General features: G+C 45.1%; 1 protein-coding gene and 1 pseudogene across 2 annotated transcripts; one reads left to right on the top strand and one right to left on the bottom strand.

Annotated features, from left to right (window-relative positions):
- Positions 1-2,376: 2,376 nt before the first annotated feature.
- Positions 2,377-3,418, bottom strand: LOC136307906 (diamine acetyltransferase 1 pseudogene; annotated as a pseudogene).
- Positions 3,419-61,151: 57,733 nt separating this feature from the next.
- MFHAS1 (multifunctional ROCO family signaling regulator 1) lies at positions 61,152-132,077 on the top strand. 2 transcript variants are annotated; one of them, XR_010725962.1, is made up of 4 exons: positions 61,152-64,271; positions 116,359-116,485; positions 124,086-124,196; positions 129,370-132,077. XR_010725962.1 is itself a non-coding variant. In XM_066234055.1 (3 exons), exons 1-3 carry the CDS (start codon positions 61,283-61,285, stop codon positions 129,401-129,403), a joined length of 3,150 nt encoding a protein of 1,049 aa, XP_066090152.1. In that variant the 5' UTR covers positions 61,152-61,282; the 3' UTR covers positions 129,404-132,077. The 2 variants fall into 2 exon arrangements, 1 of the variants encoding a protein (XP_066090152.1); XM_066234055.1 differs by lacking the exon at positions 124,086-124,196.
- Positions 132,078-144,179: the final 12,102 nt, after the last annotated feature.

Below are 144,179 nucleotides of genomic sequence, written 5' to 3'. Positions count from 1 at the left end.
GGCCTGGGCGCTGGGGATGGCTCTGTGGCCTCTGCCTCAGGCGCTGGAGTGGCTCTGGTCGCAACATGGTGACGCCCAGGATGGGCAGAGCATCGCCCCCTGGTGGGCAGAGCGTCGCCCCATGGTGGGCATGCTGGGTGGATCCCGGTCGGGCGCATGCGGGAGTCTTTCTGACTGTCTCTCCCTGTTTCCAGCTTCAGAAAAATTAAAAAAATAAAATAAAATTAGAATTTCATTTTTAAAAAATTAAGATTTCATGATAAAAGTTTGTCTTGAAGGCATTTCTTTGCTTATTGTCAAAATTATCAATCTCAACAATATAGAAACCTAATGACAAGAGCTTTTAAATTTTAGCATGCATAAGAGTCAAAGGAGGGCCTGGCCAGGCAGAGGCGCACTGGATAGAGTGTTGGACAGGGACACAGAGGACCCAGGTTCGAAACCTCGAAGTCGCCAGCTTGAGCATGGGCTCACCAGCTTGGGGTTGCTGGCTTGAGCATGGGATCATAGACACGACCCTATGGTCATTGGCTTGAGCCCAGGACTGCTGGCTTGAGCAAGGGGTCACTTGCTCAGATGGAGCCCCCTGGGTCAAGGCACAATGAGAAAGCTATCAATGAACAACTGAAGTGCCACGACTGCCAGTTGATGCTTCTGAACTCTCTCCCTTCCTGTCTATCTGTCCCTCTCTCTGACTCTCTCTGTCTCTGTCAAAAAATAAGTCACTGGAGGAAGCTCGGTAACAATGTAGATTCATGGTCCTCATTCCAATTGTTTGGCTTCATAGATCTGGAGAGCCCCGGAATCTTCCTTTCTACCTAACACTTCAGAGATTCTGAGTAGGTATTAACACTGACTGTATGTTGTAGTTGGAAATAAGACAAGAATGAACTACTAACTTTCAAACTTGGTTATAAAACAACTGATATTAAGATGAGAAATAGAAACAAATAATATTTAAAATCTGTAATCAAAAGAGCACTGTGACTCTAGAACACTGTTAAGAGATTAGCTAGATGGTGAAATCGTTTTATTAATTTTAAATAATTCCAAACATATAGAAAAGTTGCAAAAACAGTTTAAAGAATGCCCACATCTGCTTTGCCAGGTTCCCCAGTTTCACCTTTTCTGCACTCGTTTCTCTCCCTATTCACTCCCACCCTCCCCCTTTTCCTCCATCCTTCCTTTTCTTAGCTTTTAGTCTTTAGCCTATTCTGAACCATTGAAAACAAGCTTCAAATAAGAGGCTCCATGGCTTCTTCAACATTAGTGTTTATCTTCCACAAACAAGGATGTTCATAGATATCTCCTCGAGATAGTGATTATATTTTCTTTGGATATATACCTAGGAGTGAGATTGCTGGATCACATGCTAATTCTGTTTTAATTTTTTGAGGAACTGTCATACTATTTTCCATGATGACTGTATAAATTAACATTTATTTATTTGTTTATATCAGTATGGACTCATGGCTTTTTATTATAATCAAAGGATTGTACTCCATTGCTATTAATTTTTTTTTTTTTTTGCATTTTTCTGAAATGAGAAGCAGGGAAGCAGAGAGAAAGACTCTGCATGCATCTTCCTGGAATGCCCACTAGGGGGCAATGCTCTGCCCATCTGTGGCATTGCTCTGTTGCAACTGGAGCCATTCTAGCACCTGAGGTGGAGGCTATGCAGCCATCCTCAGCACTCGAGCCAACTTTGCTCCAGTGGAGCCTTGGCTGCAGGAGGGGAAGAGAGAGAGAGAAAAAAAAGGAGAGGGGGAAGCAGATGGGTACTTCTCCTGTGTGCCCTGTCCAGAAATCAAACCCAGGACTTCCACATGCTGGGCTGACACTCTACCACTGAGCGAAACAACCAGGGCCTATTAAAATTTTTTAAGTGCTCAAACTGGCCCAGATTTGCCCAACGGAGTCTCTTCCAGCCAGTTCTGTGTCCTTTGACATGTTCCTGTCATATTTTAAGAATTTCCTTACTCTGTGTGCAACAAAATGTTTAAAGTTCATCATCTATTTGCCCTGCTTTGGCCTTGAAACCCGCCATTTATCTAGGGAGTCCTGGTTACTTTTCATGAAGAATAATATTTGCAAGCCAGTGTATTTATTTCTTTGAAAATGTCATTGTTTATGAGTGCTCTTGTGAACACATCAGAGCCACAATGGCTGCCACCAAAACTTTGCTTAGTGTGGTTCAGTTTCAAAGCAACACTGACTAAAAGTGAAAGGTCACTAATCCATTGCCCTGCTTAAGTTTAACTGTAGTAAATTTATTTTAAGTAAAGCAAATCTTTTCTACTCTGAAAACATAAAATTTATTATCTGAGCTTTTTTGTTAGAGAAGGACAACATGAGCAATTTTTTCTTTGGTTACACTTATTTATTTATTTTTTTTGAAATCAAAGGGTAGTTTATTAAAAAAGAATCAAAACAGAAACTCTGAGTACCAGTGTGTACATTGTACACATTTAAGTGACTCACAAGAATGAAGTTTTTCATATACATTAAGATCACACCACCAGTTGTTTATCAAAAGATGTTCAACAATAAATCTGACTCCAAACTGCACTGCCATCTTAGAGACTCCATCTGAAACATGCAACACCACCACTGGTAATAAAGCTTTGGAATGGGTGCTCATTCTATTATTTCACTACAAACATAATAGAAAGCAAGATAAGTTGAGAATTTTTTCTAAAATAGAATGGAAGGTGTAGTCCACACCAGCACTCCTCACTCCTCTGCTGCCATTTTTAACAAGTACTCCTTGTCGATCTTGAAGAGTCTCCATCCCTCCTCGCTGGACAGATAAGAAGCACCTCTCTTTTTGTAGAAGTTGATAGATGGTTCATTCCACTCTGCTACCAGGAAGTGCATGCTGCTGCAGCGACACTTCATGGCAACCTGGCTTAGATTCTTCAGAATTTCTGATCCTATCCCAAAGCCTCTATAATCACTCATTACGAAGAAGTCCTCAAGATACAAGAGCTTGCCAATCCATGGGTCATAGGTAAAATAGTACATGGCAAAAGCAACAACACTGTGTCCTTCCGGAGTGCTGTGCTCCTTGGAGACCTCTGCTACCAGGTAGTGGTAGAAGGGGTGCTCTCCGAAACCATCCTCCAGCAGATCTTTTTCTGTTAATATAACTTGTTCTTCCATATATTCATATTTAGCCAGTTCCTTGATCAGCCGCAAGATGTCACTGCAGTCAGCGGTGATGGCCCGGCGGATCACGAATTTAGCCATTTTCGTCTTTTGCTTCTCTTCCCTTTGCAGACCAGGCCCCTGTATTGAACAACAGGAGAAAGTGGTTCTTCATTCGTTTCCTGGGAGCTTCCTCTTCTCAGTCACGCTGGCACCATGACCCAGGGAGCCTCGGTGAGCGGCGAATGCACTTGTTCACATTGGGCTGCAACTGCCCCTGGTTACACTTATTTTAAACTACTCACATGTCTAGTTCTACATCCAAGATAGTAATAATAGCTAACATTTGTGAAACACTGTTTTAAATGCTTATCACATCTAAAAGATATAAAAATGGGTCTCTTTCTAAGTTTGGCTAAGGCGTAAAGGCAGTAAATATTACATACCAAAGTGAGTTGTAAGACAGACCACTCCAGAGGGCTTACAAAGTAGGATGAAAATTGTTTGTACAATTCAACTACTTTAGCCAAGTCAAATATATAAAAGAGTTGAAACTGAAAGAAAAAATTTTGAAGAAAATAAATTTTGAGAGAGGTGCTCTTTGTAGTGGGGACCAGAAAGGTGACCATTATCAGGTGGACAATTCTACAAATCAGCATGCACTTAGAGCCACTGAACTAAGAGTACACATGGTCCTTTCCCATGTGCACCAGGGGATTATCATGGGGATGCTTCTTTCCTCATCTAACGTTAAGGGCTTCCCTGGGACCATCCAGGGTGCGGTATGTGTCCCCTGTCATGAGGAGGCCCGGTGAACCACTATGTGACTTGGACCCAGAGCATCTAGAAGACAAGAGAGAAGAGTAGACTAGAATCATCTGAGTGGAAGACAGTTGCTGCTGTATTAAAATCCCGCTCTTCCAGCCTGGACACAAGAGTGGAGTTCCCAAATGATGGCTTAATAATGTTCTTTCTTCCTAAGTTATTGGAGTTGAATTTTGTTACTGGTAAATAAGATCCTTGCCAGATACAATTTGAGGGGATTAGAGGCACTATGATCTAGCTCTCAGGAGGGAGCATATTCTCTCCCTTCGTTTTTGTTGTTTTTCCAATGTATTTGCTTCATCACATTGGGCTGCTCAGGTGGCTGAGACCTGGGCTCGGCTTAGAGGAAAGGGGCCCTGGAGCCTGCTCATCCTCGTCAGGGTGCAGCCCCTTGGCTTGTCTCCAGCGCAGGTCAAATGAATCCTACACATCTTGTAGCCAGCTCACAACTCTATGGGCTTAGAGAAGAGGTCCCTCTAAGCCTCTCCTCTCCTCTCCTCTTCTCTCTTGTCCTCTCTTCTCTTCTCCTCTCCCCTCCCCCCTCTCCCCTCTCCTCTCCTCTCCTCTCTTCTCCTCTCCTCTCCTTGTTTGGTCTCCAGTTCCCCACTATACAGGTCACTGTGATGAGCAGTTTTGGGTGTGTTCCCTGTTGACCCAGGTGAGAGCTTTTCTAGGACAGAAGTCTTGCTTGGTTGTAAGAGTGACTTCATGAGGAGATGGGGAAAGGTGTTATTTAACATGATAATTCTCTGGCCCTCCTGGGGAAGCTAACCATATTGCTTCCTTTAATTTCAAGGCAAGGTGAGTAGGTCTCTGTCTTCCTATGCCAATTTGTGAAGAACACTTTTCAACCACTGCCAAGAATTCTAAACCTTTTATTCAAAACACCAACTATTCAGAACAATGCATACCTGTGTGGTTTTCTTTATTTTTTCTCCAGGAAAGATCATTCTATGAGTTTGTTTATTCTGTAGTATTTTAATATTACAATAAATTTACTAGATTGACATGGGGAGAGGAGAAGTGAGGGATTCTGAATGTAAGAGGGATCTTTGGGGAAAGAACTGGGAAATTTTGAAAATGACAGCTGAGAAGAACTTTGGGAGAAGAAATGAAGTCTTTATGAAGGATTTTTAAGTTTTACCAAGAGGTGTACAAACACAAGGCTAAGCCATCTTCCTACAAAATCTTCAAGAAATTTGCATCACTCACAAATGTTTTGTGAACCTGGATATTATCATCAACATCATCATCATCAAAGTACTATATACATTGTACAAAAGACAAAAAGGACAAAAGTCTTCCTCCCACCTCTGCCTCCCAACCAGTAAAAACAAACAAACAATCAAACAAACAAACAAAAAACCAAAAAAATGACAGCGGATGTATTGTGTCACAGCTCATTTTCAGAGAACAAACCCACCTGGTTAGCACAAGGAGACTTATTCTAGTTATTAAGTGCTGTACCAGATTCATTGGGAAGTTGAACAAAACAGAACGTCAGTTTTGGACGTTTCCAGGAACACCTCCCAAAGCCTCAATACAGAATTAGGCCACCAATAGAGCATCTGTTCCTCACAGAGTCAGGAAATTACTGAGCGATAAAATGCCCCATATTTGTCACATCTTTACCAGGGTGGGGAGATGGGGACAGCCAATGGCACCTCTGCTACAATTGCTGTAGGAAAAGCCAAATGTACCTTCCTCTCTGCTCACAAGCACAGATGGCAAATAGCAGCCTCCAAAACACTGTATTCCACTCAGCCCTCTAAAGATGAAATTTCAAACAGAACCATAAGTGCAGGAGCATCCGTTCAACGTGGCCTTTAGCCTTCCCACTTTGAAAGTAATTGGAACGGGTGCTCTCCACAGGACTGGCACAGCAGAAATCTCCTACCTAATAGTAAATATATGACTGTCTCCAGAAATAAAAACCATATGGTACTAGCAGAAATTTAGAAAAATGGGGCAAAGCGACCAGAATCAGAATCAAGAAAGACACTCACCTATATATGAACATTTAGTAAAAGATAAATATGATATTTCAAAGTAGTGGAGAGACTATAAGCTATTCAATTAAATGGGCGGTGAAACAACTGGTTAGTCATTTACACCACTATAAAGCTACATCTTTCACATACACACGGAAAGAAATTTCAGATGGAGTAAAGAACTAAATATTAAAAGGTAAAAACTACAAAGCATAAAAATAAATTATATTGTATTATCTTGGAGTGAAAAAGCCCTCTTAAGTGAGCTACAATACTCAGAAATCATAAAAGGAAAAATCTTGACACATTTGACTGTGTAATAACATTTAAAACTTCCATATCTCAAAGCCTACCATATTAAATTAAGATAAGCAACACACTGGGGGGAAATGGTTGCAACATAAGCAAGATTAAAAACCAGAATACTTTGGAAATACATGCTAATCAAATAAGAGAAACTAAACAATTGAGAGGAAATTTTACAAAGGATATGGAGGCAACTCTCAAAAGAAACACGAATAGTAAATAAATGTATTAGAAGATATTCCACTTCACTAATAGGTAGGAATAAATCTAACAAAACATATGCACAACGTGTATGCTAACAACCACAAAACAATAACAAATCAAAAAGATCTAAGTGAATGAACAGATGTACTGTACTCACAGAGGAAAGACTCAATATTGTTAAAATACCAATTCTCCCCAATATGATCCATCAATTCAATGCAATCCCAATAAAAATTCCAGCTTGCTGTTTTGAAGAAATTAACTATTTATATGTATATAGAAAAACATCAGCGGTAGAGCGTCGGCCTAGCGTGCGGAGGACCCGGGTTCGATTCCCGGCCAGGACACACAGGAGAAGCGCCCATTTGCTTCTCCACCCCTCCGCCGTGCTTTCCTCTCTGTCTCTCTCTTCCCCTCCCGCAGCCAAGGCTCCATTGGAGCAAAGATGGCCCGGGCGCTGGGGATGGCTCTGTGGCCTCTGCCCCAGGCGCTAGAGTGGCTCTGGTCGCAACATGGCGACACCCAGGATGGGCAGAGCGTCGCCCCTGGTGGGCGTGCCGGGTGGATCCAGGTCGGCGCATGCGGGAGTCTGTCTGACTGTCTCTCCCTGTTTCCAGCTTCAGAAAAATGAAAAAAAAAAAAAAAAAGAAAAGAAAAGAAAAAGAAAAACAAAGGACTTAGAATAGCCAAAATAATTTTGGACAAAGTTGAATTTACATTGCCTGATTTCAAGACATCCTATAAAAAAAACTACAATATCCAAGAGAGTGTGGTATTGGCACAAGGAAAGGCATAAAAATTAACAGAAAAGAACTATGAGTCCAGAATGAAAGTTACACATGTAAGGTCAATTGATATTTTACAGAGCTATCAAGATAATACAATGGAAAAAGCATAATCTTTTCTCCCCCCCCCCCTTTTACTGAATTTATTTGGGTGACACTAGTTAACAAAATTATACAGGTTTCGGGTGCACAATTCTTTTTTTTTTTTTTTTTTTTTAAGACTTTATTCATTTTAGAGAGGAAAGAGAGAGAGAGAAGGGAGGAGCAGGAAGCTTCAACTCCCATATGTTCCTTGACCAGGCAAGCCCAGGGTTTTGAACCAGCGACCTCAGCGTTCCAGGTCAACGCTTTATCCACTGCGCCACCACAGGTCAGGTCAGGTGCACAATTCTACAACATCATCTGTATACCAAGTTGAGTCTCCACCCATCACCGTTTATCCCCCCTTATGTCCTCCTCTACCTAACACCGCCCCCATCTCCCCCACCAATCACAACACTGTTGTCCCTGTCCATGTCCGTGAGTTTTTTCTCTCTTATTTTCCCCCTTTTTTGCTCAATTCTTCTACCCTCCTCACCTAGCCCCACCCCAACAGCTGTTATCCTACTCTCTACCCTTGAGTCTATCTCTATTTTCTTGTTAGTTTATTTTGTTCATTAGATTCCACATGTGAGAGAAATTAAAAGGTACTTTCTCTGACTGGCTTCTTTCACTTAGCATAATGCTCTCAAGGTCCATCCATGCTATTGTAAAAGGTAAGAATTTTTTTATGGCTGAATAGTATTCCACTGTGTAAATGTACCACCACTTTTTTATCCACTCAGCTGCTGATGGACACTTGGGCTGCTTCCAAATCTTGGCTATTGTAAATAATGTTGCAATGAACATAGGGGTGCATATGTTCTTTCAAATGAATGTTTTGGATTTCTTTGGATAAATTCCCAGAAGTGGAATTGCTGGGTCACAAAGCAGTTTGATTTTTAACTTTTTGAGGAAACTCCAAACTTCTTTCCACCCTGGATGCACCAATCTACATTCTCACCAATAGTGCACAAGGTTTTCCCCTTTTCTCCACATCCTCACCAACACCTGTTGTTTGTTAATTTATTGATGATGGCCATTCTGACAAGTGTGAAGTGTTATTTCATTGTGGTTTTACTTTGCATTTCTCTAATGATTAGTGACACTGAGCATCTTTTCATATGTTTATTGGCCATCTGTATGCCCTCTTTGGAGAAGTGTCTATTCAATTTTGCCCATTTTTTAATTGGGTTATTTGTTTTGTGTGTGTGTGTTTGTTGAGTTTTATAAGTTCTTTCTAAATTTTGGATATTAACTCCTTATTAAATGTATTGGTGAATATGTTTTGCCATTCAGTGGGTTGTCTTTTTACTTTGTTGATGGTTTCCTTTGCGGTGAAGAGCTTTTTAGTTTGATGTAGTCCCATTTGTTTATTTTTGTTTGTATCCCCTGCCTAGAAATATTGCTATGAGAAATGTCTGAGATTGTACTGCCTATGTTTTCTTCTAGGATTTTTATGGTTTTAAGTCTAATATTTAAGTCTTTAATTCATCTTGAGACCTGACCAAGTGGTGTCACAGTGGGTAGAGCATTGGCCTGGGATGCTGAGGACCCAGGTTCAAAACCCTGACGTTGCCAGCTTGAGTGCAGGCTTACCAGCTTGAGCATGGGGTTCACTGGCTTGAGCATTGGATCATAGACATGACCCTATGGTCACTGGCTTGAGCCCAAGGTTGCTGGCTTGAACAAGGGGTCACTGGCTCAGCTGGAGCTCCCTGGGTTAAGGCACATATGAGGTAATAGTCAATGAACAACTAAGGTACTGCAACAAAGAGTCAATTCTTCTCATCTCTCTCTGTCCCTCTCTCTATATTTCTCTCACTAAAAAATAATAATAATTCATCTTGAGTTTGTTCTTGTGTATGATGTAAAAAGATGGTCTGGCCTGACCAGGCAGTGGCGCAGTGGATAGAGTGTCGAACTGGGATGTAGAGGACCCAGGTTCAAGACCTCAAGGTCACCAGCTTGAGCGTGGGCTCATCTGGTTTGCGCAGGCTCACCAGCTTGGACCCAAGGTCACTGGCTCGAGCAAGGGGTTACTCGGTCTGCTGAAGGCCCACGGTCAAGGCACATATGAGAAAGCAATCAATGAACAACTAAGGTGTCATGACGAAAAACTAATGATTGATGCTTCTCATCTCTCTCCATTCCTGTCTGTCTGTCCCTATCTATTCCTCTCTCTGACTGTCTCTGGAGAAAAAAAATAAAATTAAATTAAAAGATGGTCTGGCTTAATTATTTTTGCACATATTTGTCCCAACACCATTTATTAAATAGACTTTCTTTATTCCGTTGTATGTTTTGCCTCCTTTGTAAAATACTGAGTATAAAAGAATGAGTTTATTTCTGGGCTTTCTATCTGTCCCATTGATCTATACATCTGTTTTTATGCCAGTATCATACTGTTTTGATTATTATGGCCTTATTGTATAAATCAATATCAGATAGCATAATTCCTCTAATTTTGTTATTCTTTCTCAAGATTACTATTGGTATTCAGGGTCTTCTGTGGTTCCATATAATTAATTTGTATACTCAATTGATATTTTATAAAAGTATCAAAGTAATACAATGGAGAAAAGTTAATCTTTTTCAATCTATAATGCTGGAACAATTGGTTTTCAATAAGCAAAATATGAATCTTAGCCTACATCACATGCAAAAATTGACTCACAATGGATTATACACCTAAATGTAAAACCTAAAACTATAAAACTTCTAAATGACTCTAGGGACTCTAGGGAGTGACAAGCAATTTGATATTATTGGAGAATAAAGTGCTGAGGTCATGGAAAGCAATAAAATTTTAGAATGTGTACTTCTTCATGGCAAATTTGCTATGTTATGAATCCTAAATCCAATTTTTTATTCCCTATACTAGTAATAGTAATAACATGGTGGTGGTGATGATGATGATGATGAAATAGTTATTTAGTGAGCACTTTCTATCAAGCACATGTTAAGTAATTTACACATATTATCTCATTTAAGCCTCACAACTGTGTAATGCAGGTGCTATATATAATTACCCTCAGTTGACAGATGACATTGAATCTTAGAGAGATAAATTAAACAGCCCCAGGTCATAATGCTAGTTAATACTTCAGGATAAACATAACACTGTGGCCCAAACCTCCTTTGTGGAAGCCTCCAGATGTATTTAATTACTTTGTGAAAGCTCTGGACTGGCAAAAGAAACAAATGTTCAGTCTCTTGTATCTAATTGCCAGATTAGTATTCTCTGCTCTGACTGTAGGTACGAATAACCCAATAAGTTTGTAGAATGGAAGCTGAGCTCCTCCCGTCAGCCAATGCAGGCAGAATGCCATGAGTTGACATCACTATAGAGCAAGTTAAGCTAACAAGTTCAGCATGGATTGAGATTTAAAAAAAAAATGGGCGGGGGACTATCATTGTATTAAAAATAATAAATTCATGGCTAAGAAAATGTGAATTAGAGAGAGAAGGGGATAGGACTACAGTCTGCTTTTAGTTTCAATGAGTAGAGGGTTAAGGGGAGAGATAATAGATAATGAAACAAGTGGAGAATTACATTTTCTATTTCATAAGATGTGTTATAAAATCCTAAACCCTGAATTCAGGAGAAAAATTCTGAGCTATGTAGAAGATTCTCAAAAATAATCCCACTGGGGAATTATAGTATACAAAAATAATACTAATAAAATTGGCTAACATTTACTGGGGGAAAAATACCAAAAGGATGAATCCAGGCATCAACATTTTTGGAGGGCTTCCCAAGAGATCTCAATGCGAGGACAGGATTGAGATTGATTGCCTTATCCCTTCCTCTTAATCCAGCCTTACTTCCCCGCCCCTCTCCACTTCACTATTTAGCATGTGGCATATAGGCTTTGCCTGTGATTTATGTTATGTCCAGACAAGCAAATAACTCTTGGCCCTGCAAAAGAGATGCTGTGTGCAAGCTAGCTTGACGTGGTTTCTGCAGAAGGCAGCTGTTTGGAGACGCAGAAGCTGAGGATACTGCCCGATTCCTGTCACTTCATCTAACTCATCACTGGTCATGTATTTCCTACAGCAGCGATTTTCAACCAGTGTGCCATAAGAATTTTTAAAACGACAATACCTGACTATTTAGTCAGGTCTACTGACCTCTTTTCCCTTCGATTGTCAAATGAAAGAATGACAACAGCAAACACAGTAGCTATCCGGTGTGAATGAATCAAAATTATTCTTGTTTTTGTCAGATCAGCAAAAACATATATTTTTGGTGTGCTGCAGAATTTTAATAACTAGTTTATGTGTGCCATGAGATGAGAGAAGGTTGAAAATCGCTGTGCCGCAGTGCTATCCCCGTGACTGAGCTAAGGCATCGCCCGGACGTGGGGCCAGCTGCGCTGATAAAATGCTTGGAAAAGCTTTTGGAGACTCAGCTCCTCCTGTCTGTGAACAAACTAGTCGTTTCAGTCCTCTCCCGAGCTGGCAAGCACTCAGGAGACTCCTTGCATTGTGATCGACTTACCTCCCTTTGATTTAAGACAGTCTGGTTTTCAGCAACCTTGCCTTTCATTCTTTGATTCAAATCTCGTCAATGAATAAAATGCGTTCACACGGTACTCCTGCTGAAGTAAGAGCTTTCTGTCTCTTAGAACAGTGGTTTCAAAGGTAGTGTGTTTTGTATTGCCCCTAGGGGATTTGGGGGGAAATCTCTGTGGGAAGGAGGATTAGCTGTCAAAATATTTGGTTAGCACTGTCAGCACAAAACAGTTCTGTTCACTTTTGAATATCCCATCACATATTTGTGCAAAAAAAAAAATCAAATAACTAAACACCCTATTTATGATTATCTGAGCCTAGAACCCAGCTCCATTTTGCATGTAAACATAAAATACCTTCTGCGTGGTTTTAACCTACACGACAGTACCTGTATGCAACTACAAAGTGAAAAGAGGAAAGCTCCTACTTGCCTGCCATTTATTTCAGTGAACCCTATCACCAATTTGGGACATTTTACTTGCCAATATGAGACATCTGTATTAGACTTCATTTGAAGCCATCACTTTCATACATGATGCTACAAGTAAGGGCAAGCATTTGTCTACTTCATTATGCCTTTTTCTGTTGTGCCTTTGTATTGTAGTGTTATTACTTTCCTCTCTTTTATACCATTTTGGTTAGAGCACTGTATTGATTTTTTAAAAATTGTGTTATAGGAGAATAATATTGCCTACAAGGTGCATTTTAGGATAGTTAAGGAGGTGTGAAAAATATTTGTTTTAAAAGTGAGTATTAGGGTCTAAGAGGGTTGAGAACTTTTCCTTTAGAAAAAAAAAATTAAGCTGTACTTTTGGGCTGGACCCAGAGGAATATTGTATCTAAACTCTATATTTAATATAAGAACAAAATATAAACTTCAAAGTATACAATGTGCAAGTGTTCTCCAAATAATACCAGCTTGGAGATACAAAGTTTCAAAGTAAATGGACTATTATATAATTACATCATATATAATATATTTGATGCACTATAATTATAATTACATATGCACTATATATTATAATTATATATGCACTATATATTATATGCATTGTATGCATGTTATGTCTGTGTATTCCCTGTGCAGACGAAACCAGTTTACTCATACAGACAAAACTTGATTTAATTTTTTTTGTAAGACTAACTTGATCTGTGTTACAGTATTTCTTGCCTATGCCTCTAGAAATTATACGCAAAACTTGAAGTGTTTCCCAAGGTTAATATGAAGTAACCACTGAAAATTCTAGTATCATAACCAATCACTGTGAAGAATAAACACTCACTGTTTTCTCACTAGAAGCTGCTTTATAACATATACTCCTGAGGCTCATTCGCTGCTTTGGTTTGAGTGCTGACTGTTCCCTGTTTGTATTGTCTTTTCTATGTGCGCAGAATAAACTGTTACTAAGTACTAGTTTGGTAATTCATTGATTTTACTTATGTTATTTCTGAAAATTTGAATATGTATATTATATAATATATACCAATAATATCGAGGATAATGCATGCAATTGTATGAATATGAACCAAGATAGAAAACTTTCCCAAGTGTTAACACTGAACTTCAAACATTTCCTTTTAATCCAAAGGGCAGGGCATGCTTTTGAAAAATTTCAGCTGAGTTAGCACAATGCAGGATTTATTACGAAATCATCATTGTCAGGCCGGCTTTTCTTCAAGATCTGCTAGCTAACCAGGCCCTCGCTTCCCAACCAGGCCCTCGCTTCCCAACCAGGCCCTCGCTTCCCAACCAGGCCCTAAAAGGGAGCTCCTCAACCTGGCTGTGGCTACTGGCTTTCTTAGGTGGTTTCCTTTCCCCAGCCTGGTGGAAGCTAGTACTTGTGTCGCAGTTGCCACAGGATCAGCCCTCGTGTCACCGTCACTCCCTCACTAAAACAAATTCAAGCAAAGAGCTGAGAAGCAGATTTCAGCCTTCAGTACTTTAGACCCCAAGGAATGAAAACAATCTGTGCGGTTTAAATAGAATAAGTCCCAATGCTCCCCAGGGAAGTGGGTGTTTATTTTTAGGCTGTAAGCACCACACCACTCAGGCTCACGAATGACAATCTGAACGTCCAGGGCGGAGTGTACGTGGGTCTGCAGTGCTGCGAGTTTAAGGGCACGAGCTGGGCCTGGGCAGCAGGAAAGCAAATCAGCCCCATCCTGCCTGGCCCAGCCCAGGGCGCTCCTGGGGCAGGGGGGCCGCCGGCTCCTGTGCCCAGTGGGCAAGGTGGCCTTTGTCTGAGAAGGGCTCATCGCCGATCAGCTCGCCCTGCGTCTTCATGATTCCTGGTGCCCTAGCGTAGCGCACGGGTGCTGGTGACACGCGGGCTGAGCGGGCACGTGGGGCGGGGAGAGGTGCCCAAGGTGGTCACCAAGCAGGTAGAAGAGGCATGTGCTGGGACGCCGGGGCTGGCCGCGGTGCCGCGCGCCCGGTGGGAACCAGAGCGATCCCAGCGGTCGGTGGAGGGCGCCCGAGGCCAGCGCTCTCCAGAGCCGCGCCAGTCCGCGGACTCAGGAGCCGACCGGTCCCGGAACGGCGCTGTGCACTGGATAGCGAAGAAAGCCATTCTTGTGCCTTTCTTTGCAAAACATGGCCTAGAGAGAATCGCTGTCTTGACTTGGTTTTCGGATGCTAAAACCAACGTATTATGTTATTACTCTCCTTTTATTACATATAAATATTTTAAAACAGCATTAAGTTATTAAAAAATTAATAGACCTTTTAAAGAGCAGCTCTAGTTTTACGGGAAAATTGAGCAGAAAGTACAGAGAATTCCCATGTGCCCCCCTTCCCTCCCTTCATCACTCCTCCCTCAGCCCCTGGCAACCACTGATCTTTCTACTGTCACAAGTTTTTCCTTTTCCAGAACGTCATAGAGTTGGAATCAGAGTGTATATAGCCTTTTCAGGTTGGCTTCTTTCACTTATACATTTGAGGTTCTTCTGTGTCTTTTCATGACTAGATTAGGTCCTCTCTTTCTTTAGACAGTGAATAATATTCCATTGTATGGATGCTCTATCATTAGTGTATCCCTTCACCTATTGAAGGGTATCTTGTTTGCTTCTAGTTTTGAGAATTAGTTACTGGCTTTTGGGATGCACCTGTAACTAAGAGATTAAAAATCAGAAGTAACCTTGATACTGGCATTTATTTACCAAATATGGTCAGTAATGACTTTCTGCAGCCAAATACATCTGGGCACTCTGATGTCACTCTCACAATGTCTACACACCTCTTCTGCTTTGCTCCTTATGCAGATTAGGCATAGAACATAATATTTTTTTAAAGTTTAATTATTATAAAAAATGATACCCACTTCAGTTTTCAAACATGCAATATACAAAAATGAGAAGTAAAAATCACTCTTAGTGGTGGTTACGGGGGGGGGAGGGGGGAATGGGGGAGGGAAAGGGGGAGGGGGAGGGGCACAGAGAGAACAAGATAGAGGGTGACGGAGGACAATCTGACTTTGGGTGGTGGGTATGCAACATAATTGAACGACAAGATAACCTGGACTTGTTATCTTTGAATATATGTATCCTGATTTATTGATGTCACCCCATTAAAAAAATAAAATTATATATAAAAAAAAAAAAAGATCCCACCAAAAAAAAAAAAAAAAATCACTCTTACATGTCTCCAGCCCTATTTCCACTCCCTAGAGGTATCCACTCTTAACATTTTTACATGTGTCCTACCAGCTACTCTCTCTTCATATATAAGCATTAGTAAATACTATCTTCTAGTAGCAAAATATATAGTATATGTTTTGGTATATATGTGTGTAAATAATTTCTAAAGAGATGTCTTACTTTTGTTTATAAGAAAGTGTTTTTCGAAAATAAAGTCAAAAGGAATATTTAATCTTTTGATTACTTTTCTGCCAGATGTTACCCAGTTCTATTGTTCCTAGAGCTACACTAAGTGAGCAACACATTGATGTCAGTCCTGAGCAATAGTGAGTTTGGAAGGTAGCTTAATTAATTTCACCTCCAAATGCAAATTCTTAGATCAGCCGTTACTTGTATTCTCACATTTTCATTATATTCTTGATATTGTCCCTCCTTCCCCAGAAAGCGACTCTTCTCCCTTGGTAAGCAAAGTTCCACTAAGAGTTTCTCATATAATTCTAGCAGAACAAACTTTTTTGTGTGGAGAGAAGAGCCCTTTAATATCTTCATGTAGTAATAGCATAAAAACTATTTCTTAAAAACCGTAGGTACTTTGCCTGACCAGGCAGTGGCACAATGGATAGAGCATTGGACTGGGATTTGGAGGACCCAGTTTCAAGACCCTGAGGTCACCAGCTTGAGCGCAAGCTCATCTGGTTTGAGCAAGGCTCAACAGCTTGAGCCCAAGGTTGCTGGCTTGAGCAAGGGGTCACTCAGTCTACTGTAGCCCCCCGGTCAAGGCACATATGAGAAATCAATCAATGAACAACTAAGGAACAGCAACAAAAAATTGATGTTTCTCATCTCTCTCCCTTCCTGTCTGTCTGTCCCTATCTGTCCCTCCCACAAAACAAACAAACAAACAAACAAAAACACCTAGGCACTTTCCTTCAATATCTGTCCTGCCAAGCACATATGTAGTTTTTGGAAAGTGGGAATAGGAAATAATACCATTTCCTAAACTCCATTAGGGGAAATAACAGCCATTATAAGGGTCTGAAAGATAACCAATGGTCACTGTTTCTTTCTAGAAGATCCAGTCCCAAAAATCATTCTTTCTTACAAACCATTGCTTTTGCAGTGATCATTTATAATTGAAAGTCTTTTTATAGAATAAAATATTAGCATTTTACATTGTTTCCTTTAACCTCTAGGAGGAATTTTTTTTTCTTTTAAAAAGTATCTTGATTACTCAAGTTTAAACATCCCTGTATTAAACCATCTTGGGAAGAGATCTACCCTTTGGACTCCACCTTGAACTTCATGCTCCACAGAGGGCTGCGGCTGACCCACAGCCGGAGTACCCCGGGCCCCTGCCCACCTCAGTACAAGCTCTCATGGACTTCCTTCCAAGTCTAGTGCAACCAGAGAAGAGCAGTTATAGCATTCCCACCTCAGTACAAGCTCTCATGGACTTCCTTCCAACCAGAGAAGAGCAGTCATAGCATTCCCACCTCAGTGCAAGCTCTCATGGACTTCCTTCCAAGTCTAGTGCAACCAGAGAAGAGCAGTCATAGCATTCCCACCTCAGTGCAAGCTCTCATGGACTTCCTTCCAAGTCTAGTGCAACCACAGAAGAGCAGTCATAGCATTCCCACCTCAGTGCAAGCTCTCATGGACTTCCTTCCAAGTCTAGTGCAACCAGAGAAGAGCAGTCATAGCATTCCCACCTCAGTACAAGCTCTCATGGACTTCCTTCCAAGTCTAGTGCAACCAGAGAAGAGCAGTCATAGCATTCCCACCTCAGTACAAGCTCTCATGGACTTCCTTCCAAGTCTAGTGCAACCAGAGAAGAGCAGTCATAGCATTCCCACCTCAGTACAAGCTCTCAGTGGACTTCCTTCCAACCAGAGAAGAACAGTCATAGCATTCTCACCTCAGTACAAGCTCTCATGGACTTCCTTCCAAGTCTAGTGCAACCAGAGAAGAGCAGTCATAGCATTCCCACCTCAGTACAAGCTCTCATGGACTTCCTTCCAAGTCTAGTGCAACCACAGAATAGCAGTCACAGCATTGTGTACCTTGTTTCACCTAGGAGCCCTAAGACTAAGATTTGCCCCTTGAACTCCACATTGCAATTGCTGATCCACACAGGGTGTTTATGTCCAACAATGAGAGTGTCTACCACCTGGACCCCTGCCCACCACCATACAAACTCCCAATGGACTCCCTACTAATTGGAGGGCTGCCACTGTTCAACAATATGAGTGCCCTGGACCTCTGCCCAACCTCTAGTGAGCTCTCAATGAACACAGGATGATCAACGACAACTACAAAACAGCAGTCACAGCATCTTGTGCCTTAATTCACCTAGAAATTTTAAAATCAATATCTGCCTCTTGGATTCAATCTTGGACTTGGTGCCTTACAAAGAGCTCCAGTGACCAACACTGAGGATCCCATGGACTCCACGCCATCTCCCTACAAGCTCTCAATGGACTCCTTACCAAGTTGAAGGCAAACACAGAATAGCAGTCATAGCATCATGTGTCCTGGATTACCTAGTTACTGTAATACCAACATCTGCACCCGGGCTCCACCTTCAAAGTCCTGATCCACAGAAGGCAGTGGATGACCAACCATGAGAATGTCCTTGTCCCCTACCCATCACCATATGAACATTCAGTGGACTCTACCAAGTCAAGAGCACCTTGCAGAACAGCAGTAACAGCATCATGTGCCCTGGTTCACCTAGGAGCCCTGGGAACCTGTTCTTCCCCATGAATTCCACCTTGGACTTCCTAATCCACAGAGGGTAGTCAATGACCAACAATGACAGTGCTCTAGACCATTGTCCACCACCAAACAAGGTCTCATAGAACTCCCTACTACTGGAGGGCAACCGTAGAACAGGAGTCATAGTTCATGTGGCCTGGTTCACCTAGGAACCTTAAGACTGAGGTGTCCCCCTTAAACTTCCCACCCAATCAAAAGCAGTCGGGGTCTCCCTCTCCCTGACCTTGAAGACTCCACTCACATGCATACCTGGAACCAAACCCCAAGGTGTCTCTCAATGTTCCCCAAGTGGCCATCTGTCTATGGCTCTCAGGTGAGTTGGGTTTGAGATGCTGGTACCTGTTTGAAGAAAAATAGCTAATGCCAACCCTCATTAACTCCATCACCAAAGTACCCATGAAAATTATGAGTCCAGAAGTTATAGGCAGTGTGAAGAGCATCCTCACAAACACCCCATGTTTCTGGCTCCCAGGTGGTAACCCAGCCTGAAGACCTTTGGCCTGGGACCAACTTCAGCCTGATGCCTTGGTGGTGTATCGCCCGAGGGGGCCTATTTATCTGGGGAGTGTGGTTTGTGGTTTAGCAGGGGCTTTGATAAGGACCAGCCCACTTTGGACATACCAAGAGTTGAGGCCAGAGACTGAGAGGAAGACCCGGAAGAAGCCCGGGTCTGGAATGCAGTGGTTCCCTGGCTGAGATCCTCCAGGCTAAGGACGACACTGCTCCCTGCAGCAGAAGGTGGAGGCACTAAAGCAGCCAGCAGGGTTGATGCTTGGGAGAGCTGTAACGGGCAGGTGCAGGGGCTCCTAGAAGCTTTTGCATTTCAGACAACAGGCCTGAATGAACAAGGATGAAGCCCTGGTGCACATCCACCCCAGGACAGCAAAGAGAGGAGCTGGGGTGGGCAGAAGGTCACCTCCTGGGGTGAAGGTGGCGTGAACCAGCAAGATGTGGTCTTCACTCACATCTCTGCTGCTCACGTTTATATCTCGTGATTTTGATTATTCCTATCATGAGGAAATTATTATACCATAAATTAAACCCTCATTTTGACTTATTGAAGATATATTATTATGGGTTTCACTACTTTTTTTTGGTCATATGTAATACAGAATTGGAAATGTTTTAATGTAGACTTACCAATATTTGTCCAACAATAAAAAAAATCTATAAAGTAATCTCATAATTTTCATTTCAATTTGGCTAATAAAATGCAAGAAAGGGTTAAATATTTACAGAAAATGCTTCAAGTAATTGGGAACAACTGGTGCTTTCCCATTTTCACACTTTCCCCTAGCAGAGAGGGTAATAAAACCCCAAGTAATTACAGCCAAATAGCTCTCCAGCTGTGTCATACTGCGCACTAAATCAGACACTGCCAATATTTCATCAGTCATGGGGGCCAGATAGCAGTACTATATTTACAGAGTCTGTATGACTGTTAATCGAATATGGACAAGTAAATCTGAAAGGGTTCAATCTAGAATAGGATGTGTTTTTATAAATGACAATACAAATTCCAACAAAGACCAAAGAGTTTATTTCTTTCCATCCACCTCACAGTCAGCAGAGAAGAAAGGTTCATCTGTTTTCTTCAGACTATTGCATGATCTCCCAAAGCCTTCTGGGAACCATATTTGTTCATGGTTCATGGTTCAGAGCCTGCTGGATTCTTGGTAGATTCAGAACCTGTTCAGGGGACAGGCAAGACCAGAGGACATAGCACTCACTACCAGATTAAGTGGCTTTGGGCAAACTAGGTTTCTATTCCTCAGCTGTGGAGATTTATTCTAGGAAATGAGCATGTAAATTTTCTCATTAAAAACACCAAAGCTCTGTTTGCTGTTCTTGGATAATAGATTTTGAAACTTTTCTTTCTTTTGCTGGCACTTTCATCCTCTTATTATTTCTAGAGAATATCTATAATCACAAATGATTTGATTATGTCATTTGGCCCAGCTAAAGTGGATAGATTCATGCTTCTTTTATCACATAAGAATATGAAGAGAAATTTATTTCTAGTCCCACAGTCCTTGATCTTGTGAAAAATTGTTTTCTATTGTTCTCTGTTTTTTAGGTTTGCAACAGCTAAATGTACTCAAGACCCTCAGATTGCCACTAGTTTTCAAGTTTTGATTTGGGGACTTGGCTATCATTGATCCAGAGAAAGAATGTTCATGAAACTTTTCCTCTAAAGTTAAAAGTGCATTGACCAAGAGCACATTCCTGAAACACCATCTTGTGTTCTGGCCAAACCTGTTCAGTGCAGTTTCCCCCCCTCTCACTGAGACCCAGCTGGGCCCACAGCTATGGAAGGGGGAGGGAGCCAGGAGGTGGAAGGGGGAGGGAGCCAGGAGGTGCAGAGGCAGGACGAGCTTCCAGGGACAGGAGAGTGGGGCTTTGTTCCCTCTCACCACTCCAGCCAGGGGCAGCTTCGCAGTACAGATCACCATCTTTTACAACTGTCAAACCTGGAGACTGTACACTCAGAACAGCATACCAGTCTAACAAATGCTCATTTCGCACTTATATTCCAGGCTCTGTTCTTGTGTAAAGCATTCCCCCTCCCCCAGAGGATCAAAGGGTGGAAGTCAAACTCAAATATCGTTCAGTGAGGGTAGAATGAATACAGAGACAACCGCAGAAGTATTTTAGAAGATGAGCTAGAATCACATGTATTGACACTAGAGGGTACCCAAGATACAGAGTTGAGGGGAAGAGTTTCCAGGTGAGGATGTATACTCTGGCCCCTGTTTCAATAGCTTTTAAGGTATAAATAATGGCAGAGTTAGACTTACTGTGGCACTAACAAGGTTTAGGGCTCAGGAGCTCTCCCTTGCTCTTTCAAGACCCCGAACTTAATTTTGTATTTTTTTTTTTTTTTTTTTTTTTTTTGTATTTTTCCGAAGCTGGAAACGGGGATAGACAGTCAGACTCCCGCATGCGCCCGACCGGGATCCACCCGGCACGCCCACTAGGGGGCGATGCTCTGCCTACCAGGGGGCAATGCTCTGCCCCTCTGGGGTGTCGCTCTGTCGTGACCAGAGCCACTCTAGCGCCTGGGGCAGAGGCCAAGGAGCCATCCCCAGCGCCCGGGCCATCTTTGCTCCAATGGAGCCTTGGCTGCGGGAAGGGAAGAGAGAGACAGAGAGGAAGGAGAGGGGGAGGGGTGGAGAATCAGATGGGCGCTTCTCCTGTGTGCCCTGGCCGGGAATCGAACCCGGGACTTCTGCACACCAGGCCGACGCTCTACCAAGCTAATTTTGTATTTTTCAGGAAGAGGCTCTCCAAAACATGTATGGGTGTCTAGGGCAGAGACTCTCTCTTGCTAGGGATGAAAATTCTTTAGCACAAAAAGTATGTTTAAAATCTTCTTAAAACTTAGAACAAAAGTAACTGGTAAAATCTACAGAAACAAGGGCTACTTTAACTAGATTCTGGGTTTTTGTGGGGTTTTTGTATATGTTTTTCTTAAGGGGAATTTTTGGTGCTCCAAGAAGCTGTCAAAAAATAGTCTTTTGGATCAGCTACACTTTCTGAAATATCTTAATATTTTATATTTTGTATTATAAACCGAAATGCTACATTCAGCCAGCCGTTTAGTACAATTAGTAAATAATAAACTGTTTTATCCTTATGGAATAAGTGCGTTGGTTATCTGTGTGTAAACCTCATTCATATGAATTGAATATGGAAGAAGCATGATTAAACTACACCTTGTATCGGTCCAAATTAGGTCAGCTGCCTACAACAGTTGGCCACTTTCGTTGGCAAAGAGATTTTATAAGTTGGCAATTTGCGTTGGTGTGGCAGGCTGCCCAAAATTCATTAAGGGCTCAATCTTCTGGCTGTCAACTCCATGAACTCTAAAGGAATGCCTCTTGTACTCATCATCTAACCAGGTAACTGGTGCTCCAGCCATCTCGGCCATGTTGCCGGCTAGCGACAGAAGAGGAAGACCCTTTCTTCAGAAGGACACTCACTAGAGAAGGCCTACACGGCACTGTCACTTACACCTCTATGGCAAACACCTAGTCGTCTGACCAAGTCAACTGCAAACGTTACCAGGAAATGTTCTCTGTTAACTGGGCTGAAGTGCACTAACCCAAAGTTGGGGCTCTGTTACTCTGAAACAGGGGAGATTAGACTGGGGGAAGAAATGTGTATTCCCTGCCACTGTCTTAACATAAAGAGTATCATGACAATTTCAAGATGTTATATCTCGCCTGACCTGTGATGGCGCAGTGGATAAAGCGTTGACCTGGAATGCTGAGGTTGCTGGTTCAAAACCCTGGGCTTGCCCAGTCAAGGCACATATGGGAGTTGAAGCTTCCTGCTCCTCCCCCCTTCTCTCTCTCTCTCTCTCTCTCCTCTAAAATGAATAAATAAATAAAAATTAAAAAAAAAAGATGTTATATCTCGCCTGACTGGGCAGTGGCACAGTGGATAGAGCATCAGACTGGGATGTAGAGGACCCAGGTTTGAGACCCCGAGGTCGCCAGCTTGACCGTGGGCTCATCTGGTTTGAGCAAAGCTCACCAGCTTGGACCCAAGGTTGCTAGCTTGAGCAAGGGGTTACTCGGTCTGCTGTAGCCTCCAGTCAAGGCACATATGAGAAAGCAATCAAAGAACAACTAAGTTGTGGCAACAAAAAACTGATGATTGATGCTTCTCATTTTTCTCTGTTCCTGTCTATCCCTCTCTCTGACTTTCTCTCTGTCTCTGTAAATTAAAAAAATAAAATAAAATAAAAGATGTTATATCTCTTTTCATACTACTTTTAATTCTGTTAAAAGGTAAAGCATAAAGCACATCAAAGTATGAATCAATCAGTGTAGTACATGGTCAGAATGGAAATAGGTCCACGGTGTCAGCATCGCATGGATGGGCTGCACTTAAACAGAGGTTGCTGGGAGGGATGCAGAATGTCCAGGGAGCAGCACTGCCCCCATCTTAGTGACTGCCCTTACTGCAGTCTGAAAGTGCCTACCAGCTCTGAGAGTCTGACTGCAGGAGTCAGTGCCGGAAGACAAAAAGAGGCACGAGGTTAGGCTCCTGTTCAAAAGACATTTCCATTTGGGCTGGGAAATAAGTTAAATAAATCTTTCAACTTTTCCTATATTCTCTGTACAGGAGCTCTTGATAAAATGATAGAAGTTAATTCACAAGTCATTTTGCAATTATTATTTTTTTTTGCAAATCATAGATCATTAGTCCTAGTGATGAGGCAGTAACATGAGTGAAGCTAAAGAAAGAAAAGGTTTGAAAAAAAGAATGGGTAAGGAACTCCAGATTGCAGGCTGAGAATTAACATTTATTGAGAGTTGCTCTGTCTCGGGCACTTTACTAGGTGTTTTACATAATATATGAAATAAATAATGTTATCCCACCTTCAGATGAGGAAACCGAAGCTCAAGTAAATAAATTTCCAGGCTTAAACAACCAGCCAGGAAAGGGAGCAGAATCTGAATGTAGTCTGTTTGAAAATCTATGTTTTTCCCACTGCAGAATTCCACCTAAGGAGCTGCACAAATGCACTGTCATCCAAGCCTCACAGCCGGGAGGTTCTGGGTGGGGCCACATTTACACACTCAGATTTCACTAGCTGAAAGTGCCTTTCACTCATTTAAGATTCTAAGTTCACCCAATGGATCAGTCTGCACTGGCACGTGCGCTGTCCTCTTCCGCCTGGGAAAACGTGTCACCATTGACTGTGACTGCCCCATGCAGCCCCTGCCCCAGCCCCACCCCCACTGTGACGCTCTCAGCCCTGACAGTTTAGCAGTCTCACTCACTGGCAGAAACTCAGACCCCATTCTATACTGTGCTCAGTCCGTTTGGGGCCCGAAGGTGGGAAGTGATTCTCTGGCCAGGCAGGGTGGCTCAGTACAGGTGCTCCATTCAGGCAAGTACTTTCGAAGGCCTCTGGGAGAGGGAGAGGTGAGCCAGAGCTCCGAACCTGGCTCTTACACCGACGCAGCCTCTGGCTTAGTGAAAGGAGGAGGACAGTAAGCATGATACTTGCTAATGGTAGAAACTCTGTTAGAGAAAATAAGCAGAGCACCTTGAGAGGTATTAATCATGACAGGCAGTGACATAGAAGGTGGTAGGGATTTTTGCATCTGACAGGATAGAGCTTCTACTAGGATAGCTATCTTTCAAAATCACAGTGATATCTCTTTTCAGAAACAGTGTTTTTTGTTGTTGTTGTTTATTTGTTGTTGTTTTTTAACTCCCCAGGGCAATCACTCATGCCAGGGTACCTGGGCACCTATAGAATGGATTCACTATTATGATGCTGTCCCTGGAACAATCATTCTCTTCTAATGCCCACAGATGGTTAAAAAATCCACGTCATCCTACCAACCCCCTTTCTCCCTCCAGATCAGTGTTTCTGAAATGGGGCTAACTTATCAGAATTGCTAAGAGATCATTTAAAAATACAGATGCCTGGGCTCTGCCTCTAGAGACTAGAGTTCATTTGGGGTGGCTCCCAACATAATTTAAAAGTTCTAGAGTGGAGATTCTCACACTGGAGCATGTGTCAGCGCTGTCTAGGGGATTTGTCATTGCTCTGCCATCTGTTTGCCGTGGCCTTGCCCAAGGTCATGCCTGGTCGCCTCAGTAAACTCTCTGTGGCTCCTGAATTCATTATCTGTGGTTCTCATAGTGAGGGTGGTGCTCACCAACCTTTACTGGGCGTGTGAGCCACCTGGCGATCTTGTTAAAGCGCATACTCTGGATGGCTGCCAGAGGCTAGGAGCGGAGGGAAATGGGGAGCTGTTGTTTTAATGGATAGTTTCACTTTTGCACGATGAAAAGAGTTCTGGAGATTGGTTACGCAACAGTGTGAACACACTTAAACATTATGCATTGTATACTTAAAAAGAGTGAAGATTGTAGATGTTGTGTGATGTGTATTTTAGCACAATGGTTTAAAAATGCAGAGTCGGCAGGTCTGGGGCAGGGCGTGAGATTCTGCATTTCTTACGAGCTTCTAAGTGGTGCCGTACCTTGACTCAATAGGTATGGGAAGGAGCGCAGGCTCAGACATGCTTCTCAGAATTCCCCCCACTTTGAGAAATAATCATTTATGGGTACTTCCAAAAGTGAGGTAGATTAGCTATTGGTGCAAAACTGACCCTGGCATTTTATTTCGTGTCTGAAATAAATGTTTCTGTGTGCCTTACAAGTCTATAAAGTGCAGTGCTCCTCCCTAGCTTGGAGGACAACAGGAAGAGGAAGTAGATGCCAGAATGTTATCAGCTATCACCCCCTTGGGTGAGATGTTAGTCTATGGTTCTCAGAGCCCCTGAAATACCACATCGCTCAGCAAATCAAACCTCAGAGTTCCACAGTGCACCATACCTGACCGGGTATTCCCCAGGCCTCCTGTCCTATGCCCACACTGCACTCCACCCCACCCCTTTTCCAGTTCAGGGCAAGACCAATAACCCATCAACCCAAACCTACTCCTGGAAAGTCTGGGGAGCCTCAGAGTCAAGCAAAAATACTATAGTTCCCACTTATATGCACCCGACATGTGACAGGACCTTAGCCCACCATCTCATTTAATCCTCTCAAACTGTGAGGCATTTACTGTTATTACCACAGTTTTACAGGTGAGAAAGTAGAGGATCTACTAAGTTAGGTAACTTATCCCAAATCATAGAGCCAGTAGGTGACAGAGGCAGGATTTGCAACTAGCTTTGTCTGGCAAGGATGCCCTGGCCGTTTACGGATACTGGCTTTTCATGGGCCAGGAATCTGGGCCAAGGCTGGATTGCAGCTCGGGAGCACTAATGAGCATCAGAGCTGGGGCCTGTGTGACAGAAAGGAGCCCTCCATTCGAAGTACGCCGTCCAAGTGCTCGCTGTCCCCAGCAACTGTCTGTCCTGCTTTTCTTACAGACTTTCACAATTTCTCATAATCTCTGTAAGAGGATGTCTATTTAAAGCAACTCCTGTCAATGGGTAAAGAAGACCTTCCTAGCAAATAATAAGGATATTAAAAGAGTAACTTGTTCACCTAAATGGGTCCATGGTTGATAGAAAATACACGAGAAATTCATGATGGGGGGCTTGGGGGCTGCTGAGAGACTTTCTCTTCGGTAAAATCTTCGACACTAAAAAGGACTGTCAGTCATCACGCCCCATATTTCTTCTTTCCAGATGAGTTTCCATACAGCCAGTAGAACAAACATGGCTTAATCTAGGGCCCCCCATGTCAGTTTAGAAGTGTTCGTTGTTGTTGTTTAAATCCTCCCCACCTTGTTCTAACCAGGAAATGAAGATGAGATTATTAGAATATAGGTGCAAATATGTATTTAGCACCTATTGATTTGTCAGCTTCTGCGCTAGAAATACAAAAATCAAAGTAAAATACATAGCCCCAAGGAACTCCCAGCATCCTGTGTGCACATAATTGTCTCGGGGCCGAGGCAGCTCAGAGGAGGAAGCCACACAATACCTAGGAGCGACATTGGGCTGAGTCTTGAAGGATGGCTGGGGTACAGGTTGAGTAAGCCAGCAAGGAGTTTCCTAGAGTTAACCAGAACCTTCCAGACAGAGAGCCAGGGAAAGGCACTTGAAAGTTCACAGCAAATGATTTCCCATGCAGCGAAGGGCGTGTGTGAAGAAGCAGCAGCACGAGGAGCTAGACCAGCAGGCAGGCAGGGAGGTCTGAGGGGTAAACGAAAGGCTGGAAGAGGAGTCAGGAGAGGTTCGCGCGCTGTGTGGGCCAGAGGCCCAGGACCACGCAGGCGCAGAGGAAGGTGCCAGTGGTGGAAAGGCAGACTCAGCAGACATGGGGACTTGCTTTCGCCCAGCTCTAATGTTACTTTTTTTTTTTTTTTTGTATTTTTCTGAAGCTAGAAATGGGGAGAGACAGACTCCTGCATGCGCCCGACCGGTATCCACCTGACACGCCCACCAGGGGGCGACGCTCTGCCCCTCCAGGGCGTCGCTCTGTTGCGACCAGAGCCACTCTAGCCCTGGGACAGAGGCCAAGGAGCCATCCCCAGTGCCCGGTCGTTGCTCCAATGGAACCTCGGCTGCGGGAGAGGAAGGAGAGGGGGAGGGGTGGAGAAGCAGATGGGTGCTTCTCCTGTGTGCCCTGGCCGGGAATCGGAACCCGGGACTTCTGCACGCCAGGCCGACGCTCTACCACTGAGCCAACCGGCCAGGGCCTCTAATGTTACTTTTTTTTAATGGTTTATTTTATTGCTTTTAGAGAGAGAGGAAGGGAGAGAGAGAGAGACAAGAACATCGAGCTGTTCCTGTGTGTGCCCTGACTGGGGAGCGAACCAGCAACCTCTGTGCTTCAGGATGATGCTCTAACCAGCTGAGCACTCCGGCCAGGGCTCTGACAGTACTTTGTAGCCACTGATCCTCCAGTGTGGAGCCTCGGAGTCAACAGCGAAGCTAGAAAATACCAAAGGAAGACAGAAGTACAGCTAGTGCTTGACTTATGACCACGATTGGTTCCAACAGACCGGTTGTAACACGATTTGGTCGTAAGTTGAGTAGGCTATATGTACAGTACTGTGAAATGATGTTATGAAAATCTTTAAGTCATATTTTATCATAATTTTCTTTCATTATTGTTATATATTATAATTTTCTTTGTTCATTTTATGCCATTTGTATCATCTGTACACCATTTTGTTTCTTATTTTTACATTCGTCAGGTTTAAGTAAAACACTGCATTATCAGTACAACTGGTTTAATATTTGCAAAACATACAAAATTACAAAATACAGATGCATACAAAAATACAAAATACAGGTGTAAAAAATATCATAGGAAACATTTTCCCAATTGCAAAACATATCAAAATATATAAACAGGTATGAAACATTTTATCGGCCACTGGTGCTTGGCTGCGGATGTTGATGTCGTCATCTGAGGCAGCAGTTGGGGTTACCAGAGTTGGTTTTTTTTCATAAACATGTGCTATCACATTCACTTTCTTTCTTCTTTCTTCATACTTGTTCATTGATTGCTTTCTCATATGTGCCCTGATCAGGGGGTTACAACAGAGTGGGTGGTCCCTTGCTCAATCCAGTGACTTTGGGCTCAAACCAGCGACCATGGGGTCATGTCTATGATCCCATGCTCAAGCCAGTGCCCCTGCACTCAAGCTGGTGAACCCATGCTCAAGTCGGATGAGCCCACACTCATTTTCGTGTCGAGATTGATGGCCTTTCTTTCCTTCTTGGCAGGCTGAGGTGTAGACAAAGACAATTTCCTCTTGGTAGACATCTTGGGAAGGGTTTGATGAAAAATATCCAAGACACAAAACACAAATTGCTGTACCAAGTCTGGGATAACAGTTGAAATAGTGCACGTGGAGATGATAGTGCTGCCGGAAGCTGGTCCGCATTGTCTAACACCCAGCTGAGCAACGCTTGTGCTGCCAGATGCAGAGCAGTCATGGCTAGTGACTGTGGTCGTAAAGTCGAATGGTTGTAAGTTGCAAAGGTCATAAGTCGATTGATATCTGTAAACAACCACCAGAATTTGAATCTAACAGGAATATTAGATTCGTGCCTTAACAACAAGTGGTAGAGAAGTATTACAGTTTATTTTTAAAAAGTATTCATGCACCTGAAGTGAACTTGAAGTTAAAGGTTATTTTTTCTTCCCCAGTTAACTCTACTGACCGTTCCTGAAAGCGCTAATAATGACAGTAAGGCGGGAGTTAATTCGGCCCCTAGTGCCTGCCTCACCCTTGCCGGGCACCATGCTCGACCCTCTGCAGGCACTAACTCTGCACACTCCTTCCAGTGGCCTCCTTCAGTCCAGCCCTGCCAAGCCGCCCTCCCCCGGGCAGGGTTGGACTGACTCTGCAGGCTTCCTGGCAGTCAGCCTCCCAGGGACCATGAGGTCAAGGTGGCCTGATTCCTATTTGCCCAAACATGGGCAAGTGCAGTGATTTTTTCAACCTGCTTTTAAACTGCTGATACGTAGAGAGTTGGAATCTCTCCTCCTACTCACCCTTCTACCACCCCCCCACACACACACATACCCACACAATGCAACATAACAACACAACATTTGAAAAGACTTTTTAAAGTTATTTGGCCCTCAGAGTGTTACTATGTCACAGAGAAAGGCCTTTGGTCTGTATAGAATTGCAGAGTGTTTGATTTGGAACAGATCTTAGATTCAAAATAACTTCTTCAGTTGAAGTATGCATAAAAATTCAATGGAATATTTTTAAGCAATAAAAATAATGAAATCTTGCCACTTTCAAAAACATGGATGGACCGGGAGGGTATTATGCTCAGTGCCATAAGTGAGGCAGAGAAAGGCAAATACCATATGATTTCACTCATACATGGTATCTAAAAACAAAACAAATGAACAAGCAAAACAGAAACTCATAGATAAAGAGAACAAACAAAATAGAACAGAAACAGACTCATAAATACAGAAAGCAAACTGAGGGTTGCCAGGGGGGGGGGGGGGGACGGAGTTGAGGGAGTGGGGAAAGAGGTAAAGAAGAATTAGAGGTATGAGCTTCTAATTATGTAATAAATAAGTCATGGGGATATAGTCAATATATCATAATAACTTCTATGGTGACTTATCCTGATGACCATATCGTAAGCTATTTTAATGTCAAATCACTATGCTGTACACCTGAAAATAATATAATAGTGTATGTCAACTATAGTTTTTTGGGTTTTTTTTCTTTTTTTGTTTCTTTTTAATCAGGGAGAAATACACATGCTTAGAATATAGATATTGACTTTAATTTTTATTTTATTTATTCATTTTTAGAGAGGAGAGAGAGAGGGAGAGAGATAGAGAGACAGAGACAGAGAGAAAGAAGGGGGGAGGAGCTGGAAGCATCAACTCCCATATGTGCCTTGACCAGGCAAGCCCAGGGTTTTGAACCGGCGACCTCAGCATTTCCAGGTCGACGCTTTATCCACTGCACCACCACAGGTCAGGCAAACTATAGTTGTAAATATATATTTATATATTTTTTTCTTCAACTCTAGAGTTGAAGAAACTGAAACCCAAATGGGTTAAGAAACATGGACGGGTCAGACAGCTAGTTAGTGGCAAAGCTGAAACTATAAATAAATCAAACCACTTCACAAGTGCTTTTTCATCATACCTCCTCTTAGCTCTCCCTCAAGCCATTTAAAGGAGAAGCACCCAGAGAAATAAAATGAGTAAAGTAGAGTTAATCATTTAATAATCAATCACACTAGTTCCTTGATTAATAGTATAAGTAAAATTCCCTTGAAACATCTTATAGGGAAAGTTTCTATAGAACCATGATAGTTTGGTCAGATGTTTCTTCTTTGATGTCTGCAGCCAGTGCTAAGGAAATAGCCCAGAAGAAAGCAAAATTTCAACTCAATAAGAAATCTTTTAGGCAAAGAGAACTCTTGCCAATCTGAGCATTTAAACCTTTAAAAATAGCATTACATAATAGATGTGAAAAGATTTGCAGCTCAGGAGTCTAAGAATCTGCATATACTTTATAAATAATAAGATAATATTTTCAGAAAACTGGAACCAAATTATAAGAAATATATATATTTTAATTTTTATACATGCAGCACAAAGTTTACTTTCCAAAATTTAACCTAAAATCTGTGTATCAAACCATCCTTCACCAAAATTACTTTGCTCTGAATCTAAACCGATTGGGAAAAAAAGGTGCGTGGAGCCTCAAATGGGGAAAAAATTTATCCTCTAAAAACTAAGTCTCTTGTAAATAAAGGATCCTAACAATGGAAAAGAGGGCTACTAGGTGGGGTCTCTATATTTCATAATTTATATTTCAAACACATTCAAAAATAGGATACTTAACCATTAGAAGACATGTTTCAGGATCAGAGAAAATTTCCCTGATCTGCCTTTTGAAAATTCGGATGTTATAGTTTTATATATGCTGACTTGCTACCACCCAGATTCGATGCAGAGTTTTAATTCATCTGAATTATAGTGCATCACAATTAAAGTTTGTACTCTTTAGGGGGAAAGGGTTGTACAAAGACGGGTCGTAGATCATCTAAAGAAGAATGTCCGTCTCAGCTACTATTTGGACCCAGTTCCAGGAATTCATTCTAAGGAAATATTTCACAAGGGGAAAAATGCTGATCACACACAGAGACTTATAATCAACTTTATGGTAGCAAAAAAGCAAGAATGAGCAACAATTAGTAGTTAAATGAACTATAATAACAATTCAGTTAGAATAATATGCAACCATTAAAAATGACACATAGAAAAGCATCTGAGAAGCAATCACATCACAATTATACACTTCAGAGTTGACAAATTGTTTTTCTATTACATATCTCACCTGTTCTTCAAAACAACCTTGTGAAACCGAAATCATCCTCTCCATTTGCTGATAAGAAAACAGACTAGTGGATCTGAAGTGGTCTGTCTGGGGTCACTCATGAAATATTCAACTCATTGGCCACAACAACTTCAACACCATAGGTACGTAGATCAGGATTGGAAAGAGCATAATAAGTTGCAAATAGTTCTCTGTTTTTCTCTAGGGCTATATCTTTGTGTGTGTGAGTGTGTGTTGGTGGGTGTTCTTCAGCTTCTTCAATAGACATCAGCTCTTGAGATTACCTCTAACATAGGTTTTCTTTGCTGTTCGCAGGTAAACACAATCATATGTATGCTCTGCACTCCCATACAGACAGGAGGTTCTCTAGGGTGACCAAATGAGTGCCCCATTTCCAACACTGCTATGGCCACACAGGAGCCCAGCCCAGCGGAGTCTTGCTTGAGGCACTCACTTATATACGTACTAAAGTGATTCCTCTGTGAAAAGCAGATCCTTAAGTAGTTGGTGGTAGGGAGATTCCAGAGTGGCTTTCAGCGAAGGTGCTCCGGAGCAGCGAGAGTGATTTAATAGATAGATGCGATACAGCTTTTATCCTCTGCTTCTGCTTTACTAGGACTAATCTCCCATCCCCATAGTTTGTTCCCTCCATGTCCCCTTGTTTTCTTTGAGTCTCATTGTCTTGTCTAGGACAGATGCATTCTGCACTGGGAATGTTCAGTCTAATTGAAACAGCTCCAAAGCAGGAACAGCAGAGGGAAAGACAGGGTCCTGACTCGCCTCGTCAACCCAGACACTGGCGCCCGCTCTCATGGTGCGCACCCTTCTCTGGTACAGCAGGAACAACTCCCGTTCAAAGCCAGTTTTCAAGGACTCCTGCCTGGCTGTAATTTGATTGTAAACACAGATATACCTGGAGAAACTAAAATCCTGAAACAGTATTTAGTTATAAGTGGGCATTCAAGGGGACGTGTGTGTGTGTGTGTGTGTGTTAAAATCCTTAGGTCTTATGGATATTTACTTTCAAAGATCCCAGCTTGATAAACACTGCTCTAACCCCCTAGCCTTTTGGCTGCAGCTGTCTTACTCTCTGCCCTTTCAGATTCAAGGTTCTTTTTTATTTTTTAATATTTTATTTATTTATATATTTAATTTTACAGAGACAGAGAAAGAGCCAGAGAGAGGGATAGATAGGAGCAGACAAACAGGAACGGAGAGAGATGAAAAGCATCAATCATTAGTTTTTTGTTGCGACACCTTAGTTGTTCATTGATTGCTTTCTCATATGTGCCTTGACCGCGGGCCTTCAGCAGACCGAGTAACCCCTTGCTCAAGCCGGCGGCCTTGGGTCCAAGCTGGTGAGCTTTGCTCAAACCAGATGAGCCCGCGCCAAGCTGGCGACCTCGGGGTCTCGAACCTGGGTCCTCCGCATCCTAGTCCGACGCTCTATCCAGTGTACCACCACCTGGCCAGGCAGATTCAAGGTTCTTTTTTTTTTTTTTTTCTGAAGCTGGAAACGGGGAGAGACAGTCAGACAGACTCCCGCATGCGCCCGACCGGGACCCACCCGGCACGCCCACCGGGTGTGATGCTCTGCCCACCAGGGGGCGATGCTCTGCCCCTCCGGGGCGTCGCTCTGCCAGGACCAGAGCCACTCGAGTGCCTGGGGCAGAGGCCAAGGAGCCATCCCCAGTGCCCGGGCCATCTTTGCTCCAATGGAGCCTCAGATGCGGGAGGGGAAGAGAGAAACAGAGAGGAAGGAGGGGGGTGGGGGTGGAGAAGCAAATGGGCGCTTCTCCTATGTGCCCTGGCCAGGAATCGAAGCCGGGTCCCCCGCACGCCAGGCCGACGCTCTACCGCTGAGCCAACCGGCCAGGGCTCAAGGTTCTTGAATGAATTGTCCACACATGTTATCTCCAGTTTCTTCTCTGAAGCACTCCTGCTTTGACTCCTGCCACTCCACTAAGACTGTCCTGCCAGCAACCTCTTTGGAGAAACCAATGGGCACAGTTCAGTAGCATCGTGAACTTTGACTCCTGATCTTAACCTGCTCTTTTCTTTGTCTCACGACCCAATATGTAGTGTCCTGTGAGAGCCCCTATCCTTACATTTTCATGGACACTATCCCCAGCCAGTCCTCCATCACTGACAGATAAATACCCCAAGTCCCCAGACAGCTCTAAGCTGTAGGATCTTCACTATTTCCAAGATTTCCCCCAAGAGACGAAACTTCAGTTGCCCGTGAGGGAGACTTGCATGCTTACACACCCCTTTGTTGGTTTTCTTCTCCTCTGTTTCATTTCCACAGTTCCCTACTACTGTGCTTGGGATCACCTCCAAAGTAAGCTACTTGCATTCAAATCCTGGCTTCAAGCTCTTCTTTTTGGAAGAACCCCGCAGAAGACGTTGTGTTTCTTCTAGAAACTAGCTACTTCTTTGGGATGCTGGAAACGGGAGGCCTGCTAGTCCTTCCACAGGCTGAACCCAACCGAAAGCCAGCAGGAAACCTGGCTGACACAGTGTACAAGGGTCAGCCTCTGAGAGGCTAGATCAGCACAGGGGAGGTGGGGGGTTGCAGTTGGAGGAAACGGGGTGCAGCGAATGGAACGTAACCAACACAGCACTGTTCTAGGCAACATGCTAGCCTACCAGGTTTCTTTGATAGAATTCTGTGTGGCCATTGCACCAGGTGGGCCTCCAGGATTTATTAGGTTTATATTGATTTCCTGATTTTTTAAATCATCGATACACTTTACTTTTGCAACAAGAAAAAAAATTAACAAAAATGTATATCAAAAGATAAAAATCATGCTTTTAAATGAAACTAGTCACCTTTATTAAAATTATACATTTCAATCCCAAAGTTCATCTTCCTTGGGGGTCCATCATGATGAGACCACGGCACTGTAATTAAAATAGCAGCATCTCTGTGTATCAGTTACTTCAGTGTCTCAGTTCAGGGGCCAGATGAGGAAATAAGCAGATTTAACATCGTAATTACACCACTGAACAGGATCAGTGATAAAAGCCACGTGTGGTTTATGAAAGTTCTACTTAGGGGAAGGAATAGCAAAGTCTAATTTCAAGTCCAGCTACTTTTAAATAAATTTTTATTTAATTCTTTAGGATAGATAGTTTAAGAAAGGAATGGCTGCTTTGGACAGATGGTTCTGCTGGCTGGAGTGCCGTCCTGATACACAAAGGCTGCAGGTTAGATCTCTGCTCAGGGAGCACACAGGAACAGATCGATCGGTGTTCCTCTCTCTCTTTCTCTCTCCCTCTCCCTTCCTCTCTCTCTAAAATCAATCAATAAATTTTTTTTAAAAATAAAGAAATGAATGGCCATAAACAAAAAAGGCCATTGAAAACCAACACAATGAATATTTGCTAGAATACATATTGACAGCCCCTTCTACCCTCAAAAGAGTCAATCTTTTATTTTATTTTATTTTTTTAAAAAAAACTTTTTTGCCTGACCAGGCGGTGGCGCAGTGGATAGAGCATCGGACTGGGATGCGGAAGGACCCAGGTTAGAGACTCCGATGTTGCCAGGTTGAGCGCGGGCTCATCTGGTTTGACCAAAGCTCACCAGCTTGGACCCAAGGTCGCTGGCTCGAGCAAAGGGTTACTCGGTCTGCTGAAGGCCCGCGGTCAAGGCACATATGAGAAAAGCAATCAATGAACAACTAAGATGTTGCAACGAAAAACTGATGATTGATGCTTCTCATCTCTCTCTGTTCCTGTTTGTCTGTCCATATCTATCTATCCCTCTCTCTGATTCTCTCTCTGTCCCTGTTAAAAAATAAAAAACAAAAAAACTTTTTTATGTTACTTTTTTTAAAATTTATTTTTTACAGAGACAGAGAGTGAGTCAGAGAGAGGGATAGACAGGGACAGACAGACAGGAACAGAGAGAGATGAGAAGCATCAATCATTAGTTTTTCATTGCGCATTGCAACATCTTAGTTGTTCATTGATTGCTCTCTCATATGTGCGCTGACCGCGGGCCTTCAGCAGACCAAGTAACCCCTTGCTGGAGCCAGCGACCTTGGGTTCAAGTTGGTGGGCTTTTGCTCAAACCAGATGAGCCCGTGCTCAAGCTGGCAACCTCGGAGGTCTCGAACCTGGGTCCTCTGCATTCCAGTCCGACGTTCTATCCACTGCACCACCGCCTGGTCAGGCTCAATCTTTTACTTTTTTTAAAAACACTTTTGGTTTTTTCCGTCTGGCTGCAGCTATCCGGGTCTTAAAAGGCTCGATTGAATGGTTTCCAGAAAACATGTAGCAGACTCATAAAACCTCTTACGACCTAAATTCCTTTCCATTCAAAAATCTTAAACCATCTATTTTGTGTGTAGTTATTGTTCAACTGAAGGAATAAATATCTGCTAAACTAAAAAAAAAAAAATTAAAAAAAAACAAAACACTTTTGGTTTAACAGATGTCAGAATGCCTAGCAAGAACCAGATAAGATTTTGCTCTTCTGATAATGTAGTTCATTCTTCTACACATGGTGCACATTACAACACCTGCGGTAGACTTTTCTCTCCATGGAACGATCTCCCATTAGAACCCTGCAGCACTATCGATGTAAATAAATGCCTTTAGGGGTTTTGTTTTTTTTTGTTTTTTACTGTGGTAAAATGTACAAACTGGAAAGAGAGTCAGAGGGAGGGAGAGATAGGGACAGACAGACAGGAGGGGAGAGAGATGAGAAACATCAGTTCTTCATTGCAGCTCCTCAGTTCTTCATTGATTGCTTTCTCAGATGTGCCTTGACTAGGGGGCTACAGTAGACCGAGTGACCCCTTGCTCAAGCCAGAGACCTTGGACTCAAGCCAGCGACCATGGGGTCATGCCTATGATCCCATGCTCAATCCAGCAAGGCTGCGCTCAAGCTGGTGAGCTCACACTCAAGCTGGATGAGCCTGCACTCAAGCCAGTGACCTCAGGGTTTCGAACCTGGGTCCTCCGAGTCCCAGTCCAACACTCTATGCACTATGCCACAGCTTGGTCAGGCCATTTTAACCCTTTTTAGGTATACAGTTGATTAGCATTAACCACTTTTACAACATTGGGCAATCATCACCACTATTCATTTCTAGAAATTTTTCATCCTCTGCCACTGAAAGAGTGTACCCATTAAAAAAGAACGTCCCCTTCTCCCTAACCTTGGCAACTACCATTCTACCTACTTTCTGTGTTTATGAATCTGACTACTGTCGGTACTTCCTATAAGCAAAATCACACAATATTTATTCATTTGTGCCTGGCTGATTTCACTTAGAAAAGTATCATCCACGTTGGAACGTATGTCAGAATTCCATTCTTTTTTAAAGGCTGAATACTTTTCTATTTTATGTATATATATCCCGTTTCATTTATCCATTCATCGTGTGTGTGTGTGTGTGTGTGTGTGTGTGCGCGCACGTGTGTGTGTGACAGAGAGAGGGACAAATAAGGACAGACAGACAGAAAGGGAGAGAGATGAGAAACATCGATTCTTTGTTGCGGCACCTTAGTTGTTCATTGATTGCTTTCTCACATGTGCCTTGACTGGGGGAGTACAGCAGACCGAGTGACCCCTTGCTCGAGCCAGCAACCTTGGGTTCAAGCTGGTGAGCCTTGCTCAAAACAGATGAGCCTGCGCTCAAGCTGGACCTCGGGGTATCGAACCTGGGTCCTCCGCGTCCCAGTCTGACGGTTTATCCACTGCGCCACCGCCAGGTCAGGCCCCGTTCATCTATTGATGAATACTTGGTTTGTTCCACCTTTTGGTTATTGTGAACAGTATTACTGTGCACATTGGTGTGCAAATATCTGAGTCCCTACAAATTTGATTTTTAACAGAAGTCTCATGTCTTAACCCACACAACACATATAATGTGCATTTATTTAAACCTTGAGAGACTTTCCCTTTTGACGGTTAGATAGCCGAAGACTTGACAAAGAAATCACATGAAGGAAATACTTTTATGATTTTGAAAAACAGATAAAAAAAAATAGGTTTAAACCAAGACAGAGCCTTAACACTAAGGAAATAAAGTTGCAGCAGCTTGATGACAGGATGTAAATATCAAATCCCACAACCACTGTAATACATCCTGCGTTTTTTTCTTCTATAGGTATTTGTCTTAGTCTCCAGGAACTGAACATAAACAGATGAAAACTTGGGGGTTGGGTTAGTTAGGGTGTTTTTAGAATGACCCTTTAGTGAAAATTATTTCATTTAATGCTGATTTAAACTCTCCAAACTTATTCTGTGGGTTTAAATAAATTGTTCTTTTCTTCCTTGAAAATGGACTTTGTGTTTTAAAATCTATTTATAAATTCACATAGCTGCTACCCTGGCATCTAGGATCTTTGAGAGAGATTTTGTTTTGTCTCTAAATACTGTCAGATTTTTTTTCACAACCTGAGTAGTTTTCTATAAATACAGTCAGCATATTTATTCAGCAGGTGAGATACGAAAGATGAAACAGTTGGTCAATTGTGCATCAGCTCACATGACACAGAAAGGTGATTCTAATTTGGAAAACCATGCAGATGGGATGTTCAGGGGAGCAAGTATGTAGCTCAAGCTGCGTTTTAACTGTAAGCCCCTGGCACTACTCCTGGGAGCCAAGGGCTGGAACTGTTGCTAGGAAACCATTTTGAAATGAACACCTAGCAGCTATTAACTGCCATATTCTTTTTCTGTTCTGTCATTCCAGGAAGGGACTGTAATTTCTAAATCCAGTATAACATCGAAAGTCTGTGTGTTGGGGCGTGGGGTAGGTGAAGAGAGAAGGGGAGAAAGAGATAGAGAAATCTTAGACTATTAGTGCCCATTTATGGAAACACTCAAAAGAAAAACAACATGCCTTCCACCATGTCATTCATGAATAACTATTTTATTAATATTTCCATTGTTTCAGATCAATGGAACTTACCACTTCCCAAAGCAACATGTTATTGTTTTTATTTTGTGTTGCTTTACATTTTTAAAGGTTATACTTCCTGGCATTTATCCCTAAGTTCAGTAAGGGTGTATTTTTAATATAAAGGAAATAAATCCTAAATTTATATTGTTTAGCTCATTTAAATAACTCTTCTGTGAGGCTACAAATTATGCTACTAAACAATTATAATTATTCCATGCCAAGGCATAATCTTTTTGAGAGCGAGAAGTCCACACTCCCTGCACCCCTTTCTCTGGCTACAATTAGGTGCTGGAAAAGGTTGTGTAACCTCACTCTTCGAGGGATTGAAGAGTTGGTGGAGGGGTAAAAGTCAGGGAGGAAGATATTCAAGTAAAATCTATATTAGGAGGGGTTAGATTCATTTGTGACAGGAAAGTCAAAATAAGAGTGAGTTAAACAAGAAAGTAGGGTGAAGCCAGCTGGTAGGGGTGGCTTCACAATCCCAGGTGGGCCGCGACCTTCTCGTCCGGTCATCCTCGACCCTGGTCATCCAGCGCGTGTTCCAGGTGGGGGCTCCACCAGGGCAGCAGGAAGGAAGAATAAAGAATAGTGAGGAGGTCACACCTCTCCATTTAAAAACACTTATTGGAACCTTCGCACCTCACTTTCAGCTAGAGCACCAGTGTTTATGCGCAGTTTCTTTGGCTGTAGTCTGACAGACTCCGCTCATTTCCAGTCTAGATTGAGCCCTTCCCTAGTGAGGTTGTTGCACACGTTTGTAATACAGTTCGTTCTGTCCATTCTGCGTTCCATCCTGGGAACCCTCAACCCTCCTAAAGGATTTATAAATTTGCACACACTGAGGCTTGCTCTTTGTGCTACAAAAGGCGATGGGTTTGATCACGTATCATTTTAAATATGACTAAACTGTATCATTTTGATATTGTTTTAATACATTTTATTTAGTAATTCAGTATTTTAATATTTATTTAATATAAACAGCAGCAATAATTTACCCAGGGTGGCAAGCTGTTAAGTTGCGAGCTAGGATTCAAACCCAGAGGAATGGATCTCCAAAGCCCCCTTTCCTCCTAACTCATCGTTGCCTTTTTTTCAAGAATTCTAAACTCTGAATCCTCCCATTTGATAGGGAGAACATTAGAGTTCCTGTGTAGGGTCACTTGCTCCTTCCCATGTATTTGTGTAGCACTTTCTAGATAGCAGGTCAAGTTTAGAGTGTGGGTAGGAAAAGTTTTGTTTTTAGAATTGCCAAATTGCCACTGGATGAAAATAGCACATTGACAACTGATTTGACCATAGATCAATAAGGGCACAGACTAGTCAAAGTGGTGGATGGGGTATCACTAAAGGTCCACTGTAAAAGCCCAACCCATCACCCACCCTTCTTTCCCCTTGTTTTAATACCTTGGATCAGTCAGCACCATATTTGCCGTCTCTGCTAATCTCTGCTGCTCAGCCACTAGCTGACACTCCCGTCCAGCCCTCCCTCACCTCCCTGCCCTCTCCCTCACCTCCCTGCCCTCTCCCTCACCTCCCTGCCCTCTCACCTCGGAGTTCATAGTGGACTCAGTGAGGTTTCTCCCTACTTCTGCTGGTGATGACTGACGCTGTGGAGGCTGAAAGATCGAGCTCGTGTTGTGGCAAACAAAGGACACGAGCACGTGTCAAAAGGTTGATGTCTGAAGAAAACAATAACTGATCTATTCATAGAAACTCAGCTAAAATTCAAAATAAAATCATGGTATTTTTCTCTCCCCTAACCAGTCACTCCAATACATTCTGTGGTGGAGACCATTAAATGTCTTTCCTTATCAATTTTTTCCTTCTTCCTTGGTAATAGAATAGTTGAGGCTCATGGCTATTTTGAGGTATGTCTTCCATAACAGGCGTCCCCAAACTACGGCCCACGGGCTGCATGCGGCCCCCTGAGGCCATTTATCTGCCCCCCCCCGCCGTACTTCCGGAAGGGACACTTCTTTCACTGGTGGTCAGTGATAGGAGCACTGTATGTGGCGGCCCTCCAACAGTATGAGGGACAGTGAACTGGCCCCCTGTGTAAAAAGTTTGGGGACCCCTGCATGACTCTAGTTGATAAAACTACCTCCCGTTAGGTTAACAACAATTCAGATCCTGCTACACATGTATACTGGAACTGAACAATTAAATAAATGAATGGTGGATGGTGGGAGCCAGGTTTCTCACTGTTGGAGCGAGGGGAGGTGACTAGAATGATCCATGAGGTAATGGATTAGAGTTGGAGACATCTGTATAAACTCATGTTTTGCTGAATATACAATAGTTACCAGTAGTTACGCATAAAAGTGTTTATGCATATATGTAAATACATGGGTTAGTATAGGCACATATAGTTCCTTTCTCTTTCAGCTGAGAAGCAAAAATACCCCAGTAACAAGGAGCATATCTATCACCCAGATCTTGGTTTCCAATACCACTCTCTAATAAAAGGAACCATGGCTTCCTAGAGGTATGGCTGATTGTAGGCCTGGGGCAGGAAAAATACAAAATGAGCCTAGAGCATTTTATAAAGGCAAAAATTAAAGAAGTGCTAAAAAAAAAATCCATGATGAAAGAATATGCAAAAGGGTCAAGGAGTCAACAAAAAAGAGTTTCCAGTGATCAAAGCTGGAAAATTTGAGCAAGGAGATAAATAAAGAAGGACTTATTTGATTATAAACCAAAGTATTTTTTTAAATCCTTAAATTTATACTGATATAAATGAAAGAATAGGTAGAAACTTCAAATAATCTATGTAAATACTCTGCCCGCAAGAGGGTGGACCATAATTCCCTATTCCTTAGTGTGAGCAGTGTGTAGTGACTTCCTTCCTTCTGAAGAGCACAGATGGACCGGGGGGGGGGGGGGGGGGGTAAAGTCATATGCAAATATTGCCTCAGCCATGCGATCAAGGCTAACAGTGACAATGGTAAGTCATATTGATAGTGCATACATAAACACACACACCCTCGGAGGGATACGCTCTGGCATGAGGTGACGAAAATGGCATTCCATCTCTGTGATCTTCCTCTCAAGACCACTCAGCTCCAGTCTAAGGAGAAAAACAATAGTCAAATCCTCATGAAGAGACATTCTACAAAATACCTGACCACTGCTTCTCACAACTGTCAAGTTCATCAAAAAGAAAGTCTTGGAATTGGTCACAGCTCAGCGGAGCCTATGATTAAATGTAATGTATCCAGGCTGGGATTTTGGAACAGAAAAAGGACATTAGGTAAAAACTAAGGAAATATGAGTAATATGGATGTTAGTTAATAACAATGCATCAACATCAATACATTACTGTATCGTTACATTAATTGTGACAAATGTATCGTACTTGTGTAAGAAGAGGAGACTGAATTTGGGCTCTATGGAACCTCTATTATCTTTGTTATTTTTATGTAAACTAGAACTGCTTTCAGATAAAACTTATTTTTAAAACAATGCTATATGAAAAACACATGGCACATTGTAAACATTCAGCTAACCTGTGTGCTGACCTGTATTATTGGTACAATGTCTCAAACAAGGAACAAAAATGGCCTCCCCATCCTGGGATTTCAGCATAGGAATTTCTTCAAATTCCTGTAGAGTTAGTTTCACGCCTGAGAGGGAGTATAGAACATGTTTTTAAAAAGAAAACAAACAGCCTTCCAAAAAAATTTAGAGTATGGACAAATATAGACTTGAATATCAGAGAGTAGGGCGGGACAGGAGCAGAAGTTGATGTTGAAACTGACTCACTTCACAGAAGATAACAGAGATGCAATGAACTGACTGATTAGTCACACTACCCTGCTCTAATTGTGATTACAAAAGCCAAACAGTTTTTATGGGCAACACCCAATGAGCCAGACTAAACAGGAGGAATTAAGGGAGTTTTTAATAGGAGTGCTAAGTGATGACACTAGCCTCTTGCTTCAGAGAACCAACACCAAATGCAAGCCCAACCGCCTGGAGCAAAGTAGAGAAAATAACTTTCCAAGAGCTTAAGTAATCAAGTGACTATAAACCCAAGCCAGTGAAGGGAGGGTGGGATTCTGGCAGAACTGGGTTCTGAAAAGCAACCAACAAGATGCTAAGGATGAGACATTGATTAAAAAAAATGGGGAGGAGGATTCTAGTCCTTGCTTTCAGAGAGCTGGTGTTGGGAAGATAAAATATATTATGCTCATTTTGTTAAAGATGGTGCTGCCCACGTGGAAGCCCATCTCTCAAGTGATGATATTAGTTGTCCTTGCTTGGAATGGGCATAATTATATTAATGTGTATTGGGGGCGGGCTGTGGGCAGGCAGGATCCTTGTAGCCTGAGACTTGGTTTTAGGACTAAGCCTTTCCCACCCTTTTTGATGTGGGGTGGGTGGTACAATCCCATCATGCCCCAGATAAGTGACTTTGTATTAGAAACTTCCCTATTTTGTATATTGCATTAAAGGTTTTGATTTCTACACTATAAAATGGGGGCAGACCGGGAGCTTGCTCTCTTGGTTCCTGAGATTAGCATTAGAGGAGAGATCAGAGAGGAGAGCAGAGAAAGGCCACATGGAGGAGGCCAGGAGAAGCAGCCAAGATGGTGGAGTGTTGAGTGAGAAACCAGTTTGTGCAGAGTTTGTGCAGGGAGAAGGAAGGAGATGGGGAACAGAGATGAATAAGGCTTCTGAGCTAGAAACTTTTGATTCTAGGAAACTCGGATAAGTCAGTAGCTTTGTGAGCACTGAATGAGTGAGTTTTGGAGCCCAATGTGTGTTTTTACTTGCCTGCCTAGTGCAAGCTAGAATTAAAGCTAATGGCCCACCAGTTCTTGACTCTGTTGTTTTATTACTGTCTGTTCGAATCCAAAGCGAACCTGCATGGGCCAGGCTGCTGTGATGGTGGCCCTGGCTACTGGCCTTACAGCTGGGTTCACCTGTTTATTCTTCCTGACTTTATTTTTTAAAAAAAATTTGTTAGGCAGATAAAATATATATATTATGCTCACTTTGTTAAAGATGACGCTGCCCACATGGAAGCCCATTGCCCAGGTGATGGTATTGGTTGCTCTTCTTGCGTGGAATGGACATGATTATGTTTATATTAATGTGTGTTGGGGGCGGGCTGTGGGAAGGCAGGATCCTTGTAGCCTGGGGCTTGATTTTGGGACTAAGCCTTTCCCACCCTTTTTGATGTGGGCTGGTACTCTCTCATGAGGAATCCCATTATGCCTCAGATAAGTGACTTTGTATTAGAGACTTCCTTGTTTGTATATTGGATTAAAGGTTTTGATTTCTGCACTATAAAATGGGGCAGACCAGGAGCTTGCCCTCTCAGTTCCTGAGATTAGCATTAGAGAAGAGAGCAGAGAAAGGCCACGTGAAGAAGGCCAGGAGAAGCAGCCAAGATGGTGGAGTCTGAGGGAGAAGCTAGTTTGTGCAGAGTTTGTGCAGGGAGAAGGAAATGGGGAACAGAGGTGAATAAGTCTGGTGAGCTAGGAACCTGATTCTAGGAAACTTGGATAAGTCAGTGGCTTTGTGAGCACTGAATGAGTATGTTTTGGAGCCTAGTGTGTGTATTTCTTGCCCACTGGGTGCAAGCTAGGATTAAAGATGATGGCCCACCCATTCGTGGCTCCATTATTTCATTACTGTCTGTCCGAATCCTATGCAAACCTGCATGTGAATGGCCACTATGGTGACTACTGGCTTTACACATTTCTTTTTCAGTAATTCTTTCCTTTTTTGTATCTATTTTTTTTATGTTGCCTTTGTTACCATTCACAATTAAGTAAGCAAGCAAACAAACCAGTACTGAGTATGAGAACTTGATAGAAAACAAATGAAAACCATATATGGGTGTAGCTCTCATAATGGTTTTGTTCTGAAGGGATCTGAATCATTAAATGTAATAATGTCATGATACAACAGGGTTGTTTTACACTAAGCTGTAGGTATTAGAATGGGTAGAACTTTCAGACATAATAAACTAAACTCATTTTTTGTGAATGAGTGTGGCTAATGACGAAAGGACAATGCCTCAAAAGTAAAAATTGACACGTGTTGAATGAATTTTGTTTATTACTAAGAATTACTTTGGGGGCTGTTCGTGTCATACAAATGACCACTTTGGTCCCATATGGCTTATGTAGCATGTCAAATTTTGATTAATAATAATTGTATCTCACATTTTTATTGCTTGTTACATTTTAAGGAGTGTTCATACACTTTATTTCAGTTGTTAGCACCTTGATAGCCTTTGACCTTAGTCAATTTAACTTAAACCTTAGCTATGTAAACAAGACTCTTCTAAGAAATGACCCCAGGGTGAAGAATACCATAAGATAGTAACCGTATTGAAATAGTTTAAAATATCTGGAATTAATGAGAAATCTAGAAACCATTTATACCCATGGTCCTCTCAGCCTCTTTCCTGGATTCCATTCTCAAGTCATGTCAGAAGAGGGTCTTCCATAATGGCTGTGTTTCAGAAATTTCTTTTAAAACTCACAAAGCGCACACCACACCCAGATCAAACAAATCAGTATCTCTGAGGATGAAGTCCAGGTATCAGCATTTGTAATGCTTCCAGGTGATTCCAAAATGCAGCCAAATTTGAAAAGCACTGTCCCTACCTAAGAAGAGACTTTTCGATAAAATATGAGGTTGTATGATCTTTCTTGCATACTAAGTTTTGGGCTCATATCATTTCTAATCATGTCTGAAGAACCAACAGTAAAATTAGACTCTGAGAAAACATTTTATAGACACTACACAAAAAGTTTCCCCCAAGTTTGCAATACATTTGGAGTGGCTTAATCTATTTTAAAACTAAATGGGGGACAAGCATTAATGAAACTAATTGCTAAATTATTTACAAATCATATATTTCTACTAAGATAGCAACTTACTTTGTGAATTACTGGATACAGATTGAGGAATAAGTTTTTGAGAGAACATTTACCATAACTGAGTCACCTGCTGTCACAACAAACTGAATTCTTACCTGAGAGACTTTTAAACTCAGGAACAGTAAATGCTTTTAAATGAGTTGTAACAAGCACAAGATAGGGGTAAATGACTTTAGGAGTCAGTTGCTCAAGACTATATATTTAAAATTCTTCTTTAAACCTATCTCTGACATTGACTCATTGTTTTTTAAGGATTTAGGTTTTCGGTGCTTTAAATTTTCCATCTGTAAAACAGACTATTAGTATCTGTTTCATGGAAGTATTAAAAATTATTTATAATGCACTTTGAAGAAAAATACATGTAATTAAATTCCATGAAAGTTCCCATGGAAGTTGCTGACGATATGACTGAACTCATTGTTCTAGTTGACTCTCTTTAGCCATATGTTCATTTTCAAGTCTTCGTCTATTCATTGATTCAACAAATATTCAATTGTGATCCACCATGTGCCAATGCCTAGGCTATTCAGTGGTGAAAAAAATCCTCTGTCCTCATGAAGTTATAATCTTGTGTAGTAAACAGATAACATAAAAACAAACAAACACCAGATAGTGATAATGGTAGGAAGGGTTGGGCAAAAGAACAGAGTAGCGATTTCAATGAGTGTGCCACCAAGAATTTTTGAAACATGTAATACTTGACTATTTAGTCAGGGGCACTGACCTCTTTTCCTTTAGATTCTCAAAAGAAAAGAAAGAAATACAATAGTCAACACAACAGTAGCCATCCAGTGTGAATAAATCAAAATTCTACCTAGTTTTTGTGTGGGTTTTTTTGTCAGATCATCAAAAAATATATTTTCTAGTGTGCCACAGAATTTTAGTAATTAGTTTATGTGTGCCATGGCACAAAAAGGGTTGAAAATTGCTGGAATAGAGAATTAAACAGGGTGGAAGTAGGAATCCAATTTAGTTGGGGTGGTTGGTTGAAAAAGGTGTCTAGGGAAGATGACAAGAAATAGTTGGGAAAGAGGTTCATACAAACATCTCAGGAGAGAGATTTCCAAGCAGAGGGAACCATGAGTGGAATGTGCTCTGTATCCTCAAGAATAATACGAGACTGTCACACCAGCACGGAGTAAGGAGGTCTACTTTAAGTTAATGTCAATGCATACATGATAAGAGTCCAAGTAATATACCTAGACTTCTCTCCCAAGTATGTGACATTAGTTTATAGGTCAGCATAGGAATTCCGAAGATGGAGTCTTGGAGATTGTTTTCGTAGTCAAATATTTATCTGTACCCATTATTTTCTAGATTTTATTTTATTTTTTTAAAAAAAGCAAATTTGATTCTCAGGAAATATGCTATTTAGAAAATATATACACAGGTTCACCTTTAGTTTGGATGAGGAAACTAAATTAAATTAGTGTTAAACTTGTTAGGTTTAGGTAGATTCTATTATGACAACCACCATTCGACTTTCTGTCTCTATGACTTGACTGCTCTAGGTCCCTCATACAAACAGAATGGGCTTATACCTGCCCTTTTGGGACTGGCTCATTTCACATTGCATGTCTTCAAGGTTTATCCATGTTGTAGCATCTATCAGAACTTCATTTATTTTTAAGGCCAAATATTATTTCATTGTATGACTAGACTACATTTTGTTTATCCAGTTGTCTCATAATTCTTTTTAACTGTTGTATTTCAGTCTTTATTTGAAAAGCCACTTAGTTCTTTGGCGATAAAGCTGCACGTAAAACATGTGGTAGTGATTCTTTTCAAAATCCAAAGAGAGGAGAAATCTAGGAATCAAATGACAGAATTTAAGTCCTTTGTAAGGCCTTTATAGGAGCTTTAACAATACAAAGTTAGCCACTTTACAAATTCAAGTGTTCTTCACAGTTACAGGGCCAGACTATTCTTTTTTAGCAGATACAGTATCTGTCAAATGGTAAGACATCATTGCTGAGCACCCAGTGCCTGTGAGATTGGTTCCATGTGCCTAGATCGACTGTTCGGGAAAGAGGAAGTGCTCTGGCACACTGATTGAGTCAATCTCCTTGGCAAAGACACTGCTGGGGGTTATCCCCAGACGGAATTCCCCAGTACACCCGAAGTCAGCTTGTGGAGCAATAAGATGCTGTGTGTCATCATTAAGTCACTTCTAATGCAGTCTCTTGAATGAATAGGCGATTTTAGCGAGACTGATGTAAACAGACAATTCGATTATTGATGTCAAGCAGGAATTGAAAATCCGAAGACTCTGAATTTATTATACTGAATTATATATTGATGGGGTTGGGTCTTGGAATTACAGTTCTATGACTTTTCCTAACTTCTCTTCTACCTACTTTTTAAAACCATTAAAATCAGCATCAGGATTATATAGTGATAAACCTGGGTAAAATAATTTTTAATATATATTAATTTAAAAATACTTTAGTTAGATCAACTAAACTTGTAAGTTGTGTCTAATTTCACATAATGGCAACATTTCCATCACTGATGTGAAATATAATAGATCAACAATTTTCAGCCAGTACGTCACAAGAGGCACAATCGTGTGCCACAAGAATTTTTGGAACAAGCAATACCTGACAATTTAGTCAGTGGCACTGACCTCTTTTCCCTTAAGTTGTCAAATAAAAAAATGACAAGAGCCAACATAACAAGAGCCATCTTGTGTGAGTGAATCAAAATTATACCTACTTTTTAAAATTCAGATTGGCAAAAAATATATTTTTTTGATGTGCCACAGAATTTTAGTAGTTAGTTTATGTGTGTCACGAGGTGAAAATGGTTGAAAAGTACTAAGTTTTTTTTCATTTTGTAGCTCTGTGTATGCATACACACACAAACCCTGCTGTAACAATACTCCTTATAAATAAGAAAGGAGATAATCATATTGACTTCACATGGGAGTCAGGTCTCACCAATTTGAGGTCTGAGTAAACCTAACGTGGTAAAATAAAGTCCGTTAATAAGGTAAAGACACTATCCAAAATATGCATAAATGGAGAGTCAAAAAATATTAATGTTGGATGGTAACTAAAGATTATATAACTCAGGGGGCCATAATTTCTTTGGATTCAGGAACTAAGAACCTGATGAAAGTTATGGATCTTGCCTCTAGAAAAAAATGCATAGAATTTTGCTTATAATTTCATGCGTTCCTGGACCTTCTGAGGCCTATTGTCAGACTCCAGACTGACATCAATTGTAATTCGATTCCTTCCTTTTATGGGTGACTGAGAGTCATGGGGGCTCTGCACACGCCCACAGTCACAAAGCAGGCAGGGTAAAGAGTTCACTCTAGCTCCAAAGTGACTTTTACTACCATTTTGTTGTGAAACTTCTAAATAAGAGCTCACCTAACTTAGATGGTTAATGTGAGAGGCCCCATTGGCCTAAATCTATCACCCTACCCAGCCTCTCACAATGCCTGAAATTCTCCCACTTGAGGTCTTCTGGTAGCATATCTGTGTTAATGTGAACAAGACATTAAGCACTGTCCCCCATTCAAATGCCAGGCGAAGGCACACTGGAATAGGATATGGGTCACTAGCCCAGATTCTTTCTCCGGGAATTCTCCTTTGGGACTCTCGGTCTCCTTTTCTGCTATTGACCTTGATGTCTTTATGCATTTGCCTACTTTTCCAAGACCAGCTCAGGGGAACAAGAAGGAGGGGTTAGAGAAATCTGGTGTTAAAAGAAAGGAATGGGGGAGAAAACTCTTTATCAAGATTAAAGTTAAGCAAAGGCAGCGTTTTCAGAACTTCATCTGGTTCAAATATTTTTGCAGCTAGAAGTGAGAGTCCTGAAAATGTCTTCTACTGTAATACTAGGCAAGCAGGTTCTCAGCATCCTTGGATTGTATTTAAAGTACCCAGTGTTATGAGTCTCATACAATTAACTTGGAGAAACTTGCACATGTTGGATAAGGGTTGCATCAAGGCCAAGAAGGAAGCTCAGACTGATAGTCCAGAAAAGACGGGATTTCTTTGTGAACGTGTTTGCTTTCATACAAAGCAAAAATTGAAATACAAAAGCATAACATTAACTATAACAAGTGCTTTTTGTGATTGCTTGAACAAAATATTCAGTATATGTACTCTTTTGCATGACTTTATTCTGAAATATAATTTATTCTAATGATAAAGACAATACCTATTACAGACGATCTGGAAAATAAGAAAGAATACGGTATTGTAATTCCAGCAAGCAGAGATAACAACTTCTGACAATTTGATGCATATATTTTCAAGTTTTTTCTGGGAATGCACATGTAAACACACATGCACACATACATATATATCCCTATGTATGTATTTATTTACATTAAAGGAAGGTCAGTGTTTATAAGAAGAACTGCATCTAGATGTTTTCAACAAATGTTACAACATAGGTATCTTTTAAAGTTATTTCCCTACTGTTAGAAATCCAGGGTGTTTTCAGTTTTATTTATTTCAAATAGAAATATCCTTCTATTTGGATCTCTATTTCTTTAGGACGATTCCCAGGGCCAGCACTTTCTTTAGGATTTCACCGCTTATTATTGAATGCCCTCCCCAGAGCTGTACCAAACTCCTGTAGTAATAGCTGGGGTGCCCCTTTTCCTTATTCTCCTGTTAATACTGTAGGGTTAAATGTGTTTTTCTTTTTCTTTTTCTTCTTCTTCTTCTTCTTTTTTTTTTTTTACAGAGACAGAGAGTCAGAGAGAGAGATAGACAGACAGGAACAGAGAGAGATGAGAAGCATCAATCATTAGTTTTTCGTTGTGCGTTGCGACTCCTTAGTTGTTCATTGATTGCTTTCTCATATGTGCCTTGACCGCGGGCCTTCAGCAGACTGAGTAACCCCTTGCTGAAGCCAGGGACACTGGGTCCAAGCTGGTGAGCTTTTTTGCTCAAGCAAGATGAGCCCACGCTCAAGCTGGCGACCTAGGGGTCTCGAACCTGGGTCCTTCCACATCCCAGTCCAACGCTCTATCCACTGCGCCACTGCCTGGTCAGGCTTCTTCTTATTATTTTAGATTTTATTTATTCATTTTAGAGAAAGAGGAGAGAGAGAGAAGGGGGGAGGAGCAGGAAGCATCAACTCCTGTATGTGCCTTGATCAGGCAAGCCCTGGGTTTCACACTGGTGACCTCAGCTTTTCAGGTTGATGCTTTATCCCCGGCACCTCCATAGGTAAGGCCAGTTTTTTATTACATCTATACTAGATGATGGATGCTAACTAAACTTCTTGCAGCCATCAATTCACAATAAATATATGTAAGTCTGCACTAGACACCTTAAACTTAGAGATATATATCAATTACATCTCAATATATCTGAAAAAGAAAGTTCAGTAGTTATATAAAAAAACTATGCCAATTTGATGGACTAAATATCATACCCTATTTTAATGTGCATTGCTTTGATTACTCTTGAGATTAAACTATTTTTATTATCTATCTTTATTTTTTCTACTGTAAATTATTTTCCTGGCCTGTTTTTTTTTTCTTTTTCATTGTGGTACTTATCATTTGCAAACTGATTTGTAGGAATTCCTTATATAATTTCAGTATAAACCTTATGTTGTATGTATTGACAGTCTTTCCCTTGCCATTTTCTTTAGTTTCTAATGGTACTTTTTTCCTCCTAATATATCATGAAATGTCACTTGTGCCTTTAGTTTCTAATGGTACTTTTTTCCTCCTAATATATCATGAAATGTCACTTCCTCCTAATATATCATGAAATGTCACTTTCCTCCTCGTGCGAAGGGTTTGGGGTGTCAAAGCAGAAGTTCTGGAATTGAAGTCCTTAGCACCTCTGCTGTCTCCCAGATACTCCCATTCTAATTGCTGAGATTATACATCTCAATAAACACATCGATTTTAGTTTCGAAAATGGTGACAGTACAGAATCTGGTTGTGTTTACTGGTGTCCGTTTGGATGTCCTTTAGGCTGACTTTGAGCCGTCTTAGGTGGCTGGCTCCAGTCAGAAAGGCTGTGTGATTGTGTTCCTGCTCCGCTCTTTTACCGGCTTCTGGCTGGGCAGCCTTGGCCTGAAGCCTTTCTCTTTCTCCATCTCTTGCATTTCCTTGGAAGGCTGCAAAAATTAAATGTACTTGAACATACTCTTCCTTGTTTGCAGGGCTACCCACTTCTCACCCCATCTGCTTTTACAGAACCGTTTTTCTTTGATGGTCTGTAACTTGCAAACTCACTTCCAGATAAAAATGTCTATGCTAAGATTCCTTTGGTTTCAAAGAAGAGAAACAGATTCAAGGTTGCAGAGGATTTATTATAAATCTTCAGGGCAGAGAATGTAGCTAAGACTCCAGCATACCAGGCAAGAACCAAAATGTTGTTGGAAATCCAAGAAATATGCTCTCACTCTCATATCTGCTATCATTTCATATCTGCTTTTTTTTTTCCTGGTGAACTGGATTTCCTGTGTTCCCAAGAGTCTGTGATAATCCAGAGATAGCTGCTCATGGCTGCCAGTGTAAAACCCCGGGCCCATGGAAAGACTGACCATCCCACTCTCAGTCCCGAAGGGAGGTAGACTATGCCACTTTGGCCTAAGTATTATTTTGAGCCGGAAGCCAATTAAGAAGAAGAAGATGTAAGAAAAGCACCCTGCCTTCCCCTTATTTGCCTAAAAGCAGGACATAAATTTGCAAGAGTGTTCCTACTCCCTTCTCTACCAAGGAGGACAGAATATAGCCCTGGACACTTTAGAACTGATCAACGGAGAAGGCAGTAACTTAAATGTGCACCCGGCCCACGCCCCGTAACTGACTTCCCCCACATCCTTCTTCTGTCTTCAGCTGAAATTGCCATATAAATCAGAGTTCCAAGCCACCATTCTAAATTATTCATTTCTCCCTGGTTATCTCCCATCTATATTTGAGGTATGCATGTTAATAAACTTCTGTTTGTTTTTCTCTGTCTTAGCCAACTCAGAAGGTTAGAGGAAAATTTTTCTTTCCCTACCATCCCAAATCTAAAATTCTAAGATAGGAACTTTGGCCCAGTTTCAATTAAGTGCCTACCTTGGGTCTAAATTCCTGAGAGTAGGAGTGTGGGGTCACATTGTACAAATGGCTGCTGGGCGTCCACTGCTGTGGTGGACAGGAGGCAGTTAAAGGGGCTGTTGTGAGTTTACACAGATATAAAAAAGCCATGCATCATACCAACTATATTTTTAAAAATCGTGCCTAAAAACTCCTATCACAGATTTAATGTTATATACCAGGAAGTTTAAAAATAAACTAAAACCAATTATAAGGATATCATCTGCAAGAAAGTAAACACGGAAGTTTAAGAAAAAAACCTGAGTGTTTGGTTCTCGTTAAATTCAGTTGTTTTGCAGAAGCAAAGCCTCTGACACAATAAGGATAAGCTGTCACGGTAGGTTATTATGTCAAGTGCAGCACAGGACCCGAAGAGGAGCAGAATGCCACCCCAAAATATGACACTTCAAAATACGCTGCTTTGGCATTTTGATTTCTTTGAACTGTCAGCACTTACAAAACAGCAAATACAGGGAGACGTTTTCTCTGAACTTTCCTTATCTGTTGGAAGATCCTCCAAAAAAGAAGGCAGTTGTCATAGATTTTCTTCCCCAGGAGTGTCACCAATCAGGGAGGACTGACTCATCCCAGGAGAAGAGACTAGAAGTTGACACCACACCCAGACACTCCTTGTCACACACTATCATACCTCCCACCTCTTCTTCTAAGGGCTCATTCATCTTTCCTGAAAGTCATTTATTCTCTCTGAAGAGGGCTACTTTCCCTCTTCCCTTATTAAGACGGAATTTAACCTGAATTCTAAGTCGCCTCGGGGTGTGAGTCATATCTCCCTGGGTATCTGATACGAATACACGACTTTGACATGTTAATACTGTAAACTTCTGTTTGGCTTTCTCTTGTTGATCTTTCATTACAGAGTATTAGTGAAGAAATCAGAAGGGTAGAGGGAAAACTATTTTTCCTCTCCTACAAACCTAAACTCCTAGTTACAAGGCTCCTATAACATTTCCAGTTTACTTCAGGACATACTTTCATTTAATTTGTACATCATGTTGAACTTGTTTTTTAAAAAACATATTTTAAAAAGCCAAAGGAAGGAGAAAGAATAATAACTCAAATTCCTAATCTATAAACAATAGTTTTAGTTTTGAAAATGTAAATTATGAGAATATAATTGTATTCAAGAACAACCACACCCACGGAACAATACCTACCTTACAGAGGAAGGGAAGGGTTTCCTCAAATTGTTTTTAACACCTGAAGAGCCAGTGTACTCAGGGAACAAAGGCACGAATTGGAGGGGCCTGCTAGCTACTTCATCTGGACCTCCACTAGGTCTGCTTTGAGAGTTTTGAAATAGTGTCTTTCCTACTTAGGAGCAACCACAGCTTTTGAAGACTGTCCTCATGACTATCAGACACGTGCTTTATTTTTACACCTTGATGATGAGAACAGAGACAGAAGCTTCTTCAAGTGGTCTCATATTCCAGTACCCTGCACAGGGCCTGCCGTGACGATTAGATTTTATAATGAGGTCGCGACCAATTGCAACCCTTACGTGACAGCGCACTGAAGATCCTTACATAACAGCACACCCTAGATCCTTATCATTTCAAGCCATCTCACTTGTTTCATAGGAGGAAGTAGAGTAGGCAAGGAATCAGGTTTTGCTGTTCTATTCTGTAGAAAAATAACTAGAAACCTTTTTTTTGGTACAAGAGTAATAAGTGGCCTGACCAGGCAGTAGCACAGTGGATAGAGCGTCGGACTGGGATGCAGAGGACCCAGGTTTGAGATCCCGAGGTCACCAGCTTGAGCACGGGCTCATCTGGTTTGAGCAAAAGCTCACCAGCTTGAACCCAAGGTCGCTGGCTCCAGCAGGGGGTTACTCGGTCTGCTGAAGGCACGCAGTCAAGGCACATATGAGAAGGCAATCAATGAACAACTAAGGTGTTGTAACGTGCAACGAAAAACTAATGATTGATGCTTCTCATCTCTCTCCGTTCCTGTCTGTCTGTCCCTGTCTATCCCTCTCTCTGACTCACTGTCTCTGTAAAAAAAAAAAAAAAAAAAAAGTAATAAGTATCAGGAAGAACATAAATGGTAACTCTGGCATTCCTGTCTTTTAGTAAATATGTGGCTTTATTATAATAATAATCAGAATTCCAGGTCTTTGGGAGGACGTCACGATTTTGATGCTATGCTAGGCTTTATGATATATGTCATACAATGTCACCAAAGACTTTGTTTTTACTTTAGAAATGACTCGAGATTTTGTTTTTATTTTAGGAAGAAGGCTATACTATCTCTGTGTCATTTATTTAAAATCTAACAGTTACCTAAATTTGTTTTTAAAAATGGGAATTTTTTTTTTCTAAACTGTGTAGACGGAAGGAAGGTGTTCAGCCACTTGTCTCACTGTTACCAAATCTCAGGAGCAAACAGTAAAGGTCAGACTAGTGACTGAAAGGAGCTGCAGGGCTGCACGGTTGGCCCTCGCCCCACCCCGGAGGGCGGAGCCACCTGGGTGACGCCCACCGCGCCCTGCAGCGGCTGGTTTGCAGGCGGGGTGCTGCCCCGCCTTTCACCGAGTCGCACCATATGGTGGCTCCCCGTCCACGATTTATCCTCAGCGTCAGGCACAAAAGGGAGGCAGGGCATCTTCTCTGCTCCCCACCATCCCCACTCCCTCCTCTTGAACAGGCTTCATCTGAAGAGTGCCAAGTGCACTTCTAGTTCGCGTCATTTGTCATAACTATTTCACAGATGTTTTTCATTTATCTTTCACTGGAAAGATTGTCCTTTTTCTCAGGCCAAAAAAAAAAAAAAAAAATTGCACCAGAATTGGGGTTGTGAATGGTCAGGGGTAAGTTGGAGGGCAAGGGGACACTGCTACTTAGGGACTCCCCAGGGCAAGTTCTGGAATTCTAGGTGACATTGTGGCCAGTCCTTTGGCCTTCAGTGAAATAGCCTGGGTTCTGCGTGGCTTCAGCAGAAAGTGCTTCCAACGGATGCTAAAAATACATTGCAGTTTATTTTCCTCAGTAGGGAGCATATGTGTTCCCACTTGACCTGGAAACACAAAGAGAGCCAATGTTAAATTGAATACTGCCCATTCCAAGATAAATTTGTTTTCAGTAGAGTAAGGGAAAGAAAGAACAACAGACATATTGGTACAACTCTGCCTTTGCTCTCAGGGGGAGTCAATGTCTTGAACACATTTTTATGCTCCCTGTTGGTAGTTAAGTGATCACTCTCAGACCTCTTAGCCAATTCTGATAGCAACTGGCTCTCATTCAAATCAGATGGTGAGGCAGATTTATTAAATTTTGGAAAAGAGAGTGAAGAAAGTTTTTTGTTGTTGTTGTTTTTTTTTAGTCAAACAAGAGGTGTATTATTTGAACCTAATCTCAGCTTGATAATTTAGTCTTTCATCTTTTTTTTTTTTTTATGTTCTTCTCAAAAGACAGAATCTGAACTGCCCTCTGATTGAAGTATAGATTTTATGGACACTTGTATTTAATTTTCTCTCTTTAAAACAAGCAAACAAAGAAATCAAATACAATTTAACTACAAATGGCAGAGATTTTCTGTCTCCTGCTGTCACATTTAATAACAGATGTGAAACCCAGTTCTTGTAGTCTGAAGATATTGTTTATTTAGAGCTTTGGGTAGCAGGATATGACATTCTTCAGTACATATTGTAAGAGCAAAGTTCATTTTCCCTGAACACGGGGTGTCATCCCTGCTCCCCAGCTGGCGTCACTTCTCTGCAGCACAGAATACAGAGTCGCTGACAGTGACCTTAGGCCCGTTTCCCTCCACCCTCCACTCTGCCCGCAAGAAATAGCTCAATGATTAAAACATGAGCTTTGGACTCTGCCTTGTTTTGTGTCTGGATTCTGCCACTCAATAGCTCTGTCTTTATTCTTCTCCATCTCTAAAGTGAGGATAATAAAGGAACCTGCTATTTAAGGCTGTTGTGCAGACGAAATGAAATACTGCACTGAGAGCATATTGCACAGTGCCCACGAGCACAGGAAGCCCTTACTACACGTGTGCTAGTATCATGGGTGATTCTTCGTACATACCTCAGCTATCCCCAATAGCAAAAGTTTAGATGACATGACCTTGAAGATCCCCCGTTGTTAAACCGTCTTATGTCAAATTAGGCCTTATTTCTAATCCGTTTCTTCGGAACAAGCCTACAACCTGTTACAGGTATGTGCTTTCCTTCTCCTCTTTGTGTCTTTCCCTTCATTTCCTCCACTTTTATCCCCACCAAAAATCAAGCCAAAAAAGGGTGTGCCCTGATTAAAATCATGGAGGTGATAAAGTTTCCGAAGGAAGTTGCTTAACATTTTTAATGATGGGAAGTCAAGGAAGGAACAAAGGTAGGACGGACCTTCTAGAGAGCTATGTGCTGGCCCAGTGGGGATGAAAGCCAGATTACTGGGCCCAAGGTAGGAACCAGTGGAGATGAACCAGACTGGCCCCAGACTGCTTATGTAAGCTATTTGACAGAGAAAGGGAGTAAGGCAATGAGACAGTAGCTAGACAGGCGTGGCCAACAGATGCCCCACGGGCTGGATCCGGCCGCGTAATGAGTTTATGCCGCCCGCCATTAAATTTTTAATATTCTCCACACGACGCACTGCAGAAATGAAATAAGTGGTACTTTAAAATCATTGTACATAAACTACAATATCTAACCGTTGTACAACAATGAAAGTTAAAATCTCAGCTACTCAGAAGTGGAAGCATCTTTGATGATTGGAAATTAAGATATTTAAGAAGATAGTGATACGTGGAAAAGAATTCCACGTGTGACTAATCTAGGGTTAACTCCAATAATCGGTCAAATGGATTCACAATACTTCTTTATTTTTTAAAAAAATTCCATTATAAAGATTTATAACTTTTGTACTCGTCTGTGCAATTTTTATAAGCAATTGAATAATGGAAAATATGGGAATTTAAAAAAACTAGCTGAGGAATATTTAGTAATCTTCAGCTCAACTTATAATTGTGAACAAACGTTTTCTTTAACAAATCTAAATAAAAGTATACAACAAGATCAAGACTGAATGATTTACATTTGGAGGCTGTGTTAAGAATAGCTACTACAAGTATAGAGCCAGGTACTAAAAAAAATAATAGGCGATGCAAAGCGCCTCAACACGTCACATTAGTTTTTTGTTAATTTGTTGTACTAAATTACTTATATTTATTCATAAACAAATTACATAATAAAATTTTGTTTACTTAAATGAGTCGTTTTTGTATTTAACATTTTTTAATTTTAATATTTCATCCGGCCCGTGAAAAAAGTTTTATTTCTAATCTGGCCCGGGAGCAAAAGCTGTTGGCCATGCCTGAGCTAGAAGGTTAGCAAAGTCAAGATAGGGGAAAGTCAAGTATGTTGGAGACAGAGCAAAAATAACCGGGGATGAAAGCTTCCTCGGAGCTGGTTGCTAGTCTACAAGGGCTGAGAGCAGAGTACACCGTCTGCCTGGGCTGTCCAGATGGTCACAAACAGATGTTTAAATGGAAGACTCTTGCCCAGAACGCCCACGATCTTCCCCTCTAGCTAGTCACGTCTTTTAAGACCTAGCTCAAGACCCTATGTCGTCACATGTGTTCTGTTCTTCTAGAAGACTTGTGCCCCAGCAGAGGGTCTGCACTCTGGGAGGAAGCCAATGTGCATGGGATGTCACTGCAATTTTATAGCAGGAGCTAAAGTGAAAACAGTCTCAGAGTAAGAAAAACAGGATTAATGAAAAGATTTGGGAAAGTTTATAGATTAGGTCCATGGCACTGGATAAGTGTCCGAGGGAGAAAACTTTGAATAATCAGAATCCCTCTTCTCCAAACTGAGATGATCATTTTTTGCTTTTAGGAAAACCCTGTCGCGTGCAGGGCCACCCTTATATTTGCAGGGCCTGGGGCAAGACTACAAATGAAGGCCCATATACCTTAACATTTGAATGGGCTCCATCAGACTAACAAATGTGGTGCACCCACACCCGCTCTCACCCTATCCTGGACTTTGCCCAGTAGAGCAGGAGCTGTGGGCTCAGGGGGAGAGTCAGACTCCACCCACCCCCCAGAGGCCTGCAATGCACACTGAACTCCAAAATGGCTATGAAAACCTGCCCCACCTTCCACAAGCAGGCCTGAGGTTGTTTGCACCGAGAATTCAGTGGCCTTCACACCAAGCTTGTTCTAGAAGGCTGATGGGTCTTGTTTATCTGCTGTCTATCTGCTCCTTGGCCCATCGGAAACTTTGCCATGAGGGGTGTGGCAAGAGGAGGACCGCCCAGAGCAGGATCCTTCTTGTCTGGGTTTAAGAGCCATAGTGGACACAATTTCTTTTCCTGGAGTTTTATTTTACCATCGCGTTCTCCTAATCTGACTTTCAAAGAGCTCTTGGACGAGACGTTTTACAATAAGGCTTCCCACAATATTGACTGTGACAGCACATAGCACAGGCTGAGGGGATCAAAAAGACTGCTCCTACTGCGCACACTCATTCACACAGGGCAGTAGGGTTTCAGTGAGGACCAGGAGAGGCCCCAAACAGGGTGATGTCTGATCCTGGCCAGCTCTCTTTATCAGATAAAGCAAATTACACATTATCTCTTGACTGAAGAAGAGCACAATTTTCAAAGACATGCAAGATGGAAGTATAATTTGCTGAAGGCTGCTAATGGGGAACAGTTTAGTACTGATAATTTAGAGATAATCCAAACCACACTGGACTTCAATGTAGCCATATGAGGTAGGAAGCCAACGCCTTCTCCAGTTCTCTTCCCCAGGCTGAGATTCAGATTTGCGGTAGAAGGAGCTGAAGGATGGAGATGTGGGGTCTGACCATAAAAGTAATGCCCTCAGGGAATTACCACGCTTGGGGAGTTGGCGTATCTGACTCTACCCTTGACCTGGCTGGGAAGTTGCTTAGTGTCTTGGGCCTGTCTCCTCCTCTGTTAAAAAAAAAAAAAGTCAGCCTAGATGGTTTAGAATTTTTCTTGGGATGGGAAACCAAAGAACCCTTGAGCAACGTGATATCCCAGGAAGTTCTTCAGGTGGACACAGCTCAGCTCTCTCCGGAAAGGAAACCACATTTCGTCTCTGGGTCCCACCTGTCAGAGGGAGCATACTCTAGTTACAGGATGCAGGGCCTGCCTGGTGTGATGACCATCACCCGGGCAGATTTCCAGCTGAGGTGCTTAGCCTCTCTCTTTGAAGAGACAAACTATTACTATTAGCATAACTGCACGGGATATGGGTCCCCAAATGACAGCATCGTCATAAGTGAGGGATAGCCACAATGTGTAACTGGTGGATTTAGCAATTCCGTTTTGTGTCTTGAAAAGTACTTGCTTTATTATTAACTAATGTGGAGGCAATGATGAAGGTGATCACCACAGGCTTTAAGGTTCTGGGAAATTCTGAAGAAATTATTTACTTAGCATAGATGTGACCTCAAGGGAACTTCCTGAAGGAGGAAAATATCAATCTTATAAGCGAACACTGGACTGTAAATGGGGCCTAAAAGAGCTGCCATGTTCTTGACCCTACAACATAACAAGTCCTGTACAGTCTGAGGAGATGCTGTTTGTTTCAGTGTTCTAATGAGGATAAATGGGACACACCAGATTAATCACTGTTCCACCGTCTCCGCCCCCCCCCCCCCCCCACTAGGCCTGCTCAAAGCCATCCCCAGGGACTCTGAGAACGTGTCTCAGCTGGTTTGGCGCAAAATAGGGCCTCAATAAATATTTATTAAATGAATTGAATGGTTGTCTGCATTTCTTCTTTTGTGTAGTTATTAGCTCCTACAATGAAACCCAGCCCCCTTACTTAATTCGGCCAGTTCCAATACAGTGTGGATGTAGGGTTAGTGAAATGGTAAGAACGAGTAAGGGAAGAGAGCGAAGCCAACACAGCGGGAAAGAAAAATCCATAGAGGCGTAGAGCCAACAAAGAGCCAGACGCAAAGGAACCCAACCAAGAGGCCCCCGGGGCCGCGGATCCGCAGCCAAGACCCACTCCCCGCGCGCTCCCAAACTAGGTCCAGATACCGGGCTCGCACCCGGCGAGGTGCCCCCAGCCCCGCACCGGGCGCCGGCCCCAGGGGCGGTGCCGGGAACACGCGGCGCCTCCGCCGGTCACGTGGGGGCCGATCCGCGGGGCGGCGCTGCCTCTTCCCGATCGCACCCTCCCAGTGCCGGGGACGCGGCGCTCGCGCTCCCGCCCGGGCCCCGGGAAGCAGAGACAAGGAGGCGCCGCCGCCGCCCCCTCCTCCCGGCTGCACCCCGGCCCTGTTCCCGCAACATGCCCGCCGCGGAGCCGAGCGCCGCCCTCCTCCTGGAGCTCGCGGAGGCCGCGCCGCTGCGGGCCGCGGGGCCGCGGCTGCGGGGGTAGCGGGGCCGGAGTCGGCTCGGAGGCGCGGCGAGGCGGGCGGAGCGGGAGGAGGAGCAGCAGGCATCCTCCGCGGCGCGGCGGGCGGGCGGCGGGCGGCAGCCCTGCGGCCCCGGCGCGCCCATGGCCCGGGAGGAAGGAGAATGCGAGCGGCACTCCACGCCGGCCGTCGCCGCCACCCCTCGCGCCGCGGGCTCGGCGCCCCCCGGAGCTGCTCGCGTCGCTGCCGCTCCCCAGCTGCGGGCGCCCGGCCGCTGGCTGCGCTAGGACCCACAGCCGCCGGTCGCCGAGGGGTGGTGGGGAGAAAGGAGCGAGCGCGACCCGGAGACTGGCGCCCGCCCGGGCGCAGCGTGGCATGTAGCTGTGGGCTCCCGCGCGCGCGGCAGGGTGTCGGCCCGGGGCCCCGCCATGGCTGGGAAGGACAGTGGGAACCTGAAGACCGTGAGGCTGTGGCGGGACGCCGCCCTGCGCGCCAGGAAGCTGCGGAGCAACCTGCGCCAGCTCACCCTCAGCGCGGCCGGGGGCTGCCCCGGGGCCGACCAGGTCGACTCCCCCGAAGCCCCCCAGCTTGTGCTGCCGGCCAACATCGGGGACGTTGAGGTGCTGAACCTGGGGAACAACGGCCTGGAGGAGGTGCCCGACGGGCTGGGGTTGGCGCTGGGCAGCCTGCGCGTCCTGGTCCTGCGCAGGAACCGCTTTGCCCGGCTGCCCCCGGAGGTGGCCGTGTTGGGCCACCACCTCACCGAACTGGACGTGAGCCACAACCGGCTCACCTGCCTGGGCGCGGAGGTGGTGGGAGCCCTGCACGAGCTGCGCAAGCTCAACCTCAGCCACAATCAGCTGCCCACCCTGCCCGCCCAGCTGGGCGCTCTGGCCCACCTGGAGGAGCTGGATGTCAGCTTCAACCGGCTGGAGCAGCTGCCAGACTCCCTTTCCTGCCTCTACCGCTTGCGCACCCTCGACGTGGACCACAACCAGCTCACTGCTTTTCCCCGGCAACTGCTGCAGTTGGCAGCCCTGGAGGAGCTGGACGTGTCCAGCAACCGGCTGCGGGGCCTACCTGAGGATATCGGTGCCCTGTGTGCCCTTAAGATCCTCTGGCTGAGTGGGGCCGAGCTTGGCACCTTGCCCGACGGCTTCTGTGAGCTGGCCAGCCTGGAGAGCCTCATGCTAGACAACAACGGGCTGCAGGCTCTGCCCGCCCAATTCAGCCATCTGCAGCGGCTCAAAATGCTCAACCTTTCCTCCAACCTCTTTGAGGAGTTCCCGGCCGCGCTGCTGCCCCTGGCAGGCCTGGAGGAGCTCTACCTTAGTCGCAACCAGCTCACCTCAGTGCCATCCCTGATCTCAGGCCTGGGCCGGCTCCTCACCCTGTGGCTGGATAATAACCGCATCCGCTACCTGCCGGACTCCATTGTGGAGCTGACGGGCCTGGAGGAGCTAGTGCTGCAGGGGAACCAGATCGCTGTGCTGCCGGACAACTTCGGCCAGCTTTCCCGGGTAGGCCTGTGGAAGATCAAGGACAACCCACTGATCCAGCCCCCCTACGAGGTCTGCATGAAGGGGATCCCCTACATCGCAGCCTACCAGAAGGAACTGGCCCACTCCCAGCCGGCCGTGCAGCCGCGCCTCAAGCTGCTCCTGATGGGCCACAAGGCCGCAGGGAAGACCTTGCTCCGTCACTGCCTCACCGAGGACAGAGTGGAGGGAAATGAAGGAGGTGACAGGGAGAAGAGCTACCCACCTCCACATCCTCCCGTGAGCAAGGGCATCGAGGTGACCAGCTGGACAGCCGATGCTTCTCGGGGCCTGCGGTTCATTGTGTATGACTTAGCTGGAGATGAAAGTTACGAGGTGATCCAGCCCTTCTTCCTCTCCCCAGGGGCCCTTTATGTGCTGGTGGTGAATTTGGCCACCTATGAGCCCCTGAGATTTCCTACCACGGTGGGCTCCTTCTTGCACCGGGTCGGGGCCCGGGTGCCTCACGCCGTGGTGTGCATTGTGGGCACGCACGCAGACCTGTGTGGGGAGCGGGAGCTGGAGGAGAAGTGTCTGGACATTCACCGCCAGATCGCCCTGCAGGAGAAGCATGATGCCGAGGGGCTGAGCCGTCTGGCCCGGACGGTGGACGAGGCGCTGGCCCGGGACTTTGAGCTGCGCTCTGCCAGCCCCCATGCAGCCTACTATGCGGTTTCAGACAAGAACCTCCGGAGGCGCAAGGCCCACTTTCAGTACCTGCTCAACCATCGGCTGCAGATCCTCTCCCCCGTGCTGCCTGTGAGCTGCAGGGACCCTCGCCAGCTACAACGCCTTCGGGACAAGCTGCTCTCGGTAGCTGAGCACCGGGAAATCTTCCCCAACTTACACCGAGTACTGCCACGGTCCTGGCAGGTGCTGGAGGAACTGCACTTTCAGCCACCGCAGGCGCAGCGGCTTTGGCTGAGCTGGTGGGACTCGGCCCGCCTGGGCCTGCAGGCGGGGCTGACGGAGGATCGGCTGCAGAGTGCCCTGTCCTACCTTCACGAGAGCGGCAAGCTGCTCTACTTTGAGGACAGCCCGGCCCTCAAGGAGCATGTCTTCCACAACCTCACCCGCCTCATTGACATCCTTAATGTCTTTTTCCAGAGGGATTCTTCCTTGTTGCTGCATAAGCTGCTCCTGGGGACCAATGGAGAGGGCGAGGGGGAGGGGGACAGCTCCCTTGTGGTGACACTGCCCACGCCGAGCCAGGACCTGCTCCGGGCCACCCAGCTCCATCATTATGTGGAGGGCTTTCTGCTGCATGGGCTCTTGCCGGCCCATGTCATTCGGTTGCTGCTTAAGCCTCATGTCCAGGCCCAGCAGGACTTGCAGCTGCTGCTGGAGCTGCTGGAGAAGATGGGACTGTGCTACTGCCTCAATAAACCCAAGGGCAAGCCTTTGAACGGGTCCACGGCCTGGTACAAGTTTCCGTGCTATGTGCAGAACGAGGTGCCCCATGCAGAGGCCTGGATTAACGGGACCAACCTGGCTGGGCAGTCTTTTGTGGCTGAGCAATTGCAGATTGAATACAGTTTTCCCTTTACCTTTCCACCTGGGTTGTTTGCACGCTACAGTGTCCAGATCAACAGGCACGTGGTGCACAGGTCGGATGGGAAACTTCAGATCTTTGCGTACAGAGGGAAAGTTCCTGTGGTGGTGAGTTACAGACCTGCCAAGGGGGTCCTGCAGCCAGATACTCTATCCATTGCCAGCCATGCGTCATTACCAAATATATGGACGGCGTGGCAAGCCATAACCCCCTTGGTGGAGGAACTGAATGTCCTGCTTCAAGAATGGCCTGGACTGCACTACACTGTGCACATTCTCTGTTCTAAGTGCCTTAAGAGAGGTTCGCCCAATCCACACGCCTTCCCAGGTAAGCAGAGAGAGGGAGGTGGCTCTTCTGTGCTGTGTTTTAAGAAACATATTTGTTTTGAAGATGTTTGTTTCTCATTTGTAAGATTATTTGCTTAACCTCGCAGGCTCCCAGGAAAGCTTCTCAAGGTAAATACAGGGTGATGTGGGGACAAGCAAAAGGCAGTAAGTCCGTGCGTGAGCAATATGAAATAAGTTCCCAGTCTCGTACTCTCCTACAGGAGAGATTCAGACTTCCAAAGTGGGGTCCAGTCAGAACAGCTGGACGTCCTTTTCTCCCCTCTTCCCAACTTAGCCCACCTTTCACGGGAGGAGATTTCAGGTGGTTGCACGGGGGTGCCGGACATTAGTCTCGTGCTGAGCCTGTGCTATCATGCTTATTAGACGCATCTTGAAGGGTTTGAGATGCTCTGAGTTGTCTATTCTCATATTTTGTTGTTGTTATTTAAATTCAGAGTGTAGTCATAAAGTAAAAATCATTGCTCACTTTTCTTAGGGTATTCTAGAGAAGAATATTTTGCAACTGGGGTTGGATTACTAAAGGCAATAATATTGATATTAATCAGGGATTAGTTAAGACAAAACTTTATAGTGCATGACTAAATCCTGGAATCACTGTTTTACTCACCACACTCGTGGACAGGAAGGATGGACTACTGAGATTTCTGAGGGGAATTTCCTTGGGTATTTCCTGGCAATTTTGTGCTTTACAAGATGTCTTAAGCTTTGTATTTTGGTGTTAGACAGTGGAACTTTTTTGAAAGTACTTTGTAAGAGATAGAAGAGACAAAAAGCTGCCAAGAATTTTTTCTTCTCTTTTAAGGAGTGTTTTCCAACAGACTTCCTTCCTCTCTTCCCTTCTCCTTCCTTCTCCTTCCCTCCCTCCTTCCCTTCCCTTCCCTTCCCTTCCCTTCCCTTCCCTTCCCTTCCCTTCCCTTCCCTTCCCTTCTCCTTCCCTTCTCCTTCCCTTCCCTTCCCGTCTCCTTCCCTCCCTCCTTCCCTCCCTCCTTCCCTTCATCTCCTTCCCTTCTCCTTCCCTTCCCCTCTCCTTCCCTCCCTCCTTCCCTTCCCGTCTCCTTCCCTTCTCCTTCCCTTCCCTTCTCCTTCCCTTCCCTTCTCCTTCCCTTCCCTTCTCTTCCTTTCCCTTCTCCTTCCCTTCCCTTCCCTTCCCTTCCCATCTCCTTCCCTTCCCTTCTCTTCCTTTCCCTTCTCCTTCCCTTCCCTTCCCATCTCCTTCCCGTCTCCTTCCCTTCTCCTTCCCTTCCCTTCTCCTTCCCTTCCCTTCCCTTCTCCTTCCCTTCCCTTCTCTTCCTTTCCCTTCTCCTTCCCTTCCCTTCCCATCTCCTTCCCTTCCCTTCTCTTCCTTTCCCTTCTCCTTCCCTTCCCTTCCCATCTCCTTCCCGTCTCCTTCCCTTCCCTTCCCTTCCCCTCCCCTCCCCAAGAACTTCCCTTCCCTTCCCTTCCCTTCCCTTCCCTTCCCTTCCCATCCCATCTCCTTCCCTCCCTCCTTCCCTTCCCTTCCCTTCCCTTCTTCTTCCCTTCCCTTCTCCTTCCCGTCTTTTTCCCTTCCCTTCCCTTCTCCTTCCCTTCCCTTCCCGTCTCCTTCCCTTCTCCTTCCTTCCCTCCCCATTATAAGTGAATGGGAGAATTCCAGGACTGGTTGTCTGGGACTTTTTGAGCCTGTAATTGGCATCCTGAGTCTTCAGTTTGGAATATGTCCATTTCCCACATGTGAAGGCATTCTTTGGAGCAATTCTTGAAACAACTCAGATATTTGTGGAGCAGGCTTGGTTAACAACATTCCAGCTGTCCTAAGGACAACCTAATGATAGTATCGTTGCCAGTCTCCCCCATCGAGAGATGATGAAATGGAAGACAGCTTTACCACTGTGATCTTTGTCCTACTCTGAATGTAGCTCATCAGAGTATCAGGAAGGAATCAGACACCAGTATTTCCGAAGGTAACCTCTTCTCATTGCCCTAGATCTAGGCTGAGTTTAATTCTTCAGCTTGAAAAAGCCACCATATTCAGTTACCAGTCAGCTGAGCCATCCATTCTGTATGATTACCTGGTGTCTTGTCACAGTCTGAGACTAGTAGACCCTTCAGTTTGTTTTATATGTGCCATGGTATTTTCCTCATGAAAGCAGATACTTCTTTACTGTGTTACTAAATTAAATGGTTGGGAGTTACATATTCACAGAGTAGCTGATTGAAGGTGCTACCTAAAGCCAGTTCTTAATCCAGATGGAACACTAATAAAACTGATGTTATTAATAACAAAGGGAGAGACATAGGTTACTGAACAAGTAAAGGTCTGTGCAGAGGAATTCCAAGAACTTTGAGGAGTAAACAGTGAGGCTGGAATCCCGCCCACCCCCCCAACCTAAGCTGCTTATTTTTTTAAAATAATCATTTAAAACAAATCCATTACCTTGTTATTGTTTGGCTTATTTACCTGTCAGAGGAGGCACACCTGGTGTGCAATCCAGGCTCTAAAGAAGAGATGATTATTTTCAATATAACAAATAAATGGTTGAAAATTTGTAAGATTACTTTATATATTGAATAGGAATAAATCATCAGGTGTTTTTGGTACTACAGACTGTACATTTCTGTTTTATTTATAGTCAGAGAAAGAAGTTACCATTTTGCTTTGTTTCAGATTCTTTTTCTTCCAAAAAAGGCAGAGGGCACAAGAGTTGTAGAAAAAGATGGTTATAGGACATTAAGACAACAAGGAAAAATTAATACATTTTCCTCTTTCATGTATTTCTGTGATAGCCATCAACTGCTCATATTTGCCACATTTTCAAAGCTAAAATTCAAGATTGCAAGAGCTAAAATAATAAAATTAGAAGGTGATGTAGGAACAGAATTATAATGTTGGGTGTTCAGTTAGTTAGGGCACACATTTAAAATATGTTCATCCAGTCCTTAGACTATGAAAATGTATTTTAACTTGGCAGAAACCTCTGAATCAGTTGGTAACCTTTTGTCTTTTTAGAAACATTGAAAGAGTTGGTTACTTTGTTATACATTTTATTAAAGTGTCAAGTTACTCTGTAAACTAATAATTTTGGTACAATGTGAAAAAAACTGGGAATTAATTTTTCCCCCCAGTTTTGGGACATTAAGAGTAAAAAGCATATTACTGTCTCCCTAGATTTTATACAGAAGAAATGTAAAGTTTAAACCTTATTTTGTGAAAAGTCTGTGTTGGCCCCACCATTGTCAATAGGACAGTAGATCTAGCCTGAGCTGCACTAGCGTATGTAGTTGATCTAGGGAAGGATAGTGCTAGATCTATTTCCTCCCTCCCTCCCTCCCTCCCTCCCTCCCTCCCTCCCTCCCTCCCTCCCTCCCTTCTCCTTCCTTCTTTCCTTCCTTCCTTCCTTCATTCCTTCCTTCCTTCCTTCCTTCCTTCCTATCCCTCCCTCCTTTCCTCCCTCCCTCCCTCCCTCCCTCCTCCCTCCCTCCCTCCCTTCCTTCCTTCTCCTTCCTTCCTCCCTCTGTCCCTCCCTCCCCCCTCCCCTCCCTCCCTCCCTCCCCCCTCCCCTCCCTCCCTCCCCCCTCCCCTCCCTCCCCCCTCCCCCTCCCCCTCCCCCCTCCCCTCCCTCCCTCTCTCCCCCTCCCCCTCCCTCTCCCCTCCCCTCCCTCCCTCCCTCCTCCCCTCCCTCCCTCCCTCTCTCCCCGTCCCCCTCCCCTCCCTCCCTCCCTCCCCTTCCATTAATGAAAGAAATGCCATGTTTTGGAAAATCCTCCATTGACAACCACTTGGTTTCAGAAGTCCTTGTAAAAAAGTAAGATCTAATTACGTTGACAGAGAGATGACCGATTTGTCTCCTTTAAGACAAATGGGTTGAGCGACAGATGCTTTTGGAAACTTGAAGGAAAGGCCTGTGATGAGCCTTAAAGGTCAGATGTGTGAGTCTTCCCCGCTTTCTGCACTGACCGACTGACTGTTTGGCCAGCATCCTACAGCGTGCTCCCTCCGCCTTGTTTTGGATGTTCCGGAGTGAGTTTCTTCTGTGTAATATTCATTTATGCCTCTGTTCTTTTTTTTTACCAATAAGACATCTAAACCAGAAAAGCTGACTACCCGTGAGGTTGGGTATGTGGAGTACTGAGTAAGACGCAGAGGCTAGGACATAGGCCTGCAGCAAGAGCCTAGTGCATTGCTATTCCGTTTAAGTGGTAGAATGAATGCAGTGTGTTCTCAAGTGGGAAGAGTGTGTCTGAGGGAGTTGAACGTGGGTTTAGAGTAATTTCTCACTAGAATGTCCTACTCTTTAAGTTATTAAAGGTTAGTTTTAAGAAAAATTGGGAAGCGGTAGACAGAAAATTGGTATGTGGTCTTTAGATTGAGTTTCTTTCATTCACTAATTAATTCGATGCCTTTTCATATCTCCTGTCAAGCGCCTTTTGCCCGAGTTCAGTGTCTTGCGCACCGTGTACCTGTCTGAGGCGCTCCGGGCATTGTGGCTACCTCTGCCCTTGTTTGTGGACGCCAGCTCTCTTGGTTTAGGTGGTTTACGTGGGAAGCTTTGTGGCTTCTTCCAGAGTCTCTCAGGTGTTGGCTGAATGACTGTTCGGTCTTTTGTGAGAAATCCCTCTTGTCTTTATTAGTCACATATAATGTCAAATTCCCAGGTGGTACAGTACTGATCATCTTGCTTTGTCCTGTGCCCCAACTCCCTTCCCCCATGCCCCCGATGCCCCGATTGTCCCCATTGTCACTGCTTTACCGGTAGTCCCCTTGAATAGGCCCTTCATTTTGACCACTGAACCAAAGCAGAATTCTTGCCTTATTATGTCTCCGCGTTAGAGTTACTGGAATTTGAGCATGACCTAGTTGTTTGGATTGAATTAGTCATTGTTTTTAATTTCACAAAGGTTATTAAATATCTTTTTAGTTTGGTTTTATTGATAATGATGCATCTTGGCTTTTATTTTTGCAAACAGTCCTCTTTGAACTCTCCTGGGCTTTGTTTCATATAAAAATCAAAACTTCAATCATGCAGTGGGGGAAAGAAATACTGTGCATGGTAGATTCAGAGTCCAGAAAGGCCCTCGGAGAGTAAACTGTATTAAGTAGTAGGCAGGCGCCTCTTCTTTAAACTTTAAAGTAGCAGCATAAGTCTGTCGCGGTGCAAGCAGCTTACCTTTCCAAGAGAAAGTGTTTTTATTTGTTAACAGAGGTTTATTGTCATACTCTGCTGTCCCCTGCTTGTCTTGTTCCCCAGTACACTTACCTGACTATTTTATTTATTTATTTTTTTTCTGAAGCTGGAAACGGGGAGAGACAGTCAGACAGACTCCTGCATGCGCCCGACCGGGATCCACCCAGCACGCCCACCAGGGGCGAAGCTCAGCCCACCAGGGGGCGTCGCTCTGCCATGACCAGAGCCACTCTAGCGCCTGGGGCAGAGGCCAAGGAGCCATCCCCAGCGCCTGGGCCATCTTTGCTCCAATGGAGCCTTGGCTGCGGGAGGGGAAGAGAGAGACAGAGAGGAAGGAGGGGGGGGTGTGTGGAGAAGCAAATGGGCGCTTCTCCTGTGTGCCCTGGCCGGGAATCGAACCCGGGACTTCTGCACGCCAGGCCGACGCTCTACCACTGAGCCAACCGGCCAGGGCCATGACTCTTTTAATTCTTACTTATTTACTTCATTTTAACACCTAAAACATTTATAGTGTGTACTTCTCTGGGTTTTTCTGGGGATTAAGTGAGAGAATGTGTTGAGAAAAATGTTTATTCCCTGTGTGTTAGAAAGTTATATGGGGGGGGAATGGGGACTTATATTGGAGTCTCCATCCACCCATCAACTCGCTTCTCTCCGTGGAGCCTGTTAGGATAAAGGACCTGACCTTGCCTCTACTAGGGTACCCCCCATTTCTTTAATACCAGGAGGCAGGTGCCATCCTCATCTCTTGCCCTCTCTGGTCTCTTGCAACCTTGGCACTGGCTGCGTGGGCAGAGAGGAGAGTTGCCCCGTGTCTGTAGGCTCTGTGGAACGCACCCCCGGTGGGGTCTGCTCAGGCAGGCCGGCCAGGTCTGGCCAGGTCTCCGTTCCCCCTGGTTTCACTGCTCCGACTGCAAACCCAGCTGCTGGGTGGTTCTCAGGCCCGCTTTCCTTCACTTGATCAGGGAGGGATGAGGAGGCCCTGTTTGGCCTGCATTCCTCATCTTTCTTTTGCTAAATGAAGCTGATCCTCTGAGCTTGTGCTGCACAGCCTAGCCTGCAGAACCCAGAGTGATGGACAGGCATCTCAGACAGCCACGGAATAGTCCTGATGACGTGTCTTTGTTGAACCGTAGACCCTCTCTGTGTAAGGCACGGCAGTGCTCCTCTGCAGTTATGTACTCTCTTCCTCTGAGCTCTGATGTCCCGTGTGAAGGCAGGACACACTCCCTGGGCAGCACCTGGCACAGGGCCGAGCAGCTAAAAAGCGGCTCAAAGCGGGCTGGTTATTTTTACAGAACTCAAGAAATTCTGGTGTTTCTTAATTGACTCCTTGGCAAAGTGCTTTTTATGGGGGTTGTTGATGACCTCTGTCTTAAAGTGTGTACTTTAAGGTAAGCATATATCATTTTCCCACAAGATTTTTCTGCTACATCTATTCTTGCCCTTGGTATCCAACTCCTAACCCTTCCAGAAATGGGGTGGTGGGGGCAAGAGTGGGCAAGGGGCAGCTGTCAGGATGCCGAGGCGAAGGGAGGGAAAGGAGAACTTGTTTTCAAGCATTCAGTGTCCGGTGGCCTCCTGCCCCCTGAGCTCCGCCCCCTGCATTCACCTTCCCCTCCTTGAGGCAGTGAGCAGCCCCTCCCCAGAGCCTCCCATTCCCTCGCTCTTTCTCACTAACCCCACTCCAGCCTTGTGCCCCCTGCACTCACCTTCCCCTCCTTGAGGCAGTGAGCAACCCCTCCCCAGAGCCTCCCGTTCCCTCGCTCTTTCTCACTAACCCCACTCCAGCCTTGACATTGGCCTCTCAAAGAGGGAACCGATGGGTGGTGACAAGGGTGGAGGTGTGAGGGTGGTGGCCCTGCAGGAAGGATGCCTGTCCTGGCTTGGACCGGCTGTTTCCCCTCCTCCACGTGCTGTCCCATCTCCTTCTAGAAGCTGAGTAGGTACTGCAGTTCAGGCTGCGGTTTGAGTTCATGGAGAACCCTGGAAGGGCGGCCGCCTGCACTTGAATCAGAGATGGCTCCATGTGTGCTGTGGCTAACAGCTCCCAGACACCATTGCCAGCAGGGCTGACTGATTTGTGGAGAGGGAGAAGAGAAAATGTTTAGGTTATTGTTGGTCAGATAAGTTTGTAAATATGATATATATGTTTGCTCACTTATAGTTTGCATTGGGTGTGGGGACAGGCTGTAAGCAGGCAGGGTGGTTATAGCCTAAGGCTTAGTTTTAAGACTAAGCTTTTCCCCACACCCTTGACTGATTGCATGATGTGGGGTGGTGCACTCTCATGAGGAATCCCATCAGATAAGTGACTTTGTATCAGAGACTTCCTTGTTTGTATACTATATATTGGATTAAAAATTTTGATTTCTGCACTATAAAGTGGGGCAGACTGGGAGCTTGCTCTCTTGGTTCCTGAGATTAGCATTAGAGAGGAGAGCAGAGAAAGGCCACGTGGAGGAGAGGAGAAGCAGCAAAGATGGCAGAGTGCTGAAGGAAAAGCCAGTTTGTGTAGAGTTTGTGCAGAGAGAAGGAGATGGGGAACAGAGGTGAATAAGGCTGGTGAGGTAGAAACCTTTGATTCTCGGAAACTCGGATAAGTCAGTGGCTTTGGGATCCCTGAATGGAAAGGGAAGTGTTTTCCCACTCTGTGTATTTCTTGCCTGCTGGGTGCAAGCTAGGATTAAAGATGATGGCTCACCAGTTCTTGGCTCCGTTGTTTCATTACCGTCTGTACGAATCAAATGCGAACCTGCATGGGCCAGGCGGCTGTGATGGTGGCCGTGGCTACTGGCTTTACAGGGTTTTGTTTTGTTTTTTTTTCACTTTGAGCACTGAATGCTTCAAAACTTTTTCTCATTGCCCTTTCTTAACATAATCTCTTAGCTGAATGTATTGATGCTTTGTTTCTTATGGAGTAAATTAGCAAAAAAAACCAGAAATCCCCCACCCGATTTATTTTTCTTTAGCCGCAGATTTGCAGAAGGCAGAGACGATGAAAGCGGAGAGTTGGAGTGGGGACTTGGAGCAGGGCAGAGGGGCAGGGGTCCGGGTGGGGGGCTGGTGGTGGAGTCCCGTGGGCACTGGGAGCCCGGAGGCTGCTTCACTGGCCCCAGGAAGGGACTTGGCGCTCTAGGGAGGTGGCCCCGGGCACCCAGCTGTCCAGCGCTTCCTTTGCTGTGCAGATCTGCTCACAGGCCACTGGAGGGAAGGGCACTGAGGAAGGGGAAGCTGGAGCTGTGTCCGGACTGCTCCTGGGCTTGTGTGTGCTCCTGGGTGGGGGCTCACTGAGTCAAGGCTGCTGCTTCCTCTTCCCCCTCCTTTTATGGACAGTCAGAACAGCAGATGAGCCATTTTTAAGGAAACAGCTCCGTGGCATGTAGTGCATTCCCAGTGTTGTACAGCCAACCACACCGTTCTGTCAAGTGCTTCATCAGGCAGGAGCAGACAAGGTGGGTGGCTTCGTGCCTGGGGCAGATTGGGGATTTTCTTGCAAAGTCTTTGTGACAATTTTCTGAGGCATGGTTTAAGGAGAGAAGGGTATTTTCATCTAGTCTGGCCTCGAGATGACACATTGTTGAACATCTTTTAATCTGGCTGCCTGGGAAATCCTCTTACTCAGTGTTGATGAGAGGACATGGGGCCTTCTGGTCTGTTTTGTGGCATCTGTGATTTAATGGGGGACTGACACACGGCAGAGCACATGGAAGGGCAGCACACAGGAGCACTGTAACTACCATTCCGTGCAGTGCCCTTTCGCACGTAATCTATGGGGAGAGCTCTCTAATGATTAGCAAAGCCTTAGGCAGATGTGAAAGTTAAGGGGATTGCAGGTTTCATTGATTCAAAATTAGGTCATCACCAAATGAGACCACAGGCGTGCCATAAATGTATTGTCTGGATTCTGTCATCTTTCCCTGTTGAATACCGGCTGTACACAGAAGTCTGTACTGAACTAGGAGCTTTAGAAGAATAAAATAAAATACCTGGCCTTGGCCATGGGGAGCTAAGTAGCAACTTTGGTTGATATCATTGTTGATTCTTGTATATATGCAATCTGACCACATACAGAGAAATTCACCTGCATGTTTGAGTAATTACTGAAAAAAAAAACCCACTGGCCTTTCACTGAGAAAAATTGGCTACAGCTTTGAATTTGCTCAACTTAGTCAGTAGGTGGAAAGACATGCCCAGGCCATTCTTTTGAATTGATTTTCAGTTTGAATCATTTGTTTTCAAGAAATTTCAGGCAGGTCTTGAAATACACAGGACGCTGAAATAGGACAACACCTCGTTTCTGAGGGTTTCTAAAAACTGCCCGAAGCACTCAGCTTTCCGAGGGGAAGATGCCTCCTCTTCCAGGAAGCTTCCTGTTTCTCCGAGTTGCCTATGGGTTTGCCTTTGTTCTGAGAGGGATTGAAATCAGCAGGGACTTCAGAACAGCGCAGACTGTAGGAACACGGACTCTAAAGGCAGTGTCAATTAAACTGGGTGCTGTCATCATGAAAGTATATGGCTGCTACGTACAGGTTTCTTTGAGTGTTAAAGGCGTGATTTCTAGTTAACCAGATGAGAAAAGAGGACCGGTGTTTCAAATTAGAATGACATTTAAAAAGGCAGAGGGATAGCCTGACCAGGCCATGGCGCAGTGGATAGAGCGTCGGACTGGGACGCGGAGGACCCAGGTTTGAGACCCTGAGGTCACCAGCTTGAGCTCGGGCTCATCGGATTTGAGCAAGGCTCACCAGCTTGAGCCTAAGGTCGCTGGCTTGAGCAAGGGGTCACTCGGTCTGCTGTAGCCCCCCGGTCAAGGCACATATGAGAAATCAATCAATGAACAGTTACAGAACCACAGTGAAGAATTGATGTTTCTCATCTCGCTCCCTTCCCGTCTATCTGTCCCTTTTTCTGACTTCCCTGTTTCTGTCCCCCAAAAATAAAAAATACAAAGATAGAGGGATATAGATAATTCAGTATGCTCTGTCTTGGGGTAGGTATGTGTGTATAAAAGTGTTTTAGCATTTAGCAATTGTAATAAGGAAGAAGCTTCTATATTTAAGTAACATTTATGGGCTGGTAAAAGTTAGCCAATGACCAAAGCGGGCCCATAAATGAGTTCTGGAAGCATTGTCCGAGCCCGGTCCTTTTCCCATCAGGCAGGGCTCTGTTGGGGCCGTGGGAGAGATTTACAGCTGGGAGAGTGCAAGGGTAGTGTCGAATGATTTGCTTAGACTTGGATGCGAGTTATTGTTGGGCTGGCAGCACACCTGTCTTGTAGATGCGTGTCTCAGGGTGCCACTGGAAACTGTCTCCACGTCGGAGTCTGGGAGGACAGGAGTGCGGGTTATTCTAACAGCCAGGTGGCCGCATGCTTCTGTAATCCCTGGGAATGTATCCTAGAACACTGGTTTTCTTTCCTCAAGCCTTAACCATAACAGATGCTGTGATAGAATCTGACTTACAACAACTAGCATTTTAGTGTGGACTAAGTTTCCCTGTCTTTATACCCTGTGCTTTTTTTGTGATACCACAAACTGACTAAAAATACTGTTTTTATTATTATTATTATTAATTTGGCACTAATGGAACATCATATTTTATGATTTTATGCATTTCATTAGTTTGGACACTAGCACAGTATGAGAGTGTTTTCTTGTATCTTAATTTTTTTTTCTTTTTTAATTCACTCTTTTCAATTTTATTTTAGATTTTATTTATTCATTTTTAGAGAGAAAAGAGAGAATGAGAGTGAGAGAGAGAGAGAGAGAGGGAGGGAGAGGGAAGGGGGGAGGAGCAGGAAGCATCAACTCCCATATGTGCCTTGACCAGGAAAGCCTAGGGCTTTGAACCGGTGACCTCAGCATTCCAGGTCAACGCTTTATCCACTGCGCCACCACAGGTCAGGCTTTCTTGTATCTTTTATCATATCATCTTGGGAGTCTATCTTCCCTTGCCCCTTCAATTTATCAAAATTATACCTGGTTATGTTGTAATTGAAATCCTAGGAAATGCAACATACTTAAAAATTTTACTTTATATTTTGTTTATATTTTGACTTGAAACATTTGGGATTTTGTGTTGCATTTTCAAGTGGAAGCATTATCGAATAGTGGTTAGTTGCAAGGGCTCTCGAAGGAGACTGCTGGGTTCAAATCCCTGCCCACCCCTTGTTAGCTGTGGGACTCTGGGCATCCTCGTAGCCTCTGTCTCACGTGGTGGTCCTAAAGATTGCATTAATGCACGTAAAATGCTTAGAACAATGCTTCACACATGGCAAGAACTCAAGAGATGTTACCTGCTGTTGTTCCTACTATTAATCGCAGAAAGCACAGGTTTAACTATATACCAATCTGATAAGCTTATGGATAAACTCTTGTTTTTTCATAGTAGTACAGTACAGTGTGACCTCTATAAATATCCTATGCTCTTTTAAAAATACATACCCCCCTTATTAAAACAAATACAAATTTGGAGGGTAAAGGGAAAGAAAAAAAGGAAAAAAAAACAGTCACAGCTGGTATCTAACATAATTACACATTTTGCTTTATTTATTTATTTTCAATTTTTTAAGATTAGGTTTAGTGAAATACATAATTATAATAATATTGTATAAATAATTTAAATATTTTTTTAACCTAAGCTATCATGAATATGATTTCATGTTATTAGTGTCTACACAGTAATTATACATGCTTACAAATAGTACATCAAGGGATTCTTACCTTTGTTTATTCAACCATTGGATCACTTAAGTTGTTTCAGGTTTTGTTGTTATGAGTTATTCTGTGGTGACTGTGTGTCTGTGTAAAAGCTCTTTCTTATTTGGGCAGTAACCCCTGAAGTGGAGTCACTGAGTCAAAGGCAAAGCGTGTGTAAGGTCCAGTCCATGATTATGTGGCTTGTCTCGAGAGGACACAGGTCATACTCCTACCTGCGGAGCACGCAGGTAATTCATCCAATATAATATGACCGATCCCACTGCACAGCCTCAGCACTGGGGGTCATCTTAACAATGTACCAGCAGTGAATGGAAAACAGTATCTCACTGATGGTTCAGACTGACTTATGAACATGAATGTTTTCCTCTATGAATACTGCCTAATTGAGTTGCTTCTTTTGAGAGTTGTCCGGTCATGACTTTTGCATGATCGTCTTTGTGGTATTTTTTTAGTCACAGTGATTTCTTATCACAGAGTTCAGTTTACATGAACACTTGATGTACTAAAGTTGATAACCTTTTGTCTATCATAATTAAGGTGTTTACTTTCTAGCTTATTTGCCCTTTTGATGTTTAAAAAACTTATGTTATCTTGAAGTTTCAAATTTTATTCAGTACAGTTCATTGATGGCTTCCTTTGTGATGAAATGAAATATTATTTTTCTAAATTCAAAGATGTAACAGAAGGAATTACAGAAGGAATCACAGCATACCATAATATCTATACCCATAGAAACTTGACTGATAATAAGATAGTAATGTCTATACTTGGATGGTATATTCAGAAGCAGAAGTCTCTCATTCACAGTCCCATTTCCGGGACTCTGTAAAATGTTCCTGGAGAATTTCTTTGAAGGAAAAGAAAATATATTTGCATATATTTTAACCTGAAAGAGATCATGCATAGTCATTGTTCTGCACTTTGCTATTGGTCTCTTAAAATATATTTTGAATAAAAAAATAAATCAATTAAAATATATGTTGAAGATGCTTCCATGTGAACAGTTACAAACCTGTGTATAATATGGAATATGCAATTATATGTAGTATATAACATAATAGTCTAAGACTACTGCTTCGTTAGTTCTGTGTTGACAGATCTTTGATTCTTTCCTGATTATTTTACAGATTGTAAGCCACGTAAGTTCTCTACCTTCTAGAGTTTTGAAAAACACTCAATCTCACTTCCTTCAGAGTTGGTAAGCCCTTTTGTGCACAGAACACGTTTGAGATGCAATTAGAAAAAGACAAATGTGTGAGACAAAATGGTGGGACTTAAAAAAGGAGTTTGGGAATTATAAAAGCTTAACATCGTGATTTAAAATAAAAGTAATCTTTTTAATTGGCTTTTGTGAAGCACATTGGAATACAGTGTTTTGGGCATAATTATGCATTTCACAGTTTAATTCACCCATTATAATGTGATGGAATGTTTAGACATAGCAATAATGACAAACCTTGTATGTCTACAAATAAATGTACCACTGATTAAAATGAGACAGTGGCAGATAAGAACAATGCTGTGTCGGTGTGAGAAATTAATGAAAAATAATTGGTAACGAGCTGTGTTTCACTGACTCAAAACCTTGCTTCTACCTCAATCATCATGTGAAGGCGAGCCCGCCTACGCCAGTGGGTGGTTTTCATTTCTGCCCTACACCCAGCCCTCAGAGCTCCACACTGTGTATTTTCTGGACTTCAGCTTGGTGAGTTATGCTCAGCAAATGAGCCTTGCATGGATCCTGGTACTAGGAGGCGTTCACAATTGAAGTGATTATCCACACCGTTTGCTTTTCTGTGAGTGTAAGTAGTAAAGAACGGGTCTAGCCCAGCACTCTGAAATGTGTTTGACCTGTAAAAAAGTAAACAGTTAAATCCTGTTGAAGTGGCTTTTGTGTTTAAAAGATACTTAATTGCATAGTTTGTTTAAACCTAACAAAATCACCCAACCGGGTTCTTGGAGAAAGAGATTTTTTCCCCCCCACAGGGCTCATGGAAGTGTTTGGTCTTCAGAGGCCTCCAATCTCACACTATGTGCCCAAATCAGTGCAGACGGTAAAGAGGAAAGAGCAAGCCACGTTTTTGGAACATGGTGTTAAAAATATCTTGATTCACCTTGGCCACACTTCTGCACGGCAGAGCTGCAGTGCCTCTGATTCAGGGGGCTTGTGGCTCCTAAGTTGCCTGGGAAAGAAGTACAGAGAGAAACGTGAATTTCCCAGGAGAACACTCCGATGCCTGAAACAGCTCACTGGTCTGCTGAGAGCTGGGCTGTTGTGTGCCCAGGGTGAGTAACAAAAACTGGGCTGCAAAGCCCCTGTGGGGTGCATCTGTCCCCTTCACCGCCACCGTTCACCCCCAGATGGCTGGCCCTGGTTGCGCCTCTCTCTAGACTGAGGCAGGTGTTTCTTTTGAATTTTCTCTTTTGTTATTAAGCCTCTGTGGCTGTATGCCTTTTCCCTCTCCCCCAGAAAAACACACACATGCACACCCTCTGGGTATTCGAAGGTAATGTGCATTCTCTCTGGTCGCTACAGTATTCCCACCTTTTTTTCTTGGTGTAGGCAAAAGGAAAAATCACTTGTTTTCTGTTTGGTGATTTCAGGAATCTGCCTTTGAGGCTATTGGGCCAGGCTTTACTGCAGCCGAACAGAATTTCTGAGGCTTGTGCTAGCTAGCCTCTTGGGCACTTCCAGGGAACTGTTGCTGCCTCCCTCTGAGCCTTGTTTTTGTGACATGGGGCAGCATGAAAAGCTTCCCCAAATAGCAGGGATGATTGCATTTGGTTGATTACCAGGGTTGTTAAAATTCTTTCACTGAGCCAAAAAAAAAAACAAAAAAAAAAAACAGGTCCTGTTTCCAGGAAGTGATAAAGTCCTGGGCAGCTGGCCCCAGGTACTCCCAGGGAGCGTGGAATACGCCCTCTGTCCTTCTTTACAGTCCATAAATCTCCTGATTTATCGCGCAGTTTGAAGGCAGAGCCCACTGTAAAACCAGGAGGAAGAATCGGGAATGAGAGCAGCATACATTGTTCTTTGTTAGAAAAGAACCCTGCGTCTTTAGTTGTAGACAAATATTTGCTTTTGAAGGGTCTGGTGGTATGTTGGTGGCTTTGTTCACGGCCTTGTAAGGGCGCAGACGCACGAGTTATTCAGATAAGTTTATAATGCTTGGAATCTGGGTGTGTGTGCTACTTAACTTAGGCATGACTCCCAGCTTCCTCCTCCTCCAGCTTAGCTCCTGTCTGTAATGGGACAGATCTGCACCCCAAGCAGTCGACATTGTTGTCTGTGGAGGGGGGCAGAGGACAAATGTCCTCCAGACAGCTAGGGATGAGGACTGCCATGCAGCTTTCTTGCGTGGCATGGAACCAGCATCAGATAAAGTGTCCTTACCTTTTTTTTTTTTAAATTAAGTGAGAGGCAGAGAGATAGACTCTCGCATGCACCCTGGACCGGGATTCACTGGTCAAGCCTCCTACTGGATGATGCTCTGCCTATCTGGAGCCACTGTTCCATTGCTCAGCAACTGAGCTATTTTAGCTCCTGAGGCAGGCCAAGGAGCCATTCTCAGCACCCAGGGCCAAGTTGCTCATATTTGAGCCATGGCTGTGGGAGGGGAAGAAAGGAAGAGAAACAGAAGGAGGACGGGTAGAGAAGCAGATGGTCACTTCTCCTGTGTGCCCTGACTGGGAAATGAACCCAGGACTTCCACGTGCCGGGCTGACACTCCATCACTTAGCCAACTGGCCAGGGCCCTCCTTGCAGCTTTTATCTCTCAATCCAGTAGATTAGGGAGTAAAGAAGCTTGAGTCTCAGTTTCTTCATCTGTGTATGAAGAGAAATAATTGTAATGGTTCCTAAGCATTTTTTCCAGCTGTCAGAGCTTCCTTAGATGTTGTGAGGAGTAAATGACTGAATGGGTGCCAAGTGTCCAGAGTACTTTTTACGAAGTGTTCACTAAGTGGTAGCTCTGAACACCGTTATCCTGTTTACAGGTGAGGAACACTGAGGCCCAGGAGGGCTGAGTAAGTTGGCCCGGGGCATACAGGATTACAGGACATGACGGGGCTTGGCTGTCCTCCTCCAGAGCCTACGCTCTCTGCCTCTCAGGAAGATGATAACTTTCCACCTGTCAAAATAGGTGGTCTGTTGAATGAAACACAGAATAATGTGTGTGACCTGCACATGTTTAATTCTGTGTAAACATTAACTGGAAATCTGCAATGACAAGGCACAGGGCGGGTTATAGAGAGCCGGGGTGAGCAGGCCCTGGTCCCAGGAAGCTAGAGTCTTAAGGAGGTGGAGCTGGCAGTAATAATACAGTTGCAGGGCTGGGTAATATATGCTGAGATATAAAGATCTTCAGCCTGACCAGGTGGTGGCGCAGTGGCTAGAGTGTTGGACTGGAAAGCAGAGGACCCAGGTTTGAAACCCGAGGTTGCGGCTTGAGCGCGGACTCAACTGCTTGAGAGCGGGATCTCTGGCTTGAGCGTGGGCTCACTCAGCTTGAGTGCGGGGTCTCTGGCTTGAGCGCGGGCTCACTCAGCTTGAGTGCGGGATCTCTGGCTTGAGCGCAGGCTCACCCAGCTTGAGTGCGGGGTCTCTGGCTTGAGCGTGGGATCGTAGACGTGACCCCATGGTCAGGGCTTGAGCCCATGCTCGCTGGCTTGAGCCAAGGGGTCACTCATCTGCTATAAACCCTCCCCCCCACCTTAAGGCACATATGAGAAAGCAATCAATGAACAGCTAAGGTGTCGCAACGAAGAATTGATGCTTCTCATCTCTCTCCCTTCCTGTCTGTCTGTCCCTATCTGTTCCTCTCTCTGTCTCTGTCTCAGTCACAAAAAATAACAAACAAAAACAAGAAAGATCTTCAGGGGCCAGAAAAGCCCTAGAGGAAGGGAGACCTCCGAGCCAGGTGTCGGGCTGGCTGGGTGGGAGCAGGTCTGGCCGGGTGGGAGCAGGTCTCCGGGGCTGGCGGGTGGGAGCGGGTCTCCGGGGCTGGCGGGTGGGAGCAGGTCTCCGGGGCTGGCTGGGTGGGAGCAGGTCTGGCCGGGTGGGAGCAGGTCCCCGGGGCTGGCCGGGTGGGAACGGGTCTCCGGGGCTGGCTGGGTGGGAGCGGGTCCCCGGGGCTGGCCGGGTGGGAGCGGGTCTCCGGGGCTGGCTGGGTGGGAGCGGGTCTCCGGGGCTGGCTGGGTGGGAGCGGGTCCCCGGGGCTGGCTGGGTGGGAGCAGGTCTCCAGCAGAGCCGAGATGCTGCGAGGGGACTTTCTTCAGACCCCCCCCCCCCCAACTGTGGGCCACTGAACGGTGGTACACGTCCCGTATGCCCCGGGTGAGGGGAAGAGGGTCATTCAAATTACTGGGAATCAGCAATTTTCTTTATATGTATACATTCCATGTAAATATTTTTTAGCCTCTCTACCCTGCCAGCTAACATTTTTGCACCACCAGAACAGAACTCTTGATACCTCAATATAAAGCTAAAATATTTTTATTTGAGTTGGTGATGTTTCCCCCCTTGGGTGAGAGGGAAATATTGAAGGGTCTGGTGGGGAAATGTCAATTTTACATTTTGTAAGGATACTCAGGGTGACGGCCTGGAAGACAGACTTGAAGGGGGTGTGAATGGAAGCAGGTGGACCACTCCGAGGTAATTCAGACAATACATGGTCCAGGCCCCGGGCAGGTCCTTGGGCGGGCAGGAAGCACTCCCGGAGGCTCACAAGGAGGAGTCCCGGGCCTCGGCCTGGCTGTGAGATCTTGGATGTACCAGGCAACCTCTCTGGGATTCAGAGTCCCCCTTCTCTGTGGGGGAAAGCATGTCTCTTTGGTTTGGGAGTGTGGTGTGGGGATCAGTTTTTAACCACGGTGGGAAGAGAACTGGGGCTTTTCTTTTTAAAACAGAAAGCAGAAGTGAACTGGCAAGATTAATGTCACGGGGCGGATATAGATACAGCCTGCTGACCTAATTGCTTTGCCTGGGTTGCTCAGCCACCGTCCTCTGTGATGGACACCGAGTGAATGCTAGCAGATTTACAGTCACATTTGTAAGGAATGTTATTTGCAGAATAATGAAGTTCCCAGTTCTTAAATTTGCAAGGGTCGCCTAGAAGAAATGAGAGGCTGTGTAAGTATCCAGTAACCTTAGACCACTTTAAAATATCGAAAGGACAAACGATGCCTACAGGGAGTGCATTATGTATGCGGCCAGCCCTGGAGTCCTTCACGGCTGTGTCTGTGGGGTCCTCTTTTGTTCTCGCTCATTTTCCGTGGTGGCGCTTGTAAAAGAAGGGGTCAAAGCAAATCCACTCAAGAAATCTGGTTGGTGTAGGACGATCTTTCTCTTTTTTTCTCCTGCAGTCCTGTTCTGTTAGGTGCTTTTGTTTGTGCTTTGTTTATTCATTATCAAATTGGCCGGCTCTCGGGCGGGTTGGGGGACAGTGGGAGGAGACACCCCTGCAGTGTTAACAGCTGCCGATTGGGCTGATGACCTAGCTTACAGCCGCACAGCCCGCCTGGCCCACTGCAGCTCAGAGCGGTTCTCTCCTTGCCCCTTCCTCCTCCTCTCTGCACCCTCTTTAAATTCTTCAAGGCAGCCTGCCCCCATGATGGCCTTTAGGCCCAGTGTAAACACAGTGTAAGCCTTCACTAATTTTTAACCTAATAATGATACAACAAAATAACTTGGAATAAATTATTAAGAACCCATCCGTGATCTTTTCTCCCACTAATTTTCTCTAGACTCTAGTTGCCATTAGGGAGGATCAAACAGCACGAAATGCAGCTGAGATTTAATTTGTGCTTTCTGGCCCCTGCCCCCCTCCCCTAAAGATTCCTGTAGGATCTGAGCACGGTATCAATGAGGTATTACTTAAATTTCATACATGAAATAATGATGACTCTCAGTGGAAGCCACTTGTCACATTGCTTATTTTAGTCATTTATAACATTGCTTGTTTCTATAGTGACAGCGACAGCCTACGCTAGGAGGGAGGAGCCTCCCAGGCAGGGGTCACGCCTGGCTGTCTGGATTAATGAGAAAGGGCTTCCCATGGATTGCACTGTGGGTTGGTGAGCGTGTCATCATCCCTGAGAGGATCATTTGTGGGCATGTTCAGCAGTTCGGAGTGGCTCCAGGTGGAGGGGAATCCCAGGCCTGCGGCCACCTCTGTTTGGAGGTCCATGTCTGCCGAGGACTGCTTCCCATGTCAGAGTTCCCGTTTACAGCCAGTTAACGATGTTGAGACTGTCTTCAGAGGCTAATATGGCCTTAGCTCATACTGGATGGAAAGAAAATCATTTAACTTAGTTTGTCTGTATTATCACTACACCAGGGGTAGTCAACCTTTTTATACCTACCGCCCACTTTTGTATCTCTGTTAGTAGTAAAATTTTCTAACTGCCCACCGGTTCCACAGTAATGGTGATTTATAAAGTAGGGAAGTAACTTTACTTTATAAAATTTATAAAGCAGAGTTACAGCAAGTTAAAGCATATAATAATAATTACTTACCAAGTACTTTATGTCAGATTTTTGCTGTTTGGCAGAATAAATCTTTTTTTTTTTTTTCAGAATAAATCTTTATAAAACAACTTACTGTAGTTAAATCTATCTTTTTATTTATACTTTGGTTGCTCCGCTACTGCCCACCATGAAAGCTGGAACGCCCACTAGTGGGCGGTAGGGACCAGAATGACTACCACTGCACTACACGGTGCTCATGCAATGCCTAGAAGTGGGATAATATTTAGAGTTAATGCACAGGAAGACATTAGGGTGTTTATTTGCCAAATCCTGTCTTTGGTCCACGGGAATTGACCAAGACCTCCAGTAAGGTCCGGGCACTATGGGAGGTTCAGCAGGATATCGGCCTCAGAGCCCATCCTCAAGGAAATAGTCCTTGTTATAAATGTTATATGAAGATGGTTTCTCCCCCTCTCTCTTTTAAAGTACCTTATTGTGTGGTGCTCACCTTCTCACTTACAGGAAGCGCTTTACAGTTAGTTTCGCTGTGGCACGTCCGAGCGTCCAAGTTGCCACCATCACTGCTCTTATGCTGTGGGGCTATTTTCCAGTAACATAAGGGTGACTGGAACAGGAGCACAGGGATAGCGAGACCACTGCTAAATCACTAAGGGTCGCGAGTGTATGCAGCGGGGACACTCTGGACAAAGTCACAATTCATGTCCCACATGGGATGGAGCAGGATGTCCGGAGATTTCATCACACCCCTCAGAACGGTGTGCAGTTTAAAACTTATGATTGTTCATTTCTGGAATTTTCCATTTAATAGTTTCAGACCATGATTGACTGCGGGTAATGAAACTATAGAAGGCAAAACCACGGATGAGGGGGGCTGACGGTACATACATGTGTGTCTTTATACATTACTTATATATACTCTTAATTGTGGTGGAGATGATGAGACCATTTGTGTTTGGATAAAAGGAAGAAGAAAATACCTAAGTCCAGAAAGTTCACATAGTGTATTTCAGGGGAGAATAGTTGGCATATTTTGTCTTGGAAGATATCTCACTGTAGAGTCAGAGATCTGATAAGAATATTGAATTAGAAGCAAACCTCTCCCGTATTGCATCGACTGCTCAATGGTTAAACAGTAGGGCCATATCTGGAATTTGTTAATCTTTCATGAACTTTCTGTCTAAACCTTTATGGTCTTGAATTGAAACAGGTTTTTTTTGTGGGCTTTTTTTCCTGCTTTGTTTAATGGACTAAATGTATTTTGGGACTTACAGATTTTTTTTTTTTCGTTTTAGAAGTTGGCAGTACTTTCAAAATATTTTCCTTTGCACTGCCTTTTGAAACAAAATAGTAAACAGGTTGAATTTTTTTCTGGATAATTACAAAAGTGTTTTAACCTTCTGACTTGTGAAAGTGTCTTCTTGTAAGTAAGTTTTAATGTTGGGCCTTGAAAGGTGAGAATTTGAGTATACTTCTCTTTATCTCTTGGAGAATCAATTCCCTTGGCTGTTAGGAACATGTATAAATAAAACCATGGCACTGCAGAGCTTCCTGCATGCAGTAAACACTAAGGCGTGCCCAAGGTAGGGAATGTGGCTCATGGGATTGAAACTTCATGGACACCATCCATCAACTCACCCCGACGTCATGCGATGTCTGCTAAGGGCCATGGTTGGGCTCAGTACTGGGGATACAAACATGAACAGGCCAGGAGTCAAAGGCCACTTTAATTTTTTAAAAGTGTTAGTATTCTTAATACTGGAAAATTGAGACCTTGTAAGTAATATAATATTTAACTAATTACTCAATTTTAAGTCTTTGTTTTTTTTTTTATTGTTAACTTTACTATTGATTGATTGATTTTTAGAGAGAAAGGAAAGGGGAGAGAGAGACAGAAACACCAATTTGTTGTTCTACATATTTATGGATTCATGGGTTGATTCCGGTATGTCCCCTGAGCTGGGATTGAACCCCTAACCTTGGTGTATCAGGATGATGCTTTGACCAACTGACCTACTTGCCCAGGGTCCAATTTTAGGTCTTTGGTTTCTTGTCTCTGACCTGAAATACAGGTATGTTCTAGGTTTCTTACTGTGGGTCCCAAAGCCTTACCGGTGATGCTGCTCTTTTCTGTGGCCTAAGGGAGTCCCAGCGGAAAACAGATAGGACATACCACCTGTTTCTTGGCCTCCTTGCCTCCTTTTCTCCCCTCCCGTTTGCTTTCTCTCTTACGATCTTGAAATCGTGGGGAAGAGAAAAGCAGCTCTTCCCGAGATGGTTCAGGTGATTTCTAGGCTGGAGCCATTCTGTGCCAGGCTGCGCCCATCACACCTGCCCGAGTGCCAAGGAGATAGAGTATTGTGAGCCTGGGGCCAGGACTCTGGGGCACTGTCCTTGCTGGACCCCACCTGACCAGTCCACTCTGTGTCTTGCCCAGCTCCCTCAGCTGCTGGTTCAAAAAAGAGCTTCAGATATAAAAGGAGATTTAGTTTTCCAAATATGGGCCCAAAAGTCTTACTGTCAGAACTGTGCACATGAGCAGTGTGTGGGGAGTCCTTCATCTCAGCTGACCTGGCGGGGACGTCCCCTGAACTAGATCTGAAACAGGCTCTCCGGCATGCTAGCCAGCTTTCAGAGCACGCAAGAGGTGAAGACTGCCTGGCAGTGTGTACAACTCAGTTTATTTTCTCACTTGTCTTTTCAGATCTGTTCTGTGGCTGGTGTTCCCCAACTCCTTTCAGATTACCTTGACAAGTCCCTTGATTCAGAGGGAAATAATGGCAGAAAGCATAGTGAATGTTCTAAACACGTGTTCAGGTTTTTGGGTTACATATGAAGATGGGGTGGTGTTTCAACAAATAAAGTTCCGTTTTATTACCCAGTGACCCTTTCTGAACACTCACTGCTTGCAAACCACATTGCTCCCTGCTCTCATGTGGGTTCTTTTAAGGTTTCCAACACAGCTCTGGGTTAAGGAGAGAGCTATCTCCCAGAAGTTTCCGAAACGCTTTTGCTGTGCTCTTCCTGAAGGGGGGTGATGTCCCGTCCGGAGAAACACTTAGAACACTCAGCAAGTTCCTGAGTCAGTATTACAGAATCTATAGGACAGAGACGATTCTAGAATAAGAAATTCTAGAATCATTTTCATTGTGAAGGATAGGGACCTTAGGTGCTAAATTAGGATTTAATGGCGCCTTTGCCTGTGTTGCCGAAAGCACTTGGTAAGCACCTGTAATCCTCTGCTGTAACCTGTGCTCTTCTTCTTCAGGTCTGGTGCGCACCAGACAGGGAGCCCCGGCGAGTCAGATGCCATAACTTACTCATCTTGGTTCTCCCGGGTCCCAGTGCAGTGTTCGGGTAGCCAGATAAAAAATACAGGATGCTCAGTTAAATTTGAGCTTCAGATCAACAACAGCTAAGTTTACTCCTAAATATGTCCCGTGTATACATATGTTGTTAAATTTGAACTTTAGATAAGCAACAAGTAACTTTTTAATATAAATATAGCCCATGCAATAGATTTAACTGGCCACCCTGAATTTTTATTTGCTAAATTGGGCAACCCTATATAAAAAGCTCATTACCTGAAACTTTTTTTTTTAAACCCAAATAGGTATAAGTCTATAATGTGACCACACCTAAGGCAGATCGGGATGTTCACGGGGCTTGTTCTGCTATGAAATACTGGGTAGGAATTGCAATAGGAGTAAGTACCCTCCTTCACAAACAGCATTAGTGAAGACGGACCGTTTCACCAACAACTAGATGGCCGGGACAGCAGAAATACACCTGATCCATGGGTTTGCTAGCGCCTCTGGCCCTCTCTGAGCCAGCCACTCCTGACCCAAGTTTCTGAGGTCAGTGACCGTTGCTTCTCGGCCTTTAGGCAAAGATCAGGTGTAATGGCAGTGACCAGCCACCTTGTGAGATTGTGCATATTCCCTGATGAAATAGTTGTCTGGGATGATGCAGCCTTGGCTTCTGTTTCTCCCCGTGCAGCTGTCCAGTGTTCCCCATCCTTCCTGACAGATGGGCGGGGGCAGGCAGGGCAGGGCTCTGTCATCTGTTGAGCTAGAGGGCGATAGCACTGTTTTTTTGTGGGGTGCATGGGTGTGTGTGTATGGGTCAGTGTATATATACAGTGTGACGAAGTAAGCATGAGTGGATGTGATACCCCCATTTTCACAGCAGGAGAAAGTAGAGCAGGTCGGGATGAGGTCGGGTTGAGAGAGCAGACACAGGCTGGGGCAGGTAGCAGCTGCCGCTGAGAGTAGACTCAGGACCTCCTTCCTGTGGTCACATTGCTGTGTTTAGGTCATCTTCCCATCCACAAGCAAATATTTGGAAGTGAGGACCCATGCCCTTTTCCTAGAACGTTAATTTGACTCATTAGGGCTAAAAACAAGTATGACCTAAAGTAACAAACCATTTAACAGACTTTCTTCTCGCGTCACCTACATTAGTGCTTTGCACAGTGGGTGCGCCCTGTTGGCTGTACTCGAGTAGCGTAAACAAAAATAGAAAGCTTTTTCTCTAGACTTGAGAACCAAATCAATGTATGGTTATTAAGAGCGTCAGTGGCAAATGGCCACGGAGGCTGGAAGCCCAGCTTTAATGAAGGGAGATGGTGTCCTGAGAACACAGAATTTAAAAGAAACACAACATTCCCATTGGTTTTTTAGCCATTGAAACCAGCAGACGCTAGATACAAAGCTTGTGTGGTGTGCGTTAAGGAGGCCTGCTAAGGACATGTGGACTGTGCCAGGCAGTTCGGAAACCTCAGCTCCCTGGAGGAGAGGGTGTCTGGGTGGGGTGGCTCACAGGTGCTGGCTCTGGCACTGCCTCTCCTTGAGAGGAAGCTGGTGTCCCCTCCCCTCCCCACGCCTCTGAAACTGGGCTCTGCAGAGGTGTCTCTGAGGGGGTTTTAGTTCTTGGTAGGGATGGCTGGGTGACCTGCCACTTAACACCTAAGCTTCAGCTGCACCCAGAGGAAATATTCTCTACCACTGAGGACTTACTGAGAACGGAGGTTGTGCTGAGTCCTGAAGGTCTCTCATAGGCCAGAAAACCCTTGTTTTGTGGGAGGCACCAAAACTTCCTATTTCCCATTTACCTTAGTTTAACATCACTGCTAGTGTTTCGTTCAGATTAACTTCCTGTATTTGTTTTCATTTGAAGTGCATTCTTTGGTTAATGAATGGAGATGGAAAAAGAAGGCAAAGGGAGGGCTATAATATTAAAGACCAGTGCTTCGTTTCCATCTGTTTTGCACCTGTGAGTAAGTGCTATAACCTTTCTATTTTCTGGTCCTTTAACAAGGCATTAAAACTCCATTTTGTAGTACTATGTGATATGATGAATTTGGTTAAACTGCCGAGCAAATTGGCCATCTTGTTTACCGAGCAACTCTAGATGTGGAGTTTGCAGAGGCTGTTTTGTGCACTCCAGACCTCACTCTCAGAGGGCTCTCCTGCACCTATCCGTGTACCCGTGGAGCAGCTGTTTGCCGACATCACGTGTCCCTGTGAGACTCGGTGTCCTCCTCAACTGACAGTGTATTACTCACTCAAATGACAGAAACTGTGCCAATGGTAAGCACTGGAAGAATACTGAGTATTGACGTTTGGGATCGGAGAGTAAAACCTAGTTCTTATTAATTAGACGCCCGAGTCTAAATGATACCCCAGATGGAAAGCACAGACTCCTTTTGGCAGAGTTGGGCGTCCTGAAAACAACCCAAACCTAGTAAAACTGGACAGCGAACTTGGTACTTTTGATTTTCGGTAATTCACCTAGCTCTGGAGTTTTTTCCGAAGCCCCCAGGGAAGCCTGCACCCATAACTTAGGTAAGACTTCTGTATTATGAAGACGAGAGGTTTGCTCTAAGGAAAAGCTAATCGGCTGTAGGTGATTGATTCCAAGGGCGGTACAACCTTTGATTGAGCTGTTGAGATGTATATGGAATCCGCTAGAAGAGGGAATGGCGAGTTTGGAGACAGATGAGGAAAGAGTTAAGGGGCCTATTCCGATTACATGAGTGGTGAAAGGTTCTGTGGATGGTGTGTACTGCGATGGTGGGGAATCCAGGGTCCTTTTGTGGTAAGGTACCAAAGAATAGAAAAATTAATATTAATATTTTAGGAGAGAAAAGAGGGAGTTTTACTGGCTTGCAGAGACATACTGTGTAGAAAACCTCCTTTTTACTAGGAAGCTTAAAAGGCGTTTTATAATTTGGGCTGAGCATACAGAGAGATTTTGTAAATAAGATTTTTATACTTGTGTGTGATTTGCACCAACTCAGGATAGACAACAGCATTGTATTATAAAGAGATTTTGTGCTGGGGAGACTTAGAATCCCCCTCCCCCACCTCTGTGAGAAACAGGGTCAACACCTAGCCAGGTGTGTGTGGGGAGGGGAGAGATTAAGCGAATCTTTTCCTCTCCTCTCCTTCCTTCTTTAGTGGGCCATTTACAAACGCTTATTCCCTGGTGTCATGCGGGCTCTCCGTCCCCTCCTGAAAACGTGTAATCAATGTATATATATACCTCTAGGCAAAGGAATGGCAAATGAACACTAGAAAATTTAGGAATATCTTTTTATATGTAGAACAACATTTTCCACTATTGTATTACCTTGTAAGTTTTAATGTGTAGAAATATTTTTATAAATCCTGTAGACGAATGTGATAAGCTTGCTAATGAATTGTGTCATCTCTCCCCCTCCTCCTTTTCCCGCCAACCTGTGTGTGATCAAAGGTATGTAACCTGCCTCAGGGCTATAGTCGGCCCGCATGATTTGGGTCAGCTATGCCCCGTGTTAGCCATATGTGGCCGTCATATTAAATCTCCTTCTTTTAATAAAACTCCTTAAAAATTCATTTGGACTTGGTGTCTGTACATAAACCCGGCAAAACGGTACTTTATAACACTTTGATATTATATATTTCTAATCACAAACTCTGTGACTTTGGACACGTCAACTCTCTGGTCCTGTCTCCTAATCTTTAAAGTGAAGGCTGGATTAATTGATCCCTAAAGTGTCTTTCAGTTCAAAAATTCTGCTATCATTTGGACGTACTCTAGGAAAATATCAGCACTACAGTCTTCCTCCCTCCTGTGGGAAGTATTTTCAGGTTGGGTGTCAGTGAGAGTTATTATTGCTGTTAAAATTTTATAAAACGTGAGAAATTATTAGTGTGTTTTGTCACACCTATGTTAAACTGTTTGTATTCCAGTTAATGAAAGAGAACTCTATGTGACATTTACCAAGGGATGTGGCCGAGAGTTAATAGCTCATAAGTGCTAACTTGTTTAATAGTTCGTTGCCACTAGATTTAAAAGTTTACAATCTGACTTTTATTTTTTGTTGCCCCAACCCTAGTCAAGCATAGGCGATTCATATAAAGTTATCCTCGTTAGAACAGGTGTAGTATTCGCTATCAGGGTTGTTCAAGGTAAGGATTGCAAACTCTCTCAAGTAACTTACTTTGCTCTGCTTTTCTAAAAAAAGTTTCTACCATCCTGAGAAAGTCCAGTGGCTCCTTCAGAGTCGTGGCTGTGTTGGCTCTCAGAGTGTTTAAAGAAAGTACATTTTCTCAAAATGGAATTTCCCCTGGGTCACACCAGGCAGTTGGAGCCTGTCTGTCGGGGTTCGGTTCCATTGACAGAGACCGGAGATCACGTTTGCTCTTTCTAGAAAGTAAGGCTTATCCACCCTACCTGTCTGCAGTGTAAAGAAAGGGATCATTTATTTACACAAAAGCGTAGTTTCCTTAACCCAGGGGTCTCAAACTCAACTCAGCATGTGGGCCGCAGAGCAAGATCACAGCCGTTAGGCAAATACAAGTAGGCCCCTAGGCTTACTTAATTTTATCCAAAATATTTTGAACTTCGTGGATTAGTCTGCGGGCCGCGAGTTTGAGACCCCTGCCTTAACCGCAATAAAGCAGCCACGGAGGCTGCTCATTTCATGTCCGGGAGACACATTTTCAGCTCATGGGAGGCTCTTTCGGTGCCAGGTTTGGGGGCACCAAGATTCCAAGGGTACCCTGTGCGACTGGATAAATGTCTTTATAATAAACCCACATTCTTCCTGACACAGAAGAATATAGAATATTACTACTTAGCAAAGTGTACTGCTAAACTGAATATATTACTGTGTACTGTTTTGCTATATTACTACATCATCACTGTAGTAATAAATATTACTGACAGAGTGTATATACATTTGTGCATGTCTGTATGTATGTACACACGCATACATATGCGGGTGGATAAAGAAGTAAGAGCCAGTAAACTGTTAACCCTTTTCCAAGTGCTGTGTGCTTGTAGCCATGTACCTTCACTGTGATATTTGAGAGGAAATGGTAAATTCAATCAGAAATTTAACAGGAAAGTAAGTATATTGGTAGTTTGAGATTAGAAATAAATCTCCCTCTCACCTTCAAGGGGAGGAAAAAAGGTTGTTTGATTTAATCACTTTTTTCCAAAACCAGTTTTGTGTGTGGAAGCTGACATTGCAATGTATTTCCTAAAAGTAGTTCTGTGGACATGCAATTCATAGTTAATACTTAAATAACTGTGGGCTGGTGGCTTATTACAGTCAGTAGTCTGCATTTGTCATTTGTTTGCCTAAAGAAAATGTCCTAGTGTAAAGGCAAAATCTTTCTCAGTTCTCTGTTAAATATTTTACTATTGTCTCAAAATGATTATCCAGCTCTGTTATTAGTCAGAGGGCTTCCTTCATCTTATAAATATTTTAATATTTCAGTTTCAGATTTAACGACGAGGAGATTTTGAGTTCCCTGGGAGTTCCATTTGCTGTTACATTTATGTCTTTTTGTATTAATGGCTTTCACTTTTAGTCCCTTGCTTGAGACGGCAGAGGGAATGAAATTGGATGATGTCTTTTTCATTTTTTAAGCCTTGACTGGCTCTTTATAAAATGAAGAGCAAAGTCACCCCCTCAAAATGGCCAGTGTTCAGCCGTGTGTAAATTGAGGTCATAATCCTCTCTTTGAAGAACAGGAGGAGTGCTGTTATGATAAATATGCTGGGTATTATTCAAGATCAGGGTACAGCGGGACACAAGTGGCCATTTCAAGCCTTTTGGTGTCAGGTGGGACGCCCTCGGAGTCCAGCTAAAGGACCCGATGAAGCAAGGGGACCGGCCAGTGTGTCAGTCAGCACATGTCCCAGGTGAATTTCCTAGCAGTACGTGTGCCTAGGTCCTGCTTTGTCTTTCCTGACCTTTTGTCATGAAGGGGGGAAATATCCCCAAATGGGAAGGGATATCTATATATTGCTTTGTATCTTAGCTGTTTGTGCCGTACCAAATGTGCCTCCCCCCCATGTCTGCACATTTTTTTCTTACGCATGAATGTGGTGGGAAAGGTTGGTTATTTGCTGTCCGGGCTACACCGAGCCTTCCTCTACTTAGTATGCTTAGTATGTACTAAGCAGGATATGCCCTGATTTGACTTTAGACACCTGCTGTTTGAAGTGGTTGGGAATGGAAATATTCCTTTCACCGGTTATGATAAGACAGAATTTTAGTCCATACTTGTTTCCTGAAGGTCTAGAATGTGCAAGGAACTGACTGCAAAATTGGTTATACATATGCAATGAGGTGCCTTCATTCAGGTAGTTAATGGATGACAATTTTAAATACGGGTCATTTTTATTTCTTAGTGCATAAACCACTAGCTGTCTTACCAGTAATGAGTTCCTATTCTAGCCTGTATTTTCTCTCTACGATTTAAGTGAATTCCATCGACTTTCAAGAATCTTTTTCTCTGATGACATTTCTAATGACTCTATTAGAAACAACAACAACAAAAAACCCTGTGGCTCTTCCTTCCAGGGACAATAAAATATGTTTATTACAATGCCTAAAAGCAGAAAGAAGAAAATAAGGGTCACTGGTAATCTCACCAGCTCTGTGAGAGCTGGGAAGCCAGTGGGGGGTTCTGAGCAGAGATCATTTTAAACATCTTTAAGAGGCTCTGGAGGGTGTGTGCTGAACAGGCAAGGGGGAACGCAGGCAGTGAGGTCGGACGGTGCAGTAGTCCAGACGAGAAGCCGTAGTCCCTGGACTGCGTGCTAGCAGTGGAACTGGTGAGACGCAGCCAGATTCTAGATCTGTTTGGAAGGTAGACCTAGAGTGTTTGTTGACAGATTGGCTCCAGGTGATGAAGGAAAGAAGTAAAAAAAAAAAAGAAAAAGAAAAAGAAAAAAGATAAAAGACAGGTTTTTGGCCTGAGCAATTAGAATGGTAGAACTGCCATTTTTTGAGCTGGGAAAGGCCGAGAGAGGAGATTTTTGCGGGAGAAATCAAAAGTTGAGTGTGAGACCTGGGTAGGTTTTTTATTATGGCAGTTGTTAAAAGCTGTTACTATCTCCTTTAGTCTGCCCAAGCGCTTTTCCAAAGGGATCAGTGTGCTTTTATTAATAAATCTAAGGGCAACATTAACTTGAGCCATGGAAGCATTAAGCAATAGAAATAAAAATTCAAGAATAAAGACCAGAAAAGACCAGTGAGGAAGGAGCACCCCCAGGAGTTGACAGAGGCCAACAGGAGGGTCTTTTACGAGGCATTTTAATTAAACTGTAGGTTTCTAATTGAGAACCTTTTCCCAGACAGCCTCACAGGTGTCTTTTATGATCGTGGATTCCTGTGTCTGGCTCTAACGGGCTGTGCACCCACCTGGGTTTGCACTGGGCTGCCCGACGTGCTGAGTGACGAGTCTCATATCACTAAAAAGGAGTATGGTTTGCTGGTGCGTCATAGATCAGTTTGTAATCTTGCCAATATTGGTATTCACTGTGAAAGAAGCTTTTTTTTATTCTTTTCTTGTTTCCTTTTAAGGAACTATTTCTCACTTTCATGCAAGCTAACCTAGAAAACGTCATTATTTGTTCAGCTGATTGAGACTGAAGAATGGTCACTGGAACAGCATGTAAAAAACAACCCACTTTATTTTCCTTGCGTGTATAGATGAAAGCGGCCGGCTTCCTTCTCTATCCTGAGCTTTACGGGGAGAAGGACATATTCAAGATACGAGGGAGGTTGTAGCTTCGTCTATTTTGAATATCCTCCTATCCCATTCCGAGTAAAATGAGTTTTCTTTTTCTTTTCATCTTTCTCTTTTTTAGTGGTTGTTCTTCATTTTACCCAAGATGTGCTTTGTTATGCTGAGAGTATGTGGGCCTTCTTAAGTGGCCAGTGTTAGAACTGAAACTTGCTCACTCAGCCATGTTTGTGGAGTGCCTCTGTGTGTCAGTCACTGTGGGAGGGGCAACAGCCGACACCCCGGCTGCCCAGGAGCTGAGCCTCCAGTCAGGATGGAGAGAGTGAGGGGCAGGCAGTGCGCGGGATCACCTGGGAAGGAAGGTCGGAGGCTGGGGTCTGACCTTGCGCCAGCCTCCTGGCTTACGACAGAGAAGGTGGATGGAAGCCACCTGTCTCAGCCTGGTCTAGCATCTTAACTGTGCAGTCTTAGATCTTTTCAGAGAAGAGGCTGGTGTGAGAGTCGTGCTAATTGAAACAATGACAGGAGTGAAGTATGTGCCCATGCATACTTTATTAGTATGTTTGTAAAGAAACCTGGTTAAGTGAGAACAGAGTTATATTTTGAAGAGGGCTGCACTGTTTCCCAAACTGAAACAGATAACACATGTGAAGCCTGCATCTGGTCAGAACACCTGTGGGTTATTCTCCCCATTGTTAAGAGGTGTAGTGATATTAGGACAGTGAGTATATGATTTAGAATAATATGGCTTTTAGGGCGGAAGTGGAGGGACCTCTGGAAATTACTGGGTCTGATTTCTCCCATTTCTTTGAATGACAAAGCTGAGACTGGCAATCTGAGCCCCAGGGTGCCCTGCCAGTGAGCAGAAGGGCTGGCACTGTAGCCCCGGCTTCTGACTCCAGGGTTCTTTCCTCTCCACCCATCACACTTTTTCAAATGGCTGGCATCTGTGCCTCCATGTCTTTCAGCCTGACGTCCATGCATCAGAGTCCCAGAGAAGAGCAGATTGTGTGTGTGTGTGTGTATTTAGCGAGAGGGAGTGAGACAGACAGGAAGGGAGAGAGATGAGAATCATCAACTTGTAGGTGCAGCACCTTAGTTGTTCATTGATTGCTTCTCAGACATGCCTTGACAGGGGTTGGGGGCTCTAGCAGAGCCAGTGACCCCTTGTTCAAGCCAGTGACCTTGGGCTCAAGCTGGTGAGCCTGTGCTCAAGCTAACGACCTCAGAGTCTCGAACCTGGGACCTCAGCTTCCCAGGTTTATGCTCTATCTGCTGTGCCACCACCGGTCAGGCTAAGGGCAGGCTTTATATTAAATTGATCTTATAATAATTTATAAAATAGGTTTCTCCTATTTAATTTAAGTCTGCCTCAGATAATGAGATCATTCTTCAGATCATTCTTCAATTTCGACCTTTCCATTTTTGGTTTATTATTATCTTAGTATAAAAGCGAAATTCAAGAGGGATGCTTGTCTTTCATTTTCAGTGTATGAAATGTGGATGAGTTTGCTAGTGTTTATGGGGAGGAAGCACTAGGCGAAGTCCAGGGAATGGGGGTGACCACCCCTCCACCCTCCTTTCTCTCTCCTCTGCCTTGCCCCATCTACCCTGCCCCCACCTCTCGCTGTTTTTCTTTCTGTCTCTCTCACACAGACCCTCTCATTCTCTCTCACATCCCTGCATGCAAACCAGACACCGACATGCTTGTTTTCCCATTGGTCAAACTCATCCTAATTTGTAAAGCAAAGTTTCCAAAATGCAAGAGAGCAAGTTGAGAGGTGATACAGAATGCCACGAGCATCTGTGTGTCCCGAAGCTCTGGTTGGGAATGAATACGAGGCAGCGTCCAGGGATTTCTTTGGGAAAAGCAAGTGGGTACCAGAATAAAGGCAGTGCCCCCAAAACACACATGTGCATGCAGTCACCTGGGCGTCTTGTTCCGATGGCTGCTGCAGCTGCAGGAGGCCTGGGGCACGGTCTAGGGGTCTGCATTCCTGACACGGTTCCAGGCTCTTCGGCCCATGCAGACCGTGCTTGTTAGCAAGGCTAGCGGAGGTAGGCTTTTAGTAGGGTTTACACGTGTCTCGCACATTATTTTGGAGTTGGATGCCGTATTATTGTGTACCGAGGAAGTACTGGTGTCTAAAACGTGGTGTCTGAGGTTACAGGCTCAGAACGTGGGAAATGTGGGCCGTGACCGCTCCAGGGTCCCCCGTTACACTGCCCCCAGCGGTCCTGTTACTTACTGCGCGCGTCAGTTATTACCAGGGAGGTTGGCGTCACCTCTCACGTGGCTTTGCTCTTCCTCTCCGTCTCCCGTGGTAGAATCAGGCTGTATTTTTAACTGTACGCCTTGCTGAAACCAAGGAGGGGTTTCAGTTCCAGTTCTTATACTGAATGCACACCCTTCTTTCTTTAAATTTCAGAATATCTGAACATAGAGTTGCCAAAAAAGGATGGCTTATTTCCCAAAATTATGGAGCACGGTAAGGGGTGATATGTTCTAAAATTAGAGGAGTAAGAGCGAAGCTTTTGTGCCATCCACACAGAGACTCCTAGGTCATGTGGCGTCGTCGGGGTCAGGAGGACGTGGCAGAACAGCGAAAAACAGAGGGGACCCAGGGCTGCTGCTTCCTGTTCAGTCGGGAGAACTGCTTCTTCCTACTCGCCGCAGCCTGCAGTGAGCTACTTAAAGCCTTTGGGCCTTCGTGTTCCCGTTTCTAAATCAGGGTTCTCCACCTGGCTATCTGACAAAGTCATCGCTAGCTCACACTGCCTCTTGCATTATTCCTTGGGAGGAGTGAGTGAGTGGTTCGTACGTGGTGGGTTTGTTCCCACAAAAACAACGAAAAGAAGGATCTTCATGCAATCACCATGAGTAATTTTAACAAATGTCCTTAAGGAGATGTTACATCTGCAGTTGGATGATCTTTATTAAGGAGCTGTGTTTTGTAATTTCCCTTTGTGTCATTAGCAGTAGTTATGTAGGGTTAAATGAAGACATTTAAAATATAATTAAACTTTGTAATATCTAAGTTCACATATAATAACATTGCTGTTTTTGTGTCTTGCTTAAAACAAACCCGATAGGAAAATATATGTTTGCATGAGAAAGGAAGCAGGTGACACTGGCCTCGGTGCTGGGGGAATGCAGCACCCCGTATGGAAGGCCGAGGACGGGGAATCTGAAGTGTGGCGGGGGGTGGGCTGGGGGCAGCCCAGGACATGTTAGTCTGGTCCAGTTAAGGGATTGCTCTCCATCATGCTAAATTTGCCAGGAGTTTAACTTGAGAAGCCTAGAAAATTCAGTAGAAAATACATTTTTCACAGTATGTTAAGCTGGAACAGACTATTTTGAGCTGAACAGACCCTGGAGATAAACCAGTTTGGCTTTTTCCTTCTGCAGCTGAAGGTCTGAGGCCCGAGAAGTCGGGGTTTGTCAGGACCGTGGCTAGAACCCGGGACTCACTGCCTGCTCCGGCCCCCCAGCCCCCCACCCCGCCTTCAGGGGTGCTCACCCAGCCTTTGCAAAGCATCTCCCTGGTTACAGAGAGATGCGCTGTTACTCTTAAAGCCAAGGTCTTAAAAGTTGTTTTTATGATCATGTATTACAGCTACATAATTAGTTGCAAATAATAATTTACAGTTAGTAAAGGAAATAGAAGTGCTCAATAAAAAACCGCTTATTAATTACGATGTCCTAATCAGGGCTCTTGAGCTAATTTATGGGGGAAAAGGCAGGATTATGTCAAGAGTTGAGAGACCCCCCCGGGGTCCAAAGGAAGGAAGCGAAGTACAGGCTTTCTTCATGTGAGCTGGAGCTCAGGGCTGGCCTGTGCCTCGCTGCTTGTCCCAGGCTCCGTCTGTGTCCCCTGCCTCAGCCCTCCCGGCTCACAGTGCCTGCCCGTTCCTGTCCTGTCCGCCCTTCTGTCTGTCACTCTGACTCTCAGCGCCGTCCCCCTGGTGTGGTTCTGGCCCATTGCGTCTTGGCGCCTGTGTCCACCTCTGTCACCTCCCGTCTTCTGTCCTTCCACCTCGGGCGTGGTCACCTCTGTCTTTCCTTTTTTTTTTTTTTTTTTTAAAGATTTTATTTATTTATTATAGAGAAGGGGGGGAGGAGCAGGAAGCATCAACTCCCATATGTGCCTTGACCAGGCAAGCCCAGGGTTTTGAACCGGCAACCTCAGTATTTTCAGGTTGACGCTTTATCTACTGCGCCACCACAGGTCAGGCAACCTCTGTCTTTCCTTAAGGACTTGGCCTACTTTTTATTCTCTCCTCAGACCAGCATCTCTGTTTCAGTCACTGCCACAGACTAATTCTGTCCTTCACCCCATTTCCGACCCCCTGGGAGCCTTCCCATCCACCTACTTCAGCCTCTCGTGCCAGCTGTGTGTCCCTCCCACATTCTTGCACTCTCTGCTGCTCGTGGCCAGGTGGCCAGTCCTGGTCTGATTGGGAGCAGGGGTCCCAGAGGCCACAGGAGTGCCAGGTAAGGCAGCTGGCTTTATGCAAAGTGCTCTTGTGTGTGATCTCATTCAGTCCTCACAACAACCTGAGAGATGTGGGCACCCGATCCTCTGCCCCTTAAAGCCATTAGCTCAGGGACCCACTGCCAAGGAGGTGGTCGAGCTGAGAGCCAGCCCCCGAGGTCAGCCCGGCCCCACCCTCCATGGCTTTTCTGAAGTGACTCAGTTACTTCTAATAAGTCAAAGTGCTCTGATGCTGGGGAGACCCAACTGCTTCTGCATGAATGGGGAAGTTACTGTGAAGGCACCTGCACTGTCAGTAGAGGCTTGATGTCAATAGAATTTTATGAAAACCTGTTTAAAACCCTGTTTGGTATCGACTAACAGTTTCACCTGCTTGGGATCTGTGAAGAATGTCTTTGATCTATTCTAGATCAATGCCTTCTTGAAAACACTGAAGTAAGGTTTAAACATTTTAAATATCACTAGCTGGTTTTGAAAAATCCCCTCCACCCCTTTTAAAGAAAATATGAAGCTCTGGCAAATATTGAATTTTGAATAATCAGTGGTGATCGACCTATATCTTCATAAACGCTGGCATCCGTAAGGGTTTCCTTTGGACACAAGAATGGGAAGTACATTTGGGAGGAAAGTGATCATCTCTGCACTGTCTTCCTTGCGAACAAAGATTGTTAAGTACTACTTTCTTGCATTCCGTGAAATTCGCCATGATGAAATCTAAGAAGCGAGAAATGCAGGGTGGAAATGGGCTTAGCAGTCAGCAGCTTCCATTCCCACTCCCCGTCCTCACGCTCTGACCCCAGGGCCCTGCGGGGCCTCGCAGGCATCCCCGTAAGCTTTACAGGGCAGCTGCTAATTCCCCAGCAGTTCATTCCGCCCCACTGCAGCTGCTCCCGGTCACAGGCGGCCAGGCGGGGCGTGGCCCTCGGACCCCAGTGGGCGGCCAGCATGAAGGCCTGTTTTAGGGAGACCCAGATACTGCCCGATCTGACTCTCATTTCTGTTGGCTTTTAAAGGAAGAGGGGGAGGGCAGGATGCCGAAACAAGAAGCCTTTACTTGCTGGAGAGCTTTACTCTTGTCACTTGTGCTATTTTTTCTTAATCAGATGTGTGATTTCAGTTTGCGAAAAGCTTCCAGCGGCTTCTCTTCTTAGATCCTTTAATTCTATGATGCAAGTGGCACCTCGGCTTTAGTCTGGAATCACACTGCCCACGTGGCCAGAGCCCAGGTCCACTGGCTGGCTGGCTGGCCACAGTTTGCCCCAGGTCAGCTGAGTCCCAGCTGCCCTCAGAGGAGGAAGCAGCCCAGCACGGGGCCCCTGGAGGACCAGTAGGTCCGGTGGGGTGTGGGCACTAGACTCCCCCTCCCAAGGGACGCAAGGTGGTTTAGAAATGGAGGCAGTGGTAGTAAAAACCAAACCAAATGAAAGGACCCCATTAAAATAATGAATATGTGGCATGAGTTCGTTTGTATAAAATTGTGTGTGTGTGTGTGTGTGTGTGTGTGTGTGTGTGTGTGGAAGAGGGGCAGGGAAGAGGAAGACATTGAGATTAGATGAATAAAGAAAGTGGGAACAGCTTGACCTGTGGTAGCACAGTGGATGGAATGTTGACCTGGAATGCTGGGGTCCCGGTTTCAAACCCCAGGCTTGCCTGGTCGAGCACCTGCCAGAAGCAACTACTATGAGTTGATGCTTCCCACTGCTCCCCTTCTTTCTCCTTCTCTCTCCTCTCTCTAAAATCAATAAATAAAATCTTTTTAAAAAGAGAGAGAAAAGAAATTGGGAACAAATATAGTTCTCACTGTAACATGGCTGTCAGATAACATACCGTCAGATGAAAGAAAAGAATGTTGCACTTACGCCTAGGGTAGACCAGAAACCGGCAGGAGCCTGTGCGTATATGTGCTTTCTCACTGTGTCTGAGCAGGAGAAAGGTGAGGATGGGCGTGCTCTAGCTCAGCCCTGGATCCTTGTGAAGGGGGAGGTCATTATAACCTCTTCTTTTACACCTTTTATGTTAATTTACTTGTTACAGTGAGGATACATGCTAACCTTTATAATTAAGAATAAATAAATGTAATGTAAGATTAAAAAATACAAAGCCATTTGGGGGGGAAAAAGAAAAAAATTGGAATTTGCACTGGAGTAAATTACTTTAAGCTTTCTGTGTAGGAGGTAGTCTGTGGACATAGCACCAAATTCAGCAGGAGCAGACAGCTCTCTGGGGACAGGAAGCCTTCTCTGTCCATGCCATCCATTTCCCCTCCCTGCACCCGCGCTGCCAGATCCTCGGGTGTCACTGCCGAGCTGCTCTGTGTTTCTACAGATACTTATTTGTATTTATAAATGGAGAGGAGAGAGCCACCCCCACCCCCACCCCCAAATAAACGGTAGCATGATAGAAACACTGTATTGTATCGTTTTTTAGACTGAACATATATCCTGGTCATATAGGTACATATACAGCTGTCTGGTTCTTTTTGTATTGGTTGTATATTATTCTGTTGTATAAGCCAGTTTTATTTAACCAGCTTTCTATTAATGAGCATTTCGGTCATTTGTTGTTCTTTTACTTTGGGAATGGGTACTGCAGTGCATACTTGTGACTGTATCCTTTTTTTTTTTTTTTTTTTTAATTTTTCTCTTTATTTATTCACTTTGGGGGGGGGAGAGAGAGAGAGACAGAGAGAAGACAGGAGGAGCAGGAAGCATCAATTCCCATATGTGCCTTGACCAGGCAAGTGCAGGGTTTCGAACCGGCGACCTCAGCGTTCCAGGTCGACGCTTTATCCACTGCGCCACCACAGGTCAGGCCATGTGACTGTATCCTTTGACGTGTAAGGATATCCGTAGAATGAATACCTTAGAGTGGAATTGTCCAGTTTCTCTCCAGAGGGCAGGTAAATGTGCCCTTCGTTAGGGCATGAAGGACAGGACTAGCATTCCTTAGGGAGTCAGTGCTGTCTTGGAGTGACGGGGACTTGAGGGAAGGTGTTAGTGATGTCAGGGCCTTTCTGTTGCTCCTCTGGTAGGCATTTTCTTTTGAGAAGTTATTTTTGCTCAAACTTTCATTGTTATGTTTCAGATTAACAAGGATATGAGAAAGACATAAACATTTAGTGAGATGCTATTATGTGCCAGGCGTGGGCTTAGGTCAGTGACCAATAGCATTATTTATTTCTTGTACCACTCCTGTGAAGTGTGTATGTATATATCCATTACCCATATTCACAGATGGCTCAGGGAGGTTAAGTAGCTTCCCCAAAGTCACACAGTGGGTACGTGGAGAGCCAAAGCTTAGATTTTTGTCAAAGAACTCATTCTCTTTGTGATAGTCTCTCTCTCTCTCTCTCCCCCAAAATTAGACATCTCTGTAGCTCTTGCATTGCAGAAAATCTGGGGACGCACTGAGCAATGAACAAAGTACGGGAGATGAATGTCCCCTGAGGTTGACCTATATAACGTGCGGCATTGCGTGCCTCAGAAGTCCCTTTTAATACACTTGTGAGTATAAAGAGAAAGTTTGCTTTTGGATTGTAAGGGTTGTCGTCAGCCTACAAAGGGCTGTGTTCCCAAAGTTCTTTTTTGTCTACTAACTCTAAAGGAGACAGCCCTTCGGAAGCAGTGCTCTGAATGCTGCTTTGCTTCCAGGCTGAACCACAAAAGCCCAGATCACCGACAGTGTTCCAACAGAGGATGGTGGCCACAGTTCCCTGGCGTGCTCGGTCCATAGCAGCGAGGGTATATGGTTAGGCGAGGGCTCGTGGCAGTTCCCTGGCATGCTCAGTCCATAGCAGCGAGGGTATATGGTTGGGTGAGGGCTAGTGGCAGTTCCCTGGCATGCTCAGTCCATAGCAGCGAGGGTTTATGGTTGGGTGAGGGCTAGTGGCACAGCCAGGAGGAAAGGATGAGAGGCCAGAGCTCCCGCATTCTTTTTTTTTTTTTTTTTTTTTATAAATTTTTTATTAATTTATTTTATTTTATTTATTTTTAGAGAGGAGAGAGAGGGAGAGAGAGAAGGGGGGAGGAGCTGGAAGCATCAACTCCCATATGTGACTTGACCAGGCAAGCCCAGGGTTTCGAACCGGCAACCTCAGCATTTCCAGGTCGACGTTTTATCCACTGCGCCACCACAGGTCAGGCGCTCCCGCATTCTTTATGGTAAATACCTAGGAGTGAGTAGCTGGATGGCAGGGGACGTGGCTGCGGTGAGGTTGGGGGCTGGGACCAGGGGTACAGGAAACTAGAGGGCTTGCTGAGGTGTGACAAGCATCACTGCAGGAGGAGCGGGGCCATGATTATTTCCGAAGGTTAGATGTTTGTAGGCTGACGACTGGGCTCTACTTTTTGTTTCAAATAAATGGCTCTGTTGAACAAAAACCTCTGATACAAATGGGCTTCAGTTAAAGAGCTTGGATATAACTTGGTATAATTTTTCAGCTCAAGAAATAAGGAGTTCTTTTCCTCCCATAAAAGCCAGGACACATTTTGTCATAGAAGCTAGTGATGGTTATGATAGTTTTTTGTTTGTTTTTTTCCAGTTTGTTTTATCAAAAGTGGTGTAGTTTCCAGTCTAGCTGGAAAGAAGATGGTGCTCCTCTGAGCTAATTTTGTGAGTTGGCCACGAGGTTTTTCCCCCCAGACTGAAGGGAGCCAGTGTCCTTACCTCTCTTCACCCTTAACCTTGTCTTCCCCTGGATGTTTGGTGGGAGAGTGTTGGATGAACTGAAACTTATATTTCATTTCTGAGATAGAGTATTCTGCACATTACAATAGGCAGAGAGTATTTCCTGAAGTGGAAGAGGAAGTAGAGGAGGAAAAAGCCAAACTGACACATCTGTAGTGGATTAGAGGCGGCGGGCTGTTTACCTTGACCTTCCTTATCATAGGTGTTCAGTCTTACCTGTTGTCCTGCAGGGGTGCTCACGGGTGCCTTTCCATGTTTTTGCTACTCCGTAAAAGTTTATAACCACCAATTATCTTTACCTACTTTGACCCACTAAGTTAGTAGCTATTATCAGGTAGTGTCACTGACCAATTATGAGACTGAGACAGCGTCTGGTATTATTACTCTTGGGACTTTCTACATGATTGAATTAGCTTCAGCTTGAATTTCTTCTACTGGAATTGTTTTTGCCTTTTATAGCATGATGAGGCCCAAGTGAAATAATCCGAAGTATAAGCTGAAAAGAAGAATCTCGGCAAAAGCTATAAACTTCCGTGGCATATCCGCCTTCTGTGGGTTGGGCTGTAAGAGTCTCTGAGTTTTTAGCTTGAAACTCATTGGATATGGTAAATGAAATTTGTCCTTCCTGAAATCTGGCAAGTGTTTCCTTTTCTTGGGAAGAGTAGTCATGTTGTAACGTCAGTTGATGTTCCTTACTGATAGCTTAGGATTTTGTTGGACTATAGGGTTTGGCTGTTTTTAATTGAGACATAGTTGAAATACAATTGGCATATAGTAAAATGTGCAGTTTGGAAGTATACAATTTGTAAGTTTTGACTTATGCGTATACCCCTAAAATCATTAGTACCCTCAAGATAATAACCAGACTCACCCCACGCAGGACTGTTTTCCTGCTCACTCCTGTTCTTTCCCGCCCCTTTCTGGCCCCTCTCCCTACCCCAGGCAGCCACTGGTTTGCTTTCTGTCATTATAGATTGCTTTGCACTTTCTAGAGTTTTATATAACGGAACCGTACAAAGTGGACTCCCTTTTGGTCTGGCTTCATTCGCCCAGCGTAGTCACTTTGGGGTTTATCTATGTGAGACATATGTACGGTCTATCCGTGTTACTGCTGAGTAGTATTTCATTGCATGGACGTACCACAATTTATCTGTGCACCTTTCGTGGACATTTAGGTTGCATTTAGTTTTCGGCCACTTTAAATGAAGCTACTATGAATATTCATGTATAAGTCTTAGTATGGATTTTTTTTTTTTTTGTATTTTTCTGAAGCTGGAAAGGGGAGAGACAGTCAGACAGACTCCCGTATGCGCGCGACAGGAATCCACCCGGCTCGCCCACCAGGGGCTACGCTCTGCCCACCAGGGGGCGATGCTCTGCCCCTCCAGGGCGTCGCTCTGCCGTGACCAGAGCCACTCTAGCGCCTGGGGCAAAGGCCAAGGAACCATCCCCAGCGCCTGGGCCATCTTTGCTCCAATGGAGCCTCCGCTGCAGGAGGGGAAGAGAGAGACAGAGAGGAAGGAGAGAGGGAGGGGTAGAGAAGCAGATGGGTGCCTCTCCTGTGTGCCCTGGCCGGGAATCGAACCCGGGGCTTCCGCACACCAGGCCAATGCTCTACCACTGAGCCAACCGGCCAGGGCCTCTTAGTATGTGGATTTATACCTTCTTTTCTTTGGGGTAAATATCTAGGAGTAAATAGTTGTATCACATAGTTAAGTGCATGTTTCAGCTTTTCAAGAAATGTCGCCAGCAGTGCGTGAGTTCCTCCACTCACTCACAAACACTGGGTGTGGTCAGCCTTTTCTGTTTAGACAGCCTTGTAGATGCCAAGTGGTACCACACTCCGGGTTTGTTGCATTTCCCTAATGACGAATGATGTTCGGCATCTTTCTGTGTGCTTATTTACCACTGGCATACTTTCTTTGGTGAAATATCTGTTCAATCTTTTGCCCCACTTTTTTTTATTGGATTGTTGTTGTTTTTTTTTTTTACTGAGTTTTGAGAGTTCTTTCTGTATTCTGGTTACAAGTCAGGCTGCAGCATAAAGAAGGAGCGAGGGCAGGAGGCAGACAGGAGCAGCTCACACAGGACCCTGTACTAGGTGTCCCCAAACTATGGCCCTTAGGCCACATGCGGCCCCCTGAGGCCATTTATCCGGCCCCCTGCCGCACTTCCGGAAGGGGCACCTCTTTCATTGGTGGTCAGTGAGAGGAGCACTGTATGTGGCAGCCCTCCAATGGTCTGAGGGACAGTGAACTGGTCCCCTGTGTAAAAAGTTTGGGGACCCCTCCGTGTAGACTGTTGTGTTTGTGTTCTGAGTGACAAAGAGGTGTTGGAGGGCCTTGGGTTTGTGTTCTGAGTGACAAAGAGGTGTTGGAGGGTCCTGAGAAGAGGAGTGACGTGATCTGATCTGCATTCTAGCAGAGTCCCTCTGACTTCAGTGGGGAGGAGACTGTGAGGACAAGGGAATCGGCTACAGGACCGGCAGAAGTCCATGTCGATGGTGGCGTGGACCGGGAGCTGACGAAGGAGTCAGAGGCAGGATGGGTTTGAAGGCAGAGCAACAGGATGTGCTGATGCCTTCAGTATGTGCGAGAAAGGGGAGGGAACGTAAGTACGTGGATTTTTTTGTCCAAAGTTACTGGAAGAATGGAGTAGACATTTTCAGATATGAGGGAGCCTGGGAAAGGTGGAATTTTGCGGGGGAGACAGGACCAGTGGGCATCAAGAGTTTGACTTTGGACACATCAGTATTCAAGTGGTGATTCTTAAATGGGTATTTTGATCTCAGTCTGATATTCAGGCAAGAGTTCAGGATTGGAGGTAAACTGAGGCAGTGGCGTGGCTTGTGGCCGAGTTAAGTGGTGGTTTTCCTATTTACTGAGCTGCCCCAGACGCGGCTTCTCAGGCACAGCCCTTGCCTCTGATGTCTGGTCCTGTTTGGTGACCCCATTCTTTATGCCTGGCTTTAAGGCCGTTGTGATTGTGTCCTTTTCTCTGTCTGCGTTTAGGCTTCATCCTGGGAGCCGGCTGCACCGGCTTGCAGGTGAGTGAGCACGGCCGACGTACGTGTGAAGAGCTCTTTCTCCGTAATTACAACCTTCAAGAGGCCAGATAAGCTCAGGAGTGCTCAGTCCATTGTTCGTGCGATTTATTGCTTTTCAGATCACCATAGATGCTTTTTGTTTGTTCAGAGTGGCCTCAAATCCTGGCTGGATCTTCTGGGAATGAAACTAGGGTAGGGGAGTAGATAAAGCAAAGCTCGTGCTGGGAGAGGACCCAGCTGGACCACGTTCCCTGAATTGCTGGATTCTGCATGTGGGAGATACTATTCATGAGCCAAGTAATGAAGTCGAACCATCTCGCACTTCCTTCCAGCCTTCAGCCTCTGTGGTCCTGTCTAGAGGTTACTTCCACGGATTTTCTGGGGGCTTCTGGGCTCCCCTTGCCCAGCCCGACACTCACTCCTCCTCCTCCTTCCCTTTCTCAGAGCAAATGAATCTGCAGAAACTCTTGTCGTCTTCCTTGTTAGGAGATGAGAAGAAAATATACGGTTTCTGGTCATTTCTAAGGACTTCAGGTGTGCCCCAGAGTATTTCACAGTTGGGTAGGTTTTGATTTAGCCTGCTGGACCAGTCTTTCAGATTTCAGTTCAGGACAAAACGTTCCTCCCATTTTCAGTTGAAAAGAAAGCTAATGTTGGAGGGAGGCAGTTTCAGACTGAATACTTTCAGGCCGTCTGCACTAACTTCTCTGAGCCTGGAACCACTTCTAGTAAGAAGTAGGTGACAGGCTATCCAAATAGAGAGTTGCCTTCTGAAAGCACTCCCTTCTGGCAGTGAGGGCTCTTCGTGATCCTGACTTGCATTTGGAGAGAAGGAAGGCCAATTGGGTCTGGGCTCTGATCCTCCCTCCCTCCTGCTCCCCCAAACACACTTTGATCTGTGAAGCATGTCTAATCCTCAGCCAAGTCTGCTGGAACTTTATCCAGAGCAGGAAAAGGGAAATATTTTTTCCTTTCTTGGGTGGATTTGTATTTATATAAACCCTTAGCAATGAAAATGGATCCAAGTGGTAGGCGCACGCGTCTGAGGGGAGGCAAGGTGAAATGAATGAATGCGGGATGAGGCAGGGCGGTCTGTCCCTCCGCCCAGGTTAGCTTTGACCTGGGTCAGATGGGGTCAGACCTCTTAAGGGGCAGGGAGGAGCGGGTGGCATAAAACCTCCTGTGCATTTTCTGTAGGACATGCCTATATGTAGGGCATTAGAGAACAGCATTCCCATGCATTTTCTGTAGGACATGCCTATATGTAGGGCATTAGAGAACAGCATTCCCATGCATTTTGAAGGACGTGCCTATATGTAGGGCATTAGAGAACAGCATTCCCATGCATTTTCTGAAGGACGTGCCTATATGTAGGGCATTAGAGAACAGTACTCCCATGCATTTTCTGAAGGACGTGCCTCTATGTAGGGCATTAGAGAATAGTACTCCCATGCATTTTGAAGGACGTGCCTATATGTAGGGCATTAGAGAACAGCATTCCCATGCATTTTCTGAAGGACGTGCCTATATGTAGGGCATTAGAGAACAGTACTCACTCCCATGCATTTTGAAGGACGTGCCTATATGTAGGGCATTAGAGAACAGCATAGGCTGAACCAGTGGCTAATTAACTCCTGATCATGATTCCAGTGAGGTATATGCACAGGGTAGGGCAAAAGTAGGCTTATAGTTGTGAGTATGCAAAACACAGAGTTTATTTTTGTATTACTTATTAATGTTGTATTATTTTCCATACGAACAACTGTAAACCTACTTTTGCCCTACCCTGTATCTATTTAATGACTCGCTCATTCATTTCTTTGTTGTTACTGAGAGAGAAGAGTGTTGTAGAAGGCCTTAGCTATTTTCTCAGACTCCACCTCAGAAGGAAGCTTTACCTTCCTTCTGTGTGTGTCCCATTCTTGATTTACTTGCATGGATTTGCCTACACCTTTTTGGGGCAACCCTTGCCACTTGTGGGTATGGAGCTTTGAAAGTGTGCTTGCCATCAATACGAATGCTTTTGTGTCATAAAACCGCCTCATTTAAGCTTCAAATGATGCTGATGGTTTAGTGTTTTCAGGGTACAGAGTAGTTCATTTTTAGATTTTCTAGAAAAATCTCATACAGAAAATAAAGACTGGATCTGTTGTTCTTGTGTTATTGAAGTTTGTGTATTTTCTGGCTTCATGTGACACTGATGAAGATGCTGAGAACAGCCAGTAGAAAGAACTTTGATAGCAAACAATCTTTTATTTTGCTATTGTTCACCCTTTTAGAACCAAAAAGCAGAGTTCTTCCTGGTAGGCACCTTAGCTTCCTGCAGCTTCCCCGGAGTCACTTCTCCTACATATTAATAAATGCCACATCAGCCAGGTTTACCTCTGTCCCCGATGTTTATTCTGGCGCCAGGGATATTCATCTTGTATTGATCGGAGCCTCAGACTTCAAAGTGGAATCATCCCAAAGTTTCTGCCTGGCACTGGGGAGGGACGCGTCTCAGGGACTCGAGAGGTTTGGAGGCCCGAGGCATTTCCAGAAGGTGGAGAGGGTCTAAGCAGAAGCACAGTCTGCAGGTGGCGGGATGGGCTTCTGCTCCCCTGCCCGGGAGGGAGGGGGGGCTGCAGCACAGGGCATTTCAATAGCCCAGCAGGAGGCAGCAGGAGGAAAGAAGGTTGAATGTGTGCAAATAAACACACACAAACAAATAAACAAAAAGAGACATTAGGGAAGGGAAGTGGTAGCTTGTAACACGAGGGACATGACTAAACTCAGGCAGAGATTTGAAAAAAAAAAACGTTAACAGATTTTTTTTTTTCCTTGAACTTTAGTCCATTGCTCTGGAAGGGGCACTGTGATCACAAGTCACCACTCCTTGGGTCCAGAGGAGACCTGAGTGGTTCTTCAGGGAGGGGACGCTGGGCCAAACGCCATGCCCCTTGGCGTAGCCTACCCGAGCTGTTCAGTCGCCTTCCGTCCGTCGGTCACGCAAACAGAACAAGCTCTGTGTAATTACAGGCAGCCGTTACTATTAGGACAGTCATGTTCTGTCGGGAACTGGGCTACACAAGGAAAAGCTCAACTTCTTCCCTCAGATGACATAAAAGGAAAAGTTAAAGTTGTCAGTTATTTGTGCCCAGCGTGGGGCCCGCATGTGGCTTCAGGGGCATCGGTCATCAGAAGAGTCAGAGGAATTCACGTGTTATTCCTTCTTCCTGTCACTGTCCCCACAGACACCACGTTGGAGGATGTTGGGAAGAAGTGGAAGCAAAGTGTTGAAAGTTAGTTTGCTTGGTAAACCTGATGACCAGGCCGTGCACACTCACGGCAGGTAGGGACTGAGCTGTGCCCCTCGTTCAAGGGTATCTCGAAGAACCCCACGGGCCAGCTTCTGTTTGGCTTATAGATTGTACTCTCTTACTGATAAGACTTTACAAATAATCCACAAAGTCCAAGGCATAGAAGGGCATTTTTGAGTGTTCTTTAAAAAGAAGTCCCAGTGCCTGACCAGGCAGTGGCGCAGTGGATAGAGCGTTGGACTAGGATGCGGAGGACCCAGGTTCGCGACCCTGAGGTCACCAGCTTGAGCACGGGCTCATCTGGTTTGAGCAAAGCTCACCAGCTTGGACCCAAGGTCACTGGCTCGAGCAAGGAGTTACTCGGTCTGCTGAAGGCCCACGGTCAAGGCACATATGAGAAAGCAATCAATGAACAACTAAGGTGTTGCAATGAAAAACTGATGATTGACGCTTCTCATCTCTCTCCATTCCTGTCTGTCTGTCTCTATCTATTCCTCTCTCTGACTCACTCTCTGTCTCTGTAAAAAAAATAAAAATAAAAAGCATTCAGAATCAGCATTCAGAATCAGAACTGGACTTGAGGGTCCAGCCAGTACCCGGGCATTGTGAAACTGCCTAGGACTCACGGAGTTCAACATTTTGAAGAATTGCAAGGCTGTCTAGCCAAAATGAAAACACAATTCTAGAAGAGGCTCACACTCTTTGATGGTGTAAGTTTTGTGGCTGCCTTTGGAATTCATACCATAGGATTTGTCTAGTTACATAGTTCTATCACTTTGACTCATTTTCAAGAGGAACTGGTTGAGCCAAAAGCAACGCTGCTCACAGGAGAATATGAATGCAGCAACCCCGAAGTTCAGGAGACCCCTGTCGGAAGCCAGGACTCCCTCGGAGTGTGTGTGGCCGCGTGTCGGACAGTGTCGGCGGGTACCCAGCGGCTGCCGGTGGCCCAGCAGCAAGACTCCTGCTGGATCTGTGGGTGTGCTCCTCAGGTCTCCTGGGAATTCTGCTGGTGCCCAGAGGACAAGCTCCTGCTTGCTTCAGTCAGCTGTGGACTAGCATGGCCTGAGGAGGCCCAGCTGACCTCTCCGCTGTCTCGGGGGCTGTGCCTCGGTCAGCTGCGGACTAGCATGGCCTGAGGAAGCCGAGCTGACCTCTCCGCCATCTCGGGGGCTGTGCCTCGGTCAGCTGTGGACTAGCATGGCCTGAGGAGGCCCAGCTGACCTCTCCGCCGTCTCGGGGGCTGTGCTGTCCAACCAGTCTGGGGAGGACTTCTCCTCCATCCAAGTTTTTCTTCCTTAGATAATCTCCCTTGGTCTTAAGATGTTCTTTAGGCTTCTCTTTCCTCTCGATGATCATTTCCCCGTAAAAAGTCTGTGATTGTTTATATTAAGCCTCCCTCTGTGGTTTCTGTCTCATGACCAGGCCCTGCCTGACCCACACAACCAGTAAACCTCATTCGGGATTGGAGCTAGGGCTGTCTGACTGCAGGGTCAGCGGCATTGGATTGTTTCTCGAGGACCAGCAGCTGCATATACATGAAGTTGATTAGTGTGAACAGCAATTTAGTCGGCTTTTACCTTTTTGATAAAAATCTATTTCAAATAGCAAACAGTTGTTAATTCGGTGTTATTTTTTTAAGAAGTGGAGCCGTCTAGCGCACAGATGGCGTTCTTCCGATGGAACCCGTCGCAGGGAAGGACGGACATTCCTGCTATCTTTTCAGACTAGCAGTTCCGTACAGAGCCCTCTGCGGGCGGCGCCCTGCTCCTCTCCGTCTCCTCGGCCTTGCGATCTTTCCTCCTTCTTCCAGTCACTCGCTCCCCCACCAGCCCACCCGTTCATTTGGGTAGTTCAGATGTGGAGCCTTGGAGGAAAGCCAGAGGAACAGGTTCACTTCTCCAATTATGTTTTCCAGTCGCGGTATTCCCAGCTCACAGCGCACGGGGCAGGGACAGCACAATTCACAGCTTCTTGAAGAGTCGTCTCTGGTCCTGGACTCTGCTTCACTTCCCCTTCCTTCCCGAGCCGAAGGCTCCTCAGTCACACATCCATCCCCACCTTCCTGCTGAGGCGGCGGCATCTGTCAAAACCCCCAGTGACCTCCAAGCCCAGGGCTCCCTTTTCTGTGGTTCTTTTTCTTGTCCGCTCAGCAGAATTTGGCCCAGCCGATCACTTCCTTTTGTGGAAGCAGTTGGTTTTCTTTTGTGAAGCCCCCTTCTTGTTTCCCCCCTGGCAGTTCCTGCCTGGTCTCTGCTTCTTCCAAGCCTCTCAGTTTTCAGCTCCTCGGGGCTTTGTCTATGAGTCCTTTCTCTTCTTCATCGGCTCACTTTTCTAGGTGATGTCATCTACTTTGTGCCTCTTCATATCAGCTATTGGCCGATGACTCCCAGATCTCCACTGCCAGCCTTACCTTTCCCTGGAAACCCCGATTAGTGCCTGTCTTTACACACTTAATGCGGATTCCCATGTCTGTCTTACAGTCAAACCTCACAGGGCCAGAACAGGACTCTTAATCTCTCCCCTTCCTACAAACCACTTTTTCTCTTAGTCTTGTAAATAGTGCCACCACCTGCCAATTTCTCAAACCAAAGCTTTGGAATTATCCTTGGTTCTTCTCTGCCTCTCACCCCCACATCCAGCTCGTTGGCCAGTCCTGTTGAGTGTCTGCAGAACGCACCCCAGTCTCCTCCACCGGCCCCTCTCCAGACCGGGCTCCGCCATCTCTTACCTGGGCTCCTGCGGGGGCCTCCTCATGGGGTCGCTGCCTTCACCTTGCCTCCCTACACGTGGCCATAGTGATCAAACAGGTCACTGTCATCACTCCAGTTAAAATCTTGCACAGGGCTCCCTACCACTTAGAGTGAAAACCAAGTCCCTGTGATCTGGCCCTCACTGCCTTGCTTCCTGTCCATGTCTACTTCCCCGTCACCCGTGGTCTCGCCGTGCCAGGATCTTCTGTGGGCAGCCGGACATCGTCCTACGTTCATGTTTTGGCATTAGTGATTCTCTCTGCCTGGAATCGTCTCCTTGTGACCGCTGATGAGTGTAACCGCTCCGAGCCTCACTTTTCTACATAGTGAGGATGATAACTGTACCAACTTCAAAGGTGGGTCGTGAGGACTGAGATACTACATTGATAGCATAAGCACATAATAAATGTTCAATAAATGTTACCTGCTACTGTGATCATCTTTTCTTCCGAGGTTAATTTGTGTTTGTCCTCCAGCTTCACGTTTGACGTCACGATGGCAGTGCAGAGCGCACGCATTATAAATTTTCCATTCCAACAGTGAATGTTACTGGGTCTTTTAAGTCAGCATTCCCTACTCTTCAAGACCTTTTCCAACCCTACAAATTAGTATTAGTCTGTCCTTCTCAGTACTGCTCTGGCAACTCATAATTTTCCTTGGGGGCACCCATCAAGCAGGACTATCGTTCTCTTTTTGGACTTGCTTGACTTTCTCGACTTAAGACCCTCCATGTCAGACATCTTGCCTCTCTCTCCTGCATCCCTGCCTCTTCCGCAGCTCCTCACACACAGGGAGGGCTCCCTATTTGGATACTCAATGAGTAGCTGTACTTCAGAATCAAATTTGTGTTCAAGAGACGTGAGCCGCTGAGTGTCTATTTTAGTAGGTGACACATGTTATGAACCACTCTTCGTACTCGTGATGACATAGGCTTTTGCGGGGGCTGGGAAGAAAATAGCTGTTTCTGTTATTTTCTAAATTTAGCCGTTGGGCACATTTCTTCAATCCTGAGACTGCTGTTGCCAGGCAGCAGCTTTTTGGAGTGGATGATTGTCACTGGAAATTGTGAACTGTTCTGTCTGTGGCTCGCTCTGCGGTAGCATCAAGTGACGTTTCCACATCCACAAAGCTTCTTGGTGCCTTCACCTTTTGTGCTCTGTCTCGACGGCTGGCCATGCTGCTGGGTGCAGGACCAGACAAAACCAGCTGCCTGGTCTGCATGGTCCTGGGGGCTGGGGGACAGGGACAGTAAAGCTGCTGGTTTAAATTAACAACCAGTGCATAATAGGCTATTGTAAATTATTTTAAATTCTCTGGCAACTGGTCTCCAAAACCTACAACGTACCCAGCAAGAAAGCCCGCCATGCCTGGCTGACGCCAAGGATGGGTGCCTGGCATGGGCGCTGACATCTGCATTTGGATCCTGGGCCCTTGGGCAGCTGAAAGCAAACAGAGCTGAGGTCCCTGTGAAATTCCATCTGGAAGAAACCAGAGAGATCCAGCCAGTCTGTGTTCAAGCCCTGTGGGTACTCTTGGGACAGAAAGTTCAAACTGAAAATATCAGGAAGAGGAATCAGGAGAGGGCAGTCCAGAAGCAGGGTGTTCACAGACCTAGGTGTTCCGCGCTCCCTCTTGTTGCAGGTCTAGCCCCGTGGTTTGTGGCGGGTTGCTTGGTTTAAAGACTCACGGCTCTCTGTGGGCCGTGGAGCAAATCGGTGGGACTGAGAGCGCTTCTGACTTGAGGAGAGGTATTTGGGCTGGATGGCTTCCAAGTTTCAGTCTAGTTCTGATGTATTGTTACTTTGGTTCATTTTTCTTTTTTAGATAACATTTCATGTTTACATTTTTAACTTGCATTTTTACATGTTGGGATCTTTTCCTAACTGGCATTGGAGCAGAGTTCTGATAAATCGCTCAGGTATCTATGTTATAAGCTAAGCATGGTACATTAAGTTGTGCAGTCCTTTGATGTTTGCAGTAGTTTGGTTAAGGAATTCGCATCACATTCAATTCCTATTGTTCAAACCAGGAAGACAATGTCTTTCATAAAAGCACAAGGACGTCCATGCTTAATTAGTCCATCATTTTAAAACAGTGTTGTTAGATCGTTCTTGTAGGAAAGATGTGTTCTGGAATACAGAAGCTGTCCCCACTTTGGGGAGATATTGGAGAGGGGTGGCGAAGGGTGAGTGCCCCAGAGACGGGCTCCCAGGGTCACGTGCCTGGCCTGCCACTTGCTCGCTCTGGCCTTGGGGTACGCCACCTCGCCTCCCTGAGCAGTGGCTTCTTATTAGTAAAGTGAGGATGAACCCAGAGGGCCATTGTGAAGATGAAATGGGACGCACACATGCTGGCATGGGGGCACGTCTGGCCGTGGGATCCCTGAAGGCTGAGCGTTCAGGATGCGCTGTCCTGAGGCAAAGGGCTTTTGTATCATCACACATTGGCCTAAACTTTGGGGTCTCTAGAATTCCCCATCCGTGGTACAGGTGATGGCTACCCTGGGGCTGACTTTTTCATTTCAGTCGCGTCTTTCTCCAGTTGGCATACATTCTGTGCCCTGGGTTCGGTGCATTTACTTTGGATGGGTAAGGAGGTGAATTTAGTCAATCACAGGTACCATCATCAGCCCAAAATGAGATACTGGACTCTCCCTGAGCAAGAGGACCCCGCTGGCCTTGGGGACAGAGAAGGGGCCACTGGACAAGGGGGAAAAGACTAAGGAAGGGACTTAATGATTTTGTTGTAGAGAAATATTCAGGGCAGGCAGAGTTCCCAGATTTCCTTTGGGCATTGTGCTAATCTATTATGTTAATTATCTGTTTTTACTAGACCCCATCACTAAGAAGACAGCATTATGCTGGTCTTTTTTAAAATCCGCACACAGACCTACTTGCCCGCACGAAGCTGGGCTGTTTACCTTGGTAACACCTTTGGTCGGCTGCATTTCCAGGTCGTGTATTCCGGGCTTGGTTGACAGCTGCCTGGCTCCCGCCTCCCATCTGCCCAGGGCTCATTATGACCGCCTCCTTGGCAGCCCTTGCTTCCCTGGGCTCTGGGGATCGGGGCTCAATTTGCCTGACATATAGATAAAGATCTCTGGAGTCAGTCTGTGAAAGGGAAGGTGAGGAGAATAGTGGCAGATGCTGTCTTTGTCTGGAACGATAGCCGTCCTGCCACCACCCGCAGACGTTCTCCATGGCAATGTGGATGAGAATTTCAGCAGCGCGAGTGGGAGCGCTGTTCTGGTTGCGTACTCGTTTTTTTGGAGGGGGGGTCTGTCTGTAGATCCTGCGCTTCCTGCACCCCCAGCACTGGACTCCTCTGTCAGGTGGGCCCATTTTGGGGGCCCCTCTCATTAATGCGTTTCTCTCTCTCCTCCTGCAGGGGAGCTGCTGAGTCAGCCCAGACCGGAAGGAGTGGCAGAGATCATTTGCCCCAAGAACGGCAGTGAGCGCGTGAATGTTGCCTTGGTTTACCCACCTACACCGACTGTGATCAGCCCCTGTTCCAAGTGAGTTCTGTTTGTGGTGGCCCCGGTCCCTCCCTCTGGACCCTACCTCAGTAGTTGTGATAGCAAAGAGCCAAGTTCAAGTACAGTGTGTCCGTAAAGTCATGGTGCACTTTTGACCGGTCACAGGAAAGCAACAAAAGGCGATAGGAATGTGATATCTGCACCAAATAAAAGGAAAACCCTCCCAGTTTCTGTAGGATGATGTGGCAGCATATGCGCATGCGCAGATGATGACATAACACCATGTATACAGCGGAGCAGCCCACGGCCATGACAGTTGAGATGTGGATGGTACAGAGGAAAGTTCAGTGTGTTCTGTGGCTCACTAAATTCGAATCCATGACCAAAGTGCAACGCGAATATTGGCACATTTATAACGAAGTGCCACCACATAGGAATAACATTACTCAGTGGGATAAGCAGTTGAAGGAAACCGGCAGTTTGGTGGAGAAACCCCGTTCTGGTAGGCCATCAGTCAGTGACAAGTCTGTAGAGGCTATACGGGATAGCTACCTAAGGAGCCCTAAAAAATCTGTGCGTGAGCCCACATCGAACTGCACTGAATAGGTATGAAACTGGGAGGGTTTTCCTTTTATTTGATGCAGGCTTCACATTTCTATCGTCTTTTGTTGCTTTCCTGTGACCGGTCAAAAGTGCACCATGACTTTACGGACACACTGTATATCTCAGCACAATTTGAAAAGCACCGTCCCCCTGTCCCCAGGGCAGACCAGGTTATCTGGGTGACATCAACACCATGGTTTATGTAGCAAACTACAATCTTTAATTTTTTTCTTATTTACAAGCTTTTATAACTTTTACTGAAAAAGAAGTCAGAGCCTTTTGACAGCTCTATTGAGATAGCATTTAAATCCATATTTCACTCATCAAGAGTGTATAATTCATTGGTTTTTACTATATTTGCAGATGTGTGCAGCCAAAAAAAAAATCATTTTTTTGATAGATGGTCTTAATTCTGCCATTGCAGAAGTAAGTGGGCCCGCACATCAGGGAATAGTGAGGGCCCATTAAGTAAGGAGAGCTTAGAAAATCTGTCGTGGGTTGTTCTTCCTCTGGGTCTCTGGTTCAGTGTCGGTCCCCGACGATCAGAGGTGGGGCCGCTCGCTCTCCTCTTCCCCGAAAGGGACAAAGGCCCAGCATGGACATGTGTGGACTGAGTTTTGGATAGTGTGTTAGCTTAGTATTCCAGCTAAAACTCATCCTGTTGTATTTGTTTGTTGGTTGTTGTTGTTTTGTACTATTAAGATCCAAACAGTGAAAACACTTTTAAAGTGAGATGAGATCGCTTCTTACAGCAAAACTTGAAAAGTCTCAGCTACGGGTCCTCTTGGAGCTGATCTCGTGAACCTGGGGGCAGCCATTCCAGCAAAGTGTTCGTGCAGGGAACTTTCCTTTTTGTTCCTAGCTGAACACATAGAAATTTTTTTTCACATATAAGCTTTCTACAGGGAGGTTGGGAGTTCACATTTAAGGGTGGTGGCCTGTCATCTCATCGGGAGAAAGTTGCCATCAGGCTGCAGGGGAGGAACTTGCTGTGTGGAGAGCTGTGTGATGGGAGCTTGGCCTCAGTCCCCGGGGTGTCGGCTGCCCTGCCGTGGCTCTGCTCTCTGCGGGGGAGGGAGGTCTCACCGACTCTCTCATTCACTAACAATTGCCATAGACAACTGTCCCTTTTCTCCAAACTGGGTGACTCATTAGACAGAACATCCCGAGTCTCTCTCTCCTGGGAAATATCACTGAACACCCAAAGAAACTGTTATCTAAGGCCATTATATTCAGAATGCTATTTTTTGCTAACATGAATATAGATAGTATCATTCTTCACTAATAAGACCTTAAGGCATTATCAAATCTTGAAGTGCTTTTTAAATATTAAGTAGGATTACACAGACACGTCATATTAACCAGAAAATCCCCAGTCCTCAGCATCTCAAACAACAGAAATTTTCCTGTTCTTTAAATCGGTCCCTTTCTTTCAGGTACACTAGGGGACGGACAGGGGGACGTCACTGAAACAGCAGGGTGTGGGATGGCAGACACAGCTGTTCAGTGCCCTTTGCACTGGGGTAGATTTTCCTGAGCCGGGAGAGACGTTCACCTATTGTTTTGCCATGGCCATGTGGCATTTAACCGGCCCGATAGGGCTGGGACTTACCATATCCATTTGCACAAGAAACCGCAGTGACGGGGAGCTTTATCAGGGTTTTCCCGTGGGCTTCTTGTTGTACTGCCACAGAAAGTCACTGACAGCAACCTGGAAAAATGCTCTCAGCCCCTCTCTCACACACAGTTTATTATACCTCAGTGAACAAGTCTTTAAAGCCCTGGGTAATCAGAGCCACCTCGCCTCAGACATCTAGATGCTGGAAAGACTGCCTTTAGGATTGAACTGCTTTTGACCTAGCTATGTGAATGGATTTAAAAAAAAGAAGTCTGATATAGGGGAGGGCAGGTTTGAGTGTAAGTCTCCATTCTAAATGGAGGAGTAGCTATGAAAACAAACACATCCAGGCCAGGCCCAGTGGGAGGTCTGACTTACAAGGAGACGCCAATAGGTTGGAAGCAGGAGATTTAGAGAGAACTGACTTATTTATACTGATGGTTGATAGTTGTAACATGAGCACACTGGAGTTGGAGCCTGAGTATTCCACTTGGGGTCCCAACAGGCACAAGCAATGGGAAGACTGAGGCTGCTGCTCTGGCCTTGCAGCTCCAGCCGAGGTAACAGGCCGGTCACTGCGGAGTGATCTGTGTGGGTGACTGGCTCTCCCCGCCAGTGGGCCTTATCCTTGACCGCAGAGCCTCGCTGGGCAAAAGCCAGCTTGCAGCACTGAGCAAACCGATTCGGCACAACCCATTCCACCCGCAATTCACCTGTAGGGCCGAGCACGTGATTTATTGTTCAGATCAGGGAAGGATTGGGAGCGACAGGAGGGCTATTCGTTCTCACTGCGCCAGGACGAGAGGCATCAACCAGAACTGTTCCGGGCATACCAGACTCATCACCTGGCTTGTAGGTCATTAATCTCAACTGCCCGGTGGTTTTTAAAAAGACATTCCCAGCTCTTCTTTGACTAGTTTACTCCTCTACTTTGTAGACCAAGTCAGAGACTTGTCGTTGAGCTGAGTGCCTTTCCCCATGTATACAGTAATGGTACCCAGTGTGCTTTATAAAGAAAAGCCATTGATGAAGGTTATTGGACTGGATATTCCTTACTGATTCTAAGCTTTTCTTTTGCTCATTAAAAAGAAAAAGTATTCCAGGTCTTTTATTCTCCAGTTGGGAGAGACAGAGAATAAAGAGTAGATAGTGACCTTTTTAAAAAACGAGATTCACTCTCCTGACTTGTGTTGGTGGTGGGTGATTGGGCTCAGTGCAGACACTCCGCTAGGGAGAGGTTTCCTGCCCTAAATACGGTGAAATGTCCCTCCTGCACCTCACCCTCCAGGGGGACTCCGGGGGGCTCAGTGGCTTCTTGTCTGCTTTGCCGATTACCAGACAGAGATATGTCATTGCCATACTTGGGCTATCTTGGGCTGATTTCCAGGGATATTTGCATTTGAGATGAGCATCTAGCAGCAAATTTGCTGGGTTGCTCTAAAATATCCTTAAGGATATAGATTCTGATACTTTTATTATTATTATTATTATTATTATTCAATGAGAGAAGGGGAGGCAGAGACAGACTCCTGCATGTACCCTGACCGGGATCCACCCAGCAAGCCCACTGGGGGGCAGTGCTCTGCCCATCTGGGGCATTGCTCTGTTGCTCAGCAACTGAGCTCTTCTTAGTGCCTGAAGCAGAGGCTATGGAGCCATCTTTAGGGCCGGGGGCCAACTCACTCCAACTGAGCCATGGATAGAGGAGAGGAGGGGAAAAGAGAGAGAGAGAAAGAAGTGAGAGGGGGCGGGGTGGAGAAGCAGATGGGCACTTCTCCTGTGTGCCCTGACTGGGAATTGAACCCCAGGACATCCACATGCTGGTCAGTGTTGTGCTACTGAGCCAACCAGCAAGGCTGACTGATACATTTTTAAAATCTTCATTGAGATACACTTTCATACCGTAAAACTGGCCCTTTCAGTGATTGCTAATAGAGTTGCAACTGTCAGCACAGTCTAACTTTAGAACATTTTCATCACCCTGAAGAGAAACTGCCTGCCCATTTGTAGTCACTTGTGTCTAATACAACACTTAGCTCCCTGCAATCAATGCATATTTTTAGTATCACTTTCTGAGTGGTTTTATGGCCTGTTGTGTTAGCATTGAACAGATTTGTAATTTTAAAGAAATACTTTTCTTTTAAATCTTGAGATGGTGCTTTTAAAAAAAAATTGTTTATTAATTTTTGAGGGAGAGAGAGAAATTCTTGTAGATACATGTTATCCCTGGCCTAGTTTAGCCTAAACTTGCAGCCCCCTCCCCCCCCCACACTGTCAGCCTCCTGTTTACTGGGCAGCAGAGAGGAATTAGAACTGCTCGGAGGAAGATTAGCCTTCCTCAGAAGTCCATGCCTTTTTTTTTTTAAGTATAGATAGCGATTTCAAACATAGACATTATTTTTTAGAGCAGTTCAGCTTCACAGCAACACTGAGCAGGAGGCACAGGGGGATCCATGCACACTCTCCCTGACATGCACAGCGCCCTGATCAGCACCCCGCAGGGTGGAGCATTGGGCACAGTGGATGGTGCACAGCCGCCCTGATCAGCACCCCGCAGGGTGGAGCATTGGTTACAGTGGATGGTGCACAGCCGCCCTGATCAGCACCCCGCAGGGTGGAGCATTGGGTACAGTGGATGGTGCACAGCCGCTCTGATCAGCACCCCGTAGGGCGGAGCATTGGTTACAGTGGATGGTGCACAGCCGCCCTGATCAGCACCCCGCAGGGTGGAGCATTGGGTACAGTGGATGGTGCACAGCCGCTCTGATCAGCACCCCGTAGGGCGGAGCATTGGTTACAGTGGATGGTGCACAGCCGCCCTGATCAGCACCCCGCAGGGTGGAGCATTGGTTACAGTGGATGGTGCACAGCCGCCCTGATCGGCACCCCGCAGGGCGGAGCATTGGGCACAGTGGATGGTGCACAGCCGCCCTGATCGGCACCCTGCAGGGCGGAGCATTGGGCACAGTGGATGGAGAACAGCCGCCCTGATCAGCACCCCGCAGGGTGGAGCATTGGGTACAGTGGATGGTGCACAGCTGCCCTGATCAGCACCCCGCAGGGTGGAGCATTGGGTACAGTGGATGGTGCACAGCCGCCCTGATCAGCACCCCGCAGGGTGGAGCATTGGGTACAGTGGATGGTGCACAGCTGCCCTGATCAGCACCCCGCAGGGTGGAGCATTGGGTACAGTGGATGGTGCACAGCCGCCCTGATCAGCACCCCGCAGGGTGGAGAATTGGTCACAGTGGATGGTGCACAGCCGCCCTGATCAGCACCCCGCAGGGTGGAGCATTGGTCACAGTGGATGGTGCACAGCTGCCCTGATCAGCACCCCGCAGGGTGGAGCATTGGTCGCAGTGGATGGTGCACAGCCGCCCTGATCAGCACCCCGCAGGGTGGAGCATTGGGCACAGTGGATGGTGCACAGCTGCCCTGATCAGCACCCCGCAGGGCGGAGCATTGGGCGCAGTGGATGGTGCACAGCCGCCGTGATCAGCACCCCGCAGGGTGGAGCATTGGTCACAGTGGATGGTGCACAGCCGCCCTGATCAGCACCCCGCAGGGTGGAGCATTGGGCACAGTGGATGGTGCACAGCCGCCCTGATCAGCACCCCGCAGGGTGGAGCATTGGGCACAGTGGATGGTGCACAGCTGCCCTGATCAGCACCCCGCAGGGCGGAGCATTGGGCGCAGTGGATGGTGCACAGCCGCCCTGATCAGCACCCCGCAGGGTGGAGCATTGGTTACAGTGGATGAACCTGCCCTGATACATTATCACCGAAGTCCATAGTTCACCTAAGAGTTTGCGCTGGGTGTTGGACATTCTGTGGGTTTGGACAAAATGTGGAATGACATGTATCATACACATTACAGTATTGCACACAAGGTTTCCACAGTCCTAAAAATCCTCTGTGTTCCCCCCTTTCCATTCCCCCCTTAACCACTGGCCACCACTGATCTTTTTCTTCTCAGCTTTATTGAGGTACAATTGACATATAAAATTGCAAGCTATTTAAAGTATACATCGAGCTGATTTATTATATGTGTACATTGTGAAAAGAATCCCACCACCTCGTGAATGAAGACACCCGTCACTTCATGTGTTTATCCTCCGGGATGCCTGAGTGGCAGCCTAACCGACCCCGAAACTTTCCAGGGCTCTTGAGCCTTGGCCATTAGGGGTCAGCAGGGGCAAAAATATTCTTTCCCTGGGAAAAGTAAGGAGAAAGTAGAAGCATAATTTTAAAATTTTATTAAAAATTTTGTTTCTTTGTGAATTCCTATCCCCAGCCTGTGGCTCTGCAGGGTGAGCCACTGCAATTCTAATTCAGAAGGAGAGTTGTGAGCATTGGGCACATAGCAGCTTGTGCATTTCATGTTTGAATGTTCCCCATTTCCAAAGAGGTTTAGAACAAACCTGCCTCCTACCAATTAACGTATATATTCTGAAAAACTGCCAGGTAAGCCAATTGATCTATAGCTTGTCATTTAAAAGAATTCAACAGGTTAGCATATGAAAATGTTTTACCTTAAGGCATACTGGAATGCAACCCACATTCTTCATGCGGTTTCTTAATGGGCTGACCCTTGAACATACAGGAAATGAGGATATATCACTTTTATATCCTGACAGCTGCCATTTGTCTTGTGTTGGGACCGTGTCTGCCTGGGCTCCATCATATGTGGAGTGGTGGGATTGAAGAAGGAACTTAAGTCTGATTCTGGAAGGTCATGTGTTACAGAATTAACAAGAAAACAAAACGGGCGGGTGTGAAAATTGTTGGGGTCAGCTTTCTCCTTTTCCAGAAAGTACCGCTAGTAATGAAAGGCAAGGCTGAGACACTGCGCCTCACAATTCCCTTTTAACCTTGGTTATTGTGTATATACTGCAGCTTTCCCATTCAAGCAAGATCCCAGCCACATTCCAGTTACGCACTGTTGTAAGTATTCTCAAAAATACAGTGATTGCGTTGCATAGGAATGTTGGCAGTTACATTGTTATGACATAGGGATATTAAAGACCAGTTGAAATTGCCTTTTATATAAAGTAGGACGAAGAATCTGTGGCCTTTATCTCACCAAATAAACAGGAAAAGAATGTTTAAGCACATTCAGAAGAGTGAATATGAGCGGAGTTTAAGAAGTTTTAAACAGTGGCGTGAGATGCATTTGGCGTTATCACCATGGGGACTTTTTCACTGACCACAGAGCTTTTAAACCGTGGAGGGAGGGGAAGCTCCCGGTGGTGTTTGCCTGGCCCTGGGGCATCTAGTACGACTATTTGGTTTGTTCTTTGCAAAAAGTGAGGCAGCCGGTTGCCTGGTGGCTCTTACAGGTGAGGAGGACAGTGTGTCTTGGATGCTTTAGTCTCCCGTCAGCCGCATTGATACTGGACTTTGTTCCCTCTCTGCTTAGGTATCTCCATACTTTCTTGGAAAATTAAGTGGAAAAGATAGTGCTTCTTTCCCTTATGCCATCATTTTTACTGTACCCAATCTGTGGCTTTAGGAGCACCAGTTTTTAAGGGTAAGTCTCTGGGAAGCAGAGAGGGTGTCTTCCATAGAGAAGGGCGCCCTGTGGACGTGCAGAGTTTAGGACAGAGGGAGGGTAGGGTTTGGGGTGAACGGATTCAGCAGAGCAAGACAGATTACAAACCTTTTACTTATTATGGAGACACATTTGGGAATTAAGAATAAGGAAACTGCTTGATTCTTTTGCCTAATTTGTGATAATATTGCATGTTCACTAATCAGATCCTTGTTGGAAAAAAAAAGTCATCTAAAAAAATTACTTGAATGTGATGCAAGATTATAACATCAGGAACAGCTCAAGTTGATTAGCACAGCAAATAGCTTTCTAAATGCCGTGTTTGTATTTATTTTCTCAAGGCAGTTTGATGGGCTCTGGAATTAACTTCCGGAGTTTGGATCTTTCCGACTTGTTAGCTGGGAGGTAGACATCTGTCAGGTGCAGATTACAGAAGCATTCATCTCATGGGGTTCCCGTGGGCATTAAGGGAGACTGGTGTGGAAAGCACATTGAGCGTTATTCCTTGCACTGACTAAATAGCACCTGGTAGATTTGGTCGCTGTTATTTCTACTCAGAATTATTAGTGGTGTACGCCGGGGACGGCATATAAAAATAATAATAAAAAACAACATTTCAAAATGAAAATATAGATTCTCAAGTAAAATTCACCCTCTGACTCCCCAGCAATGTTTAGCATATTAATTCGGGCGCCCGCCCAAGGAGGGCACATGTGAGCGCTGGACAGGTAGGTGAGGACGTTGGCTTACCTCCCCCTCCGCGTGCATGGAGGTCTATTGGTAAGCTGCCCACCCACCATTCCTCAGTGAACATCAGTCCCCAGCCCACTCAGTGTGAGCTGAAGAGGAGGTGAGTGATGGGAGTTATTTCATGTTATGGCCACGCCTCCTGTACCTGGATAAACTCCTCAGAAGGAGTCCCTGACTCATCTGCTGCCCCCCAGCAACCCCGTGAGCCCCAGAGGGCCGGGAGCACTGAGCCCCAGGCTAAGCTATGTGCCCACAACCGCAGTTACAGAGTGCGTGGCTGGGTCTGAAATCCACACTGTGGCTCCCAGGGCAGTGCTGTTTTCACAGCAAGCTCTTCCTTCCACGTTTTTCTTCAAATAAAGCGTATTAATAGGACATGAGAAGGATAGTAAGGCCAGCAGGTCAGGAAATGGCTGCCGTTGAAAAGGTGGTTTATTACTCACATTTCCTTAAAGGACAGACAGGCCATGATGGTGGGGGGCCGGGGGGGGGGAGAGGGACCTACAAGGGGAAACACCGGGTTGGTCATGGGGCAGAGAGAGAGGGAGGAACTGCGGGCGAGAGCCTGTGTTGTGGTTTCTGTGGGAAGGAAGAGACAGGCGGGGGGACCAGGCTTGGGATTGGCCGGTTTGGATCGTTTCAGCGGGCTCTGGGCCACAGGGATTGTCCCTGGTTGTCTGGCACTGGGCTTTCCGGGTGTTTAGGGCAGGCGGGTGGTGGCCCGGAGTGTGAGGGCCGATAAAGGAGGTGGTTGGGGCGTGGGCTCTGGATCAGTTGGCTCCCATTTGAGTTGTGCACTCTCTGTGGGACTGGCTAACCCTGGGAGGGCCGATGCTCCGGGTCGGGAAGGTTGCAGCTGCCAAAGCGTCAGAATACAGAAAATAAAAGAACTGGTTAATGCATCATGGGATGGCTTCGGTTCCAGCCTAAGCTCTAAACACCTTGAATGATTTTGCAGCATCCCAGCAATGTCTGTTCAATAAAGAACCTGAGGATTCTGGGGCTGAGGTCCTCAAGCTGACCTCTGCTCCATCTCCCCGCCTCTTTCCAGCTTCCTCCCTGGCCACCCCCTGGATTTCCTGTAGGCTCCAGAGGTGTGAATTAGTGTCTTACTCGCCCAAGCTCTTTATCAGCCCTTGCTTTGTACCCTCCAGGGAAGCTAGGAGTCTGTCCACACTTTCCCTCTGCTCCATATGCAGACCTGTGGTCCCTTTTCTCTGTGTGTTGACATGAGTGGTTTGGCCACATAACTTTCTCCTCAGCCTGTTTTCCTCTGGGGCCACCTCTCTTTGCCAAGATTCCTGGGACTGAGTCTCGGCTGGCCTCCTATTATCTAGTCTTTTTGTCCTTCAAACCAATATTATCTTTCAACCCAGACCCTGTCGCTTCTCTCCGTAGGGCTTCCTAGTGATTATAGTCTCAAGTTCAAAATCCTGGCCCTGGCCAGTTGGCTCAGTGGTAGAACATTGGCCTGGCGTGTGGAAGTCCCAGATTCGAGTCCCAGTGAGGGCACAGAGGAGAAGCAACCATCTGCTTCTCCACTCCTCCTCTCTCTTCCTTTCCTACAACGATAGTTCAAATGATTTGAGCAAGTTGGTCCCACGCGCTGAGGATGGCTCCATGGCCTCTCCTCAGGTGCTAAAATAGTTCAGTTGCCAAGCAACAGAGCAGCGGCCACAGACGGGTAGAGCATCACCTGATAAGGGGGCTTGCCTTGCTGGGTAGATCCCAGTTGGAGCACATGCGGGAGTTTGTCTCTGCCTCCGCACCTCTTTTTTTTTTTTTCTTTACAGGGACAGAGAGAAAGAGTCAGAGAGAGGGATAGATAGGGACAGACAGGAATGGAGAGAGATGAGAAGCATCAATCACCAGCTTTTCGTTGCGACACCTTAGTTGTTCATTGATTGCTTTCTCATATGTGCCTTGACCGTGGGCCTTCAGCAGACTGAGTAACCCCTTGCTGGAGCCAGCGACCTTGGGTTCAAGCTGGTGAGCATTTTTTATTTTGCTCAAGCCAGATGAACCCACGCTCAAGCTGGCAACCTCGGGGTCTTGAACCTGGGTCCTTCCGCATCCCAGTCCGATGTTCTATCCACTGCGCCACCGCCTGGTCAGGCTCCCCACCTCTTAATTATATAAAAAAAGAAAATCCTGGGCATGATTCACAATCAGACCCCAGCCACCTTGCTGACATGTGTGACACTCCCTTACTGCAGGAGGAGTCAGCCATACTGTGCCCCTGGCAGGGTGTCAGTCCTCAGCTGGCCGCCACCCCTTCTCTCCTACCCAGTGAAGGTCCATTGTTCCTGAGGCCAAGGTCATGTGCTACCTCCTTTGAGAAGCCATCCACAGCGCTTCTTACTATATAATTGGTCACTGTTTTCTTCACATCTCTTTAATATTTCTTATATACCTCCATTATAGTAATGAGCTTAGAGTAGCTTGGCTGTTCTTTTACCTGTGACTTTTTCATCACATCTTATTAAATCATTCGTTCAGCAGATATATGTTGAGTGTTTGACCTCTACTAGGCATTGTGCCAGGTGTTGAAGGTGCAGAAATAAATGCTATAGACCCGGCCCTCAAGAATCTATTAGCCTCCTTGGGGAGAATGAGGACCAAAGATATAACCAGACAGTCTTGTGAGTAATTACAACGAGCATGTGATACCTGCTGCGACAGGTGTGTCAACAAAGTTCTGCGGAGGCACAGAGAGGAAAGCGTGCTCCCAGCCAGAACTGGGAAGGGCTCTAGGAGCTTGAGTGGATCTTGACTGATGGATGACGACGAGTTGACTGAGACGGGGACGCGGTGAGAGGTGGGGAAGGTTGGTGAGTTGCTGGATTTTTTTTTCCTCTAAGATCCCAAACATGAAAATTGGCGTTAATGCGAAAAAGTGTTCAAACCCGTTTTCCTTTTACTCCCTTTTCCCTGGAGCGTTCCCTCGCGGTGCCCTTGATTTGGGACTCCGTGTTTCTCAGTCTGATCTGTGGCTCGGGGGGGGGGGGGGGAGGGGGGGGGAGGGGGGGGGGCAGACAGCCAGGCACAGCCGTCTGCATTTCCGAAGGTGCTTAGATCAGTGAGGAAAACACTCCCGTAGCACTTCTCTCTCCCTCGAACCCACATCTCCCACCACCGAAGGCAGCTGCTTGGTTGAAAGGTGTGTTTTCTCACTGCCATCCTCTTTACCGTTAGATGTGTTGTATTATTCCTTGAATTTGCGCCAGTCTTCTAAACTCCCTCTGCTGCGAAGTTGACTATTAACAGGCCTTTAGAGAGTGCTGGTGGCGGAGTGCCACAGAAACAGGGAGCTGTCCTCAGGGCGGGAGCCAGTAACCCCCTGCAGGCCTGGCTCTGCCCTTGGTGGTGTGTCCCCCCTGGTGTGTGGTGTGTCCCCTTGGGGGGGGGGTTATTCACCTCTTGGAACCTTGGTTTGCTTCTTGGTGAAATGCAGGGGAACACGGTGCATCCCTGGCAGGACTGTGACAAGCTGGTGACTCATGACATAATAATGTACTAGGGATTGGTGATGTTCCCGGTGTGTAGTAAGCTGTTAGCGAATGGCAGGTGCATATTATTGATAACATTATTATTAGTATTATGTCCAGTGGATTCCTGTATGGGCTGCAGAGATATATTGACTTAGGCAGATGCTAAATTATCAGTTCCTGTAAAATCAAGTAGCCTCAGGAGAGCTGGGGGTGGGGTGGAGGGTGAGGGAAGCGGACCGTAACCCCTTTATGTCGTTGCATGCTTTGTGAAACATTGCTAAAACATCTCTTAGAACATCACATTATGTGTCATTATAGGAAAGCTGAAATAAGGGATGGGCATATGACATTTTTTCCATTAACCATTTTGTCTGAATTGAATGTCACTTTGTTTAATTAGCTGAAGACACAGCAGTTCCCTTTTACGTTCATCCAGAGTTTAGTTTGTCAGCCTTGCTCACGACACTTTAAGCAAAACTATGGCTTTTAGTCCAGACAGACTCTATTCTCGCTCTTATGTCTATATTCCTACTCCAAGAGGGTTCTTTGAGTGTTGGTGAGTGTCTGTGTGGGTCGCCAGGAAGGAAGCAGCGCTGTGTTCAGAGTTTGGGATCTTAACTGGGAACCTAGCGAAGCTGTGAGATCACAGTGGGACCGGTGGTCATATCTAATGGGTGGGGTTATGCCCGAACCTCACGTCACAGACAGAACCTCACGTCTGACAGGTTTCTAGTGAAAGGACTCTTCCCTTTGTCGGAGCTTTAGTTGCCTGACATTTACATTTTTATAAGGAGTTCTAGAAACAAATAAAAACCAGCGTAAAAAATACCTTTCTAGTAGGACTTCCTGTCCTAATATTTGAGGCTAGCATGGCCTTTGGTCACTTCTGCGCTTTCTCTCTGCCCCTACAGGAAGAACGTCGGTGAAAAGCACAGAAACCAGTGACCTTTATGGCTGTGGAACTTCCATGGAGAAAAGAGAGCGTCAGAACTCCCTGGACCCTCCTTCGCACATGCTCAGCCCTCCACATTGGACTTGAGTGCATGGTGTTCCGGGGCTCCCAGAGGAAGGAGCACCCCAGCCTGCCCATGCCGTGGGGAGGGGCGGGGGAGGGCGGGAGAGAATATGGAGCAAATGTTTTACAACCCGAACCTCAGAACTGTGATCCTCCAAGGAGAGCGCTACTTGAAAAGAAAAAAAAACAAAAAAGTCGAATGGCTTCTCAGGGATTTTGTTTTCCGTGCGCGGATAAGCCATAGTCCAGTACAGGTGGCCGTGGTAGAGCACTCAGAGTTCAGTTCTGTTCAATGTGAAAGAGGGATCGACTGACCATTCATTGCTATTCCGGAACTAGTGTAAAAATATGTATATGTTTATCTTTATTTTTATAATATGCAAATACATTTAAATTTATACCGTTTGACGCTTCTAGCGCTAGCTAACACTGGGTGCAATATTCCGCATGAGAACTGCCAAGATGGGGCTGATTTCTTATTTTAGCGTAAGACCTTTTTGTTCATTCTTTATTCTTGAATTCTTTCCCGATTAAGGAAAAAAAAAAAGTATTTATCTGGCCGTGGATTAAGTGTTGGTTCGTAGAGGTTGCCAACAATCCTCAAGCATCTTCAAGGTGCCCTCCTCTCTTTCCGGTGCAAGGCCGCTGGGCAGGGTGGTGGCACTACCCCTTTCCTCTGCCCACCTGTCACTGCCGCCGGCAGAGTGGTCCCTGCTCCAGGCTCTCCTGCCGACTGTGCGTCGTCACTGCGCGGCGCACCGGTGGAGCTCCGGCGTTGGATGCTTCCGCAGAGGGGTCAGAGGGGCAGTGAAGCCGTGCAAAGCTGAGGCTTTCCGTAGCTTGAGCTAACCAGGAGTCGGCTCTGAAACATGCAAAGAACTCTGGTAATGAGTACCTTTTTTATTTTTCTAGAACAGAGTCTGAAAAATTTAGCAGAGCACTTGGAAAGCCCTCCACATCTGGCTGTCAGACCTTAAGACAGTCAATGGCCTAATTGGAGAGCATGGTTCCCCATTGGTTAATTATAAATACAGAGCCTCTGATTGGTTGATCTACTGCCAAGAACTGGTACAAACCTAGTTTTAAAATCTCCATGAAGCTAACTTTAAAAGCAAACCAAACAAATTGCTTTCTCTTGAAATCGTAATTGAGGCCAAACAGCATCTGCTGCAGTAGTAACACGTTCTCGTCGGAGGAATGGAGGGACTGCTTACATCTGCCTCCTCTGGGTGTTGATTGAAAATGTGTAAGGCTGTTTCTCACCAGTGTAAGACAGGAAAAGTGAATCAGCTGGTAGTATTCTTTTATAAAGTATTAATTAACTCTTGGAATGCCACAGTATACAACTTCTCAACAGATTTTTACAAGGCATAGCAAACAAGCAAGCAGCTGCATTGCAAAAAGAAAAAGCAAATCACAGATTGATTTTTGTAGAATATTTTGTGCCCCAGGTGTTAACTTTACTAATTCCAGAACCTCCAGGTAAACAAATATGATTTCTTATGATAGGAAAAATCAAGTGGAATCAGATTATGTCTCCATTTTTAAATACTTGAACATGACACCTCAAATTTCAGATTTTGTTATCTTTAGACACAGTCACAAAAAATAAGCTGGTTAATCCTTTGGTCACAGTTCTCGTGTGTGTGCCTGTGTGTGCACGCGTGTGTGTGTGTGTGTGTAAGTATAAAGTGAATGCTAACATCTAATTCCTTTATGCACCATTGAATTGTTGGGCATAAAAGTTTTTTAATTGGCACGAGACAGTTCCTAAACTGTCAAATCAACTGATTTTTGACCCGTCTTAAATGTATGACTTTGAGCTAATTCTCCAAGGGACCACATTAAATTAAAGACGCCCCTTTGGGTGGCATACCTTAAAGGACATGTGCTATTGTTATGAACATAAATGCCCACATTCTGACTATCTGCTATTTTTGACAAGTGATGTTTTGTGCCGTCAGATATGTGAAATCTCGAGAAGCAGAGTGAGAAGAAATCTTGGTGTCACATGTGTTTAAGTAAAAAAGTCATCATGATAGAGGGTCGTGTGACTGAAAGCAGCTCCAGAAAAGCTTGAGCACTTGCTTCCGGGAGGAGGGAGGGTTGGAGATACAGACAACACTCGGCTCTGAGGTCTCTTCACCTGTGCAGGGCAGTCCGGTTCCTGGTCCAACACCTGGGAAGGCTCAGGCAGCAGAGGCAGCCGGGCAGCTCGCTAAGCACAAGGGGAGTCTGCGGCCAAGCTGTCCCCGGCCTCCTAATAAAAAAAGCCTCCCTCCATGTTTGGTATGGTTTTATTCCTGCAACTTGTGGTATCAAAACCACTTCCTGGAATTGTAAAAGTGCTGCCAGAATAAATGTTTTTCCCCCTTCCAAGAAAAAAAAAAATGACCGTGCTCATGTTTGACACTTGTGCGGTGGACTCTTGTGAATGAGTCAGATGGAAAAGGCTTGGTGTCATTCCTGATGGGGTGTGTGTTATTTTTCATGCCACAGTTTGTGAATTATAATTGCGGCTTCCTATTTCATTGTTGTAACCGGGCAGAAATAAAAAATTTTTTTTCAAAAAGTTCAATAAAAATACAAATGTTTAAGCAGTTATATACCTAGACTTTATTTCTGTTTTGTTTTTAGTTTTAATCTTATCAGTTAAGGAAGAACTGTTTTCTGTTTTTAGTGAAGTCCGTTTGAGCCATGGGAGGTAGAAGGGGCAGCTCTGTTTGGGGATTGAGTCCGAAGAGGGAAACTGTTTTATACTCAGCCCTCCATTTTCAGGCTGGAGAGTTCCCTCTGGAATATCGGCTCTGGTCTCTGAAATCAGATCCATTTTCAGTGATCTGCCGTACTCCTGAATCGAAGTACTGTAAATGAATGGACGATAAGCTCGCAAGCTCCTCTTCCCTGGGCTCTTAGCAGAAGTCCTTGCTGCCACCTTGTACCTGTGGGTGAGGGGTGTATGTTTGCGGGCGAGGGGAAGAGCTGACCCGCAGGTGCCAGGACCAGAGGCTCTCTTCTCCCTCTCTCTTTACAGGACAGTTGAGAAGATAAAGAAAGGGAAAGAATGTGGATGTGTCATGAACCAGTGCGACTAGTAATTCCAGGTCCTGAGTGGGAACAGCATGGAATTAAGAAAATATAGTACGCTTAAAGAATTAAAGAATAGGGCCCTGGCCGGTTGGCTCAGTGGTAGAGCGTCAGCCTGGCGTGCAGAAGTCCTGGACTCGATTCCCGGCCAGGGCACACAGGAGAAGCGCTCATCTGCTTCTCCACCACTCCCCCTCTCCTTCCTCTCTGTCTCTCTCTTCCTCTTCCGCAGCCAAGGCTCCATTGGAGCAAAGTTGTCCCAGGTGCTGAGGATGGCTCTGTGGCCTCTGCCTCAGGGACTAGAATGGCTCTGGTTGCAACAGAGCAACGCCCCAGATGGGCAGAGCATCGCCCCCTGGTGGGCGTGCCGGGTGGATCCCGGTCAGGTGCATGCGAGAGTCTGTCTGACTGCCTCCTCGTTTCCAACTTCAGAAAAATACAAAAAAAAAAATTAAAGGATAGGTTTGGGAGGGCTCTGCAAAGCTGATAGCAGAAACAGAGCGTGCTCAAAAACCACATCTTATTTATTTATAAGATAAAGTGGGCTATTAGCAAATCAATGAGATCTCTGATCACGTTTCCAAGGCAACCCAAGAATTTTACCAAGTGCAGAAAACCCCCACCATACATAACATCTTAACTTTATACAAAACAGGATAGAAGAAACTTGCCTCCAGTCTTTCTGGAGGATATGGGGGGTAGGATGAGTATTCAGCTAACATGGAGGTGGGGGGAAGGGCTTAGCCTTTTGCAACTTAATCAGGCAAATGAGGTGGGGGTTGGGCAGACTGTCAGCTTACAGCCAGTTGCCCACACCTCTGTCCCCTAAAAATCTAAACTGCAAAAACCCTGTTGGCTTTTTGGTCCCCAACATGGATGCTTCCCGCAGAAGCCACAGGCTCCAGGGAAGGACCCAGAGCAGGAATGCCGTGACCTGGGGCACTTTGGGACGCAGGGAAGAAGAGCCCCTCGGCCAGGAGGGCTTCGCTGTGAGACTCCTGGAAGGTAGGAGGAGCCCCTGGGAGCCCTGCATCCAAAGGTACTTCTGCCAGCGGAGAAGCTGAAACCATGTGGCAGTCAGAATTTGCAGAAGAATGGTGTCGAGGGGCTTGCTCTTCCACGCCAGTCCAGGTGGGTGAGGCAGAGTGCTCAGCCCGCCATCGCTCCTGGTGGACAGCACGGGAGCAGACGTCATGGCTGTGGGCCTGTTTTTTCTTCACCAAGAACCTTGTCTGGAGTTCTTTAAACTTGGTCAGCAGGTGTCCGTGGGACAGTTAGAAACTCCTGATTGATCACATCTCTCCTTCCCTCCCAAGTCTGTTTCTCCTACTCCCTTGTGAGCTTTCTGAAGTAGATCCAGGTTTGCTTTGAGTCCACAGGTGGACTGCTCAGGTGTGGAGTTCAGAAGCCCAGGGTTTCCTGTTGCCTGTGCCTGTTTCTCTTACCCGCTGGTCCCGGGAGCCGGGAGGGTCGCCCCTGGTAGAACTTGCTACTGCTGCACTGAGCACGAAAGGAACCTGGAAGAGGTTTTAGAAAGCAGGTGACCCTTTAAAGTTATCTGGGTTTGATGGCATGAGAAAATTCACCTGGTAACAGAAACTCTATTGGAATATTTAAGCCCAGGCAAGAAATATCTTCTTCATCTTGATATACAAAAAAGATTTTTTGAATGAAATGAGCGGTGTTTCCCCAACTGCTCCATGAAACATGCCTGTCTCCTGATATGCTAATAATTGTTCTTCTGTGGAAGAGTTCTGAAATCAAGTAAGTCTGAAAAACGCTGCGTTCTGTAAAGCTGAAGAGTTATTGTTGCAGGACTCGAACACTAGTAGGTGCCCATATAGCCGGTGGATGTCCGAAGGGGATAGGTGCGACCTTTCTGTGTGTACGGGGGTGTGGAGGGAAGCTCTTCCCAGAGCTGTCTGCGGACTCCCTCTGAGACCAGCGTTCCCAAAGCGCAACCTGAGCGCTTTGCACTAACCGTATCATCGCTGACATGAAATGCGAACGATGCGTAAATACGTGGAACAACAAATCTACCTCCTCCCTCTTCCTCTCCCTCTCTCTAAAATCAATAAATAATAATTTAAGAAATTTAAATGTTAATGGTTTCAACAGCTCAATCAAGAGACAGCTTACATGATTGGATTAAAGAATTACGCCTTCTCAAGGAGGCAGACTTTAATTAAAAGAGAAATGGGACATATCCCGCCAGCGCTGGCCTGAGAGGCAGCCACGGCAGCTGATGATAAGAATCACTTTTCTTTGTGGGTCTTGGATGCCAGAGGGAGGCAGGATTGCATGGTGGGTTAGAGCAGTGGTCCCCAACCATTTTTGGGCCACAGACCAGTTTAATGTCAGAAAATATTTTCATGGACCGGCCTTTAGGGTGGGATGGATAAATGTATCACATGACTGAGACAAGCGTCAAGAGTGAGTCTTAGATCAGGCGTCCCCAAATTTTTACACAGGGGGCCAGTTCACTGTCCCTCAAACCGCTGGAGGGCCGGCGTATAAAAAAACTATGAACAAATCCCTATGCACACTGCACATATCTTATTTTAAAGTAAAAAAACAAAACGGGAACAAATACAATATTTAAAATAAAGAACAAGTAAATTTAAATCAACCAACTGACCAGTATTTTAATGGGAACTATGCTCCTCTCACTGACCACCAATGAAAGAGGTGCCCCTTCTGGAAGTGCGGCGGGGGCCGGATAAATGGCCTCAGGGGGCCGCATGCGGCCTGCGGGCCGTAGTTTGGGGACCCCTGTCTTAGATGGATGTAACAGAGGGAATCTGGTTATTTTTAATTTTTTTTATTTTTTTATTTCTTTTACAGGGACAGAGAGAGAGTCAGAGAGAGGGATAGATAGGGACAGACAGAACGAAGAGAGATGAGAAGCATCAATCATAAGTTTTTCGTTGCGACACCTTAGTTGTTCATTGATTGCTTTCTCATATGTGCCTTGACCATGGGGCTACAGCAGACCACGTAACCCCTTGCTCAAGCCAGCGACCTTGGGTCCATGCTGGTGAGCTTTTTGCTCAAGCCAGATGAGCCCGTGCTCAAGCTGGCGACCTCCGGGTCTCGAACCTGGGTCTTCCGCATTCCAGTCTGACGCTCTATCCACTACGCCACCGCTTGGTCAGGCGAATCTGGTCATTTTTAAAAAATAAAACATCGCTCAGACTTAAATATAAATAAAATGGAAATAATGTAAGTTATTTATTCTTTCTCTTCAGACCGGTACCAAATGGCCCACGGCCCAGCACCGGTCCGCGGCCCGGGGGGTTGGGGACCACTGGGTTAGAGCACTCACCCTAGACTGCCACCAATAGGATCCTGGCTCTGTCATCTGTTTGTTCCCCTTGTGGCTCAGTTTCCTCATGTGTAAAGTAGAGGAAATAATCTATCTCCTACAGTTGTGAATATTAGGAGATACTATGTGTAAAGTCCTCATGACCATGCCTAGCAGTAGTGAACACTAATCAAATACAGCTAATCTTGTTCTAGTTACTCGCATAGTTCTCTCTTTTCTTTGCCTAGGAAGCACGACTCAAGGTCTGAGTCTGACAGTTTCTAGCAAACTAATAATTTTTGTTTTCATTTTATTTACAATTGGTTATTTGCACTAGTGATAAAATATTAGCTTTAAAAATGAATACATTTAAAGGCCCTGGCCGGTTGGTTCAGTGATAGAGTGTCAGCCAGGCATGTTGATGTCCTGGGTTCGATTCCCAGTCAGGGCACACAAGAGAAATGCCCATCTGCTACTTCACCCCTTCCCCTCTTGCTTCTCTCTCTCTCTCTCTTTTTTCTTCTTTCCTCTTGCAGCCATGGCTTCATTAGAGCGAGTTGGCCCTGGGCACAGAGGATGGCTCCAGACAGTAAAAAAGAAAAGAAAAGAAAATGGCTCTTGTTGCAAAGGAGCAAGGGCTCCAAGTGGGCAGAGCATCGCCCCCTAGTGGGTTGCCAGGTGAATCTCAGTGGGTAGCATGCAGGAGTTCATCTCTGCCTCCCCTCCTCTCACTAAATTAAAAAAAAAAATTACAAAGAAATATTTCAAATCTATTAGAAAGAAAAAAATACATTAAGTAGTAAATGCAGGTGGTACACAAAAAAAATGGTGAGTATATGGCAAAAATTATGAAAATGGTATGTGACTGGAAACAGTGTCGGCCCACAGAAAGGCCAGGTGGGTCCCCTGTAGCCTCAAGGACCCGAAAGCTTTTAAAAATATTTCCCCTAGTTTAAAATTTCTGCCAGAAAAATTTATTGGAAGATTATTGAAGAAGTACTACATTATTAGAAAACCAGTATTTCTTAAATAGGAAATTTAAAATAAGTTTGCTGTATTCTTACATGTTGTTTTAGTGCAGCCAAAGATATTTTGTATAAATACACCTCTGAAATTTGAATGGGGAATTTGATTTGATTTATGAAAACTTTAATTTTTATTTTTTTTTAGGAGACCCTTTCGGATATAGTATAAATCCGAAATAGATTGTGGTGAGTTAAGATGTATATTGTAAGACTTAGAGCACTCCTTAAGAAAATAATTCAAAAATATATTTAAGCAGGCATTAAAAGAATTAAAATGTTATGCTAGAAAATACCTGCTTAATGCAGAAGTAGGCGTGAGGGAGGAATAGAGGGACAAAAAACCGTATGTAACATGGAGAACAAAAACCAGCGCAGCGGTTGTAAATCTAACCGTATCATTAGGAACATTAAATGTGAATGGGTTAAACAACCCAATCAAAGACAGACTGTGTAATTGGGTTTAAAAATTATGCTCTCTACAGAAGGCAGATTTTAATTTAAAAATACAAATAGATGGAAAATGATAGGTTGGACAGAGATATACCAGATCATACGGCCAAAAACCACCATCAAAGAGCTGGAGTGGCTGAACTAACATTAGACAAAATAGATATTAAAACAAACAAAAAATTGTGACTAGAGAGAAAGAGGGACATTTCATTATGAAAAAGGGTCCGTCCTTCAGGAAGAAAAGGAAATTTAGGTCCTGCACAAAAATCTAAAGATGCAACAACATGACAGTAAATCGCCAATGGGCCAAGGAAGAAAACAGAAGGGAGATTTTAATTTACTCCAGCGAGCTGCCACGTCACATCCCCACAAACAGAGACTGTGTACATGCTGACAAGGATGTGGGGAGATTGGAACCCTTGTCCATCGCTGCTGAAATGGTAATGACAATTTGGCAAACACTTTGGCCGTTTTTCCCAGTGTTAAACATTCTACTTCTCCACGCCACATCTGTACCCAAGAGAAATAAAAGCATGTGTCTATCCAAAAACCCTGTCAAAACTGAAATAAAGGAAAATATTCGCAGGCAATGAGTTGTTTGGGGGTGCTGGCTGCGAGCCAGTGGCATGCTGGAGTCTGGGGACATAAAAGGAAATGAAGCCAGCGGCCTGTGCCCTGGCGAAAGCCTTCCACAACATGTGGCTCCTGCATGCAGGTCCATCTCTTGGTCAATTGGCATTAATCTATCCTACCAATCTAACTTAACTCTATTCCCTCTACAGGGGTGCTTGAGACTATTGGTGCAAGCACACCCAAGTCCAAGGGCAATACCCTTGCTCACAGCTCCCAGTGCCCCTCTGCCAGGTCAACATCGCTGACTAAAGTAGACATGGGCATCTGGTGGCCTGGCATGCAAAAACTGACCAGGCCACCAAGTTTCCTGCTCCTAGAACTAGAAACAGAAAAGACCGAGCTAACCCGCAGCAGAAGCTGGAAGAAGTTGGGATGTGGAGAGAAGGATCAGAATGGCCATTAGAACCACTTCCAGACCAAAGTTAAGGCGGAGCAGAGACCTGGACGAAGCCAGAGAAGCTAGCAGAGAATAGCACTCAACAATGCGGAAAAGCGTGCCAGAGACCACGCCCCTGTGCGTGGGTCTGGAGACAGTCAGGGTCCCTACAGTTGCCTTTATTGTTCCAGTCCAAATACATTCTTCAAATGACTCACCTCCCTGGAGCCCCACCCATTGCTTGAGTAACTTGAATGGATCTCTGCACTTGCACCAAAAATAGCCAACTGAAGCAGCACAGTCTTTGCTAGGAATTCCTTCACTGAATTATTAGGCACTTGTTGTGTGCTGAGCCCTGTTTGGGGTCTGGAGATGCAGTCCCAGGTAAGGCGGGCCGGCCTCTGCTGAGAGCTGGTTTCCTTGTGCCAGAGACCATACCGTCCACCACTCACACAGGATTATTCATCCCCCACCTGTGTCCTGCCCCCCTCCCCCCGCTATGTGACTTTGATTCACCCTGTTCAGAATTCATAGGATTCTCTCTACCTGCTCAATCCTTTCCTCCTTGCGAGCCCAGCTCAAATGCTCTTCCTTCCGTACTGCTTTCCAGGATCTCTCAGGCAAAGTTAATTTCTCTCTTGCCTGTACCAGTTGGCACTTCTGCGGCCATTGTGACATGTCTGCCGTTCTGGCTCAGAGTTTAAGTTATTTTATGTCCGTCTCACCTTCAGGGACTTGAACTTCTTGGCCACACCTTCCACGTGACATCCCTTTAATGCATATTGGTTAAGTTGAACTAAATTCAACCTCTGGGGAGCCAGGGAGGGAGAAATGAGGACATCCACCCTTTCCTCATCCCCACCTTCCACATCCATGCAAACGGGCACGAGTCTCTCATTATCCCCTCATATCCTAGAGTAACATTGAAATGATGCCATGTACCCTGGCTGGGTGGCTCAGTTGGTTAGAGCACTGTCCCAGTACACCAAGGTTGCGGGTTTGATTCCCTAGTCAGGGCTCATACAAGAGTCAACCAGTGAATGCAAAGATAAGTGGAACAACAAATTGACATTTCTCTCTCTCTCTCCCTCTCCCCCACCACCTGTTTTATTTCTCTAAAATAAAAAAATAATAATAATTAATAAATATTTTAATTTTGACACACTCTTCAGTCTGAAATGATGGCGTGTCTCTAAAGACTTTGGTCCAGATGTCTTCCTACAAATCACTAGCTGATGGACAGCTAGTTAGTTAGTTTTTCAGCCTTGGCATGTGGTCATTGCTGTCCAGAGCTAGGAAGAAGGTGTAATGAAATCCTTCCAAGTGCTTGGAACTGGCAAAACTGTGTTTACACAATTCCATGAAAACCAGCTAATGGATGGTATTGATGGGGTTTCATGATGCTCAGGGCAGGAAATCACAGTTCCCTGGTCACATGATCCACTGCCGACTGGTTTGCATCTCATAGGAAAGAGTCTTGATTTGGAGCTATTTCTTCATGCATAAAGGGCTTGCTATAAATAAGGGGCTGGGAAAATGAATTTTAAAATAAATTTTGTTTCCTCCTAAAAGATGCAAATGAAGACAAGGGGATGACTGTCACTGTCCAGGCTGCACCAGAAAATTCCACTGCTTTTGTGCAGGTGGCAGCAACATAAAAAGAGATGCTTTCGCACATGTCTAGGCTTATCTCTCAACCCTTTCTGCCAAGCGCATTGACCTTGCCAAGTCTCCATGGGCCAGAGATACAGCTCATGCTATATTAGAATAAGCACGGGCTTGCAATCAGGTGATCTGGGTAAAGACTCAGCCGCTAACTAGTCCTGGGATCTTGCAATGTCATGAGACTTTCTAGGCCACAAACTGCTCATCTCTCTACCCAGTGATTGCTTAAGATCCCTCCCACAGTTTGAATAGAATCTATGCCAGTTTGTAAGGCCTTTGTCCCACATACAAAATTAGTGGAGCTGGCCTGTCAAGATTAGGGTCATCTTCTAATTGCACTGACCCACACACACTTCTGATCTGGTTCTCCTTGTGACTAGCCCTGTGTCTGTCACGCAGAGGCCTCGAGGAACGGGCTCCATTTGGGGCTGTGACACTCTTCTTATTCATACATGGTATCAGGGGACAGCCGCTAGGACTGCTGTCTCCGCAGCTGCAGAGTCTAATAGATAGTGAATGAACCCCTTCATACATCCACTGGCCTTCAAAGATTTTATCACAGTGTTATTTTTAAATGCAAGTGAAAAAAACTAAATGTTCAAGTTCTCAAATGGACAGGTTGGGTGAGTGGTACATTTTCTGTGCAAGGGCTGTCCCTTGTAAAAATGAGGACGACATTTAACACAGCTAAAGGGAAAGACTAAATCTGGTTTCACCGAAGATGTTGACACCCAGGGGCGCATCTAGAACACTGTTCTTGGAACCCATGTTTTTAAAACATGAACTGACCAGACTGTCAGGTGAGGCGTTTCTGAGGCCAAACCCCCCAGATGGAGTCCCAAATGGAATTGTGTTTCATTATTAGGATTGTAAAACAAAGATACTAAAAGGGGTTGTGTCAGTAAACCACTCTAACTTTAACATCTTGTGCCACCAAGCACTAGAATTTTCCCAAATAATGTGCCTTTCCATTTTGCCTCATTTGCACTCGTGCTGCGGCCCTGGCAGTGGAGGGACCACGCGGCGAAGCAGTTGGGAACAGCTCTTGAAAGATGCCAATGGGTGCACATTTAATCCCACCTGAGGAGTCTATCCCGCCATCGTAGAGACGTGGTCACAGCTATGTGTGTAAGGATGTTCTTCATAAAAATTTTAAGCAGCAATAAGAAAACAGTAAGTATGAGTCTATAATGGGAAATATTGAAATGATGCCTTCGCAAAACTGTATTATAATAACATACTGTATAGCCAGTAACCGCAGCTGCCCTCAAAGCTGCCTGGTCAAGGCAGGTTCAGGTTTGATTCAGACAGATGGTAAAGAAGCAACAGAGCCGAAAACTGGTGTTCCATCCTTTAATACTAGCTCGCACTTGACGTGTGAGAATATACACACACTGGGCTCCAAAACCCACTCATTCAGTGCTCACAAATCTACTGACTTTTCCGAGTTTCTTAGAATCCAAGGCTTCTACCTCACCAGTCTTATTCACCTCTGTTCCCCATCTCCTTTTCCTTCATGAACTGGCTTCTCCTTCCCCATTCCGCCATTCTGGCTGCCTCCTCCACGTGGCCTGCCTGCCCTGCCTCCACGGGCTCTTCCCAGAACGTGATCACTCTCCCCTGGAACTACATGATCTCTCTACAAATGGCCTCCTAGCTCCTCCTTTTAAAACCTTTTGGTGCGAAAGCCCTCCCCCAACACACCTTAGTATAACCACGTGCCTTCCAAGCAAGAAGGGCAATTAATGTGATCACCTAGGCGACGGCCATCTGTGTGGACAGGCCATTTTAACAATAAGGGTGAGAAAACATAACTTTATCTGCCCAACATATATAAAAACCTTTGCTACCATTTTAAGTGAAAAAATGAGGCTTCAAGTTTTATATGTAATGTATTTTCAACACCTGTAAGGACAAATGCACAGAATGAGCGCCGCTGAAGGCCACCCCCACAGATGGCACAGCAAGGGCAGGACAGTGGACACTCGAGGGACAGAGGCTGAGTGCCCATCACACAGCTCTCTCCCCTGCAGCCTGATAGCAAGTTTCTCCAGATGAGATGACAGGCCACCATCCTCAAATACACACTTCCCAAACTGTCCTGTACAAAGCTTATCCATGGAAGGAAAACCTATGTGGTCAACTAGAAAGAAAAATGAAAATTCTTGCATGAATACTTTATGGCAGTGGTCCCTTTTTTGGGCCATGGACCGGTTTAATGTCCGAAAATATTTTCACGGACCAGCCTTAAGGGTGGGACGGATAAATGCACAAAATAAAATTATGCGACTGGCGTAAAAACTGTGGTATTTTTAAATATAATTGTCGAACTTACGAGACAAGCGTCAAGAGTGAGTCTTAGACGGATGTAACAGAGGGAATCTGGTCATTTTTTAAAAATAAAACATCGTTCAGACTTAAATCTAAGTAAAATGGAAATAATGTAAGTTATTTATTCTTTCTCTGCGGATCGGTACCAAATGGCCCACAGACCAGTACTGGTTCGCAGCCTGGGGATTGGGGACCACTGCTTTATGGTAATGGCAGCACCCAGATACAAATCTGCTCCAAGAAGACCCATGGCTGGGACTTCTCAGGAATTGCTGTGTTGGGCAAATGAGTTTGTAATTTTGTATTTTTTTAGTTTGCTTACTTTTATTGTTAAAAAATGGCGCTGTGCAGCCACGTGTGGTTGCCCTCAGAGCAGGGCAGTTGATTGCAAATTGTGTATTGCATTCCTGCTTGGGAGGGGCCATTGCTTTGCTATGTTTGCTGGAGGAGGGGTCTTTGTGGGCGCAGCCAGTTTTGCAGGGAGAGCAGAGAGAATGCAGAGTGCTGAAGAAGAAGCCAGTTTTTGCAGAGGAGCAAAAAGAGTTTAGATGGGGAACCAGAGCTGAGGGGCTTTTGTGAGCTCCACTGAGATTGGTGGGGCCTTTGAATCTAAGAGGAACCAGAGAAGATTCTCCTGGTTGTGGAACTGGAGAATGTATCAGGGGCTTTGGGTGCTCTGAGTGAAAGGGAAGTGTTTTCCCTGTGTGTTTGCTCGTCGGCCAGTACGAGACTTGAATAAAGGAATGGCCCACCATTTTTTGGCTCCACTGTTTCTTGACCGTCTGCCTGAATCCAATGAGAACCTGCATGACCACGATGGGGGAAGCCACTGGCCATATATCTTGTCAGAAGGTTTTTCATCTCTGTTTAAAAATGTTTTCACCGTTTGGTTCTTAATAAAAATCAGGAGTCCTGGGTTTGATTCCCAGCCAGGGCACACACGAGAAGTGCCCATCTGCTTCTCCACCCCTCCCCCTCTCCTTCCTCTCTGTCTCTCTCTTCCCCTCCTGCAGCCAAGGCTCCATTAGAGCAAAGTTGGCCCAGGCGCTGAGGATGGCTCTATGGCCTCTGCTTCAGGTGCTAGAATGGCTCTGGTTGCAACAGAGCAATGCCCCAGATAGGCAGAGCATTCTTAACTAAAAATCACCAAAATACTAACAGATTACTTTAGCTTTGGGAGGATGGATCATTTTTTCCCTCCTCCTTTGTATTTCACTTTGCTTTCCAAATACCCACAGTAGCTTTCCCTTGAAATTATAATGTCCCTTAGATGATCACCCCCACTGCCCCTACTTGAGATTGCTTTGTCTACTGTTTATTGCAGCTCCCCTTTCTCCCTGCAGGCATGCTGCAAATGAGAAAATCAAAGAGCAGACAGAGTTCACTTCTGCCCGTGATGATTGTAAACACCGATGATAACATCAGCATAATTAGCCCCTGCAGAGACTTCCAAATGGGAACATGGGAGAAGGAAGGAGCAGTGTCCGCAGGCTGGGAATGCTCATAAAGCTGAGAGGTGAGTGATGCCTTTGCTACAAGGCAGTGACCCTGTTTAGTGACTCTGTTTTACAAGTGCATGGTGTTAACCAGTAGTTTATCCAAGTGTGCAATCACAAAATGTTATTAAGGGCTCCCATATTATTAAAACAGTGAGGCCAATTATCAAATACTTTCTGGATGAAGGTCAAAATAGATGACCACAGTGTTCACTGGGAAGAAGTTCAACTGTGCCTGACCTGTGGTGATGCCGTGGATAAAGCGTCGGCCTGGAAAAGCTGAGGTCGCCAGTTTGAAACCCTGGGCTTGCCTGGTCAAGGCACATATAGGAGTTGATA

Source organism: Saccopteryx bilineata, chromosome 6 (assembly GCF_036850765.1).
Source record: "Saccopteryx bilineata isolate mSacBil1 chromosome 6, mSacBil1_pri_phased_curated, whole genome shotgun sequence".
NCBI classification, from domain to species: Eukaryota; Metazoa; Chordata; class Mammalia; order Chiroptera; family Emballonuridae; genus Saccopteryx; species Saccopteryx bilineata.
This window is presented reverse-complemented; position numbering and strand designations above follow the sequence as displayed.

Coding starts and splice junctions, on each gene's coding strand:
- MFHAS1 (XM_066234055.1), top strand. CDS start 61,283: ATGGCTGGGAAGGACAGTGGGAACCTGAAGACCGTGAGGCTGTGGCGG. Junction 64,272..116,358: donor CAATCCACACGCCTTCCCAG/GTAAGCAGAGAG, acceptor CTCCTCCTGCAG/GGGAGCTGCTGAGTCAGCCC. Junction 116,486..129,369: donor GTGATCAGCCCCTGTTCCAA/GTGAGTTCTGTT, acceptor CTGCCCCTACAG/GAAGAACGTCGGTGAAAAGC.